Source organism: Bufo gargarizans, chromosome 6 (assembly GCF_014858855.1).
Source record: "Bufo gargarizans isolate SCDJY-AF-19 chromosome 6, ASM1485885v1, whole genome shotgun sequence".
Classification (NCBI taxonomy): domain Eukaryota; kingdom Metazoa; phylum Chordata; class Amphibia; order Anura; family Bufonidae; genus Bufo; species Bufo gargarizans.
The window spans coordinates 322455335-322599513 of record NC_058085.1 but is presented as its reverse complement, the minus strand read 5'-3'; the positions used below and the strand labels follow the sequence as shown (position 1 = coordinate 322599513).

The 144179-nt window shown below is 45.9% G+C and overlaps 3 protein-coding genes across 5 annotated transcripts; 1 reads left to right on the top strand and 2 right to left on the bottom strand.

Moving 5' to 3' along the window:
• Positions 1-25356: 25356 nt before the first annotated feature.
• On the top strand, positions 25357-35390 carry STK35 (serine/threonine kinase 35). Its single transcript, XM_044298183.1, has 3 exons — positions 25357-25954; positions 28808-29544; positions 31640-35390. The coding sequence occupies exons 1-2, from the start codon at positions 25504-25506 to the stop codon at positions 29530-29532; spliced, it is 1176 nt and encodes a 391-aa protein (XP_044154118.1). The 5' UTR covers positions 25357-25503; the 3' UTR covers positions 29533-29544; positions 31640-35390.
• A 14830-nt stretch (positions 35391-50220) lies between these two features.
• On the bottom strand, positions 50221-80845 carry HELZ2 (helicase with zinc finger 2). The gene is made up of 20 exons (XM_044300262.1): positions 80554-80845; positions 78294-79248; positions 74334-74517; positions 74063-74170; positions 72013-72542; positions 70232-70861; positions 68446-69223; positions 66253-66328; positions 62538-65928; positions 61029-61114; positions 60766-60897; positions 58781-58942; positions 57512-57653; positions 57011-57127; positions 56497-56689; positions 56137-56271; positions 55373-55591; positions 54441-54594; positions 54193-54360; positions 50221-51387 (listed from the first exon to the last, which is right to left on the bottom strand). The coding sequence occupies exons 2-20, from the start codon at positions 79238-79240 to the stop codon at positions 51269-51271; spliced, it is 8271 nt and encodes a 2756-aa protein (XP_044156197.1). The 5' UTR covers positions 79241-79248; positions 80554-80845; the 3' UTR covers positions 50221-51268.
• An 8176-nt stretch (positions 80846-89021) lies between these two features.
• On the bottom strand, positions 89022-131081 carry GMEB2 (glucocorticoid modulatory element binding protein 2). 3 transcript variants are annotated; one of them, XM_044297395.1, is made up of 11 exons: positions 130916-131081; positions 125196-125335; positions 122656-122712; positions 111631-111722; positions 110465-110595; positions 109630-109733; positions 106862-107019; positions 100740-100820; positions 99905-100042; positions 91546-91668; positions 89022-90812 (listed from the first exon to the last, which is right to left on the bottom strand). In XM_044297395.1, the coding sequence occupies exons 2-11, from the start codon at positions 125312-125314 to the stop codon at positions 90175-90177; spliced, it is 1641 nt and encodes a 546-aa protein (XP_044153330.1). In that variant the 5' UTR covers positions 125315-125335; positions 130916-131081; the 3' UTR covers positions 89022-90174. The 3 variants fall into 3 exon arrangements, with proteins under 3 accessions (XP_044153330.1, XP_044153331.1, XP_044153332.1); XM_044297396.1 differs by having other exon boundaries at positions 106868-107019; XM_044297397.1 differs by lacking the exon at positions 122656-122712.
• Between the last annotated feature and the right edge of the window lie 13098 nt (positions 131082-144179).

The following is a 144179-nucleotide window of genomic DNA, read 5'->3' as shown; positions in this document are numbered from 1 at the left end:
TCATCTGGATGCCATTTCTTCTCCAGCTACCAGATTTGTGTGCCGCTGGTGTGCAACTCCCTTTCTGCTATGGTGGTGATCCAAAAACCTGTTGTGGATTACTGAACCAGTGCCTGATCCACTTTGAATTGCATGGGCAGAAGTTTCCCACTGAGCTGTCCAAAGTTGCCTTCATTGTGTCCCTGCTGTCTGATGAAACCCTTGCTTGGGCAAATACTATTTGGGAACATGGAGGTCCAGAGACCACTAATCTGCAGACTTTTCTCGCTACCTTCCGGCTGGTCTTTGAAGAGCCAGGCCTCACGTCCTCCGCTGCATCAGCTCTGCTGCGTCTATAAAAGGGTTCCTCATCTGTGGGTCAGTATGCTATCCAGTTTCGTACCCTGGCTGCCAAATTTGCATGGAACAATGTGTGTGTTCTGAGAGGGCCTTTCTGACCGGATTAAGTATGAATTAGCTGGTCGTGACCGTCAGTCTAATCTGAATGACCTGATCACCTTGGCCACAAGGATAGATATGCGTTTCAGAGAACGTTCTAAGGAGGTCACATGCACCAGAAGACCACCTCGTTTGGCTTTATGCTTCCAGAGGCCGGTTCTTCCTCTAGTGTCCACCCCATCTGAAGAACCCATGCAAATAGAGCGCCATTGATTGTCTGACCAGGAACGTTTATGCTGCAAAGCAGAGAACCTATGTCTGTATTGTGGAGGCAAGGCCCACTTTGTGCAAAATTGTCCACAGAAGCCGGGAAACGCCAATGTCTAGGATCAGTTAGAGAGGTGGTTATAGACAAGGAGAAGTCCTCTCCGAAACTTTCAGTTCCGGCGACTCTCTCTCACAAGGGAGTCACACTGTCTGTGTCTGCATTCTTTGACTCTAGGTCAGCCGGTAACTTCATTCAGCAAGTTCTGGTCCATCAGTATCGGCTTCCTACCCTGGCTGCGTCAGCACGCTCCAGTTCTGGACTGGCACTCCAGTCAGATTATGCTTTGGGGGTCTTCCTGCCAGTCTAGCTGCTTATCAGAGGTCCAACCTGCTTCCTCGCCTACTGTACCTGAAGACCTGCCTGGACATCCGCAGCAGTTTGCCAGTTTTGCGGATGGCTTCAGTAAGAAAGGGGCAGAGACCCTGCCTCCTCATGTCACGGAAGGTGTACAGGAAACAAGACAATGCAAAATAAATATATGACTCACTGGATCCAAAACTAAGGAACAAAAGGGAGACCCCTGCATAAGACCTGGCACTCTCCCTGCTTGCTCAGCCTATGCGAAAATCCCAATGGTGGATGATCGCATATCCACGTACCTCGACTATATACCACCTGAACACCCTACAATAGTGAGGGGACACGACCACCGGCTCCCTACACTAGACACGGAGGGAGTCAGGGTCACCTGGGATCCAGCAAACAGAAAATCACAAATAAATGTACAGCACTTATCTTGTAGAAGGCTGGAAAATAGGATCAGCATGCACACACACTCCAGGAAGTTGTATAAGCCGCACACTAATGCATTATGGGGAGGAATTTAAAGGGATAAAATCAGTCCAACTACATGACAGCTGAGAGAGGCTAACGAGATGAGGAACTGAAATTCAAAACAAAGAAAACTCAAGGAGGAGGTTCTGAAAGGCTTCTGTCAGAGCTTCTCAGCTGTCTGGTTGTGACACCTCATCGTCCTTATGATTGTCCTTCTGCCTGGTGCCACTCCTCCCAGTCTACCCACTCTCACTTCCTGAGACCCAAGCGATGTCTGATTACATCAAGGAAAATCTCGAGAGGGGGTTTATCTGGAAATCTTCTTCACCAGCCTTCGCCAGGTTCTTCTTTGTGCAGAAAAAAGATCCTTACAGCCCTGTATCGACTATCGAGGTCTGAATAAGGTCACGGTCAAGAATTTATAACCTCTTCCGCTAATCTTCGAACTCTTTGACAGGATCCGGGGAGCTAAGGTCTTCACGAAATTCGACCTGCGCGGCTCATACAACCTTATCCGCATTCCAAAGGGCGATGAGTGGAAGACTGCTTTCAACACTCATGATGGACACTACGAGTATCTCGTCATGCCCATTCGGTTTGTGCAATGCTCCCGCAGTATTACAGGAGTTGGTAAATAATATCTTCCGGGACCAGCTCTATGTCTGCATGATAGTGTACCTGGACGATATACTGATCTATTCTCTAGATTTGACCACTCACTGGAAGCATGTACATTTGGTTTTACAGCGGTTGAGAGAGAATCGACTTTATGCTAACCTCGAGAAATGTATCTTTGAAAAATCTACCATACTGTTCCTCGGATACATAATCTTGGATACCGGGTTGCAAATGGATCCTGAAAAATTTAATGCAGTAATAGACTGGCTCCTCCCACAGGGTCTTCGTGTTATACAGCGCTTCCTTGGATTTGCTCATTCTACCGAATTTTTCATCTCTTACATCTCCGATCTCCGCTCTTACTAAGAAAGAGGTGAATGCCAGAGTCTGGACTCCTGAAGCGGAGGCCGCCTTCGTCCAATTAAAAAGGTCCTTTGCTTCTGCACCTGTTCTGCGTCATCCCGATGTCTCCTGCCAATTCTTTTTAGAAGTGGACGTTTCCTCCATTGGAGCCAGTGCTGTTTTACTACAGGAAGGTTCCAAGGGAAAGATGTTTACATGTGGATTTTTCTCCAAGCTCTTCTCCCCTGCTGAGAGGAATTACTGTATAAGAGACAGAGAGCTTCTGGCCATAAAACTTCCCTTGGAGGAGTGGCGTTATCTATTGGAGGGGGCCCAGCATCCAGTGAAAATCTTCACCGACCATAAGAATCTTACATATCTGCAGACAGCCCAGCGTCTGAACCCTCGCCAAGCCAGATGGGCACTCTTCTTCTTTCGTTTTGATTTTGAGCTTCACTGGCTGGTCACCCAGGGATCCACAAGGAACTTTTGTCTCGCCACTACTGGTGGACCACAATGTCTAAGGATGTGCGTGATTATGTGTCTGCCTGCACTGTCTGTGCTCAGAATAAAGTCTCTAGGACCAAACCACCCAGGCTGTTGTTACCCCTTTCAGTTCCTGATGCCCCATGGCAACACATTGCCATGGACTTTGTTACTGGTCTGCCCTCTTCTGCCGGATGTACAGCTATCTGGGTGGTTGTGGACCACTTCTCCAAGATGGCGCACTTGGTTCCTGGCCTGGTCTGCCCTCAGCTGCTGAACTTGCTAAACTGTTCGTGAGACACATATTCCGCTTGCATGGTCTACCTTGGCATATTGTTTCAGATTGGAGAGTCCAGTTTACCTCTAAGCTCTGGAGAGCTCTTTGTTGGCTGCTCAAAATGGAGCTGGACTTCTCTTCTGGTTACCATCCACAGACCAACGGGCAAGTAGAGCGGGTCAATCAAATATTAGAGAACTATCCCTGGCATTTTGTTTCAGCCCAACATGACAACTGGGTACAATTGCTACCTTGGGCTGAATTCTCCTATAACAACCACTCTAATGAGTCTACTGGATCCTCTCCATTCTTTGTCATTTATGGACAATACCCTCGTACTCCTCTTCCTGTTACTACATCTTCTGGGGTACCAGCTGCGGATTCCTCTTTTAGAGATTTTTTTGAAGATTTGGCGTGACACCAAGAACTGTATCAACAAAGCGGTGACCCGCATGAAATGAATGCGGATAAGAGAAGAAGACAACCACCTCAGTTCTCCTCTGGAGATAAGGTATGGCTCTCCTCTAAAAACATCCGCTTAAGGGTTCCCAGCTGCAAGTTTGCTCCTAGATTCCTTGGACCCTTTGAAATATTGAGGAGGATCAACAAAGTGACATACAAGTTATGTCTGCCTCTCTATCTGTGTGTTCCTAATGCTTTCCACGTGTCTTTGCTAAAATGAGTAGTCCTTAATCGCTTCTCAACAGCTCCTTCTACTCCAACTCCGGTATCTGAAGATTCTGACGAGACATTTGAGGTCAAATACATCCTGGAAATCAAGAAACGTGGCAAGAAGACCTACTATTTTGAGGACTGGAAGGGCTTTGGTCCTGAGGAGAGGTCTTGAGAACCAGAGGAGAACATTCATGCTCTGAGCCTGATTAAAAAGTTTCTGTCTAGTCGGGGGCTGAAGAAGAGGGGGGGGGGGGGGGGTACTGTAACAGCGGCTTGGATTCTGCTACCCGTCTGATCCCTGCCTGCTAGCCTTGACTCTCCTGTTGCCAAACCAGATTGCCTGACCTGTACCTGTGCCACCTGCCCTGACCTTTCGCCTGTCTGACTACGCCTCTGCCTCATCCTTCGGTCCTGCACTGTTGCTCCTAGTAACGACTACATCTGCCTGACTACGTTTGTACTTCTGGTACCTTTCCCTGGTACCTCCTGGTCTACCTGGACCATCTGCCTTCTGTGCCTATCTGTCACGGCGCGGTGTGGGTGGATAACTCCACACTAACCACAAGAGGGAAGGGAAAAGGTACTAGGCCTGGAAACTAGCGAAGGGGAGAAAGGTCACCACCTAGTGAATCCCTAAACTGAGCCCTGACTACTAGAAGTATGAACAGACCTTGATGGTAAGAATGTTCATACGCTGGAACCTAGGGCCCTATCTGAAGGAACAGGAGACTCCCTCAGGCCTAATACCAAAAGGTAGGGAATAACTATGAGCAAGAAATAAGGAAAAAGGCAATAAACTCCAAAGTATGCAGATGAACATAAACTCATAGGAGAACCAGACACCAGCTCTTCACAACCTGAAAGGAGCTATCAACCGCATAGCATGATGGGTGAGGCCAAACTAAATAGAGGAGTTAGAATGACCACTTAAGCTACACCTGAGACCAGAGGTGTGGTCATACCCAGCAACAACACAGAAAAGTGAAACCAGAGAGGCTGTCAGATCACATCAGATGCAGCCAGTCTCTAAGATCTTCTGACCCCTGTCACAGGAGAGACCGTGACACTATCCTCCTCAAGAGGTAGCAACCTGGTGTTCCCCTCTGGAAAGTCTATCCCCACTGTTAGGGGTGCTGTGAAGAATCGAGGGGTTCACTTAGACAATGCCCTTAGAGGAGGTAGGACACGTGGCACAGTGGGTTCACACCCGCTGGTTCGTGACACGCCTTACACATGGCATATAAGTATGATAAAATTCTAGCTGCCTGCAGTCACCACTAGGGGGAGCTCCCATTGACCTTGATATGTAGATCACCTTGAGCAATGGTTCCCAGAATTTCTAACTATGGAAGTGTGTAAGAAAGCAGGGATTTGGGCGATTTGTATCAGGAAAACTTAGCTCCAAACCCTATAAAGATATTTGAAAATAAATCAGCCCACAATTATAAGGTGTATTCTGTTTATGTTGGATACAGCAGTGGGTCCCAGAACAAGAATAACAGCTATAACAGTCAATGACATTGATAAGCATTGGTATCACTGTTAGAAAAATGGGCCCAAGTTTAATATTGTGTGTCACATGTCATTTGTTCCATGTTCAGTCATAATTAGTTATATTTTTTGCATCTGCAGATCTCTATACCACAGCGGGGGTCTCACTGTGTCCCTGCAATGAATATGGGATACAGCTGGAGGTGATGACTCTACTGCGTCAATGACATGGTGGCCACCATGTCGGATCAGAAGACCTGCGCTTCAGCAAGAGGCAGATTTCAGGCTCGGTTTCTGCACTCACCACTGGACTTTCTGCAGTCAGACGTATTCACTAAAGAAGTGAGTTTCCTGCTGCATCAAAGGGCAGATTCCAGGATTGGTCTCTGCAGAAGTCGACAAACTTGATATTCACTATTGATTTAAGGAAAAATCTACTGTCCTTGTCACGTGCCATCGTTTTCCTCCATCGCCTAGGGGGAAGGGCAGTCCTTCAGCCATGGTTCCCTAGAGCAGGCATGTCCAAACTGCGACCCTCCAGCTGTTGCAAAACTACAACTCCCAGCATGCCTGGATAGCTTACAGCTATTATGGCATGCTGGGAGTTGTAGTTTTGCAACAGCTGGAGGGCCGCAGTTTGGACATGCCTGCCCTAGAGGTTTCCTCCTCTGGGGTTTTTTCCTCTCCTGGGTGCTGAAGGCCCGACTCTTCATGAGTCAAAGGCCCAACATCAACAGGGCCACATTAAAGACTGGTTAAAGACTTCTAATGAGAAGATCTACTGTGCATTTGATACCTTGCAGTTAATAAAGAAGTGAGTGTATATTAAGCAGTAATGTGTCTGAGCCTCTTTGTTAATCTTCATAGTGCAGGGTGTCAGACCCCTGCTGATCAGATAGTGATGGTCTTTCTTGGGTTTACAGCTTAGCTTATTTTGTATCCCCTACCTACAGGATAGGAGATTAGTATCTGATCAGTGGGGGCTGCTGGGTCCCCCAAATTCATAAGGGGACACAGCATACAGTTCTCGTGATCAGTGGTGGGCACAGATATTATTTGGATAGGGGAAAGTTTTGTATTGACAGAAACTATCTTTAGATCACATACTCATTGAAGTCAACAGGTCCGCAAAAAATGTGGATGTAACAACCAAGCCATGGTACTCGATGACCCCCTTTAAGGTGGTGGCACGGTTACAGATTTTGAATTGTAAATGGTAAATGAAAAGGGGCACACTCAGACTCAGATGGGGGCACTAAATCAGCAGAATTTGTACAATTTATTAAAACATATACAGTATGTTCAAAGAGTTTTCTTTATTTTCATGACTATGGAAATTGTAGATTCACACTGAAGACATCAAAACTATGAATTAACACACGTGGAATTATATACATAATAAAAAAGTGTGAAACAACTGAAAATATGTCATATTCTAGGTTCTTCAAAGTAGCCACCTATTCAGTAGGACTATCAGCTGTGTATCCACCTGACTTCTCCACAACGCAACTGATGGTCCCAACCCCATTTATAAGGCAAGAAATCCCACTTATTAAACCTGACAGGGCACACCTGTGAAGTGAAAACCATTTCAGGTGACTACCTCTTGAAGCTCATCTAGAGAATGCCAAGAGTGTGCAAAGCAGTAATCAAAGCAAAAGGTGGCTACTTTGAAGAACCTAGAATATGACATATTTTCAGTTGTTTTACACTTTTTTGTTATGTATATAATTCCACATGTGTTAATTCATAGTTTTGATGCCTTCAGTGTGAATCTACAATTTTCATAGTCATGAAAATAAAGAAAACTCTTTGAATGAGAAGGTGTGTCCAAACTTTTGGTCTGTACTGTACATATAAAAGGATGACAAATCCACTAAAAATGGCGACCATACATAAATAAAATAGCCCTAACAAAGGCAGGCCCTATATACCCTATACTGGCTGTATACTACTTGAGGAGCAAGTATTCCATCTCATACAGCAGTGTACAGCTGCTCCTCTGGCTGCCCAGCATGAAATTTATATCAGCTCCGCACTAGAGGGTGAGTCCCATGTGCCAATACGCTATACTGTAAATAGCCGTTGCGCTGTAGAGAAACGTGGAACAATTCATCCACTGACATCAATGGCTAGCCAGTTGCATAGGCGCAAACTCCAAATGTAGTCCAGTTTATACACGTACTAAGTTCATGATCAGTCACTTATAGAAGCTCGAAATTAGTCTCAGCAACAGTGCTCAGTGTATGCACAGCTACCAAACAAATTCCTCACAGGAGCCGGGTCTTACCCTTCTTCACTGGTTCCAGGCGGCCGCACACCAGCGGCGTCCCACGTGGTGTGCTAAACCTCAGCGTGGCGTCCCACGTGACCTGGTTACTCTGGAGACCGGATGAAGCTGAAGTGACGTCACTAGTGAGGGACGGTTTTTACCGGATCCAAATGTTCCCAACTTTCTTTCTTTCTTTATATGTAGATATTATCTCTGCTGGACTAATGAGACACACGCTCACTCCTTACGCCAGACGCGTTTCGAGGTGCTGTACCTCTTCCTCAGTGGCCAACAGATTTGGAATTGTGCTACTCTGGAAATGAGAACTCACTTGTACTACTGGTTTATGTAATAAAGGAATCATGATAGGTGCCCTTTGACCAAATGAAGCTAAACATGATCCCCAAAATTACTCCTGGTTCATTTTTCCTGCCATGTCTAATGTTTAGCATTGATTAGACTGGATGCAATTCTAACACACTCTCAGCTGTGAGAAATATTAGGTATGTGCCAGATTTTTTTTAACTCAGAAAGTAAGCATGAATGGTTGTATTCACTGACAGCAAGCATATATCTTTAAAATGGTGAGTAATCTAAACACAAAGTATATTAGAAAGCTGCAGAATTGTCTCAGTATAAAGTGGTTCTCTTTTTTTTTTTATGACAATTAAATGGATGTTCTGTTTTATACTGGGGAATAATCTTTCCTCTCATTTAGAAAACAATGTATCTCTACCTGTGTACCATGGAAATGTGGCCAGCAGGGGTCAGTGTATTTTGCAGTGTCTGGATAGTGGACAATGACACAGTGGGAACTGTTAAGGCTCGTCAGTCTCTACTACTGGGCTATCTGGGCCACCTGGAGCCTGTTTGCTGTTTGTCCATGCCTTCACGTAACCAATGCTGCCAACACCTACTAACAGCTAGGTCAGAACGGCCTAGATGGTGGTCAGTTTGTCAAAACAGTCATTATAGAGTCATGTCTAGCAGTCAATGATCCCTCACCAAAAAGTACACTACCCAAAAGTAGCCTCTGACGTTGTGCAGACGTTATTAACTGAGACGGTCTGTATCAAACTAGAGTTACAATTGACCTGACGAAGGGACCTGTGCGGTCCTGAAATGTGTTGTTTTGCACAACTAAGTAAAGCTTTTATCATTTGCGAATCTGCGAAAATGGATATGGTTGTGTGCATGGGGCCTTGTACAGATTTTACTGGAAAAATAAATAAATAATAATAATTAAGAGGTACAGTCATTGGTGTACCACCAACGGAGGCAGACCGCGCAGCTGCTATGGGGCCCCTGGAGGAAGGGGGCCCAGTCTTGGACAAAAGGCCCCGCCTCCTAATTACACTTAATTCTCGCTCCTGTCTTGAGTTACTGTCCGGGGCTCAGGCTCTGCTTTCCAGCTCCCTGCTTCCTCTGTCCTGTCCTCGGGGTCCCCCTTTACTCAGCACATCATCAGTGGCTAGCGCTGCACACACTGGAGTCCCGGCTAGCTCTCAATGTTGTCTCCCTGAGGCGCTGGGCTGCCCAATCAGCATTAGCAGTGCTTGCAGAGTTTTGGGTGTGAAGCAAACCCCATATTTCCAGTGCTGAACCCCCAGTTCTGATGTGGAGTTCTACTCTCTCAGCTCTGCAGATGAAACTGAATCTTCACCCTCTCAGTCACCGACACAGTGTAACGCTGCCATGCCCTGCTGTGTACGCTCAGGTACAGTAAGTGTATCTGTGTCAGCTTCATGCACTGATGTAGAGACACATTGTTTGTCCTGCTTTACACTGCAGCTTAGCTCCGTAAGGGCATTACTAGCTGTGTCTGACTGGGGTGCCTAGGGCCCATCAGTAAAATTTATTTTGGGGGCCCACCGTACAGATACATTCAAATATTACCTGCTCACACAGCAGCAGATGCTACCAGATGACTGAATAAGGAAGTCCCTGCAGTAACTCTGAGAAGGTAGGTCCTGGGGCAGGAGGACACTGGCTAGGTTTCCTCTATACCTAAAATTCATCTCAGCTCTGATTGTGTCTGTAATAATAAACTGGGGAGGTTTTTTTTATAATCTACCAAGTTTTTTACATGAACATAGGCTGGTTGAGGTGCTGTACATTGAATATATGTATGTAGTGCAGTAAGTCTACTGTGTGTGCCACTTGTGCAGGGGGTGGGAGACTAGGGGCCCACCTTGCTCAGGGGCCCACCGGGGGATTCCACTGTATCCCTGTTGGCCAGTTTAAGCCTGAGTATGAGCAGCATTAGAACTTTGTGGTAGCAGTAAGGGGAAAGCAGTGCCCTAGATTACCCTGTTATAGATTGGGTTGGCTCGGTCTTACAGGGCAGCACAGCACCCCCTACTGGGGATTTCACAGAGACAGTCACTATTCCTTCCTTATGCGATTATCTTTTTTGCTCTATCACCACAGAGACCTTGTTCTGGATCCAGTGGACATCTCACTGACGCCAGCGACACCCTGGATGAAGACGGACCAGTTGGTTCTCTCATTTATTACAAGGTGTATTGGTACCGCCGTGTACCCTATGATAGATTTTATTAGGTCAGTGGGACTGGGTGAGTATAGTTATGCATTGGGTGGAGTTGGAGGAGTGGTGATGCTGAATCCTTGCCCCGGGCACTGGAAGGACTAGCTATACCTCTGCCTACTCTTCCCTGACAACAGAGAAGGATCGTGCATGTGGTCGTGCAGCTGTTTACGCCCTATGGAAGACATGTGCACAGTGATGGCCAGTTCGCAGTGTTCACCCGCGAACATATGCAGGCTGCCATCTTGACTCACAAGTCCGGCGATGCACAGGTAAGCCCTTACCTGTGCCGGGAGCCGGTCTGAAACAAATGCGGTCACCGGGAGCAGGCAGTTCCGAGAACAGCCGCCGGGGGCCTTCATCGGAACTGCCTGCTCCTGGTGACCGCATTTGTTTCAGACCGGCTCCCGACATAAGCACAGGTAAGGGCTTTCCTGTGCATCGCCGGACTTGTGAGTCAAGATGGCAGCCCGCATGTGTTCGCGGGTGAACACTGCGAAATGGCCATCACTGCATGTACAGTCTCAGCCGGCCATGTATGTGTACGGGGGAGATGAAAGGAAAAGCTGTTGGAGTAATAAGCATTTAGCTGTCAGGTATTTAAAGGGGTATGAGCACCTTTAGATTCATGCTGGACTTCTTTTGTTAGTGGTTATCTGCTAACCAAACTATCCCTTTAAACACAATCTTAGGCTCCATTCATACGTCCGTAGAATGTTTCAGCACCCGTTCTGCAATTATCCGGAACGGGTGCGGACCCATTCATTCTCTATGGGGCAGTAATGGATGCGGACAGCACACAGTGCAAAAGCGGACAAGTATAGGCACAGCCGGGTGTATTACGGGGGTGCACGGCCGGGTGTATTGCGGATCCACAATTTGCAGATCCGCAATACACTACGGACGTGTGAATGGATCCTAAATTTAATATACCAGACTGTCCCTTTAAACAGGATCTAAACTTTTTATAAATAAGTTTATAACATACAAAAACAAGATATTTTATACTACATTCATTGACAACAACAAAAATAAGACACTGGGTCTGGCCATAGGAGAGCATAAAAGTGCTCATAAAAAGGCTTCTCACAGGCTACTTATGGTAATGAAAAGAAAAGAAGCACACCATGAACAGGACCCTCCATAAATAAAATGTTATGGCAAGAACTGCTCACCTTAACCCTTAGAGGACTTTGCGATTTTCAGTTTTTGCATTTTTGTTTTTCACTCCCTGCACTCCCAGAGCCGTCACTTTTTGATTTTATCATTCACATTTATTTTTTGCAGGACAAGTTGTATTTTCTAATGGCGCTATTTAATACTGCTTATGATGCATTGGGGAGCTGGAAAAAAAAGTCCAAATGTGATGCAATTGGGAAAAAATTAGTTTTATGGGTATTTTTTTTATAGCATTCCCTATGCGGTAAATTGCATTTTAATACTGGGGAAAAAAAAAAAAACTTGAACAAATTCTTTTCATCGCCATATTGACCCCTATAACTTTTCTGTAGTTATGTGTACAGAGCTGCATGAGAGCTTATTTTTTGCGGAGCAATCTGTACTTTTCAGTGATACCATTTTGAAGAGTGTGTGTCTTTTTGATCACTTTTTGTAAAAAAAGATTTATGGACATGACAAAAACATGGCAAATTGGCCATTTTGAATTTTTTCTGTTACGGCATTTTCCGTATGGGATAAATATTGTTATATTTTAATAGTACTGGCATTTTCACATGCAGTCACGCTCACGATATGTATTTTTTTTTCTATTGGTTATGTATTTTTATTTTGAAGAAAGGAGGTGAGGGTGATTTGAACTTTTTATGTTTTTAGAAACTTTTTTGTTACTTCTTTTAAGTCACCTTGGGTGACTATAACTGGCAATCATTAGACTGCCTATTGTATTCTGTGATGGCTACCGTATTTTTCGCCCTATAAGACGCACCTGCCCATAAGACACACCTAGGTTTTTGAGGAGGAAAATAAGAAAAAATAAAATTTTAACCAAAAGGTGTGCTTTTGGTGGGTTTTCAACTAATGGTGGTCTGTGGATAACACTATTATGGGGGATCTGTGGATGAAACTGTTATGGGGGAGCTGTGGGTGACACTGTTATGTAGGGAATCTGTGGATGACACTGTTATAGGGGATCTGTGAATGACACACTGTTATGGGGGATCTGTGGATGGCACTGTTATGGGGAGGGGGATCTGTAGATGGCACTGTTATGGGGGGATCTGTGGATGACACATATATAGCATCCTATGCTATACAGGGAGTGCAGAATTATTCTTTATGCATGTTGTCTTACTCCAAGCTGTATAGGCTCGAAAGCCTACTACCAATTAAGCATATTAGGTGATGTGCATCTCTGTAATGAGAAGGGGTGTGGTCTAATGACATCAACACCCTATATCAGGTGTGCATAATTATTAGGTAACTTCCTTTCCTTTGGCAAAATGGGTCAAAAGAAGGACTTGACAGGCTCAGAAAAGTCAGAAATAGTGAGATATCTTGCAGAGGGATGCAGCACTCTTAAAATTGCAAAGATTCTGAAGCGTGATCATCGAACAATCAAGCGTTTCATTCAAAATAGTCAACATGGTCGCAAGAAGCGTGTGGAAAAACCAAGGCGCAAAATAACTGCCCATGAACTGAGAAAAGTCAAGCGTGCAGCTGCCAAGATGCCACTTGCCACCAGTTTGGCCATATTTCAGAGCTGCAACATCACTGGAGTGCCCAAAAGCACAAGGTGTGCAATACTCAGAGACATGGCTAAGGTAAGAAAGGCCGAAAGACGACCACCACTGAACAAGACACACAAGCTGAAACGTCAAGACTGGGCCAAGAAATATCTCAAGACTGATTTTTCAAAGGTTTTATGGACTGATGAAATGAGAGTGAGTCTTCATGGGCCAGATGGATGGGCCCGTGGCTGGATTGGTAAAGGGCAGAGAGCTCCAGTCCGACTCAGACGCCAGCAAGGTGGAGGTGGAGTACTGGTTTGGGCTGGTATCATCAAAGATGAGCTTGTGGGGCCTTTTCGGGTTGAGGATGGAGTCAAGCTCAACTCCCTGTCCTACTGCCAGTTTCTGGAAGACACCTTCTTCAAGCAGTGGTACAGGAAGAAGTCTGCATCCTTTAAGAAAAACATGATTTTCATGCAGGACAATGCTCCATCACACGCGTCCAAGTACTCCACAGCGTGGCTGGCAAGAAAGGGTATAAAAGAAGAAAATCTAATGACATGGCCTCCTTGTTCACCTGATCTGAACCCCATTGAGAACCTGTGGTCCATCATCAAATGTGAGATTTACAAGGAGGGAACTGAACAGTGTCTGGGAGGCTGTGGTTGCTGCTGCACGTAATGTTGATGGTGAACAGATCAAAACACTGACAGAATCCATGGATGGCAGGCTTTTGAGTGTCCTTGCAAAGAAAGGTGGCTATATTGGTCACTGATTTGTTTTTGTTTTGTTTTTGAATGTCAGAAATGTATATTTGTGAATGTTGAGATGTTATATTGGTTTCACTGGTAAAAATAAATAATTGAAATGGGTATATATTTGTTTTTTGTTAAGTTGCCTAATAATTATGCACAGTAATAGTCACCTGCACACACAGATATCCCCCTAAAATAGCTCAAACTAAAAACAAACTAAAAACTACTTCCAAAAATATTCAGCTTTGATATTAATGAGTTGTTTGGGTTCATTGAGAACATGGTTGTTGTTCAATAATAAAATTAATCCTCAAAAATACAACTTGCCTAATAATTCTGCACTCCCTGTATATGTGTCATCCACAGATCCCCCCATCCACAGTGTCCCCCAATACACCGGGCCACTCCACTCACAGCAGTATTCATATGTAAACTGTAATTCTTAACCTCTTCTTAACTTTTGTTAAAGTAGCGCTATCCCGTGTACTACTACTTACTATCAAGCTCCCGTACCGTAGCAGGCAGAGCGGCCGGCAGCGTAACGTCACTCACCCATGCCACGCGCCTGCTTCATTCATAAAGTGGGAGGAGCATGCGCGGGAGTGAGTGATTGACGTTACAGCTGCAAGCCGCTCTGCCTGCTATGGGAGCTTGATAGTAAGTAGTGGGGGGGGGGGGAGAAAGTGTGTCTTATGGGGCGAAAAATACGGTATATGACCAGCATAGAACACTCCATTTAGAGTATACCAATACAGTGCTGCCACCTTCTGGCCTATATTGGTATATTCTAGTAAAAGCTTTTAAAATCTGCTTGAGGCTTCGGGCTATTACTGTAACATAACAGGTTCCCCCATCTCAGCTACTATAGGACCACTCATATGCCGAGGTCACATTTGACCACGGCCTCTGAGGGTTTAAATGTATGGGATCAGCTGTTTAAATGTATGGGGTCTCTGCTGTTTAAAGTGAACATGTCGCCAATGGGTTATTCCTTGTGCACAGGGCATAACACTCTGTCGCGCTGTTAGAGATAATGCTCTCTGCCTCTCTGTGACCTTTTTGCTACAAAATCATGGCGACAACTCACTGTGATTTTGTAGTAAAAAGATCACAGAGAGGCACGGGGCATTATCTATCATGTTAATGCTCTGTGTCTCTGCTGGCCGGAACGGGGCTTGGCTCTCTTTCACGGAGCGGATTACGCGAAACGGGATCCGCTCGTGTGAAAGAGCCCTAGGAACGGAAGAATGGAGAGGAGGAGGATGTAACTCCAGCTTCTAATTCAATGTTTTGTGGAGGAAGGGGGAACAGTAATGGGATAGATCAGATTGGCATAAAGGAGCACACAGGACAGATCCCACATCACATCAAGAAAATTTCACCCATGGAGAGGAGTAACTCAGAGTAAGTGCACACAACCGTATGTTTTTTGCGGTCCACAAAAACCGTATCTGCAAAAAATACGGATGACGTCCGTGTGCATTCCATATTTTGCGGAACGGAACAGCTGGCCCCTAACAGAACAGTCCTATCCTTGTCCGTAATGCGGACAATAATAGGACATGTTTTATTTTTTGCTGAACGGAAATACGGAAACGGAATGCACACGGAGTACCTTCCGTTTTTTGGGGCGGACCCATTAAAATTAATGGTTCCGTAAACGGTCTGCAAAAAAACAGAACATACATGGAAAGAAAATACATTCATGTGCATGAGCCCTAACACAGGCAGATTGTGCTGCTCTGTGACTCTAGAGGGCTCTCTGCCCTGTGCCATAAATGTGCTGCGCATATGTCACTTGTTCCTCTGCTCACGATTCCAGGTTCAAGTTGCTGACGTCAAAGGTTCCCTCAGGGACCAGTTGTTCCTGCAGACCTTGCAGATGAAAAACATTATTAAAGCCTCATGCAGACGTCCGTGGAACACGGTGTGTGAGATACCGGACTGGCATTGCAGGAGCGCACAGCGTCATAGCAATCAATGACGCCGTGCGCTCCTTCAATGCCAGTCCGGTATCTCACACACCGTGTTCCACGGACGCCTGCATGAGGCTTAACTCTGCGCTATCGTGATTTACACAGAGCCCAGAAGGCCACATACCTGCTCAGATAAACTGCACCTCACACCTCCGTACCATACCTCAAGTTATTGAAGGGGTGCCGATGTAAAGTACTGATCCCTCCTGATCCACTAGTTTGACCCTTTCCCGACTGAGTGATTTTCTGTTTCTGCATTTTCATTTCACACTGCTTGCCTTCCCAGAGCCATAATTGTTTTTTATTTTTCCGTTCACATAGACGTATGAGGCCTTGTTTTTGTGAGACAAGTTGCATTTTCTAATTGTACTATTTAATATTGCATATGATGTAGTGGGAAAGCTGTAAAAAAAACAATCATCTTGATTTTTTTTTCAGTTAAAGTGTTTACCGCACAGGATAAATAATTTTAGATTTTAATAGTTTGGGACACAGCAATGCCTATAATGTTTTTTATTTACTTTTATTTTTATTATGGTGAAAGGGAGTGATTAGAATTTTTATTTTTTAACTTTTTTTTAAGTCCCTTTAGGGGACTCGAACATGAGATCTTTGCTGGCCAGGGCTCCATAGGAATGTATTCTGTGCTAGAGGCTACAACAGAGAATGAACAGCTTGCCCGATCTCTGCACAGGGGAGACGTTCTGGCCCCGGGCGTGCAGCACTCCCAGGGAAAGCAGGCTTAGTTGCAGTGGTTACAATTGACGGCAGCATCTGAGGGGTTAAATGTCTTCGATTGGCATTATTGTAGAAACCCAGCAACTGTAGTAGTGCCAGCTGCGCCATATTTAAAGACCTGACTCCCGCCATACATGTATGGCAACAGTTGAAAATAGATTAAAAGTCTTGTTACACAGCAAATATTTATCACCTAACCACAGGACATGTGATAAATGTATAATTATGGGGGTCCGACCACTAGGACCCCAGCTGATCATGAGTCCTGAGCTCCTTGTTCTGGAGGCATTGAATTGAGTGGTCACTAGGGATGAGCGAGATCGGGAAAAGGTTTTTAACAGTAGAAATTAATTTTTTAAGTTATTACCCAAAGTCTCTCGGGCCCTGGTGAAGTAATAACTAATTAATAATCTGAGCCAATACATTCTAATACTGTAGGGAGCGCTCGCTCCGTACAGTATTCAAACCAAGTTTTATGCGAATTGACTTCGGATGTAGATAGCTATACTTGACTATGTCTGTCATTCCCATTCCCAAATGTTATTTGGCCAATGACTGAGCTGAATGGTCTGGACTGCAGCGTTTTGCTGTCCGCCTGACGAAGCAGAGCCAAACGGATCCATCCTGGCACACAATGTTTGTCAATGGGGACGGATCAGTTTTCTCTGGCAAAGTAGAAAATGGATCCGTCCCCCATTGACTTTCAATGGAATTCAAGACGGATTAGTTGTGGCTATAGAAGACATAATACAACCGGATCTGTTCATGACGGATGCATGCGGATGTATTATTGTAACAGAAACGTTTTGCAGATCCATGACGGATCCGCAAAAAAACGCTAGTGTGAAAGTAGCCTAAAGCAATGCGCACAGCTGCTATAGGTGGTTTATGCAACTCAGATAGGAGAAAAAACCATATGCACAGAGGATAACTGAATGCACAGAGATGGAACAAGCAGGGATCTCTGCATAGTGATGTGGAGATTGGATTCAACCTTATATGAAAATACTCATTCCGTTAAACAAAATCCAATCTCATATTTGCGCTTGCCGGAAAATGTCAGTATTGCTCCACCATGCTCCTGAAATGTGCACCTCGGCAGCTGATTACCTCTCACATGCTATCTGGACAAGCAACCCCTAGCAACTTGGGGGTCTGGCCGCTGGAAGCAGGGGATTACCGACACTGCAATTTTAACTAGACCGTATAGGCGTCACAACGGTCGCAGTTGCGACCGGGCCCCCCTTGCCAGTGGTATTGTACTTTTTCCTTTATAAGATGAAGTGCATCTTATGAAGGGAATACTAGCGAGCGCTTCCATAGTCTGCAGGAGGATGGGGAGAGAAGCGCTGTGAGCGCTGTCCAGTACTTACCCGTCCTCCTGCTCGCTCTTCTCAGGGTCTGCGCTGCTGTGTCCTGGCTGCCTGCAGCGTCAGGACGTACAGAGCGCACTCTGACCTGACGCTGTAGGAGGTCAAGTGACTGCAGCGCGGGCCCTGTATTATTTTACAGTCTGATATGGAGGTCTAATAAGGAGTCTGGAGAAGTCTAATGGGGGCCTGGAGTGGTCTATGGGGGGTCTTAAGGTCTGACTGGGGGGTCTGGAGGTCTAATGGGGGTCTGATTGGGGGTCTAGAGGTCTAATGGGGTCTGAAGGTCTAATGGGGTTCAGAAATGGGGGTCTGCAGGTCTAATGGGGGTCAGATATGGGGTTCTGGAGGTCTAATGGGGGTCAGATATGGGGGTCTGGAGGTCTAATGGGGGTCTGGAGGTCTAGTTGGAGTCTCGAGGTCTAATGTGGGTCTAGAGGTTTTATATAGAGGTCTGGAGGTCTGATATGCGGGTCTGGAGGTCTATTATGGGGGTCTGGAGGTCTAATAGGGTCTTATCTGAGGTCTGATATTGGGTCGGGGTCTTAAATGGAGGTCTAATGGTGGTCTGATCTGAGGTCTAAAACTGGTGTCTTATATGGGGTCTGACATAGAGGTCTAAAGGGGGTTTGGTCTGAGATGGGGGGGGGGTCTCATTTAGGGTTTTATATGGGGGTCTGATCTTATAGGAAGGGGGGATTTTTTTGTTCTAGCGCATAATATAAAAGGGTGTTTGTGGTACCAGTATTTTTAGGGGCACTGTTTCTGCAGGAAGGTATTGGAGCACAGTAGACACAGTATTGGGGGTGGCAGGATGGGGTGTTGAGAAGGTGGGAGGAGGATGGAAAAGTAGGAGAGTAAGATGTCTGTTTGTTAGGCTCTGCCGAGACGAGGCGCAGAGACGATCTGGTCTGACAGGAGAAGAAGAGGAAAGAGAAGAGAAGTCACTGGATGTAAGAGGTACATATATGGCGCTGTATTACCCTGTATGATCTGTTGCGCTTTATGTTATGTTTTCCAAGTATGTCTTTAAAGAGGTTGTCCGCTTTTTTTTTTTTGTATGAGCGCTGCCTTCTCTGCTCTGTTTACCTGCTCATCACTGCAAATGCTACGGCGAGCATGTGAACAAAACAGAGAAAGCAGCTCTCATACGAGCGCTGCCCTCTCTTCAAATAGCTGATCGTCGGGGGTGCTGGAGGACCCCGGCTGATCTGATATTGATGACCTATCCTGAGGATAGGTCATCAGTAGTAAAAAGAGGACAACCCCTCCTTTAACAGTAGGACTGGAGGGAAGAGGGGGCTTTTCAATATTTGCCTTGGGCAGCAGAAAAGCTAGGAACACCAGCGCTGAGTGAAGGGGGAAGGGGGGGGGGCCAAGCTGAACTCTTGCACCAGGGCCCATGAGCCTTTAGCAACGCCCCTCACTAGACCCCATAGCCGGAGGACCCAAAGGTGATCCTGGCCTATGAAAGCAGTGGTGCCATAAGTGGGACGGCGTTATGATGAGGTGAAGGGACCTGATGTTGTTTTTGCACTATCGCGCAGGAGCTTTGTACTATGGATCTTGCTGCCACATGCCCATCATGGTTGAGAATGATAGGCCTCTTTCACACGGGCGTCACGGATGAGCGCCGGATAGGATGCTGGTCCGTTCAGGGAAAATCGTTGCGTTCTTCAGTTTTTTCCGCACGAGTGCAATTCGTTTTGCATGCGCGTGATAAAAAACTGAATGTTTGGTACCCAGACCCGAACCCGGACTTCTTCACTGAAGTTCGGGTTTGGGATCAGTGTTCTGTAGATTTTATTATTTTTCATTATAACATGGTTATAATGGAAAATAATAGCATCTTTTAATACAGAATGCAAAGTCAAATGTCAATTGAGGGTTAGAAAATAATAAAAACATTACTCACCCCATCCACTTAATCGCGCAGCCGGGATCCTCTTCTTTGTTCTTCTTTAAGGACCTGCAAAAGGACCTGCACTGACGTCACCGCGCTCATATTACCGGTATTATCCATTATAACCATGTTATAATGGAAAATAATAAAGTAAATGGGGTCCCGGGTCGCTCATCCCTCATCTCCTTAGCAACCATCCGTAAAAATCGCATCGCATCCGCACTTGCTTGCGGATGCTATGCGATTTTCAAGCAGCCCCAGTCACTTCTATGGGGCCTGCGTTGCGTGAAAAATGCAGAATATAGAACATGCTGCGATTTTTATGCAACGCACAAGTGATGCTTGAAAATCACCGCTCATCTGCACAGCCCCATTGAAGTGAATGGGTCCGGATTCAGCGCGGAATACTCGCCCGTGTGAAAGGGGTCATAAGGACCAAACAAAAAATTTTCACCAGAAACATGCAAGAAATAAATGGGAAACTGCAACCAAAAACATTCCCACAGGTGATGATGTAAAGTAGTAGATTCTATATTTTAAAGGATTGTCCACTTTTATGTAAATAAAATGTAACCCCTTACGCTGGGTTCACACCTGAGCGTACTGGATGGAGCGCTCTGTATGCGCGATTCTACGGGCATCTCACATACGCGGCTCCTGTGCAAGTGAACGCCCATTGTCGCGCGTTCCCGGAAGTCTATGTACGGGAACGCACGACACTACGCCCCAAAGAAGCTCCTGTACTTCTTGGGGCGTACGAACGCGCTGTAAAACACTCAGGTAAGAACCATTCCCATAGGGAATCATTGGTTCTTGCCTGTTGAGCGTTTTACAGCGCATAGGAACGCGCTGTAAAACGCTCAGGTGTGAACCCAGCCTTAGTGACATGCACAGGGCTTGATGGGTATTCCAGGACATTCAAAATGGCCGGCAAATGGTAAAAAAAAAAAAAAAAACAGCCTTTACTCACCGCACCAATCTCCCACTACTGCTGTTCTGAGTACAAAGATCCCCCCCCCCTCCCCCCGCCTCCAGTGACTGCATACTTATCAACTTTGCAGTTTTACATAAACCCTACACATTTTTGGCCCTGGACAGCCCAAATTTGCAGGGACAGCCTCTAAAAATAAAGGACGGTCCCTGCAATCTTGGGACTGTTGGCAACTACAGTCGTGGCCAAAAGTTTTGAGAATTACATAAATATTGGAAATTGGAAAAGTTGCTGCTTAAGTTTTTATAATAGCAATTTGCATATACTCCAGAATGTTATGAAGAGTGATCAGATGAATTGCATAGTCCTTCTTTGCCATGGAAATTAACTTAATCCCCCAAAAAACTTTCCACTGCATTTCATTGCTGTCATTAAAGGACCTGCTGAGATAATTCCAGTAATCGTCTTGTTAACTCACGTGAGAATGTTGACGAGCACAAGGCTGGAGATCATTATGTCAGGCTGATTGGGTTAAATGGCAGACTTGACCTGTTAAAAGGAGGGTGATGCTTGAAATCATTGTTCTTCCATTGTTAACCATGGTGACCTGCAAAGAAACGCGTGCAGCCATCATTGCGTTGCATAAAAATGGCTTCACAGGCAAGGATATTGTGGCTACTAAGATTGCACCTCAATCAACAATTTATAGGATCATCAAGAACTTCAAGGAAAGAGTTTTAATTCTTGTTAAGAAGGCTTCAGGGCGTCCAAGAAAGTCCAGCAAGCGCCAGGATCGTCTCCTAAAGAGGATTCAGCTGCAGGATTGGAGTGCCACCAGTGCAGAGCTTGCTCAGGAATGGCAGCAGGCAGGTGTGAGCGCATCTGCACGCACAGTGAGGCAAAGACTTTTGGAAGATGGCCTGGTGTCAAGAATGGCAGCAAAGAAGCCACTTCTCTCCAAAAAAAACATCAGGGACAGATTGATCTTCTGCAGAAAATATGGTGAATGGACTGCTGAGGACTGGGGCAAAGTCATATTCTCTGATGAAGCCTCTTTCCGATTGTTTGGGGCATCAGGAAAAAGGCTTGTCTGGAGAAGAAAAGGTGAGCGCTACCATAAGTCCTGTGTCATGCCAACAGTAAAGCATCCTGAGACCATTCATGTGTGGGGTTGCTTCTCATCCAAGGGAGTGGGCTCACTCACAATTTTGCCCAAAAACACAGCCATGAATAAAGAATGGTACCAAAACACCCTCCAACAGCAACTTCTTCCAACAATCCAACAACAGTTTGGTGAAGAACAATGCATTTTCCAGCACGATGGAGAACCGTGCCATAAGGCAAAAGTGATAACTAAGTGGCTCGGGGACCAAAACGTTGATATTTTGGGTCCATGGCCTGGAAACTCCCCAGATCTTAATCCCATTGAGAACTTGTGGTCAATCCTCAAGAGGAGGGTGGACAAACAAAAACCCACTAATTCTGACAAACTCCAAGAAGTGATTATGAAAGAATGGGTTGCTATCAGTCAGGAATTGGCCCAGAATTGGCCCAGTCGAATTGCAGAGGTCCTGAAAAAGAAGGGCCAACACTGCAAATACTGACTCTTTGCATAAATGTCATGTAATTGTCGATAAAAGCCTTTGAAACGTATGAAGTGCGTGTAATTATATTTCACTACATCACAGAAACAACTGCAGCAAAGATCTAAAAGCAGTTTAGCAGAAAACTTTGTGAAAACTAATATTTGTGTCCTAGGCTGCAAAAAAGTGTCACACATGTGGTATGGCCGTACTCAGGAGAAGTTGGGGAATGTGTTTTGGGGTGTCATTTTACATATACCCATGCTGGGTGAGATAAATATCTTGGTCAAATGCCAACTTTGTATAAAAAAAATGGGAAAAGTGATTGAGTGATTGACAGGGGGCGATCAAGGGGTTAATTGGGGTGATGGGGGTGATGGAGGGTGATCTGGGGGCTAAGTGAAGTGTTGGTGTGTACTCACAGTGATGCCTGCTCCTCTGCTGAGACCAACCGACGAAAAGGACCAGCAGAGGAGCAGGGAAGCCATTTAACACATCATATTTACTAATATGATGTGTTAGCTGGCTTCTGATTTGATTTTTAAAAAATCAGCAACCTGCCAGCGACGATGATTGGCTGGCAGGTTGCTGACGAAATACTCCTTTAACTTTTGCCGGCCCGCGATGCGCATGCGCGGGCCGTCTGTGACCGAAATCTCGCGTCTCGCGAGAGGACGCACAGATGCGTCCAGGAGGAATGAATCAACCACCTTCCGGACGCATCCGTGCGTTAGGCGGTCCGGAGGTGGTTAAAGTTAAATGCCCGCCAAAGGTCTTTTTTGACCTTATGGGGACACAAATTGTTCTCTTCCAGGATAGCCTTCCGGAGCTATGCCAGTAGTGTGAAATAACCCTAAGGCCTCTTTCACGCGGGTGAGATTTCCACGTGGGTGCAATGCGTGAGGTGAACGCATTGCACACGCACTGAATCCGGACCCATTTATTTTGATGGGGCTGTGTACATGAGCAGTGATTTTCACACATCACTTGTGCGTTGTGTGAAAATCGCAGCATGCTCTATTTTGTGCGTTTTTCACGCAACGCAGGCCTCATAGAAGTGAATGGGACTGCGTGAAAATCGCAAGCTAGTGCGGATGCGGTGCGATTTTCAAGCATGGTTGCTAGGAGACGATCGGGATGGGGACTCGATCATTATTATTTTCCCTTATAACATAGTTATAAGGGAAAATAATAGCATTCTTAATACAGAATGCTTAGTAAAATAGGGATGGAGGGGTTAAAAAAAAAATAATAATAATAATTTAACTCACCTCATCCACTTGTTCGCGCAGCCCAGCTTCTCTTCTGTCTTCATCTTTGATGCCTAGGAGGAAAAGGACCTGTGGTGACGTCACTGCGCTCATCACATGATCCATCACCATGTGATGAGCACAGTGTCATCAAAGGTCCTTTTGCCAGGTCTTGAAGAAAGAAGAGGAGATCCGCTACGCGACCAAGTGGATGAGGTGAGTTAAATTTGTTTATTATTTTTAACCCCTCAATGGACATTTTACTAAGCATTCTGTATTCGGAACGCTATTATTTCCATTATAACCATGTTATAAGGGAAAATAATAAAATCTACAGAACACCGATCCCAAACCCGAACTTCTGTGAATAAGTCCGGGTTCGGGTCTGGGTACCAAACATGCCGATTTTTCTCAAGCGCGTGCAAAACGCATTAAAACGCTTTGCACTCGCGGGGGAAAAAATTGTGCATTTTCTCGCAACGCACCCGCATCTTTTTCCGCACGTCACCCGCAACGCCCGTGTGAACCCAGCCTAATACAAAGCAACATTTGGGGTTAATGTGACTCATTAAACGCAACGTTTCCAGTATCTATTATTTGAGAAGATGGGGGTCACCTATTATTAATAATTATAATTAATGTGAGGTACATGGAGGTCCAAATTGATAAAACAATGCGCCTCACATTAACATAAATGTAGTTGTTATATAGTGTTCTATATTTTAATATGTATCTTGTGTTTTGTTATGCTCGTGATTCAGTCAGTTTTAACTTCCTACATGATAAGGCTACATGCACACGACCAAATGTGTTTTGCGGTCCGCAAATTGCGGATCCACCCAAAAAACGGATGACGTTCCGTATAGGCATCCATTTTTTTTTTTTGCGGATCTATTGTAATAATGTCTATCCTTGTCTGCAAACTAGAAAAAAATAGGACATGCACTATTTTTTTGGCGGAGGAACGGACATACTGATGCGGACAGCACACGGTGTGCTGTCTGCATTTTTTGCAGACCCATTGAAATAAATGGGTCTGCATCCTATCCGCAAAAAAAACGGATTAGACACGGAAACAAAATACGGTCGTGTGCATGAGGCCTAACTGTTCTCTGCTAAAATGAGACAACCCCTTTAACAACAAAAAATTATGAAAAATATGACTATTTTTCCCTTTCTACTTATTATAAGAATTGAAAACAATAAATACAGAAATAAAACATACATCTTTTTTTTTTTTTTAAAAGGACCAAAAAATTATTTACATAACCGGTCAGGAAGCAGTTAATTAAACTGCTGCTGCTGGAGAACCCAGTTCATTATTAAATCATGAAAAATTCTGCAAAAGGTTTTCATATATTTTATAATTTGAACTCCACTGCTTCCTGTCAATGAATGAAAACATTCTTGTTTACATCTGAAACCTGAAGAGCACGGCAGCACTTTGAAGCACTTGCTCGAATCTTATTAGCCGCGCATTCTGGCCACGTGACCCGGACCATCTTAAGACCTGAAAATGGGGGAACCTGAATGCCTCCCACAAGGATTTGTACCCGACCGACTAGGCTGGTCCAGTGCGTCGTCTGGAAGCCACAACGCTTTTTTTTTACCCATACACTACAGGTGTTACAAAAACATCGCTTACTGCCACATGTGACTTTCACCCCCCTTCTAGAGCTTTTGGATTGTTCCGGCAGTCGCTGTTTACCTTCTGCCAGTTTGGGCATTTACAATTTTTATAGGGGTGTGCGATTTTTTTTAAAAACGTGATATACCTATAGAATTCGTCCTTCCATAAGCTAGTGATAGAAATGCTTGATATTACAGTATTTTTTAATATTGCGAAAAACTGTTTCAAGGAATTATTTTTGGTACGATCCAGAGGCGTCACTATACCCCCCTGTGTTTCTGCTGCGTTGGTTCAGTCCTTCTCGACAGTAGGTCTACCTCTATCAGACCAGCCTTAGTGTGTGAAGGAGCCGGCTGGGAGCTGTGGCTCTGGGGAGGGAGATGAGGCCTTTCCCCGCTTGTTGCACCTCACAGTGCTCTCCAATCTCGTGCGCCCCACAATCCATAGCGGAGGAGGGATGAAGTCTTCGGGCCTGCGGAGGAGTCGTCGTCATGGAATCCGCTAAAAGAAAGCGCCGGAGAAGCCCTGGAGTGCGGCCCCTGAGAGAACGGCTGCCCGCCCCCCTCCTCAACGTGCAGCCAGTAAACGGCACACTCAAGCCCGAGGCCTCAGTGGAGGAGGTGGTGGTGAGCAGCAGGCCCCGGCGGCCTCGGTACAGCTTACTGTCCGAGATAGGCCGCGGTAGTTACGGAGTGGTGTACGAGGCCGTGGCCCGGAAGAGTGGGGCCCGGGTGGCCGTCAAGAAGATCCGCTGTGACGCCCCGGAGAACGTCGAGCTGGCCCTGTCCGAGTTCTGGGCCCTGACCAGCCTGCGCCGCCGGCACCCGAACGTCGTGCGCTTCGAGGAGTGCGTCCTGCAGAGGAACGGCCTGGCCCAGAAGATGAGCCACGGCAACAAGAGCAGCCAGCTGTACCTGCGCCTGGTGGAGACCTCCCTCAAAGGTACCGGGGAAGGGCGGCTAATCCAGGCCGGGGAGTGAGGCCTGCTGGCCGGGGGGTGTGTCACTGCAGCTGCCAGGCCATGACCATGCAGCGAGTGATGACCGATGGAAGGCCCTGAGCTCACCCCATGGGTACTAGGTGTGGGAGCACCTGCTTCTGAGGGGTTTGTGACCCCCTGCCCCCTGTCTCTCAAGAATGGGTCTTGGTCCCAGGTATAGGGCCCCTACTGCTGGATCATAACAATCCCATGCAGCCGGGCAGTCGCAGCATGCCATGTCTATGGTGACAGCATCATACATCCGTACGGTTTGCACTTTTTGGCAGCGCAGCCCTTGTTCTGTTTGGTGTTGGTGCCCGCGTACAGGAGGCATACCAGTCGTGGTGATCGCTGGAGGAACAGTTCACCCAGCTAGGTGATAGACGGGCATGGATGTTTTTTAGTGAACTTGACCTAATGGTTATGGAGCGGGCAGAGCCAAGTCTCTTCTGCCAGTGTCCCAGTAGGGAGGGCTGATGTTTGGGCATTCATGCCACGGAATGGCGCAACAGATGCGGACAGCACACTGAGTGCTGTCTGTATCTTTTGCTGCCCTATCGAAGTGAATAGGTTCGCATCTGAGCCGCAAATACTGCGGTTCGGATGCGGACCAAAAAACGGTCGTGTGCACGAGGCCTTAACCCTACGTTTGCCAGTGCCAAGTACCAAGACACTGAACTTCCTTGCTGTGCTCGGTATAATGGAGAGTTCTGCAACTTTTGAATCATTCCTTACTATTTTTCAACCTCTGCTTGCTTTCTGGGAATGGAAGCGTTCCTGTGTCCGTCCATAATCTGGAAGTCTTTGCCACCCCGATACTTTAAACAGCTGAGATGGTGTTAGTTGTATTCAGCCTAAGTGGCCAGGGCTCTTGACTGACTACAACACCCCAAAGTATCTGCCCTGTGAGGTTGGCAACTGAGGACATCCTGAAAGTCTGTCAGGGCATGCTGAGGGTTGTAGTTTAGCTGCAACTAGAGAGAGCATCAGTGTATAATGACTTGAAAAGACTCATTCACTTGGAAATGTGATGGCCATTGCCAGCCCTGGGCCTGGCGTTCATTGTGCCATCTGTTGGCATTGGGCTTGGTGCAAGTGGCAGGATGTATCTGGCACTGCAGGCGGGGCATTGCTTTGTCTTCAGAGCGGCTGCTGGTGCGGACTGGTTGCAGGCAGGTGTTCCCAGGAGACCGTCAGGTGAGAGTTTTGCCAGGAGATGTGGGGGGGGGTAGTAATGTTTGTATTGTAGGTGCAGGGATGAGGCGGTTTTCATGTGCATCTGCCCACGTGCCGCTTTTATATGTGGATAACCTGAGTCCTGTCCAGTGTTAGGGGAGAAGTATTTGTCACTTAAGGGGTTCTCTATGGCCTTCATCCCTCACAGGGCACCACTCTCACTTGGCAAATGTGACTATCTCTGGGGCCGGGTAAGGCAACGCAGGAAGGAATGGATTATCCTGCTTCTTCAGGAGACACGCTGCAGTCTGCTCACGGCTTGGACGTGATGTTCAGATTAAGAGCTATGTCTACACTTAATCCTCCTCAGTCTGATCTCTGACCAGTGCTCGGAGTGACCCTTTATATAAGACTGGGGGCAGGGGTCTCTCAGGGGCTGCTACCTGCTGGGGGGGGCTGTCTACTGGCCGACCCCTATGTGCATTGTGTAGCCTGGCACTTCTGCTCTAGGAAACAGCTGAGCCTCCTGTATAATTGGCATCTATTAGCGCTAGGTCACCGGGGAGCAGATAATCCCAGCGAGCGATACAAATGGCTACGCCGGCATCCTGAGTCTCCGCATGTGGAGGTGGGGCACAGGTAGACCCCAGGGGGGACGTAGTGTATGTTTATATATGGAATACGCAGAGAGGGGAAGTGCTGCAATGTAGAAGACTCTACCTGCGCTGCGGAGAGTTGAATTGGGGGAGGGGGTGACGGTGGCAGATCTACTACATAGTGTTGCTACTAGGACAAAGTAACCTATTGGCTTCATGGTGGTTGTTTGTCACCCAGCTTTCCTAGGAGCAGATGTCAGACGTGTGAATGTAGGTGATGACTCAAAGTAGTCTTCACTGGAATTCTTTTGTTAAAACTTGCCCCCACCAATTCACAAACCGTTGAATCATGGCGCTCACAACTCTGCAGCCTTCAGAGCTGAAATCTCCCACCATTCCCTGCTTGTTCAGCGTCTTTCCAGAATGAAAATTACCACCGCAACTGGTCTTTCTACACCAGGAGCTAAAATACTCACCTAAGGCTGCTTTCCCTTTCCGCTATTGAGATTCGTCATAGGACCTCAATAGCGGGGAGAACACTGCCGTTCTGTCCCCATTCATTGTTAATTGGGTCAAAATTTGAATGGAACGGAGTGCGCCAGAATGCGTTACGTCCCCATCACAGACAGAATAACGCCACGCTGCAAGCAGCGTTTTTCTGTCTGCGATGGGGTGCGAAGCAAGACGGATCCGTCCTGACACACAATGTAAGTCAATTGGGACAGATCTGTTTTCTCAGACACAATAGAAAACGGATCCATCTCCCATTGACTTACAATGGTTTTATAGCCGGATGCATCTTGGCTATTTTAAAGATAATACAACTGGATGCGTTCATAACGGATGCAGACGGTTGTATTATCATGATGGACACGTTTTTTCTGATCCATGATGGATCCAGCAAAAACGCTGGTGTGAAAGTAGCCTAAGCAGAATGAGTACAGCTCTGGGGTGTAATACCGGCTGTACCTCAGGCTCTATAAAACTGTTGCATACTTGGTGACTCTATGATCTGATCACTGATGTACTTCTCTTTCCGTGCAGGGGAGCGTATTTTGGGCTACACAGAAGAAGCTTGTTACTTGTGGTTTGTCATGGAGTTCTGCGAAGGTGGAGACCTCAACCAGTATGTCCTGTCCAGGCGTCCAGACCCAGCCATCAACAAAAGCTTCATGCTGCAACTGACAAGTGCCATTGCTTTCCTGCACAAAAACCAGATAGTTCACCGGGACCTGAAACCAGACAATATTCTGATCACAGAGCGATCCGGGACCCCGGTGCTCAAAGTGGCTGATTTTGGCCTCAGCAAAGTGTGCGCTGGACTTGCCGCCCGCGGGAAGGAGAGCAGTGAGGGAGGCTGCAACGAAAACAAGACGGTCAACGTCAACAAGTACTGGCTGTCGTCGGCCTGCGGCTCAGACTTTTACATGGCTCCGGAGGTGTGGGAAGGACACTACACGGCTAAAGCTGACATATTTGCCCTGGGCATCATCATCTGGGCCATGATTGAGCGGATCACCTTTGTGGATGCAGAGACCAAGAGGGAGCTGTTGGGAACCTACATTAGGCAGGGCAGTGAGATTGTCCCGGTAGGGGAAGCGCTGCTAGAGAACCCAAAGATGGAACTTCACATCCCACAGAAACGCAGGACTTCCATGTCTGAGGGCATTCGACAACTGCTTAAAGACATGCTGGCTGCTAATCCACAAGACCGGCCAGATGCATTTGAGCTGGAGACTCGGATGGACCAAGTCACGTGTGCTGCTTGAAGCACCCTTCTGGTAAGTGTCCCCCTGGTGTGGGGTAACATGGGTGACTTTTCACACATTGCGCTGCTGGTTTCCTACGGTTCTGGCATTACAGACTAGTCTCCTTTTAAGAAGCAAATGGGGTTCTAATGGGGGGTATGGTGGTAGCTGCTGCATTTGGGAATTGATACCTCCTGGTGGTGAAATGAGGCACTGCGCAGCTCATAAGCACTTTCATGGAGGCTGGCTGCTTATGAATTCTTCATTTGCAGTCATTCATGCTGTACTAATGCAGCTTATATAACTCTCCTAGAGCCTGGGGGATGAGGGCTGGATCATGGTTGGTGTACAGCTGTGTCCTGAGAGCTGCCATCTCTGCACATTCCTGCACATCGCCCCCCTCCCCCCACTTTGTCCCCAGCACTGCGTCCTAATCCTCACGTGCCAGGCTGTCTGTGCCGCGGTGCCCCCTCTACACGTGCTGAGAAACCTTTCCTATCAGGTCACATGGACAGTCTGAGAAATGGGTCAGTCATTAAGGTGGTGCGGCTGCTTGCTCTCATCATTGTGTGTGTGTGTGCTGCCCAGATGCCATTGTAATGCTTTTATGTAGGGGGCACTGCCAGCTTTCATTTTGCTACACTTATCTGTATAATGTGCTCCACTGAAATCAGGTGCCATACTGAGCTGTAATGTCTTTTGACACTCTGTGCCCAATAGTTTCCTAGAGAAGGGACTTTGCTCTGTGGTGGGTTTCTTATTTTTTTTAAACATATATTGGGAGGGGGGTCATTTTCTATCTCCACATGTTGCTTGTCCCTAGAAACAATCTCTGCCTGGGGCTTATCACATGGTCCTGCAGGAACGAGGCCGGATATTGTTCCCAGGCCTGTACTGCAGCCACGGTCCACATGGTGTTTGGACACAAGCAGGAACACTGTGTCCCTAGACATTGGAGATTATGATGTTGAATTAATTTCCTGAAGAATGATCTGAATCCATCACTAATGTCACAGGATATTTCTAGGATAAACTATTCGGGGAGGGATAGTTGTGCTGTGGGCTCTGGACATAAAGCATAACAGTGGGATCTGATGCAGAGCTCCAAATACACTTCTGGTATTTGGAGACCTGTATGCAGTTAGCTCCCTCTAGTGGCAACTGCAGGTACTCAGCATTTCAAGTGCTTTTCCAAGAGTTTTTAATATTGCTGGCCTATCCTCAGGATAGATCATCAGTATCAGAGTGAGGGTCCAGCACACCTGCCGACCAGCTGTTTGAAGAGGCTCGGGTGAAAGCTGTGGCCTCTTCCTTGGTCTGTGATGTGACCTATGTGCAGCTAAGTCCCGTTGAGGTGAATAGGCCTGTGCTGCAATATCTACAATATACAGCGCTGTGCTGTGAGGAGGCCGCAGCCCTCTACCAGAGTGCAATAGCTTTATAAAACAGCTGGTTGGGGGGGTGCTGTTTGCCGAACCCCCACCGATTAGATACTGATGGACCTATACTGAGGCTAGGCCTTCAATGCATCCTGCATCTGTCTCAAGGGGAGCGCTGGATCAGGAAAATGGAGATTCAACCACATCAAAGATAATGCATCTGAAAGGGAATTGGGGATGGTAGGTGCACTCACACAGGCTTCCTTAGATGCCTATGGCTCTAGTGATATTGCTGCAATGTCATGTTGACTTTAATGTCGGGTGAGAGCAGTTGCAACTGCCGTGTCCTCTTCTAGGCCTCATGTACGTGACCCGTAGTTTTGATCTGTATTTATAATTTTTTTTTTTCTCGGTTGGACCCATTTATTTCTATTGGTCCACAAAAAAATGCGAACAGCACACTGTCATTTGTGTGCTGTCCACATCCGTGTGGCCATTCTGCACATTTTAGAACATCCTATTGTCCTTTGCAGCTAAGAGTAGGCATTTCTACAGATCGGAGTGAGAAAATAGCAGAATGCACCCAGCCAATATCCTATTTTGCACATCCGCGGCTTGCAGGTTGACAATATGGACATGATCATGTGCATGAGGCCTTATGTCAGGAAGGTTGCTTGTCTACTTGTCACTGTCATAGATCTTTTCTGTCCACGCTTCTGATTTAACTGCCTCTTCTGTTTTTCCCTCAGGTTTAAAGTGGGATCAAAGCTTTTGTTCTGCTTCCCCATGACCCAGAGATGCTGATGTCCTCGCCTCCCCCTCATCTGCTTGCTTGCACCTGGATTTTTCCCGAGGCTGGACCACCTGTAATGTTCTAGAATAAAACCATGGCTCCTCAGTGATCACTGGTGCTGGTTAACAATGTGTTACCGACCACAGGACAGCTTCTACGTTATACACCTTCCCCTTCTCCATCGTCATCCCTTCCAGGTGGCTCCATTGAAACAAATGATGAACGCTTTGCTGGGAGAACGCACCAGTGGGGAATGTGGAGTCTTTGTTAGCTGTAGGGTAACCGTTTATGCAATGAATAGCGGCCTTCTTCATTTGCTGGTGGTTGTGGGTAAGAACAGCCTTCACATGTGACCTATAGCTGCATGATTTTGCAGCTATAACAGGTCTTTCCTTTAGAATCATGTGACTAATTGCCGCTTGTGGGTGGGGTATCAGCCATGTGTGCCATCCGTACAGCCGGTTCTTACCCTTGGGTGTTGTAGTAAGCTGTAATTGACCACCTAAAAGGGCAACACCTCATCTGCCCCCTCTTCCCTTATATGGGGTGAGCTCTTCTGTGACTGTTCATACACACCTTATTTAAGATGCTTGCTGTCTTCCAAGTCCCAATTTGTGGATCTTGAGACAGCGGTGGTCTTAAATGGTGTTAGCGGGGCCCATCAGTGTCTTTATTCCCAAGATTTTCCCACCTCACCTCCCTTTCTTTCCCTTGAAACATATCACCTGTGGGTGGATGATAGAAAGGGGCCACCATCTCTTATGCCCAGCACTGTTCTCAATCCTGCACTTACCGTCTCAGGGAATCTGACTAGTGGGTAGACCAAGCCCCATTTTCCCTGTGCCTCCTCCCCCCTCACATCCTGCACCTTCCTGACTTCCGCATGCAGATGTGGGTAGGCTTTTTTGTTTTTTTCCTTCTGAAGTGCCTATTACTAGACGGAGACCTGATCTGTAGTCTTGAGGGGTATCGGGAGGGGCTTGCACTTTTTGCCATCACTTGTGTTTGGAACGCTGTGCCTTATTTAATTCTTTTGCTTCTGGCACCTAACTGCCTGCTAGCACCAAGCTCCTCACACCTCCCCTACTCCTTCCCTAGTTTTTTTTTTCTTCTCCACACTGGATGGGCTGTACTGCAGACTGCTCACCTTTTTCAAAAAAAATGATATGGGGAATTAAGGGGGTTAAACCATCTGGAGCTCATGAATCTATGCACTGGTTACTATATGGGTTAATTAAGGGTCTCGTGGGATCTTTAAACAAGGTTGAGCTTCTATCACTACAGTAAGGGGAGGCAGAAGTTTTCTGAAGCATCTGGGACCTTGCCTACCTAGCTTTACTTACCCTGCACAAAGCTTTCCCTTTACTGCTTGATGCAAGAGGCTTCTCTGCTGACCTGCCCCATTCTTGGCACTTCCTGTTAAAGGGGCATTGTCTGTCCCAGGTCTGCATTTTGTGCCATACATTTTTACTAGAAAACAGATTCCCCCCCCATATTTCACTGCTCAGGTAAATTGCAGGGGGTGTTAAAAAATCTTCCCCAGTATATTTGCTGTTCAGCTATTTTTGGAACACCCCCTAGTGATGAATGGAGAGCACTCTAAGCATGCGCGTTGTGCTCGCCTTCACTTCGGGTCCTTGTTCTGGAGATAGATGAGACCCGCACCTGCCATTGATGGCATATCCTAGTTGTATGCCATCAATGTCCTAAATAGTTCAGCCCTTTTTAAAGGGTTTTCTGAGATTTTATATACTGATGACTTCTTCTCAAGAGAGGTCATCAGTATCTGATCGGTGGGTGTCAAACACCCGGGGGCCCCCCTGATCAGCTGTTTGAGAAGACACCAATGCTCTAGCTCGCTAAGCACAGCTGTGCTTGGTATTCACTTGAATGGGGCTGAGCTACTCCGTCACTCGGCCTAGGAAAAGCGGAGAGAATGCCTCAACGCTCACTGGAGTGCCTGTGCCTTTTCAAACAGCTGATTGGTAGGGGTACCAAGTGTCAGACCCCCACCGATCAGATACTTATGGACCTGCCCAGAGGATAGGTCATCTGTATAAAAAAAAATCTCAGAAAAACCCTTTAAGTATCAGGCTTTCCAGCTGGTGTGTGTACATTGGAGGGTTTTTGCACTTTACAATGCTGTGATTTAACACAGAATCTACTCCTGAATGACCTGATCAGAGGGTTAATGTAACTTGACATCTCTGATTCCATAAAGAAATACTTGGTAAAGTCTCCTTTTAAAGAGGACTTTTTTTTTTTTTGTTTAAGTACCTTTACTTGTGGGATGCTGCCATCCTTCACTTTTTTTTTTCCCTCCAAATACCGCTTGCGTGCCCCCTGCAGTTTTCATGCCCAGTATGTTTAATACTGAACATCGTTATACAGGGGGAGGACACTGCCGTGTTTTTGTCAGGGTTGTCTCCTTCTCCCTGACTGAGCTGTCTAATCAGTGGACGATGTCACAGCCATTAAGTGGGGGGGGGGGGGGGGGAGATGCCTACTGTGAAACATGGCAGTCTCCTCCTCCCTGTACTGATGGTATGGATTAACATACTGAGTGTGAAAACTGCAGGGGGGCACAGTAGGGCATTCAAAGGGTATGGGGGGGGGGGGGATGGAGTCATCATGGTGGTGTCCTACAAAAAGAACATCTAGGGGAAATCTATCAAAACTGTGGCGAAAGAAAACTGGCTTAGTTGTTAGGGGCATCTAAGCCAGTTTTTCTTTGCATCAATCTTGATAAGTCTCCTGCATGTTTTACGAGGAGTGTTTCTTTAACTTCTTGGTCAGCTCATAAGTCCGCTTGGTGGACAGCGCCAAGTTGTGAGTAAATTCTTTGTATCATGGGATAATTGGTGCCCAGTTCACACCAGTTTATTTGGTGGGAGACTGGTTTCAAAACTGGACACTAATAAGACATGTCCAAGTGTAAAATTGCCAAAATAGTTCACTTTGGACCCTAGGGTTAGACTTAATAGCCCCCACTCTTATTCTACGGCATGAGCTGCATGGAAGGATCTGCTACTTGAGCAACTATATCGGAAATGCTTTGCGGCAGACCAATTGGTCACAACTTTTGGTAAAGTGCCATGATGGCCCTCTCACTATGACTGTCTGAGACATCTGCTTAGTATCCCCAGCTGAACTGCTGGCAGTCCAGCAGGGGGGGCAATCCTGATCTATGTTTAGTGCGCACTAATAACCCAATTATTAGGCACTTGCACAGTATTCCTGCATTATTGACCCCACAACTTTGTAGACTGTTCACTTCAGATCTCTCCAGGACATCAAAATGCATTGGCTTCTGATTCCTCCCCCAATGCAAAGCAAACTTGGGTGGGGTATAAATCTTACTGGCCCATGGGCCTCCTGGGATGGATGTGGTTGTTCCTTGCTGCTGTCTTGTGCTGTAATACAAAGCAATCGCCCCCTCTTCTCCTCTTCTCCCACCAGTGCACCCCTGCTCTGCGGACCTTTTGTCCTCTCCCTTGTTTTGCACATATGCTGGTGACAGGACCTTTTTATTCTGTTATTTTTAAGTTGGTTGTGAGTTTACAATGTTGTATTTATGTTCCTTTTACACTGTAACTCTCCCTGATGTGTGAATGGCAGTTGTGATGATGTAAGAGGAGTGTGTGTGTGTGTATATATTTTTTTATTTTATTTTTTCCTTTTGTGAACATTAATAAAGGGAGTACAAACTGCAATGTGTCTGTGGTTCCTTTTCGCCAATGGTTTGGCTCACTTTAATTAGACATGTCACAGGATAAATAATGGTAGGTATATTCTGTGGACCTTGTGTTTTATGCTCATGGGGGTACTCTGGGTCCATACTCGGTCTCCACATGGATACATGAAACCTAAAAAGTGAATGTTCAGAATTAAAATTGACTAAATGCTAAAATTCTAATTGCCTGCAGCCACCCCTAGAGGGAGCCCTAAAGTGCACGTCGCATAGGTGTGAGTCTGGGACCTGCCATGAATGAAGAGGATGTGCTTTTTTTTTTTCCCATTCATTCTAAGATCAGATGGCACGATTCCCTAAGCATTCTGTTTGTAGTGTATATTACCATGAACAGTGGTATGCAGTAAGCTCCCCCTAGTGCTGTGGGAATTGTCATTTACCTCTATGTGGAGGCGGGGGCTATGTCAAAGGTGTGCTACTAAGATCTATTAACTCTTGCCTTTTTTGCATTTTAGTTTTTGACTCCCTGCCTTCCCAGAGCCATAACTTTTTATTATTTTTCTGTTCACATAGCTTTTATATGAGGGCTTCTTTTTTGCTTTGCAGGACAAGTTGCCATTTCTAATGGCACTATTTAATATTGCATGGAATGTAGCTGGGGCAAAAAATAATCCAAATGGGGTGGCAAAATTGACTTATGAGATTCGTTCTCCCGGGACAGTACAATTACAATACCACACTTGCGTTTTAATACTGAGGGGGGGGGGAAAGTCTCACACTTCAAAGTGAAAATAACAGAATGCCCCATAAAAAGACTGTATACAGCTCTGTAGACATACCGTAACTACAAAGGAGTTATAGGTTCTGAATATGGTGATGGGAGGAAACAGAACTTATTTCCCCCCCCCCCCCCCTCACATCTGCACTCCTTAGATGTAGCATCTGAGGGGGTTAAATGTATGCAATTAGCCTTATGGCTGATCGCATACATCTGCCCATGGTCTCTACTATTTGAAACAGCAAAAACCTGGTGGCTATGGTGCCTGCTGCACCTGCCAGTGGGTGCCATCTTTTAAGTTGCCAATGGGTTAAAGGGAACCTGTTAAATACAGTGTCTGAACTGCTTGCAGCATGTTATAGAGCAGGAGGAGCGGAGCAGATTGATGTATAGTTTTGTGGGAAAAAATTCAGTAACTTATTTATACATTTAAAGTCTTGTTTGTGGGCTTTGATGTCGGTCCTATCACTGCTTTGCAAGTGCTACCAAATCTATATAACAATCTGCTAAGCTCTTCCTGCTCTATAGTTCCTGCAGTAGCGTTCAGAGATCTGGCAGGGAACAGCTTCCTGGAGCTCTCTGGATCCAGCACTGCCTGAATGCCTGCTAGCCCCAAAACTATAATGGGCACTGGCGGAGAGCCGGCTGCACCCTGACAAGAATTGGCCGGAATAGAACCGCTGTCCCTTCCGTGTCTGCCGCCGCACTGCAAAATTGGGACATGTCCTATCTTTCACCATATATTATGAATCTGTTGAAGTTAATTAGTCCACGCCATGATGTGGAGTGCACATCGGCACCACAGTCGTGTGCAGGCGGCTTTAGGTGTAACCCTCTCCCCAGCATCATGTCACAACTTAGCCTGGTGCACATGTTGGGATATCCTAGCAATATGCCATGGATGTACAGAATGGGAGTAACCCTTGGGTAATGGTGCAGATTGCATGTGAATTGTTGGAATCATGAAGTGTCAGAAATGTGAGCTGTATTTCAGGGGAGGCCCCAGGGCTTCTGTATGCTGAAAAACCACTTTTCTATATTATATAATGCTGCTCGCATGAATTGTGACTGGGGTTTGGCTGATTGGTTCTGACACTATGGTAAGCCAAATTATTTAAGGACTACTGCTCCTAAATGAGACCTGTCCGCTTCAGTGGGCGCACGCAGTAATTTTCCCAGGCCTCGGGAAGACACCTGTGCTAGAGAAGACAGTCTGTACCCATGAACTCACACCTCAGCCATAACATGAAGCACATTATTGGACTCCCGTCCAGACACAGCCCTGATACCCTGCAATGTACTGTTACAGACCCTGAAAGATGCTGGGGCTGTCGCCCAGTTAGGGTTGTGCAGAGTCAGCAGACTCCAGTTGCTGACAGGGCAGAGGAGTTGTTTAGTGAAAAGCTTTTCATTGCATTAGTAATGGTCCATCAGCAACTGGGAGATTGTGTACATGGGTGAAAGGCCCCCTACTGTTATTTAGGCACACTGGAGACCACTGCCTGCAGAACCTCTTTATGAAGAAAATGGGGGGCTTCTTAGTTGCTGATTGACATGAAATGTACTCTTCTCAAAGATTTTTTTTGCATTCAGTAGTTTGAGTTTGTAGAAAGGGGGTGTCTTGTCAATCCCCAAGATCATCCTTATGTTTAACGAGGTTCTTCAGCAGCTGGGGTTTGCATTATAAGGTTCTGTAACTGATGATTTGAGAGTCTGCCAGGTATAATCAAGTGATGACAACTGTTAGGATTCATGATGGTGGAGGAGGAAACACCGCATTAAGCCTCATGCACTTCATAGCTGTTTTTCCGGTCCGCAAATTGTGGATTCACAAAACAAGGATGCCGGCCATGTGTGTTCCGCATTTTGCAGATCGGTACAGACAAGAATAGGACATGTTAATTTTTTTTTTGCAGGGCTGTGGAACAGACGTGTGGATGTCTCTCTCTCTGTATCTTTTGAGGCCCCATTGAAATGAATAGGTCCTCATCTGATCCACAAAAAATGCAGACCAAAACCACGGTCATGTGCATGAGGCCTTAACTACAGGCAGATGAGGATCCGTGGTCATTATTGGTGCTGTCTTCTGGCCAGGAGAAGCCAGTTGGGCTCTCCCTTAGGTCTCTGCCCCCTAGTGGGCATATGATAAGTACACATTTATCAGCTCCTGTACATCAGAAAACTGGTGTCAAAAAGTTGCAAAGTTTGGTGCATGACATGATTGCACAAAATTTGACTTAAAAGCCCCACTCACTACTTTTCCGAATGTGCGGGGGAGGTCATACCTTGCCCAGCACATCTATTATAATTACCTTTATGTAGCTGACTGACATTGGCGATGCGCTAATGTCAGCACTACATAACAGTGTGTTTTTTTACATTTCTCCCTGCAGCCATTCTGCTAAAATACACACTTTTACAATATGCTAATGAGCCCCTGGGTGCTATGTGGGCGTAGATTCAGCACCTAGAGGCTCGATCCACTCACCCTTTATCCCGCCCAGGTCCTCCGTTCTGCCCGCCCCACTCCTCTTGATTGATGTCCAAGCATCGTTAAGAAAATCCCGCGCCTGCGCCGTTCACTTCTGTATTTGGCGCAGGCACAGTGAGTGAAGGCCGCGCTCCTGGTGCCGGCTTCCTCACTGCCCCGACTACGTCTCAGTGAGCAAGCCGGCAGCAGGAGCGCTGCCTTCACTCACTGCGCCGAATTTCCTCAACGATGCATGGAACTTGGACATCAATCAAGAGGAGCGGGGCGGGCAGAACGGAGGACCTGGGCGGGATAAAGGGTGAGTGGACGGAGCCTCTAGGTGCTGATTTTACGCTCACATAGCACCTAGCGGCTCATTAGCATATTGTAAAAGTGTGGATTTTAGCAGAACGGCAGCAGGGAGAAATGTAAAAAACACACTGTTATGTAGTGCTGACATGGGCGCATCGCTAATGTCAGTCAGCTACATAACACAAATTCTGATGGTAGAAGCCCTTTAAAAATGTTTTAAAATAGGAATCCGAAGTGGGCTTTGCTACTGGCTGGCACCTCAGTATTTTAAATTTGTTTGTAAAGACGCAAATATGAGTTCAGTAGGTGTTCACCGAAGTCTTGTGTGACTTCGGGCAGGAAGAACTTTGGCTCCACAGCGCCAATACGTTTTAATGCTGAAAGGAAAGGGCATTAAAATCAAAGTATTTGAATGAATTGACTTCGGATCTATGATCTGAAGGTTAATTTGCCCAAGCCTAATTATAATCTATGCCAGGAAACTAGCATAGATTATACAGAAAATCTACACCCTTGCTGGCATAGATTCCCATTTTGGAGTATGAACCTGCACAGATGCATAATAATTATTAAGAGCAGTGTACCTCTTAATAATTGCGGAGCCTCAGACCCCAACAGGGGAAAAAGACCGGTATACAATATCCTGGTCTTAATAAATGTCTACGGATGCGTTCGGGGCCGCTTGTGAGAGCCTTCAAACGGAACTCGCAAGTGGAGCCCCGAACGCTAATGTGAAAGTAGCCTAAGATGGTGGGCAGATTGTCAAAACGACCCTCCTGCTTCTCTCAGCCCGGTTATGCACCACCTCTCAAATTGTTTCATTGAAAATGAATGGGTCCGCACCCTTTCTGCAAAATTGCAGAACGGATGCGGACGCGCGAATGGACCCTAAGAAAGCTGTATTATTAAATGAATCAGCAGGAATTAGGAACCTATTTAGGAGGGGAAAACGAACCAAATGGTGTTGAAGCAAAGTAGATCCAGCGAGCATAGTACTCCTATTTTCTTCACTCCCAGAACTTTTAGCTGTACTTTTTTGTAGCTTCCGTGTAACTTTAGTGCCTAATGCTGAGATTTTTCTTTTACCAATTACAGTTTTGCCATCAGGCGCTCAGAAAGGAGACGAGCGTCTTTCTTCTCGCACATAATACTAAGATTGCCTTCATTTGACTCTAAACCAGCAATTTCCCCCAGAGAATAATTGATCTAATCAGTTTCTGCCATTGAAAATCTCTAATTCACATAAAATTCAGTCCTCGCTTTGCCTTTTTGCCTATGTAATTATATAATTGAGTGTACTTGTTGTTCTTACACAAGGTCGCTTATAAAATGCACCTACCTATCCAGTAGGAGCTCACAGATGACAGACTGTACGGTGACTACTCACATGGCTATGTGCAGTCCTCTTCCTGCTGGTTCAGTGGATAATCCGATACAAAGTCGGGGTATAGGTGAGAGCTTTGGGGTTCAGGTTGGAGTCCACACCTTCTTGGATGCATGTACTAAGCTTAGAGGGAATACTAGGTGATCAGTACAAGATAAGTAATGTAATGTATGTACACAGTGACTCCACTAGAAGAATGGTGAGTCCAGCTCTGGAGTATAAAACAGGATGTAACTCAGGATCAGTATAGGATAAGTAATGTAATGTATGTACACAGTGACTCAACTAGAAGAATGGTGAGTCCAGCTCTGGAGTATAATACAGGATGTAACTCAGGATCAGTACAGGATAAGTAATGTAATGTATGTGCACAGTGACTCCACCAACAGAATAGTGAGTGCAGCTCTGGAGTACAATACAGGATATAACTCAGGATCAGTACAGGATAAGTAATGTATTTACACACTGACTCCACCAGCAGAATAGTGAGTGCAGCTCTGGAGTATGATACAGGATGTAACTCAGGATCAGTACAGGGTAAGTAATGTATGTACACACTGACTCCACCAGCAGAATAGTGAGTGCAGCTCTGGAGTATAATACAGGATATAAGTCAGCATCAATACAGGATAAGTAATGTATGTACACAGTGACTCAAGCAGAATAGTGAGTGCAGCTCTGGAGTACAATACAGGATAGGTAATGTAATACATATACACTGTCACTCCACCAGCAGAATAGTGAGTGCAGATCTAGAGCATATTACAGGATATAACTCAGGATCAGTACAGGATAAGCAATATATGCATAGTGACTCCACCACGAGTATTGTGATTGTAGCTCTGGAGTGTAACTCAGGATCAGTATAGGATAAGTAATGTATGTACACAGAGACTCCACCAGCAGAATAGTGAGTGCAGCTCTGGAGTACAATACAGGATATAACTCAGGATCAGTACAGGATAAGAAATGTATGCATAGTGACTCCACCACGAGTATTGTGATTGTAGCTCTGGAGTATAATACAGGATGTAACTCAGGATCAGTACAGGATAAGTAATGTATGTACACACTGACTCCACCAGCAGAATAGCAAGTGCAGCTCTGGAGTATAATACAGGATGTAACTCGGAATCAGTATAGGATAAGAAATGTAATGTATGTACACAGAGACTCCACCAACAGAATAGTGAGTGCAGCTCTGGAGTACAATACAGGATATAACTCAGGATCAGTATAGGATAAGTAATGTATGTACACAGAGACTCCACTAGAAGAATGGTGAGTCCAGCTCTGGAGTATAATACAGGATAAAACTCAGGATCAGTATAGGATAAGTAATGTATGTACACAGTGACCCCACCAGCAGAATAGCAAGTGCAGCTCTGGAGTATAATACAGGATGTAACTCGGAATCAGTATAGGATAAGAAATGTAATGTATGTACACAGAGACTCCACCAACAGAATAGTGAGTGCAGCTCTGGAGTACAATACAGGATATAACTCAGGATCAGTACAGGGTAAGTAATGTATGTACACACTGACTCCACCAGCAGAATAGTGAGTGCAGATCTAGAGCATAATACAGAATATAACTCGGGATCAGTACAGGATAAGCAATGTATGCATAGTGACTCCACCACGAGTATTGTGATTGTAGCTCTGGAGTATAATACAGGATGTAACTCAGGATCAGTACAGGATGATGTACTTGAAAGGAGATGCACATTGACTTAAAAGATAAAAAAAAGTTCAGAAAGCTTGAAAAAATAAAAGTACACTAATTGACAAAAAAAATAATGCACTAAGGAGTTGTTGGAATCAAATCTTTCTATTTGTGAATGTACCGTTGATATATGTACAGTGCTTTTAAAAAGTATTCATACCCCACATCTGTTCACGTTACACCTACAAACGTTAATGTATTTTATTGGGATTTTATGTGATAGAACAACACAAAGTAACAAGTATATGTAAAGTGAAAAGAAAATGATACATGGTTTTCAAAAATTTTGATAAATAAAAATCTTGAAAGTGTGGCGTTCATTTGTATTCAGCCCTCTGTACTCGGATACCCCTAAAAAAAATCCAGTGCAGCCAACTGCCTTCAGAAGTCACCTAATCAGTAAATAGAGTCCACCTGTGTATAGTTCATTATCAGTATAACTACAGCTGTTCTGTAAAGGCCTCAAAGGTTTGTTAGAGAACATTAGTGATCAAACAGCATCATTAAAACCAAGGAACAGGTCAGGGATTAAGTTGTGGAGAAGTGTAAAGCAGGGTTAGGTTATACGTAGGATATTAACATTTTTGAAAACCATGTATTCTTTTCTTTTCACTTCCCTACTTTGTGTTGGTCTGTCACATAAAATCATATACGTTTTTTGGGGAAAACTGTACAACTGAAAGGAGCCTCTAGTACCCAGTTGGGCTGCCTGTAGCCTGTATACAAGATGAAACATGGTTGGGCATGGAGGCATACAGGTTGAGTTTCCTGTGGCACATTTGCCCACAGATGTTGCATCTGGTCCTGTAGATCCTGTATACTCATAGGTTGCTGAAGCTAACATCCAAGCTAGTCCTATAAATGCTCGATTGTCAATAAATCTGGTGACCGAGCAGGACAAGGAAGTGTTGCAATCTGACAGACATTCCTGAGAAATCCTTACTGTGTGAGGACGGGCATTATCCTGCTGTAAAATGCCATTTGAAGCCCTGCCGTTGGAGGCAACACAAGTGGCTGCAGGATGTCCTGCACATATCACTGAGCTGTTAGGGTCCCTCTTATCACTTCTAGGGGGGACCGACTGTTGTATGCGATGGCTCCCCAGATCATTACACCAACAGCTGGGGCAGTGTGCCGCTCCGCAGTAAAGGCAGGATTGAAGTGCTTACCACAAGGCATCCATACTCTAACTCAGGGGTCAGCAACGTCCAGCACTCCAGATGTTGTGAAACTACAAAACCGAGCATGCTGCATTCTCTTCTTTGAGAGACCAAAGCGAGTATGAATGCTGGGAGTTGTAGTTTCACCACAGCATACCTAAGGTTGCTGATTGCTGCTCTAACTCATCCATTGTGGGATCCCAAACAAACCTGGATTCATTGCTAAAGACGATATGGTTCCAGTTTGTAGCAGCCCTGCCTGTTAATGGGACGACACGTAATGGGCACCACATTTTCTTCTGCTAAGCACCTGGAAATGATCCAGGCAGAGACCGGAGTGTGTAATAAAGGTGCCATCTATGTATGGATGGTGGACAACGAAATCGTGGGAGCTCCTTGTGGTTGTTGGTGAATCAAACAATCCTCTATACTGGTGGTCTGTCTGGGCCTACTGGAGCCTGTATGTGTTCATGCCCTCACGTAACCACTGCTCCCAACACCTCAGTCAGAACAGCTTAGATGGTGGGCAATTTGTCAAAACGACCATCCTGCTTCTCTCAGCCCAGTTATGCACCACCTCTCAAATTGTATCAACTAGGCATGTCTTACAGTCAACAATCTCAACAAGAGGTACACTACCCTAGAGTAGCCTCTGAGAACCTTTTTAAAGGGCAGTGGGGGAAGCACTTTTACACCCTTTTGCGGCAAGACCCAGCGTCTAGATAAAACTGCATGCCAAGTTTTGCAGCAATACATTTCTACCTGGTGCACTCTTGTTCCAATGCTTCTTAGGTTCCCACTGGTCTCTGCACTTCCTGGTCCATGTCAACACAGAACTGTGACCTCTCAGCAAATCACTGCCTGCGGAGGGTCACCGCTGTAGCTATAGGATGGGCCCACAACTAGCAGATATTTATGACATGTCAATGGAAGGACACGTAATGGACACATACAGTGGATATAAAAAGTCTACATACCCCTGTTAAAAAGATAAATCATTTCAGAACATTTTCCACCTTTAAAGAGGACCTTTCACTTGTATAAACTATGTGAACTGATGCTGCCATATAGAGCGGCGCCCGGGGATCTCACTGCACTTACTATTATCCCCGGGCGCCGCTCTGTTCTCCCGCTCCGGTACCTTTGCTCCTTAAGTTATAGTAGGCAGTGTCTTCCCTTGTCCTGTGGGCGTCTCCTTCTCCTAGGCTGCAGTGCTGGCCAATCGCAGCTCACAGCGCTGCAGCCTAGGAGAAGGAGACGCCCACAGGACATGGGAAGACCCGCCTACTATAACTTAAAGGGAACCTGTCACCGGGATTTTGGGTATAAAGCTGAGGACATGGTTTGCTAGATGCCCGCTAGCACATCCGCAATACCCAGTCCCCATAGCTCTGTGTGCTTTTATAGTGTAAAAAAACTGATTTGATACATATGCAAATTAATCTGAGATGAGTCCTGTCCCTGACTCATCTCACGTACAGGACTCATCTCAGGTTAATTTGCATATGTATCAAATAGTTTTTTTTACACAATAAAAGCACACAGAGCTATGGGGACTGGGTATTGAGGATGTGCTAGAGGCCATCTAGCAACCCATGTCCTCAGCTCTATACACAAAATCCCGGTGACAGGTTCCCTTTAAGGAGCAAAGGTACCGGAGCCTATTACGGGAGAACGGAGCGGCGCCCGGGGATAATAGTAAGTGCAGTGAGATCCCCGGGCGCCGCTCTATATGGCAGCATACTCAGTTCACATAGTTTATACAAGTGAAAGGTCCTCTTTAATGTGACCTATAAACTGTACCACTCAATTAAAAAACAAACTGAAATCTTTTAGGTAGAGGGAAGAAAAATCATAAAAATAAAATAAGTGTGCACACCCTTAAACTAATACTTTGTTGAAGCACCTTTTGATTTTATTACAGCACTCAGTCTTTTGGGTATGAGTCTATCAGCATGGCACATTTTGACTTGGCACTCTCACTCTACTGTGTTCCATGGTATATCTAATGCCTTGGAAATTCTTTTGTACCCTTCTCCTGACTGATACCTTTTGCAATGAGATCCCTCTGATGCTTTGGCAGCTCTCTGTGGACCATGGCTTTTGCTGTGGGATGCGACTAAGAAAATTTCAGGAAAGACCAACTAGAGCAGCTGAACTTTATTTGGGGGTAATCAGAGGCTCTGTAAATTATGGCAGGTGTATGCTGACTCCTATGTAACATGATTTTGAGTGTTATTGCTTAATTCTGAACACAGCTACAGCCCCAGTTATAAGAGGGTGTGCACACTTATGCAACCACATTATTATTATTTTTTTTTCTTTTCTTCTCTCCACCTAAAAGATTTCAGTTTGTTTTTTCATTGAGTTGTACAGTTTATAGGTCACATTAAAGGTGGAAAAAGTTCTGAAATTATTCATCTTTGTCTCATTTTTTTCAGCACAGAAACCTGACATTGTAACAGGGGTGTGCAGACTTTGTATATCCACTGTATATGCCATATATGTCCAAGATGAGAAATATCCCTTTTTATGCAAATGTAAGATGGTGTTCATAGGCAAAGACAAGGATTCATCTTGCCATAACTCAACTCTACCCTTGGGGACCTGGTTACTTTGTTGGTATATAACCATGAATTGCGTTAGATTTCTTGCTGTGCTTTGTGTCATTCAATTCTGGCATGAACCTTCAACGAGGACACATTAAACTGATTGGGATTTAGTGTTTAGCAGCGGGGAGGGCAGTCGGAGGGATGTTGTGATCTTTTCCTAATGGAAGCAGGATCATCCCTGGCGCCGAGTAAGGTACTGTCTGTTCTGTGCAGTCTGTGGAAGAGATAAAACCCAAATGTGCAACCACCATGAAAGAGCTATGTAAACAGCCAAACCTGGCCTCACATGGCACACTGACCCACATACATTCCTAAATTTTCAACTCACACTGCCCTGCTGTCAACACAGCAATTGCCTCCGAGCTGGTGCATTGACCCACTTTTAGCGCTAACTGCTAGAACTCTGCTGACCTCTGCTGGACAGACAACAGAATGCAACAAGGGCTGCTGTTTCCAGAGTTTTTTTTATTTTTTATTGCCAGTGTCTTATCACTTACTAATTGCTGAGGAATCCATCCCTGGAAACCCCAGTGATCAGTAGAATGGAGAATCTAGCAAGGCACACAGCAGTCCCTGTCTTTCTCGTCACAGTACCAATTCCAGTCTGCCATTGCGCAGGTATTGTAGAGCATTTCCATTTACTTGAATGGACTAGTAACAGAAATTTCTGTGCAGCAAAAAACAGGTTTGAGCAATTTATATGTCTCTCTCTCTATGGAAATCAGTCCTTGGTGGTCTCTGACTGCAGACTTCACCTTTGTGATCTGATCATTTTCAGTGGTATTCCATTTTAAATGAGGAATACAAAAACCTGATTTAGTGTATACAGGTTAGGGATGAGCAAATCCGAAGTCGATTCGCATAAAACTTTGTTCCAATACTGTACGGAGCAGGAGCTCTGTACAGTATTAGGGTCCATTCACACGTCCGTATGTGTTTTGCGGATCCGCAAAACACGGATACCGGCAATGTGCGTTCCGCATTATGCGGACCGCACATCGCCGGACAAGAATAGAACATGTTCTATTTTTTGGCGGAACGGAAGTGCGGATCCGCAAATGCGGATGCGGACAGCACATTCCGGCCCCATTGAAAATGAATGGGACCGCACCTGTTCCCTAAAATTGCGGAACGGATGCGGACGTGTGTATTGACCCTTAGAATGTATTGGCTCCGATGAGTGGTACCTTGGAACCAAACCCAAGTTCGGGAAATGGTTTTTTTACAGTACAAATTAATTTATTAAGTTATTACCTGAAGTCTCACGAGACTTTGCGAAGCAATCACTTCGGCTCATCAGAGCCAATACATTCTAATACTGTACGGAGCTCCTGCTCCGTACAGTGTTGGAACAAAGTTTTATGCGAATCGACTTCAGATGTTTCATCTGAAGTCGATTCGCTCATCCCTAATACAGGTCAGACCTAGGTGTCTCTATGGTTACAGACTACAGACAAACCTTGTGTAGTCTGATCCTACAGTGTTACTCCACTTTATATGCTCATCTTCTCAAAGGGGTCATCCCAAGATTAATGTAAAAATTGAAAATCAGACCTGATATAGTACGTGACAACGGCTTTCTAACAAAGCTAGAACCAGCCCTGTACCTCACATGGATCCAGTGATCTTCCCATTAATCACTCCAATTGATTGGTTAGAATTATATCAAGCTGCCAGCAGGGACGTGTCCTATCTGCTGCCAGCAGGGACGTGTCCTATCTGCTGCAGCTTAGGCGACGTGCCCTGACTACTGCAGCTCTCTCCACATCGCAGTGCTGGAGGCAACTGAAGGATGGAAATGAACATGTGAGTCCACCTCAGAGAGGTGGACAGAGAAACAAGAAATAGAACAACCTCCAGGTGGCGCTAAACTGATACATTTTATTGAATAACTCAGCGGCTATACTAACTTTTTATTGACATGCAATTATAAAAGTATTCAAAGCCAGGTGGTTTGAAAACTGCAGAATATTTTTGTGGGACAACCCTTTAATTACTCTACAGACAGTAGAAGAGGAGCATAAGGAGTGGGGTAACAGCAGGATCAGACTACCCTGGCTTTGTTTGCAGTTTGTAACTATGAAGACATATATAGACATGGACAAAATGTTATTGGTACCGTTCCGTTGAAGAATAAAAAACCCACGATTGTCACTGAAATAACTTGAAACTGACAAAAATAATATAAAAATTTACTAAAAATCAACTATTGAAAATCAGACATTGCTTTTAAATTGTGGTTCAAAAGAATAATTTATAAAACAAACTAATGAAACTGGCCTGGACAAAAATGATGGTACCCTTAACTTAATATTTTTGTGCACAACGTTTTGAGGGAATCCCTGCAATCAAGCGATTTCTGTAACTCTCAGTGAGACGTCTGCACCTGTCCACGGGTATTCTGGCCCACTGGTTGTAAGCAAACTGCTCCAGGTGTCTCAGGTTTGAAGGATGCCTTCTCCAGACTGCATGTTTCAGCTCCTTCCACAGAGGTTCAACAAGATTTAGAGCTCATAGAAGGCCACTTCAGAATAGTCCAATGCTTTGCTCAGCCATTCTTGGATGTTTTTAGCTTTGTGTTTTGGGCCATTATCCTGTTGGAGGATCCATAACCTGCGACTCAGACCAAGCTTTCCGACACGGGGCAACACTTGATAGTTGAGATTACATTGTGCCCTACACAGATTCAAGGCACCCTGTGCCAAATACAGCAAGTAATTCCCAAAACATAACCGAGCCTCTTCCATGTTTCACAGTAGGTACAATGTTCTTTTCTTTGTATGCTTCATTTTCGCATCTGTGAACATAGAGCTGATGTGACTTGCCAAAAGAGCTCCAGTTTTGTTTCATCTGTCCAAAGGACATTCTCACTGAAGCTTAGTGGGTTGTCAATATGCATTTTGGCAAATTCCAATCTCACTTTTTTACGATTTGCTTTCAAGTATGGGGACGCCATACTTGTAATTACACCTGCTCAACACTGCAATTGCTGCGGCGAGCAGGTAAAGAGAGCAGAGAAGGCTTCGCTCGTACAAGCAAAGCCTTCTCTTTAAACAGCTGATTAGCCCCCATCGATCTGATATTAATGACGTATCCTGAGGATAGGTCATCAATAGTAAAAAGCAGGCAACCCCTTTAGGTCCACTTTAGCTAAGAGAGAGACAGATGGTGCAATCTGACACTGATTTACCTTGACCTAGGAGTTCACCTCTAATATCTTTGAACGTTGTTCTGGGCTCTATGGTTACCATACGTATTATCAGTCTCTTCAATTTGTCATCAATTTTTCTCCTGCAGCCATGTCCAGAGAGGTTGGCTACAGTCCTGTAGACCTTAAACTTCTGAATAATATGTGCAGCTGTAGTAACAGTAACATCAAGCTGTTTGGAGATGGTCTTGTAGCCTTTACCATTAACATGTTTGTCTATAATTTTCTTTCTAATCTCCTGAGACAACTTTCTCTTTAGCTTTCTTTGGTCCATGTTCAGAGTGGTTCACACCATGATACCAAACAGCACAGTGACTATTTTTCACTCTCTAAATAGGCAGACTGACTGATTACAAGTTTAAAGAAACCCATGATGCTAATTACAGGACACACCTAAGTTGAACATGTCCCTATGGTCAAATTATTTTCAATCCTTTCTAGGGGTACCATTATTTTTGTTCAGGCCAGTTTAATTACCGTAGTTTTTTATTTTTTATTACTCTCTTGAACCACAATTTAAAAGCAATGTCTGATTTTCATTAGGTAATTTTCAGTAAATTTTTATTTATTATTACTTTTGTCAGTTTCAAGTTATTTCAGTGACCATTGTGGCTTTCAATTTTTTTTTTATGGAAGGGTACCCACAATGTTGTCCAGTGTACTTCTGCATAAGAGCTGTATACACAAAACTGTATTTGTAAGAGTAAAAGGGTCATTTATTAAACAGAAATATGCCTAAATTAGTCATATTTCTGGCTCAGATTGTGGCACAAAGGTCTTTTGCGCTGCAATCTGCGACTTCTCCCTCACACCAGGTCTAAAAAATTGGGCGGGGAAGAAGATGGGCTGGCAGGCCCATCTCATTCATCATTTTCTATGTCTGGTTTAGGAGTAGAAAATGGTCTAAATGTAAGACAGCGAGGAAGCAGGCTTACATTTGGAAGTGGCAGGTGGATGCGCCGAAGTTAGGCCGGCATCAGTCTCAATAAATGTGCCCCCAAATGTTTCCCTTTTCCATGTAGAGTATGTAATCTCTGAGACTGTGCAGCCGCACTTCAAAGTAGAAAGTAGAACTGCGCAGGATTTCAACGATTAGGCCTTTGACCCCTTTTTGCCCATGATCTACATAGTATCCTATTTGATGGCTAGTACAGATCAATACATACATAAGAAAAACAACTACAGATATTACTGAGAATAGACATTTAATGTACAACCTTTTCAAATCAAGGTGAAATACATTTTTGGGTAAAATTGATTAAAATTTATGTTAAAATTTATTGAAAAATATATTTTAAAATTTTTTAAAACGATATAAAAACACTGATCAATGTATTTATATCATCACAGCAGTTAAGTTGTTTGCATTGAACTGTCTGATATCTACATGGGGGGGGGATGCACCAAAAAGCAATGGCTCAGAGAGGCTTAAGAACGTCCCAAGCAGGTCTGGTACACTATTATGTGTAGTGCATGGCCTGAGATGGCGGAGCATGGCACAGGGATTCACAGAACACCAAAGACGGAATTCCTGTGTGACGTCCTGCCCCCTTGGGCCCTGCAGGAAAAATAATACAGTGTATGGGTTTTGCCTACACATATTGTTTAATTCCACTCCCCCTTCAAAATAAGCTAATAATACATTAACATCTCATTGTAGTTATAAAATTTATAAAAATGACAGTATCTGCATAAATTAATGTCCATATAATGAGGAAAGGACAATGTACCCAGGTCAGTGCTAGCAGGTTTTACCTGAGGAGCTAGCAATCTAATGCATATACACATACATATGAACAATATGCTGGTGTCCATTAAGTAATTAAATATTTTACACATGGACAAAACTGTTTTAAAATGTATAAATAAAAAGATGGAAATAAAATGAATGTAAAACCTCCAGTTCCATGTATGACCACTGGGTGGCAACATGAAGCTTTCCAATTCATATATTGTACTTGCCCCCACTGTGAGGTACATGTATATATTTGTCATTTGGGCAAGTAGTAACTCCCCCGGCTTGCCCCCATGGAAAGTTATATAGGAATGTTCCATGAATAGAATGTGAAAATGCAGAATTTATTATACCCGGCTGGTTGGCTTCTGTGGAATGCTTCTCTATTCCTGGTAAACATGTCTTCTTCTATTCTTTAATAGAATATTCAACCTGAGCTGTATTAAAATAATTCCTGAAGTCCCGCGTCTTGACTGGCGATGCCATTGTCAGCAATTCACTGGAATGTCAGCGACGTGATGGCGATAAGACAGTGATCTCGGTACAGTCTGCAAACGCCCCGTTCTGCATGTAGTGCTGCAGGAGTCGGCCCCAAAGGTGTGAACACTTTAACAGGCGGGGGTTTCCTGGGAATAAAGAAGTAATGCAGTAGTAATCAATAGACACAGAATAAGCAGATGGATTCTGCCTTGTATACTGGATGATCAAGACATTAGTTCTGTATTGTACACTGAGATCAGAGAAAGGTTCTGCGTTGTATACTGGCTAATCAGAGAAAGGGCTCTGGACTGTATACTGGGTGGTCAAAGAACATCTCTGCATTGTAAACAGGATGATCACCAGAGAAGGGTTCTGCATTGTATAGTGTGGGTCACAGATAGATTCTGTGCTGTGCACTATGTGATGAGAGGGGGGTTCTCCATTGTACAGTTGTGGCAAAAAGATTTGAGAATCACACAAATATTAGTTTTCACAAAGTTTGCTGCTAAACTGCTTTTAGATCTTTGTTTCAGTTGTTTCTGTGATGTAGTGAAATATAATTACACGCACTTCATACGTTTCAAAGGCTTTTATCGACAATTACATGACATTTATGCAAAGAGTCAGTATTTGCAGTGTTGGCCCTTCTTTTTCAGGACCTCTGCAATTCGACTGGGCATGCTCTCAATCAACTTCTGGGCCAATTCCTGACTGATAGCAACCCATTCTTTCATAATCACTTCTTGGAGTTTGTCAGAATTAGTGGGTTTTTGTTTGTCCACTTGCCTCTTGAAGATTGACCACAAGTTCTCAATGGGATTAAGATCTGGGGAGTTTCCAGGCCATGGACCCAACAATGTCAACGTTTTGGTCCCCGAGCCACTTAGTTATCACTTTTTCCTTATGGCACGGTGCTCCATCGTGCTGGAAAATGCATTGTTCTTCACCAAACTGTTGTTGGATTGTTGGAAGAAGTTGCTGTTGGAGGGTGTTTTGGTACCATTCTTTATTCATGGCTGTGTTTTGGGGCAAAATTGTGAGTGAGCCCACTCCCTTGGATGAGAAGCAACCCCACACATGAATGGTCTCAGGATGCTTTACTGTTGACACAGGACTGATGGTAGCGCTCACCTTTTCCTCTCCAGACAAGCCTTTTTCTTGATGCCCCAAACAATCGGAAAGAGGCTTCATCGGAGAACATGACTTTGCCCCAGTCCTCAGCAGTCCATTCACCATATTTTCTGCAGAAGATCAATCTGTCCCTGATGTTTTTTTTGGAGAGAAGTGGCTTCTTTGCTGCCCTTCTTGACACCAGGCCATCTTCCAAAAGTCTTCACCTCATTGTGCGTGCAGATGCGCTCACACCTGCCTGCTGCCATTCCTGAGCAAGCTCTGCACTGGTGGCACTCCGATCCCGCAGCTGAATCCTCTTTAGGAGACGATCCTGGCGCTTGCTGGACTTTCTTGGACACCCTGAAGCCTTCTTAACAAGAATTGAACCTCTTTCCTTGAAGTTCTTGATGATCCTATATATTGTTGATTGAGGTGCAATCTTAGTAGCCACAATATCCTTGCCTGTGAAGCCATTTTTATGCAACGCAATGATGGCTGCACGCGTTTCTTTGCAGGTCACCATGGTTAAAAATGGAAGAACAATGATTTCAAGCATCACCCTCCTTTTAACAGGTCAAGTCTGCCATTTTAACCCAATAAGCCTGACATAATGATCTCCAGCCTTGTGCTCGTCAACATTCTCACCTGAGTTAACAAGACGATTACTGGAATTATCTCAGCAGGTCCTTTAATGACAGCAATGAAATGCAGTGGAAAGTTTTTTGGGGGATTAAGTTAATTTTCATGGCAAAGAAGTACTATGCAATTCATCTGATCACTCTTCATAACATTCTGGAGTATGTGCAAATGGCTATTATAAAAACTTAAGCAGCAACTTTTCCAATTTCCAATATTTATGTAATTCTCAAAACTTTTGGCCACGACTGTATATTCGATCGTTAAAGAAGGGTTCCGCATCATATGGTGAGTGATAAGAGATTGAGTCTGCATTGTGAACCATGCGCCAAGAGGTGGGTTCTGCACTGCAGATTGGGTGGGCAGAGAAGAGTCCTGCATTGGATACTGTATTATCATAGAAGGGTTCTGCATTGTATACTGTGTGATCTTAGGAGAGCTCTGCATTATGTACTGGATGATCAAAGAAGGGTTTTGCATTGTATACTGGGTGATCATAGAAGGGTCCCACACTGTATCATGGGTAAACAGAGAAGGGTCCCACATTGTAACATGGGTAAACTGAGAAGGGTTCTGCATTGTATACTGAGTAATCAGAGAAGGGTTCTGCATTGTATCATGGGTAAACAGAGAAGGGTTCTGCATTGTATATTGAGTAATCAGAGAAGGGTTCTGCATTGTATCATGGGTGATCAGAGAAGAGTTCTGCATTATATAATGGGTGATCAGAGAGGGGTTCTGCATTGTATCATGGGTGATCAGAGAAGGGTTCTGCATTGTATCATGGGTGATCAGAGAAGGGTTCTGCATTGTATCATGGGTGATCAGAGAAGGGTTCTGCATTGTATCATGGGTGATCAGAGAAGGGTTCGGCATTATATACTGGGTGATCAGAGAAAGGTTTTGCATTGTATACTGGGTGATCAGAGAAGGGTTCGGCATTATATACTGGGTGATCAGAGAAAGGTTTTGCATTGTATACTGGGTGATCAGAGAAGGGTTCGGCATTATATACTGGGTGATCAGAGAAAGGTTTTGCATTGTATACTGGTTGATCAGCGAAGGGTTCTGCCCTGTATACTGGGTGATCAGAGAAAGGTTTTGCATTGTATACTGGGTGATCAGAGAAAGGTTTTGCATTGTATATCCCTCTCTTTATTGCTCATCTGCGGTAGCCTGCAAAAGCCAAATTTACTCCTTACCTAGAACACACAGTCCCTCCTTGGCCCTTGTAAGTGCAACATTAATCTGGTTTGGATCTGCAAGAAAACCAAGATTCTGCCGTAGCCAACTGTACGTAGGCCGGGAATCAAGCCCTTCATCAGAAATCGAACGTACAGTTGAGAAGATGACATATCGCCATTCACTTCCTGCAGATGGAAAACGATAATGTAAAACACTGCTATAAAAGACCGCTAGTAAAATACCCACACCATGAGCTAATAGCAACCTTGGCTTTTCATGATGGTGCAGGCGGTAACCTCATTCAGTCCCTGATCTCGCAGTCTCTTGGTGACCTCTACCACCTGGGCATTGTAGGGGGTCAGGATAGCGATATCTTTGGCTTCAATCGACCGACTAACAAGAAGTTTTGCCAAACGTACCTGGGAAGGTTTATGACAGCATTAGTGCAGGCAACAGAGTGGCTTAGAGGTTATCCACCTTTGAAGTAAATTTGGTACAGAAAACAAAATCCCCTGCATCCCCTGACACAGCCAGAGCTACATGATAACATTCTGCCTGCAGCAGCCAATAGGTGGAGGTCACTGTATAAAGATTTCAATGGACTCAACAAATGTGTATGTGGAAAGCTTCTTGGCTCCCCCCAGTGGTGGGTGCAGGCAGAAGGAATTCTATAATTTAACCTTGTGACTGTGTGAGTGAGTTATAATGATGCAGTAGGTAATTAGATTGATCAAATGGACCGAACATTCGATCTAAAAAAAAAAAAAGGAAGGACCCTAATCCTTGGACTGATGAAGCAACCAAAAATGTGTAATTTAAAGCACACAAGGTCGATCCGTCTAAAAAAATCACTTTATTATGTTATATTAAAAAATTCCAGAACACATTGAGCACATAAAACTGCTTATGCGTTTCGGATGTAAAAAGCCTTAATCTTTTTTACATGCGAGACGCATAAGCAATTCTGTTTGCTGATAGTTTTTAGTATAACATAGAAGGACTTTTTAGAGGGATCTACCTTGTGTGCTGGAGTTACACACTAAGGTGCGGGTAGCTGGACACTTATCTTATATGTCATACCGATGGAGAAACGGCTTGAGCAAAGTAGTAGACATACACGAAAATGCATAAGGCAGAGGTGGCTACAGTATGGTAAATTTGGTGGCAGGTGAAAGGGTGGGGGTGTTCTGTACATACCGCCTGCACTGCCTCCTTAATGTTTGCTTTTGAGTTAATATTCCCTTCTTCACTGGTGACAATCAGTCTCTGCTCCTGTCCTTCCACTTTTCCAAACAGCAGGGGGCAGCATCTGTGCTGTTTGTAGGAGAAGAGGCTGGGCTGCAGCCTGAGCGAAGCTGATGTGAGCAAGCGACCATCATAGAACTCATCGGATGGAAATTTACAGATAGCAGAATGCTGGAGGGGAAGCAAAAGAGATAGAATCTGTTAATTACACTACTACGCCATTCGCCACCCCATTATCATTTAAATGGCCATCTTACTATACCAGGTTCCCCTCTTGCTGCAGGGAAATTCTTGACCAGAAAATGCTTTCTGCAGTAAAGTCAACTACTTTAAGGCCTCATGCACAACTGTATCCGTTTTCTAGTCCGCAAACTGCAGATTCGCAAAATACAGATGCGGTCTGTGTGCCGTCCACATTTTATTTGCGGACCCTTTGTCTTCAATGGTTCACATTTTGTGAACATATTCTATCTTTCTGCGGAATGGTCATAAGGATACGGAAAGCAAACAGATGATCCGTGTTCTTTCCATAGCTGTATGTCTAGATAGAACATATCCTATACTTGTGCATACAGGACCCCGTTTCTCTGGATTGATAGGTGTCCCAGCAATCGGGCCCCTCACAATCACTTAGTTACGGTATGCCTTATCCAGTGAATAGAGGATCACTTTATTTACCGGAATAGCCCTTTAACTCACGTAAAAGTCCCACTCACCATGCGGTACTGTGTGTCCAGCAACAGTGCCCTCTCCTGGTATCGCTCAAACATTGACTGATCCACTTTCAGAGCGCGGCATAAATCATTCTTGACCACAGGGCGCAGCTGGCGATGGTCACCAATTAGAACAATCTGTGATAAAGAAAGTCTGTGTCTAATGGCCATAGTATAAGGCAGGGGTGGCTAACCTCCGGGCACTCCAGCTGTGGTAAAACTACGACTCCCAGCATGCTCTATGTGCATCTTGAGAGTTGTCGTTTTACCCCAGCTGGAGTGCTGGAGGTTAGCCATCACAGGTATTAGGCATATAAAAGTAATGGGCAGCAGCTGGCACAGATCTCTGTAAGATTCACTTACCCATTGCGCATTCTTGTGGCTGACAATGGGAACCAGTGTCTCCGGCTCAGTGCACATCCCACTCTCGTCTATAATAACCTGTGACACTGGCAGACTTGTCAGGACTTTGTTGGATGAGGTGATGCAGGTGCACAAAATAATGTCATGGCGGTCAAGCTCCACTTTTCGAGCATCAGCCAGTAGCTTTTTGTAACTGAGGTGGAAAACAAAGGTGAATGCAAAGGGGAGGAGTTATGGACAGGTAAGAACAGTGGGAGGAGTCATGGATAGGTGACTAGAGAGGGAGGAGACAAGGAGAAGCAAGATAATAGAAGAGAAAAGGAAGTACAGGAGGAAGGAGTTACAGAGGAGTATAGGTGAGTGCAGAGGAGGGCGCTATACAGACTGAGGAGAACGGAGGGCTAGAGGTATAGGTTTCTATAAACGGGAGGAGACAAGGGAAGGCGAGTACAGGAAGGAGGAACTACACTCAGGTGAGAACAGAGGCAAGAGGACCACCCTCTTCCCTACTTACCTAGCAACTTCTTCCAGAGTCATCTCCTCCCTTCTCTGAATCCGTGCATCCATTTCCAGAATTTTCCCAGAATATTGGTTTGTGGGCTGCCGGATCAGGTGATGTAAGGTGATAGGTCTGATGTAAGGAGAGACCACATGAGCTTAGTAATGTATCAGACTATTTCTGCTCACTAAAAAATATAAGGCTGATTTTAGGAGAGATCAGCCGCTGAAATCCTCATGTCCACTAGTGTATTTGGACACATTGTCCGCTGTTGGCTGTGCCCCTAACCCACCTTTGTCTCGCTCATTTTGGAAAAGTGGTGAGGGCGGCATAAAAAGAAGCACTTGCAACTTTTTTTTTTTATCATTTAAAAAGTCACGGCTTTAAACCACCAGTTGCACAAATGGAATCTGCCAGCTTTGTGATGTGGAATCCGTCGCAAAAAATCTGTCATGAACAGAACAGGGGCCTAAGAGTACAATGTGCATGTACAATAAGGGTCTGCAGGTGGGTTACCTGAGAACTTCCAGCGGTTTACCCTCCCTGAGGTATCCAGATACTCTGAGGTTGCTTCCAGGGTATTGAAATTCAGACAGTTCCATCTGTTCACTATACACACGCAACATGCGGAGCTTGCCACGAAGGGGGAGGAGTTTTTCTAAAAAATATAAATATATATATGGTAAGAAGGTACAAGGAATCATCGTGGAGTCACCAAGGTTCCTGGCCTCGGTGGAGTAAGAGCCGGTTTTTATGTGTCAGCAGCAGTTGCTGTTTGACACCTTAAAGGGGTTATCCCACTTTGCATTTTTATACTTACTTGCTGTCACCACACGTTCACTTCCTGGATTCTGGCTGGGGGCGGGCTTCATCTTGATTGAAGTCTTCTCCCGGCCGGGCCGCGCGCTGGACTGAACGCGCACGCCGCCGCGCATGCGCCATGGTGACTTATTTCTGGCCAGTATAGTACAGAGCCGGCGTGCGCGTTCGCAGCTCTGTACTATTCTGGCCGGGAAGAAGTCACCGTCGCGCATGCGCGACAGTGCGCGCGTTCAGGACAGCGAGTGGCCCATCGGGATTTTGGAGAAGAGCGGTGGTCGTAACCAGGGGAGACCGAGTCACAACAATAAGGTAAGTGGGGATAAATTGTATCCTAATCGGTGGGAATTTGTTAATAAAGTATATTTACAAAAATCATCACTGTCAAATCATTAACAGATTTAACAGTGATCATTATGATGGGATAACCCCTTTAATACTTAGTATTGCTGTATAGCTTATCCGGGAGGGCTCTTACTGTGAGTAGTCAAAGTGCTGGGTAGGCGACTACTCCTCATGTTCCAGGCCGGGTTCTGCCAGGCCTAAAAACCAGCCAGCACTGCCAGGTGAGGAGGATTACCTCAGTCTGACAGTGGAGCTCAGGAGGTGTGTGTGTGCTGGGATCTGAGGCTTGTGCCGTGCTGGAGGGCTGAGACCTGTCTGTAAGGGAAACAGGCCCCCTAAAAGCCTGCTATGGACTGCTAGACTTTCCATTGTGTGTGAACTAACACTAAGACTGCAAAGTGATGTTTTGTTTTGCTTTATGTGTGACTAAACAGGGAAGTTTCATTTAAGAACTGGTAATTTGTCTCTGTACTGTGTCAGCACACCCTGTCTACCAGAGCGAATCCCCACTATATATATATATATATATATATATATATAGTGAACAAATCAATCATTTTAGTCTGATAAAATATAAATCATGAAGCACTGGCCATAGGAACCAGATCAGATCAGTCTTACCGGCTATGACATCCACAGACTTATTTGAAGGGCCACAATACAGGAGGACCCGCCTGCCATTCAGTTCCTCTTCGGTTTCGTCCTCTGTCATGGACTCTAGATCTTGATTCACTTCATTGAACCAGTAAACCAGATGAGCACCGACTATAGTTTTCCCAGTACCTGAGGGAAGGTAAGAGTCCTCAGGATACCTGTATATTTCCTCAACTGGTTAGATACACAGCTCAGCAAACAGTATAACACATGATATGCTTAGATACAGTGTCGCCGCCTGTTTTTATGAGTAAAAAGACTGTTTACGACAATCTTATTTTTAAGTCTCATTTACCAACTGTTTTTGGACCTTTTCTGGAGGCATTTGAACCTGTTGCGCCTTTTTTAGGCTTTAAGACAAATTCAGAAGTATTCTAACTTTTGCACCTAATTTCTGTCCTATTTATGTAGGTGTGCCTTATTTTGCGCCACAATTTGCCTACTTTCATGGAGACGTGCACATTTTCATGCGCTTACTGTTTAGACCAGTTTAGTGAATTTGAATCTGTCTTACAAGAAAACGACCACTAGATGTCAGACTTAGATTTAAAAAAAGTAAGGATAATAAATGAGGCGCACATTAAAGACAGACTTTGCCAATAGGTCTGGGGTGATCAGATACTTCATATTCACACCCACTAGCAGACAGCATGATACATGGCAAGCTTAGATACACCAGCTCAGCAGTTAGTGTTAAGCCTTATTCACACGTCAGTGTTTGGTCAGTGTTTTCCATCAGTTATTGTGAGCCAAAACCAGGATTGGAGCCTCCACAGACATAAGGTGTAATGACTTTGTTTTGGCTCAAAATCACTGATGTGTGGATGAAGCCTTATGCCTCATGCAGACGTCCGTGTCAGTTTTGGATCAGTGGTAACACGGACCGTGTTCAATCCATGTTTTCTCCCATGACAGATCCGTGTTGGGTCCGAGGGTCAGTTTTTTGCTGACCGTGTTGCATCCGTGTTTCACTAACACTTAACAGCTGAAATGTTTTTTTTTTTCAAAGAATCTCTTGTTAATGATCTGTGGATTTCACGGACCCATAAACTATAATGGACGTGATGGATCTGTGAACACGGACAAAATAGAGCATGCATCCGTGGTAAAAACAACGGACCCACGGACCATGCTGAAACACTGATGAGTGAATACACACATAAAAAAAAAAAGGGACGTGTGCTGTCCGTGGAGAACACGTACAGCACACATCCATAAAACACTGACGTCTGCATGAGGCTTTACTCTTAACAGGCTAAGGCTACTTTCACACTCGCGTTTTGTGCGGATCCGTCTTGTATCAGCAAAGACGGATCCGCACGAATGATGCAAACGCTTGTATCCGTTAATAACGGATCCGTTTGCATTATCTCGCGTTTTGTGCGGATCCGTCTTGTATCAGCAAAGACGGATCCGCACGAATGATGCAAACGCTTGTATCCGTTAATAACGGATCCGTTTGCATTATTCATTAAAAAGAAAGTCTAAGTCAAACCAATATGGTGCAATTGAAAACGGATCCGTCCACCATTGACTTTCAATGTAAGTCAAGACGGATCAGTTTTCAATTGCATCATATTGTGTCAGTGAAAAACGGATCCGTCCCCATTGACTTACATTGTAAGTCTAGACGGAACCGTTTGGCTCCGCATAGTCAGACGGTCACCAAAACACTGCAAGCTGCGTTTTAGTGACCGTCTAAAAAAACGCAACGGAGACCAAACGCAGCCAAATCGATGCATTCTGAGCGGATCCTCATCCATTCAGAATGCATTGGGGCTGAACTGATCAGTTTTGGGCCGCTCGTGAGAGCCCTGAAACGGATCTCACAAGCGGACCCAGAAACGCCAATGTGAGAGTAGCCTTAGATGGCTCTGCAGACAGTATCATATGTGACAGGCTTAGATACAGGGACGTGGCTGACAGTATCACATAGGCTTAGATACACTTACCAGGGGGTCCTTGTATCAGAGTGAAGGGCTGCATCAGGGCTTTCCTTAAAGCTCCTGTCTGACTGTCATTCAAACCGAGAGAAAGTTCACGGACGGTGAAGGAGCTATGTGCCTTGAACTTACTGTTCATATCTGCAATGCAGAAAAAAAGCAGTTGCTGTTTGCATCCATGGTGTGAACACTGGCCCTGTGTGGCCATCCACATTCATCGCTGATCTCCTGTCCTCCTCCTCCATGTCTCCGCTTTGCTCATGACTACGCACCTTTATCAGGAATATGCTTCCCCAGGACAATACTTTTAGTCAGTTCTGAGGCACCTTTCAGTTCATTCATGGCGACCTCTTTCCGTCTGAAGGGACAAACAACACACACAACGCACAAGGTTAATCTCAGTGCAAGAATATTCTGCAGCGTACAAATAGATTTTGTGGCTCAGTAGTTTTTCAGGACCTTTGCTTGTTTTCAGTGAATGGGAACAGTCCAGCTTACATCCAGAGACTGAAAACTTGTCCTGCCCTAATACTTCGCACAGCTGAGGGTTTGTTACAGTTGCACCCAGTCTAGATAATCCTCTGTGAGGTAAACACATGGGTTCACACCAGCGTTAGGGATTCCGTTATGTCTTTCCGTTATAACATGGTTATAAAGAAAAATAACGGAACGCCCATACAGAATGCAAAACAGAAGCCTTTAAAAGGCATTCCGCTTGCTTTCCGTCCTAATAGAAGAAGTCTATGGGAAAGCATAACGGATCCGTCTAGGTCCCGTTATGCAAGACGGAAAACAAAGTCCTGTCAACAGGACTCTGTTTTCCGTCTTGCATAATGGGACCCAGACGGATCCGTTTTGATTCCCATAGACTTCTATTAGGACGGAAAGCAAACGGAATGCCTTTTAAAGGCTTCCGTTTTGTATTTCGTCATAATGCAAGTCTATGGGCAGAAAAACGGATCCGTCCTTCCGTCTTATGGATTCCGTTATAACCATGTTATAACGGAAAGCCATAACGGAATCCCTAATGCTAGTGTGAACCCACCCTTAGTCGCACAAATCTGTCTCCTGTCCTAAAAGCTTGTTACAATGTAACAGTGCAGATAAAATTGTCTAGTCTTGAGTCCAGGCTGTTGTGGCCCACGTTGGATTGTCTAGGCTGCATACAATTCTAGCGACCTCTCAGCTGTGAGATATACAGATGTGTACAGGAAGACACAAACTGCAAATTTGCGACTTTTTCAACGGCACTTGCGCAAACTTTTTTGCACAAGTGCCGTTTATTTTATCAGCCTCAGTACTTTCCTGAAAAAGGGGGGCGTGACGAGGACGGGGCCGGCAGATCCCACACATTCATCATCTTCTATGCCAGTTTTATAGCGTAGAAGAAAATTGAAATCTACATCAGCTAGGGCGACAAATCTGCTCCAACGGCTATATTCACACAACAGTTAAGAAAAAACGTCCATTAAAAATGGGTAAACTGTCAGTTTTTTTATGCCCATTTTCCATCAGTGTGTCACAGATTTCTTATCCTTTTCCCGGCGGGTTAACCATTTTTAACAGCCACTTGTCATCCACTCAACAAAAAAAAAAACTGTAAAAAAAAATGTGACAGCCTTTAAAAAAACAGGCATGACATGTTTTTCACTATTGTGTGGATATAGCCTAAGAAAGTAGAGTGACTGTTTCACGGGAACCCTGTATAGTTAATTATATCAACCAGCTTTACCTAAAATGCCTACAGTCGGATATTGCTAACAATATACATTTTTTCTTACATGTCTGGTAGCAGCTTTTGTATGATTTCCACAGTAAATGTGGCTTCAGGTTTGAGGACTGCTTCTGGAACTTCCTTCATGGTAGCCTGGTGTATATAGAAGGCCACTCTGCCACCTTCCTCTTTGGAAACATTTTTTTTAACCTTGGTCAGACCATGTGCTACCCAAGTGTAGCTGTCATATTCAAAGAGGTCTGTGGTTCTGCATCTCTTCAGATCTTCCATTCGAATGCAAATATAGCAGTTCTGAAAGTCCATGTCAAGGTCGCAATCTTTAATTATGTGAGAAGACAGTTTGAAGGATCCTTCCAACCCTACAGCTTGCTTGCTACCACTTTTTGCCTTCCATTTCACAGGGACATCTGTTAAGAGTATACTTCCACCTTCAGTCACAGCTGACTCCACTGCCTCCATGTTCAAAAGGGGCAACCACACTGACTGATATTCTTTAATGGTTTTGTATTGTTTAAGAGGCGCTCGTTTGGCTAGACAGGAGAAACAATCAATGGGTCGAGATGTATGTTCCAAGCAAAGCTCTACTCCTGGTGCTGGGGAGCAAAGCTGAGGACTAGGCATAGGGAACCCACGGTCCACAACGCTGCACAGCTGAACAGGAAGGCAATCCCCGGGGTGCAGATTGAGTTCAAATTCCATGTAGTGACCACAGGGACTTTGAGCTACAAAACTCATGGGGTCAAAAGCTTCAATACCTTCTCTTAAGGCATTTACTGCTTTATTTGAAGCACCCTGGCTTATTGCTGAGACTGCTTCATGCCAAGCTCTAGGATTAAAGGAGATTATGTCTTTCCGCAATTTGTTTTTGAGAGGTTTTTCCCGGTAAGTCTTGTAGGAATACACTCTGCGTTTCCAAGACAAACTGGAGCCATTTTCAATTGGTGTTGGTTGCTCCACTGGCTGTAAAACGCTATAATCTAGTGACAATGGATTTGATAAAGAGTCTCCATTGAGTGGGAAGGCTACTTTGACTCCTTTACTTTTAGCATCAGCACTAATGATCACTGCCAGCTTTTGCTGCACTTCATTATGGAGGGATAATGCCAGCCTCAGTGCATGCCCTATCTTCTCATAAGCTGACTCCCTTTTTACCCTTAGATCAAAGTTGAGACAGGCTAAGTCCATGTCCTCTGGGGAAATGAGTGATGTTGAAACCATTTTTAGATGTCTTTGAAGCAATCTCTGCACCACAATGTCTATGTAACGTCGAAGAGGTGATGAAGCCCAGGTATAGGCACAAAGCTGAAGAGAGTAATGCCCATTGGCATTTGGCGAGCCTGACCGGATGAAGAATGAACGACCCAGTTGCCTTCTAAATTCCCGAACAGCATAGCAGAGCTCAGGGTGCAGATCTTCTGTTGCTAGAAGGTCAGTGATCCTGGCATGGTCTTGCTTTACAGCTGCATCTAGCAGCTGTTTCCACACTGAGGTCAGCATGGTTACTTTATGGCCAGATGAAGGTCTCGGCAATTCAGGGACATCCAGCAAATGATGTGACAAGTAGGATGAAAAAGGTAAAAGATGCTGAAACTTTGTCCTTAGCTCCTCGATCTTAGGAAGGCTTGGCCCATTCTGGCATCGTACTGGCATAACATTCATCAGTTTGTCTTTGCTGGTTAGACAGTCTGCCACCCAGCTATTGTACATAATCATCAATTCCTCAATCATGCGTTGAGCATTACGATGTCCCGGGGGACAATCTTCATCAGGCTGTTTGTAATTGGAAACGTTTTCTAGACGGAACATTCGATGGACTTCTGAAAAGTGCTTGATGATGAATAAACACCCTTCCACTGTGCTGAATGTGGGAGGATCTGCACTCTTAGCTTCCAGAATTGAATTTGCCTCTTCATAGGATAACTGACGTTTAGAGCAGATAATAGTATGACAAAGATTGCCATCCACCATTTCATGAGTGTCTTTCTTCACTTTCACAAAAAGGGACACTGCCCGACGGTCACAATTTGGTTTCAGGCTGCATAGATCTGAACACAATTTAAGAGGCAGCATATGGATCACATCATGTGTGACGGAGTAGAAGGTAACTCCTCGTCTTTTCGCTTCTTTGTCTAAGGCACCTCCCTGGGGAATCACAGCAGCCAGGTCAGTAATATGGACACCAATCTCATAGTATTCCCCTTGGTCTTGTACAGATATGGCATCGTCCAAGTCTTTTGCATGTGCTGGATCCACAGTGAAGACAAGAATGCCTCTGCAGTCTTTTCTATCTTTGTCTGAGATGTCGTTTGGCATTTGTTGTATTTCTTCCATCACCTCTTTAGGGTAATTACTGTCATTTTCAATACCAAATTCCAGGTTTAAGATGTTAAGTCCCTGTTCTAAACTTAGCACACGAGGTATAATGCGGTTTACAATGCCCAGGGGGTAGTAGCAATGCTCCCGCCAGCAGACCACCTCCACCAGGAACAAACAGTTTCGTCTCATGTCTTCGGTCAGCTTCTCCAAACGTTCTGTAACAATCTGTCTACCTTTAAATTTACGTATTGGTATATAGTTTGGTTTGTCTTTAAAACACATACAAAAAATCTTAGTGACTGATCTGTCAATGGGAATCATGCTATTACGATCCCTAGGGTCCATGAAACATATGAAGCGTCGATTTTTTTCTCCTGCTTCTAAGATTCCAACCACTTTTCCACTTTCGTGATTTGTTTTTGATAACAACTGGACAACTACTTTGTCGCCAGTAAATCCCAGACCACAATTGCTGCGCCCATTCACAGGTATGCGACGGGGTGGACATTCTTCGAGAGTGACAGCATAACCTCGGTCAAAGTTTTCCTTGATCAGTTGACACTTTTTGTAGGTGCTAGGTTGCAAATAGAGGTACTGCTCCAGGATATGTGTAGGAAAGTGGGTATATTTGTCTTCTTTTAGAGAATTATTGGCTTTTGGCTTAACTTCCAGCATTCCTTCCTCCGTCACAGTCACAAAAGTCCCCTTTTCGCCGTCCAGCAATTCCTGAAGAATGGCATCTTCAGAGTTGATGTCTAAGTCAGATGCCCAGGAGTCTCTGTCTTCTTCAGCATCTTCTTCTGCTAGTTGTTGCCTCCAGGCTTGTAGGCCACATACAACCTGTTTTATCTCCTCCACATTAAGGTCTGCTGGCATGGAGCTCCCCGCTTCCACACACTCCCGTAGGTAGTTCCTCCAGATACGGCTGCACCCACCAAAAGAACACAAAGCCACCACATCTCCAACTACTATGACCTGGGCACGAGCACGTGTCAGAATCGTGTTCAGAACTCGAGGATCGCAGAAGAAGTCTAAGCTGAAGGTGGAAGTGGATGGAGGTTGAACAGGCAGACTGTCTACAGACCGAACAGTGCTGAGAATGATGACAAAGTACTCGCAACCTGCAAAGGAAAATTACAAACATAAATAGTAACTTGAAAGGCAAAAACTGAACATAGTTTATTCTAATATATTGTACATAATATATCATAAATACATCACAATAGCCACAGGTAGAGCAATAGGGTATTAGGGTGGTTCAGTGGCTACTGCAACTGTCAATTCAAATCTCACTAATGTGTGAGCTGCATGGAGCTTATATGGTCACCACATCGGGTTATATGGTTTACTTATTAAATTAGGTTTTAAGTGCCTAAGATAGAGGAACTGTAAGTTTCATGGAGCCTTAATAACTTAAACCTTTTGATTAAAAAAAAAAAACATACCAATGATGTTGTCATAGTTTGTGACTGTGACATCAGACAGTTTTATTTTGCGCAGTTCCTGACGTATCAGCTTTACCTAAAGAATAAATAAAAAAAATCACAGATTAAATATCTACTATAATACTCCCTCCTATGTCTAAGAATATGACTACTATAATACTGCTCCTTATGTACAAGAATAGAACTGCTATAAAACTACTACCGTATTTTTCGCCGTATAAGACGCACTTTCCCCCCCCAAAAGTGGGGGGAAAATAGCACTGCGTCTTATACGGTGAATGCTGCTGATTTTGCTGCGTTTTCAATGATACACCTGCCGCGATGCCGCGCGGCGGGTGTATCAGCTGTGAGGGAGGAGGGTCTGGGGGCCGGCATCTGCTTTTATGACAGCGGGGCCCGTGCAGTGACTGTATTCTACTACACGGGCCCCGCTCACTGTATACTCTTATCTCTAATAGTTAATTGTATGTAATCGCATAAGGAGCGCTGTGTATTACGGTACTTAAAACTACAAGCGCTCGCCGCTCGGTAGGCAGAGAGGAGGGAGGAGGCAGGAGGCAGGCCGGGAGGACGGGCGCTGGCAGTGTGAGTCATACGTCACGCGCCTACGCCGCCCACTTTATGAATTAAGCAGGCGGCGTGGGCGCATGATGTATGACTCACGTTGCCAGCGCCCGTCCTCCCGGCCTGCCTCCTCCCTCCTCTCTGCCTACCGAGCGGCGAGCGCTTGTAGTTGTAAGTACCGTAATACACAGCGCTCCTTATGCGATTACATACAATTAACTATTAGACATAGGATTATACAGTGAGCGGGGCCCGTGTAGTGGAATACAGTCACTGCACGGGCCCCGCTGTCATTATAAAAGCAGATGCCGGCCCCCAGCGTGTATTGAGGGTCATTCACTACAGGGACACTTATGGAGGGGATCTGTGGATGACACATAGCATAAGATGCTATATATGTGTCGGCCACAGATCCCCCCCATAACTGTCATACACAGTGCCATCCAGAGAGCCCAATAAGAGACACCCACAGATCCCCTATAAGTGTCACCCACAGATCCCCTATAAGTGTCACCCACAGATCCCCCATAAGTGTCACCCACAGATCCCCCATAAGTGTCACCCACAGATCCCCCATAAGTGTCACCCACAGATCCCCCATAACAGTGCGTCACCCACAGATCCCCCATAAGTGTCACCCACAGATCCCCCATAAGTGTCACCCACAGATCCCCCATAAGTGTCACCCACAGATCCCCCATAAGTGTCACCACAGATCCCCCATAAGTGTCACCCACAGATCCCCCATACAGTGCGTCACCCACAGATCCCCCATACAGTGGTCACCCACAGATCCCCCATATACAGTGCGTCACCCACAGATCCCCCATAAACAGTGCGTCACCCACAAGATCCCCCATAACAGTGCTGTCACCCCACAGATCCCCCATCCAACCAGTGGTCACCCCAGATCCACCATTAACAGGTCGTCACCCACAGATCCCCCATAACAGTGCGTCCATCCCACAGGATCCCCCATAACAGTCCGCCTCTACACAGATCCCCCATAACAGTGTCATCCACACGATCCCCATAACAGTGGTCCCCACAGCTCCCCCATAACAGTGGTCACCCACCGATCCCCCATAACGTGGTCACCCCCACAGATCCCCCCCAACAGATCCCCCATAACAGTGCGTCACCCACAGATCCCCCATAACAGTGCGCCATCCACAGATCCCCCATAACAGTGCCATCCACAGACCACAATTAGTTCAAAACCCACCAAAAGCACACCTTTTGGTTCAAAATATTTTTTTTCTTATTTTCCTCCTCAAAAACCTCCTCTTCCTCCTCTTATGGGCCGGTGCGTCTTAAAGGGCGAAAAATACGGTATATAAACAAGAATATAGCTACTATGTACAAGAATATAACTACTATATTACTGCCTTCTACATACATAAATATAACTACTATAATACTGCCTCTTATGTGCAAGAAAATAACTACTATAATACTACTCCCTATGTACAAGTAGATAAGAATATAACTACTATAATACTACTCCCTATGTACAAGAATATAACTACTAGAATACTGTTCCTATGTAAAAGAATATAACTACTAGAATACTGCCCTATAATAAGAGATGAGTTATGGAAAAAGTTGAGATAATGCTTTCCACGGCACCTGACTTCCATGGGACACCACGCAGATTTTACTTCTGTTCACTTTTCCCCACTGCTCAGGCCACTGGTGGAGAATTTCCTTGACAACCTCAACAACCTGCAACATTTCCGACTGATTTACCCATGAATTTCCTACAGAAGAAGATAGACCATGACAATGGAAAAGCCCCAGTGCATGGCTTCCTTGTGGAGGTTGCATTGGTTTTTCTGCACAAGCCTCAATAGCATTGTTGCGGCTGACGTAAAAGCATCGTGACACAAAAGAGATGATGCTGGGGACGGAACGGTAGTTTTGGTGGAAGATTATACGTCCTCTTTGGGCTACTGGACAGTCTTTACCTTGGTAATGGGAGAAGAGACGGGTGAGTAAGGTGTGCTCCTCTCCAGCTCTTCTGTTAAAGAACCGTGGGGTCTCCTGCATGTGGTCTCCAGCCACCACCAGACGTGTGTGATGGTTTGCCAATGCCAATGGGATCAATGCCTCACTCTCCATCATTTGTGCTGCCTCATCCAGTAGGATATGGGTGAAATAACCCCTTGGCACATCCAGATCCCGGGATGTGACTGCAGTTGTCACAACAATGCGATAATTGTCGAGGAGACTCAGAGGCGGGGAAATAAAGGTAGATTTATCAGGGCTGAGAGGGCAATACTGACGTGTTATGGGGCTGGTTCTATTTATTGGGCTATTTATATATTTCACTCTCAGGGGGGTTGCTTCTGGGTGGCCGATCTCAACATATGGATGGAAATGATCTTGGATATACAGGTCGGCAGCACTATAAAGAGAAATAAAAAAAAACAGTATATGAATGTGGAAGTTGGATGATCATCAGTGGAAAATGTTCTACCTAAAAGTGGACATGTCAAATAAAGTATTTAAAGTGTACCTAAACTTTAAAAAAAACTTTATTGGAGATTTGCAGAAAATAATATTTCCAATATTCTTTCATTATTTCAATTTTTACTTTTCCTACTGAAATAGGCACCTATAGTTCAGGTGCTTATCGCACTTAGCAATCTGTACTCCCATACACCTCTAGGTATGAGAGTACGGATTCCCCTGTGGCCGCATTGAGCGCTGTACAGGCAGGAGCGTCTCTGCTCTTCCTCAAGTCTGGCATGCTGTACATGTGTCTGGCCGACTCCCTTGTGAAATGGATGGCATTTAGCAGATGGGCGATGTGGTATGTGAGCGCCTGCCCTGCGCTCGCTCAGCTCTGTATGCCAGGCTTTAGCGGAGCAGCGCTGGTACAAGCAGAAGGAGCAATGCTCCGACCTGTACAGCACTCAGTGCGGTCACAGGGGAGTCCGTACTCCCATACACAGCGGTGTACCAGAGTATGGATTGCAAGGTGCAATAGGTGCAACCTATTTCACTAGGAAAAGTAAAGAAAAAATATTATTTTCTGCACATTTCCCATAGGTTTTTTATAAGTTGTTTTACGTTAAGAAACATTACAGTGGAGGAATGCAGATACTCTGGACTATTCCAACAAGTTGGTAAAATACATTCCAGAGAGGTTATCACCGGACTTCTGCTGTGCTGTTCCTTTGTCATTCCTCCTGGAAATGTAGGTAATTTACAGAGAGGTGCTACCATTACCTTGAGGTGTGTCCCGACGCACTGACTGGAAGAGTCAGAATGTGTAGGGACATATTTCATTGACATTACTTTTATATTTCCAGGAGGAATAACAGAGGGACAGCATAATGCAGAGATGCTCCAGAATTGTTTCATGGGGAATACAAGTATTCACTAAACGGACACTGATGGGTTTTGGTACCTGTTGTTATGGGTACAGATCAGCACTCTGGCGTGAGGTTGTTTGATCACCTGCAAAGCAGCTTGGGCCAAGGTAGATGTTTTTCCAGTACCAAATGGTCCATATATCAGAAGAGGGGCTACTGGCTCTTTCCCTGTCACCGCTCCAACAATGTAAGAGATTGCCAGCTGCTGTTTCTTGTTGCCCCATGATATAGGCCCCTGGTAGGTGGGCAGTTGGCATTTGGACAGATCTGGTAGTAATAACTTTTCGTCCAACAGGCGGTCAACTGCCTCATGGTAAATGCAGAATGGCAGACGATCGATCTGGAACTGGACCTCTAACTGAGTAGATGCATCTTGCTCAATAGACAGCTCTTTGCAGCATCTCTCCGGTATCTTCAGTACAACACTGCCCTCTAACTCTATGCTGGGTTCCAGGAGGACTTCATAGACTCTGTCATTCTGCAGAGGGCAAGGAGCAATGATGGCCGTCAACACAGACCTCTGCAGCAAATATCCTTCTTCAGCATCTTGCGTCATCCCAGAAGGTAGAGGAACCTCTGCATAGAGCTCACCAGGAGGAGCAAACTTCATTTCATTCTGATCACTCACCATCTTCTTAAAGGTTACCATGGCTTTTAAGTTTAACCTAAGAAGAGTGACATTATTTAGAGCTGATCCAGGAGACCCACATACAGAAATCATTGCCTTATAATGACATCTAGAAGGAACCTATGACACTGACCGTCCCCTGATTCCCCTGGTCCTTTAACCCCTTCAGGACTCCCTGCCGTCCCAGAGCCATAACTTCGCATAGCAGTACGATTTTGGCTTTATTTTTACAGGACAAGATGTACTTTTTAATGGCACGATTTTATATTGCATGCAATATAGTGGTAAGCTGGAAAAAAAAATTAGAAAAAAAAAGCAATTCTGACAGTTTTATGGGTTTCAATTTTACAGTGTTCCCTATGCAGTCAAACTGACCTGTTAGCTTCATTCTCTGGGTCAGTAAGATTACAGCAATACCACATTTATATAGTTTTTCTTGTGTTTTATAGTTAAAAAAAAAATAATAATTAGAAAAAAAAAAAACTTTAGAAAAAAAATAAAATTCTCTGCATCGCCATATTTTGACCCCCATACATTTTTTGTATTTACGGCTACGGGCTGTGTGGGGGCTCACGTTTTGTGGGGCAATACCATTTTGGGGTTTATATGACTCACTTGATCACTTTTTATTAAATTTGTTTGTGGAGGTGAAGCGATGAATCGGTCATCTCAATATTATTTTCCATTACAGCGGAAAAAAATGTATGGGCATTTTGGGACATTTTGTATGATATTTTTTTAAGTGACTAACATGCAATTGTTTCTCCCATAGACTGTAATGAATCACTTTTGCAGCCTATGGGAGATACATCTTGTCCTGTAAAAATAACACCAAACCTGCTGTGATACTTACATGGGGGGAGTAGAAATGGGTGGAAGTTTATATAACAATTCATACATATAGAACATTCCAGAAGACATCTATGATCCTGGAAATCTTTAACATTTGTGGTTTTACTTTTTTCCAACACATAGATCAAAATCCCCTGCATAGCCATAGAGTTGAGTAATAAAATTCTGGTTTTCCAAAAAAAACACTAGTGGGAGTTATATATCGGTCTTCACTATGCTCCCCCTAATGGTGACTGCAGAAAGTCAGTATTTTATTCTTTACAGCTATGACTCTGTAACAAAAGAGTTAATAAAAGGTCCCCGTCACTGGTGGAACCTCATTGTACTGTATCTCACCTGGATATCACCTGCTCTCTCGCTGCTTCCTCTTGGAGAAGACTAAGATGCATCATTTGTTTGTAGTTTGCCACCGTTAGTGGCTGTTTATCAGTGGTTATTGGAACATAACATGGATTCATGGAGGGAGGTTTGTACATTTCTAAGAGTTTCTTTTCCTCTAGTGTCCTCTCCTTGCATGGAATGAATAGGAGCTTGTCTGGATACCAGCGCTCTGAGGACGGCGGTGCTCTTTCACGTTGATCTGAGGCTTTATTCTGGAGGCTTAGGGTTTCTTCTTGACCACCAACTTGCATGAAGATCTTCTGAAGCAAAACTGGACGAATTCCGAAATCTAGAGTCAACCACTGCTCAAAAACTCCAAAGGCCGAGCACTGGACATGTACAGACAGTTTATATTGTGTCCGAGATCCCTTAACCAGGAAACGATGACCTCCGGCATAATGGCAGGGTTTTTTATGGTCACTAGCATCCAAAGAAAAGATGGCTCCAGGATCGGTCTTCAACAAGGCAACATGCAGGAGTGGCATCTACAGAATGAATTATTATACCTTAGGACTGTCACATATAACACAGATCAGTTCACTAGAGCTACTCTCCACTGTAGACCATAGGCACACAATGGAAACCATTTTGGGTTCTAAATTAAAGTAATTAGAATTTACCATCAAAACCTTTATGTTTTTTACTTTCATATTAGTTAATTATTTTTTTTCTGTCACAGAAAAAAAAATCTACCTGGAAAGTGGAAACCATCAGCAATTTACTGGTTGTGATCTGTGATGGTTATCACTGATGTTCATGTGTGAATAATATCTTAAAAGGGGTTCTCCAGGAATAATTTAAAATGGCTGCCAGCAAACTGTCCTAAAATGTGAGCAGGACTGGTGGCCTCCACTTGCCGAGCTGGAAGGGGTAACTTGGACTCAATACACACTACGCTAGAGCAGTGTAGGGTGTAGGGGGGCCCTAGCCCCTCATTCCCCTAGATAGCTCTGCAAATCGAGGCAACGTTAAGGGTCCATTCAGACGTCCTTAGAATGGGTCCAGATCCGTTCCACAATTATGTAGAACGGGTGTGGACCCATTCATTTTCAATGGGGCCAAAAAAGATGCGGACAGCACAGAGTGTAAAATACATTCCAGAGAGGTTATCACCAGGCTTCTGCTGTACTGTTCCTTTGTCATTCTTCCTGGAAATGTATGTAATTAACAGCGAGGTGCTACCATTACCTTGGGGTGTGTCCCGACACACTGACTGGATAAGTCAGAGTGTGTAGGGACACACCTCATTCACAAGGGAAAAATGTAATGGCCATTTGTTAATTTACTTATACATCTCCAGGAAGAATAACAGAGGAACGGCATAATGCAGAGATGCTCCAGAATTATTTCAGGGGGAATACAAGTATTCACTAAACGGACACTGATGGGTTTTGGTACCTGTTGTTATGGGTACAGATCAGCACTCTGGTGTGAGGTTGTCTGATCACCTGCAAAGCAGCTTGGGCCAAGGTAGATGTTTTTTCAGTACTAAATGGTCCATATAGCACATTAATGCTGTGACCCCTTTAAACAGGGAAGGGGTGTCGGGAGTCGGACCCCCTCTGAACTGATGATGTATCCTGAGGATAGGTCATCAACAGTATGCCGCTAGACAACCTCTTTAATTATCGTGGGTACAGCATTTCAGTTCATGAAGCAAACCTCAGGATGTGTTCACGCTACATCGGAAGTATACGTTGGGAGGTTACCTCCAAAGTACGTCACTATATGGTTTCATATGTCACACTATAGGCAGGATATGTTTTCCACAGAATGACATAGTTGACTACAATATTACATGCAGAAAAAAGGGTATCCAACAAATAACACCCAGACACAGGCCAAAGGACACTCTTTGGCCTCTGGGGTGAATGAGGTCCTATGGACATGCTTAACCCATAAGCTTTGTTCCATGCACCACCCTCATGTGTCAGCAGATAAAGTAATGCTCCTGGAGGCAGACATTTGTATTGCACAGTAATGGCTGCTCACAGATAACAGATACCTTGGAATGCAGGGTGAAATCCCATGTTCTTCGTGCAAGTTTTTCCTTGGAATGAATTTTCAGAGGATGGCTACATGTTATTTTAACACCTTCAACCTTTTCGGAAAGCTGTAATGAGTGGAGAAGGATATTTAGATCACCTTTTAGCAGATCAGATTATTAGGACAAAGTAAAAATAAGCCCTGAACTTCTAGGAATGTGTCTATAAAGTTGGCTGGACAAAATATGGCGACTGATAAGTACAGCACCGTACAGAGCATGGACAACTCACCACTTCTATTTCACTGCTGTAGAGCTGATACTCCTGAACAAGACGGTCCTGGTAAGACTGGAGCCCCTCTTCCTCCACCAACTGCTTATTTCGCCTGGTGACTTTGACCCGGAGAATCCACTCCTGCAACTCTTCCTGGCTGTGAGCTTTCGGACAGGCAATTCCATAGATGCACTGCAAAGGGCTTCACATAAAACCAAAGAGAAAGCCACAATCCCTTTACAGATCACTGGATACAATTCCAGGAGAAAAACACAATGGACTCCTTGTTTGCAAAAGCTTAAAGGGGTTTTCCAGGATTTCTATATTGATGACTTATCCTCAGGATATGGTGGAGTATGTAGTCAGCATTTGCGGTCTCAAAGAAGACGCAGTGCACGCTGGCAGTTACAAACCAAAGTAGTAGAACAGAAACCGTGGGACTGATATGATGCTAATTCAATCTTGTATTTCACAGCATGTATCAGGGACGCATTTCGGCTCTTCCAAAGCCAAGGCAGTTGTAAAAAGCTTTGGAGGGCCAAAATGCGTCCTGATACATGCTATGAAAAAAAGAAGACTGCATTAGCATCATATCAGCGAGTATCAGGGTTTCTGTTCTATTATCTTCAGTTTAGGTCTTCATCAATATCTGAATGGTGGGGGTCCAACACCAGGCACCCTGCTGATCATCTGTTTGAAGAGGCCGTGGCACTTTTGTGAGGAGGCCGCAGTGCTCACAGCTTACCAAACACAGTACTGCTTGGCCATTGCAGCCCATGCCCATTTACTTGAATGAGACTGAGCTGCACCTTGGCCAGTTAACCGATGAATGTGTTGTGACGTCAATGGCTTAGGGAGAGGCTGCAGCGCTCACCAGATCGCCAGAGCATCTCCAAACAGCTGATCAGCAGGGGTGCCAGGAGCTGAACACCCACCGATCAGATATTGATGACCTATCCTGAGTATAGGTCATCAGTATTCTACTCCTGGAAACCCCCTTTTAAGGCACAGTAATGGGGTCAGACAATATGCTCCAGGCTCATTTGTATTCAGTGTTTTCTCCTATAAAGCATGAAAGTTATACAGTTAAACAAAGAATTTCAGATGTGGACAGAATCTGAAGGACCTCCCCAAAACTTCATTGCTAATCCTCCACAGTGGCTGACATAAGTGGGGTAGCGTTTGCCCCATTATGGTTCTTCTGTGACTAACATGGTGGAATATGCATTGCAAGATCTCAACACATACTGTTATTGACTACCAAAGCATTCCATCACAATCTGAAAACCAAGTACACCATTAAAAGGCAACAGAGGAAGAAGTAGAAACCTTCTGGGCTAGTAATGGCAGCTGAGTCAAAAAGGATTAACAACCTAACTCTCTACCAACATGGAGTTTATATTAGTACAGTCTTCTTCCTTCTGCACCACAGCCCTTTATTCTGCTAAATGGTGGGAGCCCCAGGTCCTAAGGACAGGTCATCAAGTCTCAGACACAACTTCAAATGGATTGTACAAGATTTGAAAAGCACAACTCGGTTCGATACAAATTTATTTGTGGCGAATTTCGTTAAAAAACTTCTATTTCCTGGCTGCAGAGAGCCTGTATAGTGGTGTAGAACACTGTGCCTTGCAGTAACACGCATAGGGAGTCGCTGTGGTGGTGAAAGAATACTGTGAGTCCGTATGACATGCAGATGACAGGCGTCGCTCTTAGAATCACTGCACACCTCACTTATTTGGGCAGTCACGGGGCCAAAACTGACCAAATAACTCAAGCATGAACTCAACCTTACAGGTCGATGTTAGTGCCAAGAAGAAGCACACTCCTTTTACACCGCCATCAGCTGATTCCACATAGATGTAGAAGTAGAGCGCCCGACGAAGTGGAGAGGGTGTCAGAAGTAAGTTTGTGCCGATGTCACTGATTATTTTGCCCTTCCTCTGATCCGTCAGAACAATAACCCCCAAAAAACGGATCCTGTCTGTGAAGCATCCGCCTTTACTCAGTCACCATTTGGTCAGTAATCCATCAGTATTGCTGAAGCCCAAAAGAAAAACAGTAGATCCAAAATAGAGATGACACGTGAATTGAATATTTGCATGTCTTCTGTGTTTTGTACCCACTTCTGCTTTTGGCTACAAAATCATAAGCCAATTCTGATGCAAAATAGGGACTATGTCATGCAGGCCTTACGGCTGTTACATAGACAGGATCCGTTGTGCGTCTCATTATTCCTTCCTTCTGACAGATCAGAAGAAGGGTCAAATAAATGATGATGTCAGCCAGGCCGAAAGGCAAAATAGTGGCCCAGTCATAAAGTGGGGAGGGTGGGAACAGCATGAGAAGTCCAGAGAGTGGCCCTATGACATAGTGGTGAGGTGGAAGCAGCATGAGGAGGCCGCAGAGTGGCACAATGACAGTGTGGAAGTGGCAGTAGCAGCATCAGGAGGCCACAGAGTGGCACAATGAGAGAGTGTGGAGGTGGCGGCAGCATCAGGAGACCACAAAGTGGCAAGGTGACATAGTGTGGAGGTGGCAGCATCATGAGGAGACCACAAAGTGGCAAGGTGACATAGTGTGGAGGTGGCAGCAGCATAAGGAGACCACAGAGTGACCTGGTGAAAGAGTGTGGAGGTGGCAGCAGCATCAGGAGGCCACCGAGTGGCAAGGTGACATAGTGTGGAGGTGGCAGCAGCATCAGGAGGCCACAGAGTGGCAAGGTGACAGTGTTGAGGTGGCAGCAATGCACGAACACCGACCGTGGGGCAGCCGCAGCGGATCGCGGACCCATTCACTTAAATTGGTCCGCGATCTGTCCGTTCCACAAAAAGATCCGCAATAAGGCAACGGGACACCTACGGTCGTGTGCAATAGGCCTATTAGTATTGTTCCTATTACCCAGGCTGTAACCTCCCCTACTGAAATCTGTTCTACATAAATGTTGCGGAATGATTCCTCCCTATCCTTTCCCTACACCTTTAATAATCTTTCCCTGCACTTGTAAATCATTTTTTTTAGCACAATGAAGTTTTTCCTAGCACGCTCCCTAGCGCCTGCTGACGCCTCTCTCTGCACTAAGTACATTGGTAAATGGCAGAATCTAAGATGGTTGACGCTATTTATAGGGCTGGCTGCTGATTGGCCAGGGACATCCGCACATTTGTATATCATATCGTGCAGGATGTTTTTATCTTAGTTTTTTCTGTGGAATTTTTCTGGCTGCTGATTGGCTGCATGCATGGCATTATGGGTGATCCCGCCTTCCCAGAGTTCTTTGCTTCATGTCCTCACACGTGGAGCAGCCATTTTAGGAAAAAATGCAATTCGTTACTACGAAGCGCGAGGAAATTTGGCTTCGGTGAGAATCGAATTTTTCCTGAAATTCGGATCGAATTCCACTTCGTCAGCTTTGATTCGCTCATCTCTAGTTGATTGTCCTCATACAGTATGATGAACATCTTCATACAGTAGAACTGCTACATAAATGCACTATATGAGTGCTCATTGGACCGCTATATCACTGACTGGCCCTAGTTTAGGGGCTGATTATCTGCTGTAAAAGGAGATTCAGTCTATGTGAGAATGCATGTTGGGGAGCAAAACCATCACTGGATGTACAAAGAACCATACAATAAAAACAGCAGGGGGCACCAATCTAAGGAAATAATTGCTATATCTTGGAGATCACCAATTTCAATTGGTAAAAATTACGGTATATTTTTTATAAAGAATAATCACATTTGCACTTTGCTTCATGGGAAAACCCCTTCCATATTTACATGTCAAAGGACAACATTTTCTAGGAATCCAGGTCTACACCCCAGCATCATCGGAAACTATAAAGCTGTGAGTTTGGGTCAGTTAAACCCTTGGTCACACAAGTCACACCTTCGAAATACTGCATCTGTAATCCACTGGTAAAGACCTGGCCTGAGAGTGTGCTACTACCAGTATGTCTATTTAGATAAGACTCACCTTCCGCAAAGAGAAAATTGACTCATGCCAAGTGGAGGAGAGCGATGATTCCATACCAACAGCGAATCAGTCGATATCATGCGCCCATGTTCAAAAGAAGCACAGTGGACCTCAAAACTTTCTTGAGTGTTGGCAGTAACCAGGCACAGACGACAGTAAAAACCCATATTCAGTTGTTGGTTCTTCTTAATCTTACCACGAGTGAGTCCACGGCTCTGCTCTGCTCTCCAAACCACAAGTTCCACCTCACTGTGGGCATGTGGGCACTGCCCGTTATCTGTACGGCAAAGATATCCACGAGAACTTTGGCTACACAAGCGGATGTCGTGTGAAGAAGGCAGAGGACGAATAATGTTGCACTGCTTCTTAGTGTCGTCAATGACTATGTGAGCTAGGAGTGGCATTGGGCGAGGATGACACTGGCATAAATCAGTGAGGGTGACCTTTGGTGGGCTCTGGTAAAAGCATTGCTCACATATGTTCTGAAATTGGCCACCAAAATGACTCAAAATCTCTTCCCAGTTTTTGGGTTCCTTATCGGCAGTAGTTAGCGATGAAGTTGGGAGTAGCATGGACCTGAGTTGGTGTCTTTCCAGCCTGTTTGTCCTCTCAAAAGACCAAACAAGGACTTCTTCTTTGGACCAAGCAAACGTGCAATTTGCCTGATGCCTGACACAGCCCTTTCCTGGATAGTAGTGCCAGCACACTACATATCGGGAGGGCACTGGGTACGACGGTCGCTGCCTCACTTCATACCAATCTTTTGCATTACTAGGTTCTTTGCTTTTTGCAAGGAGCAGCTGAGCAGAACAGTTGTGCTTCGAGGGTTGGTAGATGTATGTGTTTCCTTGCTTCTTTTTGCTGCAGGTGACACAAGCCAAGCGCAAGTCCACCTGTTCTAGTAGTTTTGTCAGACTGGGGGAACCCAAACCCCTAAACCGGTCCATCGTTGCTCCTAGAACAACATAAGAGAATCAATACAGATATTTCAGCTGACAGATCGCTTATTTACTGATATATGGTGCACGCCATCAGTGAGAGGCCATCAGTGACAGTGTCATTATTTTTTACCCGTGTCAATGTACCATTGTCCCGTACCCAAAAATGTGTGTCATTGTGCCATTGTCCTGACATTGTTCTGTCCCCCAGTGTCAGTGTATCATTGTGCTGTCCCCCAAGTGTCAGTGTGTCATTGTCCTGTCCCCCAAGTGTCAGTGTGTCATTGTCGTGTCCTCCAAGTGTCAATGTATCATTATCCTGATCCTCAAGTGTCAGTGTATCATTGCCCTGCCCCCAGTGTCAGTGTATCATTGTCCTGTCCCCCAACTGTCAGTGTATCATTGTCCTGTCCCCTAAGTGTCAGTGTAGCTTTGTCATGTACCCCAAGTGTCAGTGTATCTTTGTCTTGTACACCAAGTGTCAGTGTGTTATTGCTCTGTCCCCCAAGTGTCAGTGTATCATTGTGCTGTCCCCCAAGTGTCAGTGTATCTTTGTCCTGTCCCCCAAGTGTCAGTGTATCATTGTCCTGCCCCCAAGTGTCAGTGTATCATTATCCAGTCCCCCAAGTATCAGTGTGTCATTTTCCTGTACCCTAAATGTCAGTGTCATTGTCCTGATCCTCAAGTGTCAATGTATCATTGTGCTGTCCCCTAAGTGTCAGTGTATCATTGTCCTGTACCCCAAGTGTCAGTGTGTTATTGCTCTGTCCCCCAAGTGTCAGTGTATCATTGTGCTGTCCCCCAAGTGTCAGTGTATCATTGTGCTGTCCCCCAAGTGTCAGTGTATCATTGTCCTGTACCCAAAGTGTCAGTGTATAATTGTGATGTCCCCTAAGTGTCAGTGTATCTTTGTCCTGTACCCCAAGTGTCAGTGTGTCATTGTCCTGTCCCCCAAGTGTCAGTGTATCATTCTGCTGTCCCCCAAGTGTCAGTCTGTCATTGTCCTGTACCTCAAGTGTCTGTGTGCCACTGTTCTATCCCCCAAGTGTCAGTTTATCATTGTCCTATATCCCAAAATGTCAATGTATCATTGTCCTGTTCACAAAGTGTCATTTTCACCCCAACAGTCAGTATGTCAATGTCCTATAGTCCCCGTCAGTGCCATTGTTCAGTACTGTGCCCCGGGTGCCAATATCCTGTGCCCCAGCTGTTAGCCTCTCACAGTCCTGCACCCCATATGTATCACTGCTCTGTTGTTGTTGTTGTTGTACCAGGCTTGTCACTTGGACACTATTGTTCCTCAACACTATATTGACTACTACCAGCAGGATGTTGGCAGTCTCTCCCTCTGATGTGCAGTCTCTGGCTGGTTGCAGTCTCTCCCTCTGATGTGCAGTCTCTCCCTCTGATGTGCAGTCTCTGGCAGGTTCGTCTCCTCAGTCCCCCGGTTCCGGCGCCTCTTCCTTTGTATTCTCAGCCTCCCGGCGGCTGTCTCTTCCTCCTCTCTGCTCAGGCTGTGTGGAGTTGTAGTTTCCCACCAGCATTAGTTTCGTTTCTTCAGCAGATACATGGCTGTCGTCACTGCAGCCCCGCCCGGGAGTCGTTGTTTGCAACGGCAGGGAGAACCTGATCACAGGCGGAGCGGGGGGAGGACCGGCCGTGTGCGGGGAGTGGCAGGTCAGAGGTCGGAGGGAGGAAAACAATGATACAATGTAATATGAGAATATCGGCTTTGTAAGGAGGGGTGAGAGCTCAGGTGTGGGGGGGGGGGAAGAGGGGTACAGATGTAAGGAGGGGTGAGAGCTCAGGTGTGGGGGGGGAAGAGGGGGTACAGATGTAAGGAGGGGTGAGAGCTCAGGTGTGAGGGGGGGAAGAGGGGTACAGATGTAAGGAGGGGTGAGAGCTCAGGTGTGAGGGGGGGGAAGAGGGGGTACAGATGTAAGGAGGGGTGAGAGCTCAGGTGGGGGGGGGGGGGGGGAAGAGGGGGGTACAGATGTAAGGAGGGGTGAGAGCTCAGCTGTGGGGGGGGGGAAGAGGGGGGTACAGATGTAAGGAGGGGTGAGAGCTCAGCTGTGGGGGGGGGGGAAGAGGGGGGTACAGATGTAAGGAGGGGTGAGAGCTCAGGGGGGGGGGGGGAAGAGGGGGGTACAGATGTAAGGAGGGGTGAGAGCTCAGCTGTGGGGGGGGAAGAGGGGGGTACAGATGTAAGGAGGGGTGAGAGCTCAGCTGGGGGGGGGGAAGAGGGGGGTACAGATGTAAGGAGGGGTGAGAGCTCAGGTCTGGGGGGGAAAGAGGGGGTACAGATGTAAGGAGGGGTGAGAGCTCAGGTTGGGGGGGAGGAGGGGCCTTACAGATGTAGGAGGAGTGAGCTCAGGTGTGGGGGGGAAGGGGGGTACAGATGTAAGGAGGGGAGAGCTCAGGTGTGGGGGGGAAGAGGGGACCAGATGTAATGGGGGGTGAGAGCTCAGGTGTGGGGGGAAGAGGGGTACAGATGTTAATGGGGGGTGAGAGCTCAGCTGTGGGGGGGGGAAGAGGGGGGTACCGATGTAGGAGGGGTGAGAGCTCAGCTGGGGGGGGGGGGAAGAGGGGGGTACAGATGTAAGGAGGGGTGAGAGCTCAGGTATGGGGGGGGGAAGAGGGGTACAGATGTAAGGAGGGGTGAGAGCTCAGGTGGGGGGGAGGGTATACAGATGTAAGGAGGAGTGGAGCTCAGGTGTGGGGGGGGGGAAGAGGGGGTACAGATGTAAGGAGGGGTGAGAGCTCAGGTGTGGGGGGGAAGAGGGACACAGATGTAATGGGGGGTGAGAGCTCAGGTGTGGGGGGGAAGAGGGGGTACAGATGTAAGGAGGGGTGAGAGCTCAGGTGTGGGGGGGGGGAAGAGGTACAGATGTAAGGAGGGGCGAGAGCTCAGGTGTGGGGGGGGGAAGAGGTACAGATGTAAGGAGGGGCGAGAGCTCAGGTGTGGGGGGGGGAGGGGGTACAGATGTAAGGAGGGGCGAGAGCTCAGGTGTGGGGGGGGGGGAGAGGGGGTACAGATGTAAGGAGGGGCGAGAGCTCAGGTGTGGGGGGAAGAGGGGGATACAGATGTAAGGAGGGGTGAGAGCTCAGGTGTAAGGGGAAGAAGGGGTACAGATGTAAGGAGGGGTGAGAGCTCAGGTGTGAGGGGAAGAAGGGGTACAGATGTAATGGGGGGTGAGAGCTCAGGTGTGGGGGGGAAGAGGGGGTACAGATGTAAGGAGGGGCGAGAGCTCAGGTGTGGGGGGGAAGAGGGGGTACAGATGTAAGGAGGGGCGAGAGCTCAGGTGTGGGGGGGGGAGAGGGGGTACAGATGTAAGGAGGGGTGAGAGCTCAGGTGTAAGGGGAAGAAGGGGTACAGATGTAAGGAGGGGTGAGAGCTCAGGTGTGAGGGGAAGAAGGGGTACAGATGTAATGGGGGGTGAGAGCTCAGGTGTGGGGGGGAAGAGGGGGTACAGATGTAAGGAGGAGTGAGAGCTCAGGTGTGGGGGGAAGAAGGGGTACAGATGTAAGGAGGGGTGAGAGCTCAGGTGTGAGGGGAAGAAGGGGTACAGGTGTAATGAGGGGTGAGAGCTCAGGTGTGGGGGAGAGGGGGGGTACAGATGTAATGAGGGGTGAGAGCTCAGGTGTAAGGGGAAGAAGAGGTACAGATGTAATGGGGGGTGAGAGCTCAGGTGTGGGGGGGGGGAAGAAGGGGTACAGATGTAAGAAGGGGGGAGAGCTCAGGTGTGGGGGGAAGAGGGGGATACAGATGTAAGGTGGGGGGAAGAGGGGGATACAGATGTAAGGTGGGGTGAGAGCTCAGGTGGGGGGGGAAGAGGGGTACAGATGTAATGAGGGGTGAGAGCTCAGGTGTGGGGGGGGGGGAGAGGGGGTACAGATGTAAGGAGGGGTGAGAGCTCAGGTGAGGGGTGGGGGATAGAGGGGGGTACAGATGTAATGAGGGGTGAGAACTCAGGTTTGGGAGGTTGAGGGGGATACAGATGTAATGAGGGGTGAGCTCAGGTGCAATGAGAATAGCAAATAAACTCAAACGTGAAGTCAAAGGGTTTTAGTGTTTTATTCTTCATGTTTTCGGGACATATTACATCCTCCTGTGAGAAGTTGGGTGATGCCAGTTAAATTACACTGGCACATATGAGGCTGCTTAGATCTAGGCACTAAAAGAATATGGAAAATTAGTTTCCCTTAAGCTGTGGAACATATCTATCAGTACCTCCTCATGTCCGCCTCTGAACACAGTTTACACTTACAAGTAATCTGCATACTTAAAGTTACAGGCTATATCGCAGTCTAGAGCTGCATTCACAATTTTGAAGGCTTCAGCGCTAAAATCTCCAAGCATTTCCTGCCTGTTCAGTGTCTGCCCAGGGGTCACCTCAGGAACTGTACACTAAGTGAAGTAGTGAAAAGTAACTGCTCCCCTGCAATACAGAAGCTCAGCAGTGCGCTGGAGGTGTATCTGTCAAGGAGCTTGTAGACTATTTCTATGAGCAGAAGAGTGAGTGCAGCTCTGGAGTACAACACAGGATGTATGATCAGCACAGGATAAGTAATGTATGCGCAGCAGCATAACAGCGAGTGCAGCTCAGGAGTATAATACAGGATGTAACTCAGGATCAGTACAGGATAAGTAATGTATTAAAAAAGTTATTGAAGTATATATACACTGCTAAATAGCATGTTCAAAAGGTGGACATTAGCATTTAAAGGGGTTGTCCCATTATAAACACGTATCCCTTATGCACAGGGTAAGGAATATTGGGGTCATTTATCAAACTGGTGAAAAAAGAACTGGCTTAGTTGCTCATAGAAACCAATCAGATTCCACCTTTCATTTTCCAAAGGAGCTGTAAAAATTGAAAGGTGGAATCTGACTAATTTACATCAGTTTAATAAATGACCCCATAAGTGTCTGAGCAGCGGGGGCCCCAGCGGTTGGACTCCCACCAATCAGACACTTATGGCAGATAGGCGCATAAGTCTGTGTAATGGGACAAGCCCTTTAAATGGGTTGTCCACTCCTTTACAAGTGATGGCCTGTCCTCAGGATGGGCCATAACTAGTTGATCGGGAGTGGTCCGACACCCCCGACGATCAGCAGTGGATGGTTTGTTACTGCAGAGCTCCTCTCACTGAAGTTAATGCCATAACCAGCTCCATACACTGCAGAACAGCTGATTGGCTAAGTGTCGGACTCCCACCAATCAGATAGTGGTGAGGATGAGGGCTCATTCACACGACCGTATGATCACTGTGCCCATGTTGCTAACTGCAAATAGCGGTCCTTAAAACACGTGCACCAGCCGTGTGAACTCCATGCTCCGGAGCTGACCCACTAACTTGAATGGGTCCGCAATCTGCAAGATACGTCAAAAAACAGGACATGTCCTATCTTTACGGTGCGGAGGCACAGACCCAAATGCCCGCGGAAGCGCTTCCCAGTGTTTGTGGGCTTCCGCTCTGCAAAAGATAGGACATGTCCTATCTGTTGCAGCATCTTGCGAATCGCGGACTTACTCAAGTCAATGGGTCCGCATCCGCAGCACGGAGTTCACACGGCTGGTGTCCGTGTATTGCAGATCTGCTGTTTGCAGTCCGCAACACAGGCATGGCGACCATACGTTCGTGTGAATGAGCCCTAAGCCATCACTCAGCAGCGCTGCAACACAGTGGTGCCAAGTGATTCTCATTTCCTTCTTCTAGATCAGACAGACACTCTATACCAGTGATGGCGAACCTATGGCACGGGTGCCAGAGGCGGCACTCAGAGCCCTCTCTGTGGGCACCTGCACTGTGAAAAAAGTCTATGGTGTACCAATGTGCCTTAGACTTTTCCTGCCATTCATCAGCGCAGGGCGCACTATGAACAGCACAGACAGGGCACTGAATGTAGGCAGGCTTTAATAGCTAAATGATAAAGTACATGGAAGATATACTATATTGAACTATAGTATTCAGGTTAAATTGCCGTGTTGGCACTTAACGATAAATAAGTGGGTTTTGGGTTGCAGTTTGGGCACTCGGCCTCTAAAAGGTTCGATATCACTGCTCTATACAGTGAGTGAGACGGATGAAGACCGTGCTGGTGCTGGTAGTGACCCATCAGATTCCCAATGTCATTTCCCTGGAGCAGGTGAGAAACTGGTAGACGAGATCAACTCACCTGTACATGTAAAGCAGCCTTCGGCAATCCAGCTGCTCTGAAACTACAACTCCCAGCATGCACACTTTCTTAGCTTTTCTAGTAACAGCTGGAGTGCCCGCGGTTGCTGATCCCTGATTTGTTGCGGTGCATAGAGGTCAATTAAAAGTTGCGTCCTGATTGACTGATACTGTACGTCTGTGCTAGGAGATTAAAAGGGTTTTCAAAGATTTTAATACTGATGCTTTATTCTCAAGATAGGTCATCAGTAGCTGATTGAGGGGGGGGGGGGGGTCCTGGCTGTTTGAGGGGGCATCGGCGTTGTGAGCGCCACAGCCTTCGCGCAGCTTACTAAGCACAGCTCCGTATATAGTATAGCATCTGCAATTGGTATCGCTCTAAGCCCTATTGACTTCTGGGGCGCTGAGCTGTGCCTTGGCCACGTGACCGATGAACGGGTTATCACTGGCATAGGATAAGCTGTGAGAAGGCCGTGACGCTACTGCGAGCGCAGCAGCCTTCTCAGCTGAGTGGCGGGTGTCCCGGCTGTCCTCTGGATAGGTCATCAGTATTAAAATCTCAGAAAACCCCTTTAAAGGGTTTCTGTCACCTGAAAAATGAGTATTAAGCTGGCTGACATTAGCGATGTGTTAATGTCAGCTGAACATAACTATATTAGTGCCATCTCACTGCCTGCCGCCACTATTGAGAAAAACAAACTTGTATAATATGCTAATTAGCCTCTAGGAGCAGGGGGCGTTGCACCTACTCCTAGAGGCTGCATTTGCCCACCTCTTCACGCCCTTCTTCTCTTGATTGACAGGGCCAGGCAACGCTGCACTCCTCCCACCAGCCGTGTCTGCCGTGTGCAGGCGCAGTGAGGGAAGGACGCTCGGCGGCTGCTGGCTTCCTCACTGCGCCTGCGCCGAATACTGAACGGCATGAGATTTACACTGCAGACACGGCCGGCGGGAGGAGAGCAGCGCTGCCTGGCCCTGTCAATCAAGAGAAGAAGGGTGTGAAAAGAGGTGGGCAAATGGAGCCTCTAGGAGCAGATGGCACTAATATAGTTATGTTCGGCTGACATTAGCACATCGCTAATGTCAGCCAGCTTAATACCCATTTCTCAGGTGACAGAAACCCTTAAAGTTTGCGTCTAGAATGTCGCCATGACACGGAATTAAGCTGCAACAACTGTGTAAAAGGGGGTGTCCGACAGCAGAAAAAGCAGTTTACGGTTTTCCAAATGTAAGATACAGTAAATGAGCTTACCAATATACTTTACTTTTCAGACTTGCACAGATTAAACTATTTCAGTGTCCATCAGACAGTCCCAGAAGTTCTGAGCTTCTGCTGAGGTGTCACGTTCTGACACAGGCTTCCTCCTGGTGACTCTAAGGCCATTAGCTAAGCCATCCCCTTCCTCTGTCTCAGGCGTGATGGAGAAAAATCCACGCGGTTTTAAAAAATAAAGTATCATTCAGATTTCTGCTGTTTCTGCTGTCGGAGAACCTCTTAATTAAAGATGAGCGAATTTCATATTTTGAAATTCGTTCCCGCTTCGTTTACTGGTAAAAGGTGAATTGCGTAATGGATTCTGTTACCACGGACCATAACGCAATTCTATGACGGAAGGCATTAAGAAATGTCTTTAGAGGCATTCCGTTATTCATTCCGTCATAATAGAAGTCTATGGCCTGCATAACGGATCTGTCCCGTTTCCGTTATGCAGGAGAGGACTCCCCTGCATAATGGAAACGGGACAGATCCGTTATGCAGGCCATAGACTTCTATTATGACGGAATGAATAACGGAATGCCTCTAAAGACATTTCTTAATGCCTTCCGTCATAGAATTGCATTATGGTCCATGGTAACGGAATCCATAACGCAATTCACCTTTTATTAGTAAAACGAAGCGTGAACGAATCTCATAACCTGAAATTTGCTCACCTCTACTCCTATTATAGAAGGCATTTGAGCACATTCTTTGACATTGCTTACAGAGTGTCATGGGTATTCCACCTTTAGCTGTCCTAGCATAGCCTGACAACCACATGATAGCAGCTATAGTGTCACAAGATCCAGACTTCCGGCGTAAACGTTTTTACCACCTGTATACTGCTCCTGTACTATAAAGGCTATATCAAATTGTGACTGGAATGCTGCAGAATTCCCATCGCTGATTTTCGTGCAGAAAATCTGCAGTGTTGTACAGTACCAGTAAAGTGGATGAAAATTTAAGAAATGTCTTCTAAGTGCTGCGTACAACTGACGCAGTGTAAATTGCCCTGTGGAGCAGATTTGCAGCATGTGAATTCCTGCCGTGGATTTCAACCTTTCCAATGGAGAGGGTGCAATGGTTTTGCCACAGACCCACAGCAAAAACCGCAGCGGATGTTTCTACTGAATTTTCAGGCAGATGTGGACATACTCTGATGGTTCTGGAGGAGCGCAGATTTGGAGATTTTGATTTATGCATATTTCAGTCCAAAGCTTAAAGGGGTTCTGCAGTTTCTTTAAACTGATGATCTATCCTCTGGATAGATAATCAGCATCTGTTCGGCAGGGGTCTGACACCCAGGACCCCTGCCAATCAGCTGTTTGAGAAGGCAGCGGTGCTGGCAGTAGTGCCGCGGCCTTCTTGCTGTTTACCGCAAGCTAAGCTTTACTGGCCTGGGCGCAGCTAAGCTCCATTCAAGTGAACAGAGCTTACTTAGCACAGGCCATTGATACTAGTCATGACGTCACTGGGCCTGCGGTAAACAGCGAGAAGGCCGCAGAGCTACTGCCTTCTCAAACAACTGATCGGCAGGGGTCCCGGGTGTCGGACCTCCGCCGATCAGTTGCTGATGATCTAATCATCCGGATAAATTGCGGATAAATCATCCGTTTAAAAAAACTGCAGAAACCCTTTAAATGGGCTGTGCAGAAGCATAATATCGATGACCTACTCCTTTAAAATGCCTAAAACGCTTGTTAACAATAATCTGCCAGTGTAAAGGTGCCGCCAATTACTGATGAACGAGCTAAGTGTTTTTTCATGTGGACACCTAAATAATCAATTACCAGCAGCAGATTGTGCCGTCTAAACAGCACTCTGCTACTGGCAAACAATGAGTCTGTATCAGAAAGAGCGATGGCATTAGGGATTTCTCCTCCCCATACTGTGGAGATCACTGCATGTAATAGTAGCGGTCTCATCCACTGATGAGCAGGCATATGCCCGGAAGGAAAGTTTCCGCTCGTGCCTCTGCTCAATTGAGCACTGTAAAGGGGCCTTTAGGATAGGTCACTAATATAAGATCAGTGGGGGTCCGACTCCCAGCACCCCCACAATCAGCTTTTTGAAGGTTTTGTGGCGAGCGCAGTGTCCTCTTCCCGACCCCCTGCCGCTGAAATCCAGGAACTCATTCAGATTTTAGCAAAACAACTGGGCTGATTAGGCCTCATGCATACAAACGTATTTTATTTCCGTGTCCGTTCCGTGTTTTTTTTGGCGGACCGTATGTGGAACCATTCTTTTCAATGGGTCTGTCCAAAAAACTGAAGGTTCCGCAAAAAAATAGAATATGTCCTATTATTGTCCTTATTACGGAGACGGATAGTACTGTTCTATTAGGGGCCAGCTGTTCCGTTCCGCAAAATATGGAATGCACACGGATGTCATCCGTATTTTTTGCGGATCCATTTTTGCGGACTGCAAAATACATACGGTCGTGTGCATGAGGCCTTAAAGAGAGTAACCCAGAATTTGGACAACATAAAACTGGAGACAGATTCCCTATTAGAGGTTTAGTCACTATGCCCACTGGCTCATAGAAAGTCCACACATTGCTTGTGCTTGGCTTGTTGAGGAGAGCTGATCACATGTAAAGGGGGCAGTGCTCTGCAGAGCGCTAAGACACCGATCCAAAATTCTGACATCACTATCAGATCAGTTTTGTTTTTTTAAATGACAGTAACACTATAATCGAGCACCATGGCCCTTGACACCAATGTTTAATATTGCCCGTCTCATATCAGAAGACAGCGCAAGGTGGAATACCCTTTTAAGCAGTGCTTGTTTACATGGCCCCTGCATTGCAGTAAACTCTAAGTAAGGAAAACTGACGTGGGACAAAACCTTCACATATCTGCTGAATAATGAAGGCGTTTCAGGGTCAATCCTGCCGAAAGATCTACATCAAGGAGGCATCAGCATATTGAGGAACTACAAGCACCAGCAGGTAAAGAAACTTGTTCCTGATTTTCAGAGCCATCAACTTTTTTGCATTTATCAAGGTCCAAAATGTCATCACAGCTAAGTGCAGTGACGACGGCCATAGTGTATGTTAAAGCATACTCTGACCATCGATCAGCCGGCATGTCCTGCCTTTGTTACATAAAGGGGATATAGGTCCCCCTATAATAACTGCCTCCATTATGTACACATTACTTCATACTCAAAAGCAACTTTAGTTTTAGGTACCACCGTGTCACAGATGTTCCCACATCTGCTGCCTAAGCAATTCTTGGAGTACAGAGGAGATGCTCGATACCAATCTACATTGTTGGTGTCTGACTTTAATAACACTGAGGTTTCGGGCGTATACAAGTACTTTCCGATTGCCCATAGGAAGAGCTCAACACCAAAACATTGTCACTTCTCCAGTGTCAGAATGATCTGCAGTGCAGTTCTGTGCAACACAAAGCCGCCCCTAAATCCTCTTTGGTTCATCCAGCTCTCATCCGTTCTCAGAAACATGGCACCTCTGAGCTGAACACAAACAGGGCTCCCAAGTCTATTTCTGGTCTTCAGAAAGCGATGTCAATTCTATGGTGGCATGCTCTTCTTCTCCGTCCCCTGACTCACAGGGCAAGGCTACTATAGTGCTCCCAGCCGGTGCTATTTGGGCCAGGTTCTGTATTGTCGCTCCCAGGCCCTGCAGCGTCAGCAACTGGATGGGACTTACTACTTTGAGAATGGTGCTACTGTCTTGCATAGCTGCCGTACTCAGGACAGTGAGGTTGGAGGAGTTGGGGTGAATCTCCAGTGTGCTGGGAAAATTGCTCCCTGACGGGCTAAGTATAGTATAACCCCCCAAAATGGAGGAGGGAGAACTGGCCTGAGAGCTAGAGTTCCTGTTTATGATAGTGGAGCTGGAGGAGGAGGGGATGGAGGCGGAAAGTAGTTTACTAAAGGGCACACCGGTCAGTTGAGAGAAGGACATCCCTTGCGGCAGGGTGATCTGTGTTTGCTGAGAAGAGATCTGGGAGCTGATGGCGGCAGGACCTGAAGTGGCTCTGGTCAATCGTGGTCGTTTGGCAGGAGGGGGTGCATTGACTGGCGTCAGGGTCATCAGGACGTTGTTTAGGTGCTGGGATTTGTGTTTCAGTTCCTTGGCTCTTCGTCGATGCTCATCACACTGCTGCTCCAGCGCTGTGAAAGAATATTTAACATAAACTGAAATTTGCCACTTCTGTATGATATAACATATGGAGACTGAAAATTACACCCACCAAAAGAATATATTGTCCAGAAGAACATTGTTACTCCAAAACACATGAGGAATGGACTACTGCCTCACTAGTACTGTCCAAGCGCTTCGGTTTTCGTAAGCTCCATCAAAACTGTACTTGAGGGAGCAAGTGTCCACTATTAAGGCTACCAAGGATTGTGAGCCCAAACCAGTAGTGAAGGTATAATTAAAAAGACCTGTACCTGTTCTTTGCTTTTGACTCGCACCTGGTTTTAGCACACAATAACTGACCAAATAACTGAAGTGTGAACGTGGCCCAACTCCCAAGGAAAAAGTGTTTTGCACATGGCCACCCAAGTCTCTGAATCCCTTAGGTCAGGGTTCAATGACCTCCAGCATTTCAGCTGCTGTTAAACTACAGCTCCTAGCATGCACCATTCACTTCTATGGGCATGTTGAGAACAGATGAGCAAATATGCATGCTGGGAGTTGTTGTTTCACAACAGGTAACTTGCTGACTTCTGCTCTAGGCCATCCCACATCAAAGAGCAGTGACCGTCCAAGAATCCAACATCATGGCTGATAAGTATAAAACGGTTTACTAGAGCTCCAACATCACCCTTTTAATTCATTAAAAGTCTTGATCTAAATTTTAAAAAAAATCACAATAATACCCCCGGGATCGGTCCGTACCTGCCAAGTCCCTTGTGTATTGCTCCCTGGAGCGGTCCACTTGGCTCTTGTGACCGGCTAACACTTTCTTAATGAGGTCCAACATCCCAAAGTTTTGGACAATGTTGTTGAGCAACATGGCATCTATTGGAGAGAAGAGACACCATTGAGAGTTATCCTATGCTCACGACTGGCGTGTGCGACATTCCTGTTGTCCAGTGTGTTCTTTCCCCTAAAGAACAGATTTAGTCATTTCTGACCCGACAAAGCATGATTTAAATTAGAAAACAATTCTGAACTGGACCATCTGGTGACAGACTACAAGAAATGTCATGCCTTAATACAGTGACCACTTGAGATCTTTGTACTGAGACACCAACCCCCAGCATCCAACATGCCAACAGTTTATCACTGCAGCTCACAATTTTAAATGCATAAAAGGCATCAGCAGATATTGCGTAGTCCGAAAATGTGTCAGCCAGTAGTTGCATGGTTTTGAAAATAATACCTCAGTTTTTCTTGCAAAATTGTTCGGCCATTGACCACTCTATGTTTGTGGGGCTTCGGTCACACACACGTACACGTAACATCTGCCCATACCATAATGATGTGTATGTGAACATACACTACATCTACTCTATAAGCATGGACACTAGGATCTGCAGAATGTGCATGTTCTTACTGCCACAGGGAGAGACTAAAATGTTGCTTCCATACATCTCTTACTGTGGAACAAAGGAACCAGACAGACCTATATGCCATATTTTGGTGGCGTGTTCCTGCAAATGAATGTACAGTTACATCCATGAGCTCGCATGGGCACCGAAGCTATAAACCCAAAATCCGCAACGAGAGCCAGATTTAATACACAACCAGACTCCCACTTCAATGGCTGTTTTTGGAGCTATCTTGAATCCTGGCAACCACAGCATCTAAAAGGTTTGACAAAGTAAGTGACTACCCCGCCACCCCTCATCCCCGAGAAGTGAATGCTATGGTTGCTGTGGCAGCCTGGAGCCCACAAATGGCTCCCATCTTTTTGGTCTTATTAGGCTTGTCAGTGTTTCTGGCATAATACACTGCAACATGTGTATTGCAGTGTATTATACTAGTGGTCAAGCCCCCAGTGGGGGAATGGGTTTAAAGATACAAAGAAAACTAAAACCCAAAAGAATACTCATTAAAAAAAAAAATGGGATAAAAAAAATAATATACACTTAATTGGTAATGACAAATCTGTAACAATCTAAACGAATAAATTATCCATATAGTAGCCAGAACTGCAGTTTTTGCCTATCCTGTCCCCCCCCCCCCCCCCAAAAAAAAAACTGGAATAAAAAGTGGTCAATAACAAGTACCACCAAAAACGAGTGCTTTTCCTGCAAAATAAAAATCATTCAATGGAAAAACAGAAAGTTATAGTTTTCAGAAAATGGTGACACCCAAAAATTTTTGGGGGCACAAAAATGTTAAAATTTAAGAACCTGTATAAATTTGGTATTGCTGTCGTTTTACCGGCCAACAGAATAAACGCAAAATGTTATTTATGCCCCACAGTGAACTGTGCAAAATGTAAAACAAACCCAGAAAAGATGAAAAAAAGTTAATAAGTTAGCACAAATGGGGTCATTGAAAAATACCCATCATCCTGCAAAAATAATCACTCACAGACCCATGTCAATGGAATAATAAAAAATAAAAAAGTTATGGCTTGGTAAGCGATGGAGAAAAAATAAATAAAAAGTCTGGTTCTTAAGGGGTTAAAGGGAATCTATCACCAGCGACCTCCCTATCAAACGGTTTGCATAGGCACATAGATGCTGTTCAGGTTAATAAAAAATAATCATCATTCGGGAATGGAGCTTCAGATCAACAAAAGAAAAAAGGAGATTTTTGTATAACTTACCAGTTAAATCTCTTTCTCGCTCTTCCTTGGGGGACACAGACCTTGGGTATAGCTCAGCTCCCTAGGAGGCGTGACACTAAGTAAAACTGTTAAGCCCCTCCTCCATCAGCTATACCCTCAGCCTGGAGATAGAGGCTACCAGTTGCGTGTCCAAGTAGTGAAAGGATAACAACCAATAACGGAAACAACCAGCCAGCAACCCAACGGGGCGCCAGACCATAACCCTGTAACCAAACACAGAAGGGTGGGTGCTGTGTCCCCCAAGGAAGAGCGAGAAAGAGATTTAACTGGTAAGTTATACAAAAATCTCCTTTTCTCGCCCATTTTCCTTGGGGGACACAGACCTTGGGACGTTCAAGAGCAGTCCAAGAAGGGAGGGACCACAAACCCAAGGCGGAACACCACCAGAGCATCAGGAAACCGCTGCCTGCAAAACCAGGCGGCCCAAAGCAGCATCCGCTGATGCATGCGTATGCACCCTATAGAACTTTGTGAAAGTGTGCAGAGAGGACCAAGTGGCTGCTTTGCACAACTGTTCAGCCGAGGCCCGATGCCTCTGCGCCCAGGAAGCTCCGACTGCTCTGGTGGAATGAGCAGTGACGCCGAAAGGCGGAGGTCTGCCCTTGGCTCGATAAGCCTCAGACACCGCCAGTTTAATGAAACGGGCAATAGCCACCTTGGAGACCGCCAACCCTTTGCGCGAACCCTCCGGAACCACAAACAGGGAGTCCGTGCGCCGAAAGGACCCGGTGACCTCCAAGTAAATCCTCAACGCCCTGACCACATCCAGACGGTGCAGTTCCCGTTCTCTGGGGTGGGAAGGAGAGGGACAGAGCGACGGAAGGACGATGTCCTCATTGATGTGAAAGGCGGAGACCACCTTTGGCAGGAAAGTCGGGACAGGCCGAAGCACAACCTTATCCTGGTGGAAGATCAGGAAAGGTTCGGAGCAAGAAAGAGCCGCTAACTCCGACACCCGTCGGAGAGACGTGACGGCCACAAGAAAGATGACCTTGCAGGACAGAAGGCGAAGGGAGACCTCCCGTAAAGGCTCGAAGGGGGCTGATTGGAGCGACGAGAGCACCACATTCAGGTCCCAGGAAGGAACTGGAGGGCGGTACGGCGGAACAGAGTGAGCCACCCCTTGTAAAAAGGTCTTAATTGGCCCTAGAGGGGCCAGGGGACGCTGGAGAAGATTAGACAGCGCCGAAATCTGACCCTTCAGAGAACTGAGGCACAGCCCCAGGTCCAGACCCGACTGGAGGAAGGACAGGATTGTGGGAAGAGAAAACCGGAGAGGTGGGATGCTCCGGAACTCACAGAACCCCAGATAGGACCTCCAAACCCGATAGTAGATCCTAGAGGATACGGGCTTACGAGCCCGGATCATGGTGCGGACTACGTCCGCGGAGAAACCCCGTCGCGTTAAGACGGCGGTCTCAATAGCCACGCCGTCAAACGTAGCGAGCCTAAATGCTCGTGGAAGATCGGTCCCTGAGAGAGAAGGTCTTCCCTGGAGGGCAGTGGCCACGGTGCGTCTGCCAACAGCAACATTAGGTCGGCGTACCAAGACCGGCGGGGCCAATCCGGGGCGATTAGAATCGCGGGGACGCCCTCTGCCGCGATCCTCCGATGAACCCGTGGCAGGAGGGGTAAAGGAGGAAAGACGTACAGAAGGGAGAATTCGCGCCACGGAAGGACGAGCGCGTCGGCGCCGTATGCCTTCGGGTCCCGTGCCCTGGCCAGGTATAGGGGGACCTTGTGGTTGAATTTGGAGGCCATGAGGTCCACGTCGGGGCGACCCCAGCGAAGACAAAGGGCTTCGAACACCTCTGGGTGCAGGGACCATTCTCCCGGGTCGATGGTGGACCGGCTGAGGAAATCCGCCGCCCAGTTGTCCACCCCCGGGATGTAAATCGCAGATAAGGCCGGCACGTGCGTCTCCGCCCAGAGGAGAATGAGGGTCACCTCTTGCATCGCTGCAAGTGCCTCCCTGATGGTTTATGTATGCCACAGCCGTGGCATTGTCCGATTGGATCCGAACAGGGTGGCCCCTCAGCAGATGGGTCTAGTGTCTGAGGGACAGAAGAATCGCCCTCAGTTCCAGAATATTGATTGGAAGTCTGGACTCCGATAGAGACCAAACGCCCTGGACGGACCGGGGAGGGAAAACCCCCCCCCACCCCCGTAAGCTGGCATCTGTGGTAATCACCAGCCAGTTCAGTGGAAGGAAGGACTTCCCCCTTAGAGGGATATGCAACCACCAGCCGAGGGAAGCCCGAGCCAGGGGAGGCAGAAGAAAGGTCCTGTCCAGACTCCTCGGTGATTTGTCCCAGGCCGACAGAATTGCCCTCTGAAAGGTGCGGGATCGGAATTGTGCGAACGGCACCGCTTCGAAACAGGCAACCATCTTTCCCAACAACCGCATGCTGGATCTGAGGGAAGGGCGGTGATGACGGAGGAGACTGCGAACCGACCCGCGAAGGGCCAGACGCTTGTCCGACGGAAGGCGGACCTCCGCCAACTCTGTATCCAGGAGCATCCCCAGGAAGATCAGCCGTCTGGAGGGGGTAAGGGAAGATTTGGGGTGGTTGATAATCCAACCGAACCGCGTCAGGGTCTCCAGAGTGAGTTCCACACTGCGGGATGTCTGAGAGAAGGAGGGTGCCTTGACCAGGATGTCGTCCAAGTATGGGAGAAGAAAAACACTTCTTGAACGTAGAAGGGCCAAGACAGGGGGCCAGGACCTTGGTGAACACTCGAGGAGCCGTCGCCAGACCAAAGGGAAGGGCGACGAATTGGAAGTGATCGTCCCCCACCGCAAAGCGCAGGAAGCGGTGATGACATGGAGCAACCGGAACGTGGAGGTATGCATCCTGAATGTCGATTGAGGCCATGAAATCCCCTCTTTCCAGGGAGGCCACTGCGGACCTGAGAGACTCCATCTGGAATCTCTGCAGTCAGAGAAAACGGTTCAGGCGTTTTAGGTCCAAGATCGGACGCACTGAGCCTTCCTTCTTGGGAACCACAAAGAGGTTCGAGTAGAACCCCCTGAACCTTTCCGTCGGAGGCACGGGGGCGACGACACCCTTGTCCATTAGAGAGTGAATGGCCGCGAAGAAGGCGGCCACTCGTACGGGATCTCGCGGAGGACGGGATCGGAAGAAACGGTCTGGCGGAATGGACGCAAATTCGATTTTGTATCCGCAAGATACAATCTCGAGCGCCCATGCGTCTGAGATGTGGGCCCGCCATACGTTCCTGAATAGGAGAAGGCGGCCCCCCACCCGGGTGGGTGGGGGCGCACCTTCAGGCAGAGGGCTGCTGGCCTGTGGGAGCCCGTGCAGGCTGGGACTTGCGCCAGGTAGTTTGCGTCCGAAAAAACGGCTTCTTGCGTCTATCCTGGGCTGGGCCAGAGGAAGAAGAACTGGCCGCGGGTCTAGACCCGGTGGGCTTGCGAAAGGACCGAAAAACGGGACGAACCAGCGCGATCACGGGGGGCGCCCATTGGCCTGGACTGGGGGAGGTGAGTACTCTTCCCACCCGTGGCCTCTGATATAAGTTCGTCCAGACGGGTTCCGAACAGGCGGGAACCCGTGAATGGTAGGCCGGCCAAAGAGCGTTTGGAAGCGGCGTCCGCCGCCCAAACCTTCAGCCAGAGTTCCCTCCTGACAGAAACTGCCAGGGCAGAGGAACGGGCAATGAGGGCACCCGCATCAAGGGAGGCCTCACAGACGAATTTTCCGACCTGAACAATTAGTTGGGCTAAGGAACGGAGGTCCTGAACAGGGACGTCCGACCCTAACTCCCGTTCCAGTTGCAAACCCCATTCAGAGACCGCTTTGCCAACCCAGGCGGAGGCAAAGACCGGTCTAAGGGCCGAACCAGAGGCAGTAAATATGGCCTTGGAGAGGGATTCCGTACGACGGTCCTCAACAGACTGGAGGGAAGATCCGTCCTGTACAGGAATAGTAGTGCTTTTGGACAGGCGAGCCACGGGAGGATCAACCTTAGGCGGGGATGTCCACGTGGTCACAGAATCCGCTGGAAAGGGATAACAAATGTCCAGCTTTTTGGGTGTAATAAAGCGGACGTTAGGCCGAGTCCAAGCCTTGGATACCACAGAAGAAAAATCAGCGTGTATGGGAAAAACCTTGGAGGCCTGTTTGGGGCGGAGAAAGGACACGCCGGCCTGTTCAGAGCTGGGGGGGTCATCGTGTAGCTGAAAGGTATCACGGATGCTAGTGACAAGATGCCCCACCGCGGACGCCAATTTGGACGGAAGCTCTGAGTCCATGTCCACGTCCGAATCCGCCAGTTCTCCCTCAGAAAGCGTATCCCTTTGAGAGGATAGACTTGACTGAGCTCGCACGCATGGCGGAGAGAGCGAAGCATCTGGAGAAGATGTGCGCTCAACCCTTGAACGTTTCTGAGTATGCCGGGCCCTGGAAGATTCGCTGGGAGGCAGGGAACCAGTGGGGGCGGCAGAAACGGTAGTCCCAGCGGGTGCGACAGGGATTGTGGCAGCCTGCGGGAGAGGCGGTCTATCCACGAGACGGCCCACTACGTGTGTAAGGCTTTCCACCGCCTGAGACAGAGACCTAGCCCAGTCAGGGGGTTCAGAGGCACCGGGGGGCGTAGCGGGAAGCGGGCCCTGCACCGGGGCCTGACATGCAAGGCAATGCGGCTCAGATTGCCCACGCGGAAAAAGTTCCTTACAGGCGGTACAGGCATGGTACCAGGGTTTGGGGGCACCTGTGGGATCTGACATGCTGAAGTGTGGTTGTACTCTAATATAGAGACCACAAAGGGTTATAGCAGCTATGACCAGGAGGGTTAACTGTCCTACCAGTGCCTCAGAAGAACGTCAGGAGATGGCCCAGATCAGCAGCAGCAGAGAAGCAGTGAACAGCAGTGAGCAGCAGAGAGCAGCAGAGAGCGCCCACAGAAGCCGAGCGATGTACACAGGAGGTTAGAGTCCCCCACCGTGTCCCAGCTTCCTGTCAGGAGTGAGGAAGCGCGGGAAACCTCAGCAGAAAGCACGGGGAACAAGCTCCGCCCCCTCCAGCGCTTGAAATGTCTCCTGTGAAGGAGAACGTAGCTCCGCCCCCAAAATGACGCGCGCGTAAGCCCCGCCCCCTGCCGGGACCGCTAAGCCCCGCCCCCCGCCGGGACCGCTAAGCCCCGCCCCCCGTTCTCGGCGGGAAGGGGGAGAGAGAGAGAAGAGAAAAATGGAGTCAGCCCCGAATGAGGGGGAGGGGGGGGGGGGAGAAAGATAGCAGCGTGGGGGGGAACGGCGTGGGGGTGCTGAGGATGCTGCTGTGCTGCATTGTCCTGCAGATGAGCGCTCAGAATGAGCGACCACGGGTGCCCCCCTTACCCAGAGGGGTAGATGCTGCAGATAGGGACGGGGTATGGGCTGGAATAGCCATCTCACCGTCCGACGTCTTCACCCTCAGTCCTTTCCAGCAGGGTCGCCCCTTCAGCCACTGGCACCGCAGTGGCAGGAAGCTGGAAGAGGGGCTTGGCGTGCGGGCGACCCCCTAGCTGGCGGGATGTAGGGGAGCCATTGCTGCCCAGATCCTCCTATTGCTTCTGTGGGGGAGGCAGCAGTGCAGATAAGTTGGCACTGGCGCAGCTCAACCCCGGGAGAGCAGAGAGGTCTAATGCGTCTCTGGTATCCCTAAGAAAAAATAAAATAACAAAATTAGAAGAAAAAGTAAAAATAACAAGGAGAAAACAGCCCTGCAGTAGCAGGGAGTGTCTTGCCTCCTTGGACACTAAGCTAAAACTGGTAGCCTCTATCTCCAGGCTGAGGGTATAGCTGATGGAGGAGGGGCTTAACAGTTTTACTTAGTGTCACGCCTCCTAGGGAGCTGAGCTATACCCAAGGTCTGTGTCCCCCAAGGAAAATGGGCGAGAAACAGCGTTTTAATCGGGTGAACTACACCAGGTAACAGATTCCCTTTATTTTAATTTAATCACAGTATTTTTATTTTTTATTGTCGAGCAAATTGCAGCAAAATGACATTCAGCAAGTAACATTTGTTAATAAAGTGCATCAATATTACAATATCTATTTGTTTTTGTCCTCATTACGCCGCTTGCTTGACATTATTTTTCCCCTATTTTCAATACCCCCCCCCCACAACAAAAAGTGCATTGTATTGTCTAGTGTTGTACAGCACTGCATTATATTGCATTGTGCGGCAACACGGCCAACTCGACATCCTATCTTACCCAACAGATCATATCCTATATTGCGCTACAAGTATGGGGCAATCCACGGATTCAAGTTCCATCTCTCAGCGATCCAACACAGCATAATGTAATCTTTAGCGTTGACAGATTCCCTTTATAAAAGTAGTCAATTCTTGTGCTGCACCGATAAAGCTAACCACTTCCTTGTCACTGGGGTATGTTTTTCCTATAATATATGGTATAATCAGAGAAAAGTAATGCTGGATAATAGACCTTGTAGCTGGATGGGTGGCATCTGCAGTCGCTGCTTTAGCCCCTTCATAGTCTCCAGCAGCTCCTGATGAAATTCTTGAATGACTTCCCCCAGGAGCCCTGCATCCCGCAAACCTTGCCAGAAACAAAGGGTATCATCTGCAAAAAATGTAAGAAAAAATATCGATGCAAAATTAGTCAGATCTGCTGCACTGGAACACGGCGAAAACTAACAGAAGCCATACTGGTGGGTTTCACCCAACTTAAAGAGGACCTTTCATGAGATTGTGTTACAAACTGGTATGCTTAACAGATCGGGCGGCCCTACAAATGCAAGCACTTTTTTTTTTCTAAAATACCCCTCCGTTCTGCCGCTGTGTCCCCCGCACTTTTTGGTGGCTAATAATTTAATTTACACCATCGGTACAGGGAGGAGGAGACATTTGGTTTTCTCAAATCAGTGTCTCCTTCTCCATGGAGAAGATGAGCTGTTTTTCTCCCTGGCTGACGCGCTCCGCTGCTATTGGACCGCGCTAGAGCCAGGGAGGAGACACGTCCATTGAGAAAACCAAACGTAGTCTCCTCCTCTCTGTAACTATGGTCTAAATTAACATATCAGGCACCGAAAATAGCGGGGGACACAGCGGTGGAATGGAGGGGTATTTTAGAGTAAAAAAAATAAAAATAAAGTGCTTGCATCTGTAGGGGCCGCCCTATATGGTAAGCATATCAGTTTGTAACACATAATCCCATGAAAGGGACAGATATAATGAAAACGCATCTGAACAGACATCTGTGATCCTCCAACCGGTGGATCCTACCTTAGACCTTCCAACTCATGAATGGTTGCTCTTACCAGCGACGGTGCTACACCACTCTCCGGAATTTTCACAGGTTTCAATTGTGATTGTTGTTGGGTTTCCATTCACTGTAAAATCTAAATATGGAAAGACAAAATGACTGTTAATTCGACAAGTGGCATACGAGAGGACCACAGCAATATATATGGATCATCAGTCTACCTGCAGTACTCACATACAGTAAATTTCCTGGTCCAAGCTCAGACATCCACCTTAAAGGGACATTTTCTTGCATCATGTGAGCTGCACCCTGACCACTGGAATTCTACAGCATCTGCCATGTAAACTTCTCTATGCAAGTCTACAACTGGCTCATTGCGAGTCTCATAGACTTGCATTGAGAAGCCGACAGAGCAGACCCTGTCAGACTCCAGTTGGTTATATTGCAGGTCACATGATGCAATAGCGGCCAGGAACAGAGTTCATTATCCTGCAATAGATAGCGGCCTGTAATGTGATTTGCTGCAGTAAACTACTCATGTAATTTACAAACGGAGGTCATCATAAAAATAAATAAAAAAGTGCTTCTTTAAATGGCATGTCCACATCTAAACATTAGATTACATGGTCGTATAAATCTAGAAAAACAAAGCTTTTTTCTTAAAGAAACAGCAGTCTTTGTCACAGGCTGCCCTGGTATAGCATTCACTTGAATGGAACTGACCTGCATGACAGACACTGCTTAGAGTGGCGGTATTTTTTTGGGCTGAAAGCAGCTGTTTTACTAAATTCAATAACCCCTTTAACATGACACTACTTACTAGTTTCCCTAAGGGCTCATGCACACAACGTATTTTTCTTCCGTTTCCATTCCGTTTTTTTTACAGGTCTGTATGCGGAACCATTCATTTCAATAGGGCTTGAAAATAAAACAGAAATGACTTGTGTATTCCGTGCCCGTATTCCCGCATGTCCGTTCCGGAAAAAAATAAAATAAATAGAACATGTCCTATTCTTGTCTGCATTGCGGACAAGGACAGGCATTGTTACAATGGATCCGCAAAAAAGCTGATGCAACAGGGACATCACACGGATTTTTTTTTTTTTGTGTGCGCATCTGTTATTTGTGGAACCTAAAATACATATGGTCGTGTGCATGAACAGTAAGTCTAACTCTCCTTTCTGCTGGCACTGTGCTCTCAGCGGCTCCTACAGCTGATTGTGAAGGGGTGCCAGCAATCAAACCCCTGAAGACCGACCCCAAGGGTTATCAATTTTAAACTCTGGTGAGGGCCCTTTAACCAGATGGCGTGGGGGTTCAGTAATGAGGTGACACTGCTTGAAATACTTATTCTCTTTGCAGAAACTGAAACTGTGTGGTGCCATTAAACCAGGCGGAAGTTAAATGCCCCTGGGGCCTCTTTTGTGTGTGCTAACAGCAAAAACCTGCTTCTCCATGTTTGATGGCACAGAGATATTTTTCCTTGTGAGTAAGGGCAAACAGTATGATTAAACAATCTGCATCAAATATGCTAATCACAGGGGCCCACTTGGAGCCGGGCACCAGCTGGAATACACAGCCGCAGCCCCACTCTAAGGCATGAGTGTGGGTGAACGCACATAAGATCCGCACAAATTTCCGTGCATTTCTAATAGCCGTTTTTGGAGCAGATTTGATGCTGTTTTGCCACAGATCTCACCCATCACTGGAAAAGGGTGAAATCTGCAGCTAAAAACGCTGAACAGACACAATCCGCGTAGTGTACATGAGATTTGTCTAATCTCATACTCTTTGCTGGTACTGTACCACGCTGTGGTTTCTCTGCACGTATTCCTCAACGTGTGCAGGTGGCTGTACATTACAGATCACAGGAACCTCGGATTCACTCTGTTTAATGCTGCAGTAAACGCTGATCCATGCTTAGGTACCTGCAGTGTAGTTTTATTAAACCCCTATCACTGTTCAGTTGCTCCGAGTTTTATAACAGGCTTTTTTTCCCCTATCTTCAAACATCTGCAGCATACCTGAAAAATCTTCATAGGAACTTCCCCGTCTGAAATGCAAAATATCAGGAGTACGTCCAGGGTGTCTCTCTTCACACTGTAACTCTCGATCTGCCTAATCTCATCTGAAATCCTGTGCCAGTGCACTAAATGCATTACCATGTGCAGGCACAATCAGCTATTGTTTCCAATTAGGCCCCACAGTTGTTCTGTGCAGGCGCCAGTGATGTCATGTGCACACAGCATCACACGAGGGGAACAGCCATGAAGCCAGACTGGAGTAAAGGGTTGCACTCTGTACTTACACAGGATAATTTCATCCATACATAGATGGGGTTGCCGTCAATCAATCCCTAGGAAGAGTGTAGTACTATAAGGCCTCATGCACACGACCGTTGTTTTGGTCCACATCCGATCCGCAGTTTTTGCGGCTTGGATGCGGACCCATTCACTTCAATGGGGCCGCAAAAGATGCGGACAGCACTCCGTGTGCTGTCCGCATCCGTTGGTCCGTTCCGAGGCCCTGCAAAAAAAATATAACCTGTCCTATTCTTGTCCGTTTTGCAGACAAGAATAGGCAGTTATATTAATGGCTGTCCGTGCTGTTCCGCAAATTGCGAAACGCACACGGACGCCATCCGTGTTTTGCAGATCCGCAATTTGCGGACTGCAAATTACACAACACTCATGTGCATGTAGCCTAAAGCTCATGAATACACTGGACTCTTCAACTGTAGAACCCAGTGGATTCTTTTCATCTGATTAACATACAGTGCAAGAAAAAGTTGAACAAACACTGTTCAGGTACAGGGGGTTACTTGGAAACTAATAGGGATCAAAAAAAGAGGACTTTAATCCACTACTATTGTCCAGTCATCCCCTGAGGAAGCAACTTGCAAAACGTGCATGAACATTATTGTTTTGTAATCCGTTTCAAGGGAGGGTACCATAATATAAGGCTCATTATTGGGATTTCCACTTTTTACTGATATATGACATATATTGTGGCTTTTCTTTCTTTGTATATGCCGCTGCTGCTGACTTTTTTTTAAATTGTACATTAATAAAGAATTTATTTATATGCTGTGCATTTATAATTTTGGTGCATAGATTCGAATACTACTGCAGTCTAAGGTATTTTGACAGGCTTTATTTTAAGTCAATCTGCAAACATGACCTAACAGGCAAATTACTATGGCAAGCCTGAGACCTTTCACGAGGCACCAGGCTGCCACAGAAACTGATCGGAACCCTGCAATTTAGTTACAAGGGCTCCGATCGAAGGACAGAGGTGCCCCCTCCCCATTTAATTGACCAGATGCCGCAGTCGCTTCGCTATTGACTGCGAAATCTGAGGGATCAAATGAGCAGGATCAGAGGTGTCCGCTGTATTACACAGCCAGCAAGAACCCCCCCGTGTATAGAGCAGGCACAGCTTGTGAGCCTGCTCTATACATACCCTGTGTACTTATGACAGATATATCTGCCTTTAAGTGGTTAAAAACAAAAGGGTAACCCCTCCCAAAAAAAAAGGCAATTTTTTTTTTTTTTATAACTAAAGCTTATTCGATTATTTATCATAATTGGTAATATTCCATAAAAACAAATTAATAACTGCAGAACAGCATTTTTGCAAAAAAATAAATACATTTTTTGATCTAAAATTAAAGGCTTACATATACCATATTTTCACAGTATAAGACGCACTTTTCCCCCCCCAAAAATGGGGGGGGGAATAGCAGTGCGTCTTATGGGGCGAATGCTGCTGATCTTGCCGAGTTTTCAATGATACACCCGCCGCGAGGTGGGTGTATCAGCTGTGAGGGAGGAGGGGCTGGGGGCCGGCATCTGCTTTTATAATGACAGCGGGGCCCGTGCAGTGACTGTATTCTACTACACGGGCCCCGCTCACTGTATAATCGTATCTCTAATAGTTAATTGTTATGTATATAATCGCATAATGAGCGCTGTGTATTACTTACAACTACAAGCGCTCGCCGCTCGGTAGGTAGCAGAGAGGAGGGAGGAGGCAGGCTGGGAGGACGGGCGCTGGCAGTGTGAGTCATACGTCACGTGCCTTATCCGCCCACTTTATAAATGAAGCAGGCGGCGTGGGCGCATGACGTATGACTCACGCTGCCAGCGCCTGTCCTCTCGGCCTGCCTCCTCCCTCCTCTCTGCTACCTACCGAGCGGCGAGCGCTTGTAGTTGTAAGTACCGTAATACACAGCGCTCATTATGCGATTATATACATAACAATTAACTATTAGAGATACGATTATACAGTAAGCGGGGCCCGTGTAGTAGAATACAGTCACTGCACGGGCCCCGCTGTCATTATAAAAGCAGATGCGACCCCCACCCCGTGTATTGAGGGTCATTCACTACAGGGACACTTATGGAGGGGATCTGTGGATGACACATAGCATAAGATGCTATACATGTGTCATACACAGATCCTCATAACAGTGCCATCCAGAGAGCCCAAGTGCCACCCACAGATCCCCCATAACAGTGCGTCACCCACAGATCCCCCATAACAGTGCGTCACCCACAGATCCCCCATAACAGTGCGTCACCCACAGATCCCCCATAACAGTGCGTCACCCACAGATCCCCCATAACAGTGCGTCACCCACAGATCCCCCATAACAGTGCGTCACCCACAGATCCCCCATAACAGTGCGTCACCCACAGATCCCCCATAACAGTGCGTCACCCACAGATCCCCCATAACAGTGCGTCACCCACAGATCCCCCATAACAGTGCGTCACCCACAGATCCCCCATAACAGTGCGTCACCCACAGATCCCCCATAACAGTGCGTCACCCACAGATCCCCCATAACAGTGCGTCACCCACAGATCCCCCATAACAGTGCGCCATCCACAGATCCCCCATAACAGTGCGCCATCCACAGACCACAATTAGTTCAAAACCCACCAAAAGCACACCTTTTGGTTCAAAATATATTTTTTCTTATTTTCCTCCTCAAAAAACTAGGTGCGTCTTATGGGCCAGTGCGTCTTATACGGCGAAAAATACGGTAGCTACAAAAAAATGGCAGCTCCATAAAGCAACTTGTCCTGCAAGAAACAAGGTCTCATACAATGACACAATTATGACCACGGTAAAGCAAAGAGGTGGATCAGACAGTTGATCTGGTCAAGGACAAAATTGGCCCTGTGCTCTAGGTTAAAGCACATGAAATACATTTCTTATATTTGGGGGAACTATTTTATTATTATTTTTTAATCCAGGAGTCTTCTCACCTGTGGCCGTAAGATAGTTTCCTCAGTACTTACCCATCCATCGAGCTCCCAAAGCCACGGTCTCCACTGCTCTTAATCTTGCTGCAGGCTCTTCTTCTCAGACCCCGACCGGATGGGTTACCAAGTCTTCCTGTTCAGTGGCATACACTGTACATACAGTAGACTCGGGAGGACTCAAGAACACACCCAGATAGGACCTAAGTGGAAGAGCCCGCAGCCAGTCTCAAGAAACCAAAAAAAACGGATCTGCAAAAAATACGGATGGAATGCACATAGAGTACCTTCTTTTTTTTTGTGTTGACCCATTGAAATGAATGGTTCTGCATACGGTCTGCAAAAAAAAAACGGAACGGACACGGAAAGAAAATACATTTGTGTGCATGAGCCCTAAACAACCTAAAGAATTCTTGTAATGTCTATGGAAGTCTATGTAATGTCTATGGGGCAGCTAAGAAAATTGTAACTACCACAGACATGAACAACAACCGTGAAAACATCTCCATTCAGTCGCCAGTTGAATGGCGGCAGCAGAACGCAGCCAGGGGTCCTCCACCTATTACACCCTGATGGCACATCATCAGCTAAGCCATAAATGACCAAGATGAAAACGTTCAATGAAAATTGTAGCTGAAACTTCCTCTTAATGGATTTGATGCATAATGATACGGACACAACCTGCGGCTCTGCATTAGTGATGGAGCCAGAGGCTTTAACAAACACATCATGAAAGGCTGAACTTGAAAATTACACAAGAATTAATAAAAATCTTCTGCGCTCACAAGGCTACACATCAGCTTTGACCCACTGCAAACCGAGCACTTGCTTAGGGAAAAATGCAAGAATTTTTTTTTTTTAACAAAGAACCCACAAATATCTAGAAGTTGGCAAGCACATTACTTACTCTCACCGGAGGCAGTTGTGATGGGAATGTACTCTGTAGACACCTGGCTGCAGAGCGACACGCGGCTCCCCGTCACATCGATCTTGGTGCTTCGGCAGGTATTCGAGCAGACCTTTGAGTGCTGATAAAAATCCAGCTCTCCAGAGTCCATTATCTTTCTGGTATAGAATGAAGAGGTAACATCATTTTAACATTAAACATTTCAAGAACGGAACTCTACCCATACACAGAGGCCCTGGGGTCTAGGTTCAGGCAAGCCATTTGTGTGTTGTAACATTCACCATGCTACATACACAATAATGCGCTAGATGTTACATGGAAAACAATAAGGAGTGCAGCACACGCTTTATCTCTGGTATATCTGAAGTTATGTCCCTGGACAAAAATGCAAAACAGGTTCTGTAGGTCTTAGGTTTCTCAATGGTTCTAGTGACAACAAAATACATGAAAAAGAAACTGCACTATTAGACTCACACACAAAACAAACATAAAACACAACTACATGTGCAGTACATTATAATGCAGTAATTTTGCCAAATAGTAATTGTACGCCTGTAGGCATTATTTATTTTTTACAGAGCCACTAGGTGGCACTGTCCTATTTAGACTATAAAACACTTTTTAGCAAGAAAAACTCTTGCTAAAAAGTGTCTGTCTCTTACAGTCTGCAGTTGAGGTGGTCCAGCAGGACCCTTCATACTGATCATAGTTGGAGCTGCTGTCCTGCCATTATGTGTATTATAAACCTGCTATGATACTTGCTGCAGAATCACATACTCTCTGAGGAGCTGGTTGAAATATCAGCTAATGAATAGGAAGGACACGTTTGAGGTTAGCTCAGCGTCTAGGTCCCTGTGCCGATTTGGGGTCGCTCTTTGCAGGGCTCCAACTACGGTCAGTGTTGTGGGCTAGTGTTCTCTGTTATCAGGCATTAGCTTGATAGAGTGACTGCCCAGCAGTGCAGTAGTATACAACATCCACTATAGACCAACCTCACACGTTTCACTGACATTAGTCCTAGGTGCTTGTTTTATAAAACGATAAAGGTTACGTTTTAACTTAAGTAGCCACTTTCTGTTAGCTTTGTGGCATAATGTGCATATGTATAATGTGCGTTCTGCAGAGCTGTGCGTGTGTATAATGTGCGTGCTGCAGAGCTGTGTGTATATTCTTAGAGCTGTGCATGTGTACATTGTGGATGCTGCAGAGCTGTGCATGTGTACATTGTGGATGCTGCAGAGCAGTGCATGTGTACATTGTGGATGCTGCAGAGCTGTGCATGTGTACATTGTGGATGCTGCAGAGCTGTGCATGTGTACATTGTGGATGCTGCAGAGCTGTGCATGAGTACATTGTGGATGCTGCAGAGCAGTGCATGTGTACATTGTGGATGCTGCAGAGCTGTGCATGTGTACATTGTGGATGCTGCAGAGCAGTGCATGTGTACATTGTGGATGCTGCAGAGCTGTGCATGTGTACATTGTGGATGCTGCAGAGCTGTGCATGTGTACATTGTGGATGCTGCAGAGCAGTGCATGTGTACATTGTGGATGCTGCAGAGCAGTGCATGTGTACATTGTGGATGCTGCAGAGCAGTGCATGTGTACATTGTGGATGCTGCAGAGCTGTGCATGTGTACATTGTGGATGCTGCAGAGCTGTGCATGTGTACATTGTGGATGCTGCAGAGCTGTGCATGTGTACATTGTGGATGCTGCAGAGCTGTGCATGTGTACATTGTGGATGCTGCGGAGCTGTGCATGTGTACATTGTGGATGCTGCGGAGCTGTGCATGTGTACATTGTGGATGCTGCAGAGCTGTGCATGTGTACATTGTGGATGCTGCAGAGCTGTGCATGTGTACATTGTGGATGCTGCAGAGCTGTGCATGTGTACATTGTGGATGCTGCAGAGCTGTGCATGTGTACATTGTGGATGCTGCAGAGCTGTGCATGTGTACATTGTGGATGCTGCAGAGCAGTGCATGTGTACATTGTGGATGCTGCAGAGCTGTGCATGTGTACATTGTGGATGCTGCAGAGCTGTGCATGTGTACATTGTGGATGCTGCAGAGCAGTGCATGTGTACATTGTGGATGCTGCAGAGCTGTGCATGTGTACATTGTGGATGCTGCGGAGCTGTGCATGTGTACATTGTGGATGCTGCAGAGTTATGCATGAGTACTTGTACAATGTCAGTCATAGAAACAGTTTAAATAAATTCATGAATAATAATAATAATTAATGAAAAGCATAATACACACTTTACACTTCAACTGTTCTGAAACTATCACACCCAGAATCCTCATTTCACTTCTATGGGAGTTACTAGAACAGCCAAGTAAGTTTGAATGCTGGGAGTTGTAGTTTCCCAGCAGCTGAAGTGTCGAAGGTAGACTAATGGCTAATGACAGGAGACACATATACTTGGATGAATCAATCTAAGGGGCCAATGATGTTTCTTTCAATGGGAGAGAAGATGACACATTAGGGTTAACAGGAGCTGACTGTAAACGGTTAGCCCCCCACCTTTTAGTGACCTTGACCCCTCCAATCCACTAGACCACCAGTTTTAAAGCAGAAAATGTTTTCTAATTTTCTGTTGTGAAAACCTGGGTTCAGTCTTTTAGTCTCAAAAAAATGTACATCAATCCTGAATATCTGTGCAGTTAGCACCATAAACTGCATACACAAAAAAAATAAAAGATTTATGAATTTACTGGTACTTTTCCCTATGACTTTGTGGGTTTCCGCTCTACCCCATACGAACCTGAGCATAACACCATTCATACGAATTGCCCTCTTCCAGTCCTTCAGCGTGGATTTTCCAGCCAGATGAACAAATTCCTTCGGACTTATTAAGTGCTCATTATACTGATAAACAGAGAGAGAGAGAATACAGCAGAGAGTCATAAAAAGGGGGAATATTAAAGGAACACTCCAGGCAACACTGATACAGTCTTATGTGTACTGAGGGGTGGAAATGACACAGGGATTCAAAGAGAGAAGGGGTTGTCTCATCATAGACAATGGGGGCATAACATTGTCTTATAGGTGCGGGTCCCACCACTAGGACCCACAGCTATATAGAGAACAAAGCCCCGCAAGGTGGTGGCTGGAGGACTTCGGTCTGGGCACCACCAAGCCGCCTCCCCATAGAAGTGAATAGGAGCGTACCACTCAGCTATTTTCGCCGGCCCCTTCACTTGCGGGGCTCTGTTCTCGATATAGGTGCAGGTCCTAGCGATGGGACCCGCACCTATAAGACAATGGGAGCATACATTCTCCATGATGAGATAACCCCTTTAAAGAGAGAATGCCCCTGTGATGTACCATTCTCTTAGACCCAGCAGAGGAGGATGCGTCAGTTTGCCTGGAGAGGCTCTTTGCAAAGGGGAAGAACCATTTGGGGCCACAAGACAATGTCAAAGAGAACTATGTGAAGTCAGATGCAGTATCAGTGATTTCTCTCAGCTGGTACGTACAGTGTGACAATATGCTCCGTCACATGAGGGTCCAAGGGAAAACACTAATAAGGACAGTAGGATAATATTATACAATACACTTTCCATTATTAGTCTGCCTAACAGGACAGGCCATCTCACCTGTACACATTTGACGTTAATCCCCGGACACACAAACTTCCTCCATAGGAGATCGGCCTTGCTGTCTCCGCAGGTAATAGGATACGCGATTTCTGCCTCCATAGCCTCCTCTTCCTCATCCCCCATCTTCACTTCTCAGCAGAAAAAGGTGAAAAGAAACATTTTCTTATGAATTTCTGAATGTTAAAACATGAAACTATGTGGTCATATAGTTTTATCCATGTATCTATTCTATCTATTTTGTTAATGAAATCCTATAGGGAAATTATAATTTTTTTAGTTTAAAGGGGTTTTACGAGATTTTGATACTGATGAGCCATCCTCTGGATAGGTCATCAGTATCTGATTGGTGGGGGTCTGACACCTGAAACCCCTGCTGATCAGCTATTTGAGAAGACACCAGAGCTCCAGTGAGCACCATGGCCTTCTCTCAGCTAGCCATGCACAGTGCTGTACATTGTATAGCGGCAGTTCTTGGTATCACACTCAGCCCCATTCACTTCTATGTGCTGCTCCAAGGCCAAGTGACCGATGAATGTGTTGTCACTGACCTAGGAAAAGCTGTGAAGGCCGCGGAGGTCACAGGAGCGCCACAGCCTTCTTAAACAGCCAATCAGTGGGGGTCCCGGGTGTCGGACCCCCACTGATCAGATAGCGATGATCTATGAGGATAGGTCATCAGTATAAAAATCTCAGAAAACCCCTTTAAACCTAACGGTTTCGTCTAGAAAAGCTAATCCAGTCTTCCTACTCCTCCCTCCTATTGAAATGAGATTGCGACTTTTTAAAAATGTCTCAGTGATAAATCGGGAGTGAAATTCATTAACATAGCTAGCCACACCCACTTCCTCACCCACATTTTACAACTGGAGTGAGGTTTGCGGTCTGCACCACGGGCACAGCTGTTTGAATGCAGCCTAAAAATGCAAAAAGTCACAAAGCTTTTTGGGAAATTAGGTCCAAAAAGTTGCAAAAGCCCCATTTTGCTACTTTTTGAAGCCAGAAGTCTGGAGCGAGAACATGATACATTAAGGCCAAAAAGTGAGAAAGAAACAAAACAAACAAAAAAAATACAAAAAGTACTAAGAGAGAGACACGCAGATACAGAGCCACAGAGAGAGAGAGAGACCCACACAAAGAGCTTGTTGATAAGACTCTTCACATACCTAATACAGCTTCATTTAGGTCAGAAGCACCAAACGCTGCTGCAGCTGCGGCAGCTACGTTCTCAGACTCCAAGGCTTCTTCTGACAGGGTCCTGCACAAAGATAAAGAGATGAATAATTACACTAAACATACATAAAGGCCCCCCAGTGTATATACACATCATTGTGAGGATAACACTCATATAGAGGATTGTGGATCCCAAAGGTTCTGAGAAAAGTTGATGCTTCTTCATAAGCAGGTCATCAATGTGGCCAACTGTCTGGAGATCACACAGAAGTCCAATGGGCTGTCTTTTATGGAGGTCCTTGGGGCCTTTTATGCCACAAGATGCCCCGGTGGTGGATCCCTACCTGAATCTCCAGGTAGAGATATCACTACTCCCAACCCAGGACAGTCTCCAGACGGGACTGCAATACAAACACGCGTGTGGATTTGTCTTTCTTGAACACTTTCATATAGACATGTCAGAAGGCAATGATGGGACTCTGTGGGCTTAGATACCACCCTCCCAAATACCTAAAAAGTAAATGCCCTCACCATCAGCCAACAGAAATCAATGGCTGAAGCTCAGAGATGGCCATCAAAGTCATTCTGTGCTAGCCCGATATGTCAGAAGAGGTGCACTGCCACAAAGCGACCACTACACTAGCACCACTGAGCTCCAAGTATGAAATATACAGCACATTACACAAAAATACTATAACCCATACTTTAAAAGTGTTCTGCAGTTATTAGATCATCATCAGCATCTGATCGGCGGGGGTCCGACACCCGGGACCCCTGCCGATCAGCTGTTTGAGAAGGCAGAGGCGCTGGCAGTAGTGCCGCGGCCTTCTTGCTGTTTACCGCAGGCCCAGTGACGTCACGACTAGTATCACTGGCCTGGGCGGGGCTAAGCTCCTTTCAAGTGAACAGAGCATAGCCCCGCCCAGACCAGTGATACTAGTCGTGACATCACTGGGCTTGCAGTAAACAGCGAGAAGGCCGCAGCACTACTGCCTGCGCCGCTGCCTTCTCAAACAGCTGATCGGAGGGGGCCCCGGGTGTCGGACTCCCGCCGATTAGATGCTGATGATCTATCTAGAGGATAGATCATCAGTTTAAAATAACTGTAGAACCCCTTTAAGTAAAACGTTTTAATTTTTTTTGTTAGTCCCTTTACATACTGTCTATAATCCCAAGCTATAACCTATATAGAGAGGCAAATAGCACAGATTGAATGAGCGATCGGCTGGCAGCCCCCCGTTGGAGGTGTTTGAAGACGCTCCCATGAGTTCCTCGGAGAAGCAGGGCAGCCTGTTGCCATGACGAAGCTGGGGGAGGCAGATGGACGCCACTGGTTACAGCTTCATAGCCGCTTCCCTCTCCGGAGAGATGCCATTTCGGCACAATGTCTGACCCCACGGATTACAATATATATATATATATATATAAGGCTCAGGAAGAAATGCAAAAGTGTTGTATGAACCTAAAAAGAGGAATCTCTGTGCTAGGGTGCCTTCACAAGCGGCGTAAAACCTACAAGAAAATATGCAGCATAAAGACTTCTCCCATGTTACCCTAGGGCAGTGATGGCGAACCTTTTAGAGGCCAAGTGCCCAAACAGTAACCCAAAACCCACTTATTTATCGCAAAGTGCCAACACAGCAATTTAACCTGAATACCAATACAGTATATCTTCCATGTACTTTATCATTTAGCTATAATATCCTGCCTACATTCAATGTGCTGCCTGTGCTGTTCATAGTGCGTCCTGCATGATGAATGGCAGGAAAAGTCTAAGGCATATTGGTACACCGTAGACTTTCTCCAGGGTGCGGGTGCCCACAGAGAGGACTCTGAGTGCCGTCTCTGGCACCCGTGCCATAGGTTCGCCACCACTGCCCTAGGGGGTTGACAAGTGTCAGTCCCTGCCCTGCGTTTGTAATAACAGCAGCAGCATAAATAATGATGTGCTACAGCTTTTCTGAAGCAGAAGGTCTCTATTTATTTCAATGGGGTCCACAAAAAAAATCCGGACCAGAGTATTTTCTGGCAGATTTTACCGCCATGTGCTAAGGCAGTGTAACTCTTCTAAAAAACACTCGTTCTCCTTGTGAATACACACAGGGAGGTGACAATCACCAAATAGGCTGCCATCCAAGAAAGGAGCGAGGCTGAGGCCCCAACAGAAACCAGGGAAGAGGACAAGAAGGTGCACGTCTGTCTGTCAGGCTTAGCAGCCAAAGGACACCGAGAAAAGATGGAGAGGGCCAAGACTTAAAGGGTTTGTGTCACAAAGCATATTCTACATTTTTCAAACCAGCACCTGGATCTAAATACTTTTGTAATTGCATGGAATACAAATTTTTGTATAGCCTGTGAGCTATTCAATACTATGTATCTGTATAGTGCCACCTGCTGGTTCTTTTTATTATTTTTGTCCATCTCACTGAGCTGATCTAACATACTTAGTTTAAATCTGCAGCTGCCATCTGCCATATGTTCTGTTAGAAGCTGTGGCAGTTGACAGATTACTGGGAGGGGCTGGAGAAGATCCAGCGGTCATGGTCCATATCGGAACCAATGACAAACTTAGAGGTAGGTGGAGCGTCCTTAAAAATGATTTTAGGGATTTAGGTCAAAAGCTTAGGGCAAGGACCTCAAAGGTAGTGTTTTCCAAAATACTACCTGTACCACAAGCCTCACAAGAAAGGCAGCATGAGTTTAGGGAGGTTAACAAGTGGCTCAAGAACTGGTGTGGGAAGGAGGGGTTTGGGTTCCTTGAGAACTGGGCCGACCTCTCTCTCGGCTACAGGCTCTATCGTAGAAATGGGCTGCACCTCAATGGGGAAGGGGCAGCTGTGTTGGGGAAGAAGATGGCTAGGAGGTTTGAGGAGTGTTTAAACTGGGGACTGGGGGAGGGTAATTACGTTATAGGAGGGGAAGATAGGGCAGATAGAGACCGAGGGGAAGGTAGTGGGACTGGGGAGGAATGGAAGGAGGGACTAGAACAGCTCAGAAGGAAAGGTGTAGGGTAAAAAAAATATACATAAACCTCTCAAATGTATGTATACTAATGCCAGAAGCCTGACTAATAAAACTGGGGAGCTGGAATTAGTGATGTGTGAGGAGGACTATGACAGAGGGAATAACTGAGACATGGCTGGATGATAGCTATGACTGGGCGGTTAATGTACAAGGTTACAGTCTGTTTAGAAAGGATCGCCAAAACCAGAGAGGGGAGGGGTCTGCCTTTATGTAAAGTCCTGTCTAAAGCCCACACTGCGGGAATATATAAGTAAGGGGCATGAACATGTGGAGTCACTGTGGGTAGAGATACATGGAGCTAAAAACAATAATAAATTACTAATAGGAGTTTACTATAAACAGGGGTGTGGAAATTTTTTTAAAAACTACTTGTCGAAGGACTAAAGCAGGGTCTCAATCTACTTGTCCCTCATGACAATCTACTTGTCCTGATACAAAAAGTAATTTTAAATCAAAACCATATTTAAGTGAATCCCATTAATGTACATGCCATACTGGGCCAGTGAATCCCTTTAATGTACATGCCATACTGGGCCAGTGAATCCCTTTAATGTACATGCCATACTGGGCCAGTGAATCCCTTTAATGGACATGCCAGTATAGGGAAGTCCCCGTCCCCCCCCTATTCATGGAGGGTGAGTGGCTGGAAGTTGGAACCTGGCAGCACTCCTATTGACACTTCAATGCCAGGGAGAAGAAGCAGAGCGGCAGCCTGACAGCAGAGCATAGCTGACCCAGAGCAGTCACCACACACACTACCTGCTGGGCTATCTATCACGGCACGGGCTGCCACCATGTCAGGAGCTCCTACTACAGCCGCTGACTAACGTGTGCCTCCGCTGGGAGCTGACTTCCGGCCCGTGGCGCCCGACTTCCAGCCTGCACAGGAGCGCTGATAACTAGTGATGGGAAGTTCGGATCTTTTAGGTGAATCGGTTCATTTGAATCAGCTCATTCAAATGAACCGATTCATGAATCGGATCTTCGGTTCACTTGCTGAGTCACTGACTGCTGAGCTGACTCGCAAGTGAACCGAAGACTCTAGGTGCCGGTGCGCATGCGCAGATGCTATACAGTCGATTCACAATCACTTGCTGCTGCTGACTCAGTGCAGTCGGCTCTTCAGCTCTCTAATTAGTAATGAGTCAGGATCAGGAAGAGTGATTTATTATAGGGATAGTGAAGGGAAGCTGAGGCTGACGCTGGACAGGAGTCAGAAGCTGTCACTGTGGTGTGCAATGTGCATTGTTACCCACAGTGACAGCAGTCTGACACTGACAGCAGTACAATGAACCAAGTGAAGTGATGTGAACCCACCCGTAGCTATATAGCTACTTAACTGAATGAGATGCCTTTAACATATATATCTCCTGACAAGCCAATTTGATCCTAAAGGGTTAATTTAATTCAACCTGTAATCTAAACTCTTGTGTCATCTGTCACTTCTCCTATCCCTTAATCTTATCACTGCTGCAACAAAAGCAGCCAGACAACCTCAGCCTCAGTGTAACCTGTTCTACAGTCTGACTCACGGCTCTTTTAACTCAAAGAATCGAATGAGTCACAAACTAAGTCGGATCTTTAGATTCTTTTAACTTGTGACTCATTCGATTAATTTCTATTCTTAGACTCCCTGCACTTGTGTGACTCAGACTACTCAGAGCTGCTAGTGTGCTTGCCTTGCCCCCTCAGCTCTGGTCGGTGATTGGTTGGTGGGCGGGGAGGGGAGGGGCTGGTAGAAGCCAGCTTCCACTCTAAGATCATATTACGCTCCTCCCCGTCCCTCCCTCAGGCTCCCTGCTGCCAGCGTCTCTGCATTGTCTGTGTGACTGAGCTGAGCCGTTTCAAACGGATCGGATCAGTCAGCCCTGCTACTTGCCCGCAGGGCTAAGCTGCCTGCACAAACTACCTGCCCGGCGCCCGGAACTGCATGTCCCGGGCGTCGGGCGATAGGAATTCCACACCCCTGAATTAAACCACCTAATATACCAGAGTCCACAGAAAATCTGCTACTAAACGAGATAGATAGACGAGGCAGCAAATCATAATGAGGTGGTTATTATGGGGGACTTCAACTACCCAGATATAGACTGGGAAACTGAAACTTGTATATCTCATAAAGGGAACAGGTTCTTGGCAATAACCAAAGACAATTACCTCTCCCAACTGGTTCAGGACCCGACTAGAGGGACGGCCATACTGGACTTAGTATTAACCAATAGGCCTGACAGAACAACAGACGTGCAGGTTGGGGGACACCTGGGAAATTGTGACCATAAAGTAATAACCTTCCAATTATCATTAAAAAGAGTGTTTCTACCAAACTTCAAAAAAGCTAAATTTAGCCAACTGAGAGAGGCTATAGGCCTAACTAACTGGGACAAAGTCCTCAAAAATAAAAAATACAGCCACAAAATTGGATATTTTTAAAAGCATCCTAAAATCTAATTGTGAGAGGTACATACCTTATGGGAATAAAATGTTAAGAAACAAGAAAACAACTATGTGGATAAACAGAACTGTAAAGAAAGCAATAAAAAAAACTAATAAAAGCAGCCAAACTAGAGACCGTGAGATTAATTGCCGAAGAGAGCAAAACTAACCCTAAAATGTTCTTTAATTATATAAATGGTAAAAAGTATAAATAAATCTGAAGGTGTCTGTCCTTTACAGAGTGATGAGGGGGGAGTTGCAGAGAGCGACGAGGAGAAAGCAAAGCTATTAAATATTTTTTTCTCCACTGTATTCACTGAAGAAAATAAACTGTCAGATAAAATGCAGAATGTAAAAGTTAATTCCCCATTAAAAGTGCCCTGACTGACCCAGGAAGAAGTATTAAAATAGATGAATCGCCAGGACCAGATGGCATGTACCCCCGTATCCTAAGAGAATTAAGTAATGACATAGCCAGACCCTTATTTCTGATATTAAAGGACTCTATACTGACAGGGAGTGTTCCACAGGATTGGCGCATAGCAAATGTGGTGCCAATATTCAAAAAGGGTCCAAAAACAGAGCCAGGAAACTATAGGCCAGTAAGTTTAACATCTGTCATGGGTAAACTGTTTGAAGGTTTTCTAAGAGATGCTATCTTGGAGTACGTCAATGAAAATAAGCAAATAACGCCATATCAGCATGGCTTCAAGAGGGATCGGTCATGTCAAACTAATTTAATCAGTTTTTATGAGGAGGTAAGTTCTGGACTTGACAACGGTGAATCAATGGATGTCGTATAGCTGGACTTCTCCAAAGCATTTGACACTGTACCACATAAAAGGTTATTATATAAAATGAGAATGCTTGGACTGGGAGAAAATGTCTGTATGTGAGTAAGTAACTGGCTCAGTATTAGAAAACAGAGGGTGGTTATTAGCGGTACACACTGTCACTAGTGGGGTACCTCAGGGGTCAGTACTGGGCTCTATCCTCTTCAATATATTTATTAATGATCTTGTAGAAGGCTTGCACAGTAAAATATCAATTTTTGCAGATGACACTAAAGTATGTAAAGTAATTAACACTGAAGAGGACAGTATACTACTACAGAGGGATCTGAATAGATTGGAGGCTTGGATAGATAAGTGGCAGATGAGGTTTAACACTGACAAATGTAACGTTATGCACATGGAAAGGAATAATGCAAGTCCCCCGTACATACTAAATGGTAAAACACTCGGTAACACTGACATGGAAAAGGACCTAGGAATTTTAGTGAACAGAAAACTAAGCTGTAGAAACCAGTGTCAGGCAGCTGCTGCCAAGGCCAATAAGATTATGGGTTGCATCAAAAGGGGCATAGATGCCGTGATGAGAACATAGTCCTACCACTCTACAAATCACTAGTCAGACCACACATGGAGTACTGTGTACAGTTCTGGGCTCCTGTAAACAAGGCAGACATAGCAGAGCTGGAGAGGGTCCAGAGGAGGGCAACTAAAGTAATAACTGGAATGGGGGGGGGGGGGACTACAATACCCTGAAAGACTATCAACATTAGGGTTATTCACTTTAGAAAAGAGACGACTGAGGGGAGATCTAATTAATATGTATAAATATATCAGGGGTCAGTACAGAGATCTCTCCCATCATCTATTTATCCCCAGGACTGTGACTGTGACGAGGGGACATCCTCTGCGTCTGGAGGAAAGAAGGTTTGTACACAAACATAGAAGAGGATTCTTCACTGTAAGAGCAGTGAGACTATGGAACTCTCTGCCTGAGGAGGTGGTGATGGTGAGTAATTGGTAAAGGAATTCATGAGGGGCCTGGATGTATTTCTGGAGTGTAATAATATTACAAGCTATAGCTAACTAGAGACGGGTCGTTAATCCAGGGAGTTATTCCGATTGCCTGATTAGAGTCGGGAAGGAATTTTTTCCCCTCAAGTTGGAAAAATTGGCTTCTACCGCACAGGTTTTTTTTTGTTTTTTTTCTTCCTCTGGACCAACTTGCAGGATAAACTGGATGGACAAACTGAACTGGATGGACAAACTGAACTGGATGGACAAACTGAACTGGATGGACAAATGTCTTTTTTCGGCCTTATATACAGAAAGAGAACTGCAGCAGAAAGGACACGTCCCACTGAACTGTCAACTTGTAGACAATCTAGCACAGCAATTGGAACAGTGAATGAGGAGATCTCTGGATCCATATGAGGTACAGGGCTGGTTCTAGCTTTGTTAGAAAGGTATTATCACGTACTATATGATGTCTTATTTTAATTTTAATTTTTACACCAAACATGGCATAACCCTTTTAAGGTGCATTTAGACGGGACTATTATTGGACCGATTACTGGGAACAAAAGTTTGTGTGAACATGTTTCCAATAATCAGCATGTCTAACGGTCCATTCACACGTCCGCAATTTCGTTCCGGACCTATTCATTTCTATGGGCAGCACGATGTGCTGCCCAGATCTGGAATTGCGGATCCGGACTTCCGGGTCCGCAATTCCGATCCCGAAAAAAATAAAACATGTCCTATTCTTGTCCGCAATTGCGGACAAGAACAGGCATATTCTGTTAATTGGCGGCGATTTGCGGTCCGCAAAATGTCGCTCGTTCATCAGGTGTATTCATTTTTATGAAGCACATTAAGGCCTCATGCAGACGAACGTATTTTGTTTCTGTATCCGTTCCGTTTTTTTTTGTACAGATAGGATGTGGACCTATTCAATTCAACGAGTTCACAAAAAATGCGTGTGCTATCTGCACCGGATGTCCGTTCCGTAGCCCAGCAAAAAATATAGAGTATGTCCTATTCTTGTCTGTTTTGTGGACAACCATAGGCATTGTTACAATGGAAAAAAATAAAAAATAAACTGATGAAACACGGATGTCACACAAAGGTTATTCATATTTTTTGTGGACCACAAAATACATACAGTCGTGTGCATGTAGCCTAAATCACTGTTTACGGGCAGCAGATCATGCTGTGTAAGATTGGTCTGCTAGAAGGGCTAAGATGCTCATCATGCACTAGGACACCCACAGACAGAGACACAGAGCAGGCACCTATCCAGGCACGTAGGGACCTGCTCGCAAGACGGCAGAAGCCAGGCACGCAGGAAAGAAGAGTTAGGCTGAGTTCACACGGGCGAGATTTCCGCGCGGGTGCAATGCGGTAGGTGAACGTATTGCACCCGCACTGAATCCAGCACCATTCATTTCTATGGGGCTGTGCACATGAGCGATTTTTTTCACGCATCACTTCTGCAATGCTTTAAAATCGCAGCATGCTCTATATTCTGCGTTTGTAACGCAGGACAGGCCCCATAGAAATGAATGGGGCTGAGTGAAAATCGCAAGCATCCGCAAGCAAGTGCGGATGCGGTGCGATTTTCACTCATGGTTGCTAGGTGACAGTCTATTCACTGTATTTTTTTCTCTTATAACATGGTTATAAGGGAAAATAATAGCATTCTGAATACAGAATGCTTAGTACAAGGGCAATTGAGGGTTAAAAAAATAAAAAATAAATTAACTCACCTTGTCCTCTTCATCGCGCAGTTCCCGGTCTCTTCTGATGAGCTGTCGGCTAAAGGACCTTTGGTGACGTCAGATCACATGCTCCAATCACATGGTACATCACCACGGTGATGTACCATGTGATTGGAGCATGTGATCTGACGTCACCAAAGGTCCTTTAGCCGACAGCTCATCTACCAGACCGGGAACTGCGCGATGAAGAGGACAAGGTGAGTTAATTTATTTTTTATTTTTTTAACCCTCAATTGCCCTTGTACTAAGCATTCTGTATTCAGAATGCTATTATTTTCCCTTATAACCATGTTATAAGGGAAAATAATACAATCTACACTACAACTAACCCAAACCTGAACTTCTGTGAAGAAGTTCGGGTCTGGGTACCACAGTCGGTTTTTTATCACGCGAGTGCAAAACACATTGCACCCGCGTGATAAACACTGAACATCGGAACGCAATCGCAGTCAAAACTGACTGCAATTGCGTACCCAATCGCGCGGGTTTGCCGCAATACACCGGGACGCATCCGGACCTAATCCGGACACGCCCGTGTGAACCCAGCCTTAGGGCTCTTTCACACTTGCGTTCTTTTCTTCCGGCATAGAGTTCCGTCGTCGGGGCTCTATGCCGGAAGAATCCTGATCAGTTTTATCCTAATGCATTCTGAATGGAGAGAAATCCGTTCAGGATGCATCAGGATGTCTTCAGTTCAGGACCGGAAAGTTTTTTGGCCTGAGAAAATACCGCAGCATGTTGCGCTTTTTGCTCCGGCCAAAAATCCTGAACACTTGCCGCAAGGCCGGATCCAGAATTACTGCCCAGCGAAAGGCATTAATCCGGATCCGGCCTTAAGCTAAACGTCGTTTCGGCGCATTGCCGGATCCGACGTTTAGCTTTTTCTGAATGGTTACCATGGCTGCCGGGACGCTAAAGTCCTGGCAGCCACGGTAAAGTGTAACGGGGAGCGGGGGAGCAGTATACTTACTGTCCGTGCGGCTCCCGGGGCACTCCAGAGTGACGCCAGGGCGCCCCACGCGCATGGATGACGTGCTCGCATGGCACGTCATCCATGCGCATGGGGCGCTCTGACGTCATTCTGGGGCGCCCCGGGAGCCGCACGGACTGTAAGTATACCGCTCCCCGCTACTACTATGGCAACCAGGACTTTAATAGCGTCCTGGCTGCCATAGTAACACTAATCGCATTTTGAAGACGGATCCGTCTTCAAATGCTTTCAGTTCACTTGCGTTTTTTCCGGATCCGGCGTGTAATTCCGGCAAATGGAGTACACGCCGGATCCGGAAAACGCAAGTGTGAAAGAGCCCTTAGTGGCAGCAGCATATACCCACAGCCGTCTGTGGTCCCCAATGACTCAGGCAATAAAAGTGAGAATTCTAATAGTCAGGGACAGTTAGGACAATGACAATCAGAACTATGCATACACTCACCTAAAGAATTATTAGGAACACCTGTTCTATTTCTCATTAATGCGATTATCTAGTCAGCCAATCACATGGCAGTTGCTTCAATGCATGTAGGGTTGTGGTCCTGGTCAAGACAATCTCCTGAACTCCAAACTGAATGTCAGAATGGGAAAGAAAGATGATTTAAGCAATTTTGAGCGTGGCATGGTTGTTGGTGCCAGACGGGCCGGTCTGAGTATTTCACAAACTGCTCAGTTACTGGGATTTTCACGCACAACCATTTCTAGGGTTTACAAAGAATGGTGTGAAAAGGGAAAAACATCCAGTATGCGGCAGTCCTGTGGGCGAAAATGCCTTGTTGATGTTGGTCAGAGGACAATGGGCCGACTGATTCAAGCTGATAGAAGAGCAACGTTGACTGAAATAACCACTCGTTACAACCGAGGTATGCAGCAAAGCATTTGTGAAGCCACAACACGCACAACCTTGAGGCGGATGGGCTACAACAGCAGAAGACCCCACCGGTACCACTCATCTCTACTACAAATAGGAAAAAGAAGCTACAATTTGCACAAGCTCACCAAAATTGGACTGTTGAAGACTGGAAAAATGTTGCCTGGTCTGATGAGTCTCGGTTTCTGTTGAGACATTCAAATGGTAGAGTCCGAATTTGGTGTAAACAGAATGAGAACGTGTATCCATCATGCCTTGTTACCACTGTGCAGGCTGGTGATGGTGGTGTAATGGTGTGGGGGATGTTTTCTGGGCACACTTTAGGCCTCTTAGTGCCAATTGGCCATTGTTTAAATGCCACGGGCTACCTGAGCATTGTTTTTGACCATGTCCATCCCTTCATGACCACCATGTACCCATCCTCTGATGGCTACTTCCAGCAGGATAATGCACCATGTTACAAAGCTCGAATCATTTCAAATTGGTTTCTTGAACATGACAATGAGTTCACTGTACTAAAATGGCCCCCACAGTCACCAGATCTCAACAGCAGTGGTTCTCAACCTAGGGGTTGCGACCCCTTTGGGGGTCGATCGGCCCTTTCCGGGGGGTCGCCTGAGGCTTCCTATTGTGGGTCACCCGCACAACAGCAGCGGCCCCTTATCCTCGCGCACAGGAAGTGATGTCCTATCACTGCCTGTGCTTGAAGGAGCCTGACGTCTGGACGGGTAAGTCTGGCCGCCTATCTGCTGAGGTCTGAGTTTTTTCGTTAATGACACCGCCGCTGAGCACCACTGCCACCAATGATTTAATTGAGCCTGGCTAATTTTATTTTAATTATTTGGCTGAGCAAGGCTTAATTTATTTGGGGGGACATGAAGCACCGCTGATTTATTTTTTGGGGGGACCCTGAGCACTTCTGATTTATTTTTTATTTTTAATCAATAAATTTTTTATTGAAGATAATTTTTCAATAGTCACAGTGACCAATTACAGAAAAGAAAAATGTACAGAAATAATATCCAATTATTTAAGGCTTAAATAAATAAATCAGAAGTGCTAAGGGTTCCCCAAATAAATAAATCAGCGGTGCTTCAGGTCTGCTTAAAAATTAAGCAGACCTGAAGCACCGCTGATTTATTTATTTGGGGGACCCTGAGCACCATTGATTTATTTATTTGGGGGGGACCTGAAGCACCGCTGATTTATTTATTTGGGGGACCCTGAGCACCATTGATTTATTTATTTGGGGGGGACCTGAAGCACCGCTAATTTATTTATTTGGGGGAAACCTGATGCACCCCTGATTTATTTATTTGGGGGACCCTGAGCACCGCTGATTTATTTATTTGGGGGAGACCTGAAGCCCCGCTGATTTATTTATTTGGGGGACCCTGAGCACTTCTGATTTATTTATTTGGGGGGGGACTTGAAGCACCACTGATTTATTTATTTGAGGGGTACCCAACATTTTGTCTTTGTGATTAATTACTTTGCTTTAATTATGTTCAATTTGTAGCAATAAAAATACATCCTGCATATCAGATATTTACATTACAATTCATAACAGTAGCAAAATTAGTTATGACGTAGCAAGGAAAAAAATTTAATGGTTGGGGGTCACCACAACATGAGGAACTGTATTAAGGGGCCACGGCTTTAGAAAGGTTGAGAACCACTGCAATAGAGCATCTTTGGGATGTGGTGGAACGGGACCTTCGTGCCCTGGATGTGCATCCCTCAAATCTCCATCAACTGCAAGATGCTATCCTATCAATATGGGCCAACATTTCTAAAGAATGCTATCAGCACCTTGTTGAATCAATGCCACGTAGAATTATGGCAGTTCTGAAGGCAAAAGGGGGTCCAACACCATATTAGTATGGTGTTCCTAATAATTCTTTAGGTGAGTGTATATTACAATATTCAGCATGGAGATATATCCATTTATACACACACTGAATATAAAAATTGTATCAGACTAACTTACAGACTAATTCTGGAGTTCAGGCTAAGGCCAAGGGTCCATTCACACAACCGCAGCGTTTTGCGGGTCCGCAAAACACCGGGCCGGCAACCCAATAGAAATGCCTGTTTTTGTCCGCAGCTGTTATATTTTATTGCGGAGCTGCACTACGGAAGTTCAGAGCCACGGACCGGAAATGCAGATGCGGACAGCACACTGTGTGCTGTCCGCATCTTTTCCATCCCCAATGAAAAGTAATGGGTCCGGATCCGTTCTGCAACGGATCCGGATCCATTTTGCGGACGTCTGAATAGACCCTAACAAAGGGAGAGCGCAAAGTAACACATAACTGTAGGATCAGACTACACAAAGGGTTTGTTTGTAGTCTGAAACCATAGAGACACAAAAACTGTTGATCCGTCAACAAGTCCCTTTACTATCTCTCAGTATAGACATAGAGGGCAGCACGGTGGCTCAGTGGTTATTCAGTGGTGACCAAGGACAACATCTCCCCGTGTTTGCGTGGGTTTCATCCAGATCCCTCCCATGCTCCAAAGAAATACTGAGAGAGCTTAGATTGTGAGCCCCATTGAGGACAGCGTGATGTTAATGTCTGTAAAGCGCTGCGGAATATGTCAGCGCTATATAAGTGAGTATAATAACAAAAAAATGCAGCTGTAGATATGGAATTGAGATTCCTACCTGTTGGTGGTAACAAGAACAGCTTTCACCTTCTCCATGCCACTCCCGTCCATAATGTGATCAGGTGTGGTTACCACCACCACTTCTTCCACATGCACACTGACGTCTGGGGTGGCCATGTCTGAAAGACCCTCACGGAGCTGAGGATAAAAGAGAAAAACATAATCAGAATACAGATATTGCTGGGTCACTCTCCACCAAATCTCTTAAAGAGAACCTGCCACCAGCAGCATGTTATGGGACAGGGGGAGCGGAGCAGATTGATATAAAGCATCATGGAAAAAGATTCAGCAAAACTTGTTAATTTATACATTTATACCTCATTTTTTTCATCACTGGCCTAGGAAAAGCAGAGAGAAGACCGCAGAACTCACAGGACTGCAGCTGCCTTCTCAAACAGCTGATCTGCAGGGGACCTGGGCGTCGGACCCCCACCGATCACATACTGATGACCTATGTATTTTTTTTTAGCACCCTTTAAAGGGGTTTTCCAAGAGGTTTTTTACTGCTGACCTATCCCAGGATAGGTCATCAGTATGTGATTGGTGGGGTTTCGACACCCAGGACCCCCTGCCAATCAGCTGTTCAAGAAGGAAGCGGCATTCATGTGAGTGCCACGACCGTCTTTCTGCTTTTCCAAGGCCAAGTGATGACACGTTCATGACACCTGCCCTAGGAGCAGCTCAGCCCCATTCAAGTGAATGGGGCTGAGCTGCGATACCAAGCACAGCCGTTATACAATGTAAGGTGCTGTGCTTGGTGTGCTGCGAGAATGCCGCGGCACTCACAGGAGTGCCAGTGTCTTCTCAAAACCCCCACCAATCACATACTGATGACCTCTTCTGAGGATAGGCCATCACTAAAAAAAAAAATATATATATCTCAGAAAACATTCTTATTTACCATAAAGGTATGGTAAAAAAATTCCGCCAAGGTTTTTTGGGTTTTGATATTACGGCATTCATTGTGCGCTAAAAATTACATGATGTCTTTATTAAGCGGGTCAATCTGATTACGGCGATAACAAATTTGTATAGTATGTATTTTGTTTTAATACTTAAAAAAAAAAAAAAAAAACTAACAAAATTTTCTTTGCATTGTCATTTTCTGACAGTCATAACTATTTTATATTTCTGTATGAGGGCTTGTATAGTGTGGAACAAACTATAGTTTTTATTGGTACCATTCTTGGGGTACATATAATTTTTGATCAGTTATTAAATTTTTGGGGGGAACAAGGTGACGAATCACGTGTTTTAATTGGTTTTTCTTCACGTTATGGCATTCACCGCGCAGGAAAAATATTTAAATAGTTCAGAGATTTTCAGATGCAGCGATACCCGCTTTTTAAATTATTATTTAGATTTCTTAAAAATGGGAAAAGGGGGCGATTTGAACTTTAAATTTTTTATTTTTTTTTTAAAACATTAACTTTTACTCCCCCTAGGTTGTGGCCCCTTTTGATCCCCTGGCCCATACAACATAATAGTGAACTATTATGGTGAATGGGATTCTAATACTCTGCCTGTTGAGCCATGCCTCGTGCAGAGCTTTGCAGGCAGATTACCATGACAGGCCTAGGAAACTTCAGCAGGCCCCTTGCTGTCATGGTAACCAATAAGAGTCCTGTGATTTCATTGCAGGGCTCCGACTGAAAGCTAGAGGGAGCTGCCGCCTTCTTCCTAATGCCACAGATGCTGCTATTGAGAGTGGCATCTGAGGGGCTAAAGGGGTTGTCTGGGTTCAGAGCTCAACCCAGGCAGTCCTTTGCCCTGTGCTGAATCACGCAGGGCAAAAGCTTTTTTTAAGACATCCGGTGACGTAACAGGCTCTCCATAGGGACTGCTTGTCGGAGGCTTCCACCCAGCAGTGAGCCCAGTGACATCACCGGCACTAATGGGAGGGTATTAGCACTGCCCTAGCCTGTATACAATGCTGTCATACCAGGGGGGCCCTAGGGGTGAAAATTGGGGGATGTCCGGGTTCAGCTCTGAACTTGTACAACCCCTTTAAATCTCAGGCCCACAACTATTCTAATTTTCCGAACACATAGCCATATGCAGGGCTTATTTTCTGAGGGACAGGTTGTATTTTTTAATGGCACCATTTAATATATTGTAGATTGTATTAAAAAACAGGAAAACAATTCTTTGACAGGTGAAATGGAAAAACAAAAAATTCTGCTAAGGTTTTTTCTGGGTTTTCTTATTATGGCCTTCACAATGCACTAAAAATGACAAAGGTCCTTTTCTGTGGATCAATACGATTATGGCGTTACCAAATTTATATAATTATTATTTTTTGCTACTTTAAAAAAAATATAAAAAAAATTTGTGCATCACTATATTCTTACACCCAAAATCTTTTTTTTATATTTCCATCCACGGAGCTGTGTGAGGGCTTAATTTTTGGGACACACCAAAAAAAAAAAAAAAAAGTGAATCCCATCTCCCCCCCTTTCCCCCATTATAGGCTACTTTCACACTAGCGTTTTTACGGGATCCGGCAGGGTTCAGCAAAAACGCTTCAGTTACTGATAATACAACCATCTGCATCCGTTCCAAATAGATCCGGTTGTATTATCTTTAACATACCCAAGACGGATCCATCATGAACTCCACTGAAAGTCAATGGGGGACGGATCAGTTTTCTATTTTGTCAGAGAAAACTGATTCGTCCTCATTGACTTGCATTGGGGTCATGCCGCATCCGTCTTGCTCTGCATCCCAGGACGGAAAGCAAACTGTAACATGCTGTGGTTTGCTCTCCGGTATGGGAACGCAACTAAACGGAACGGAATGCATTTTGGAGCATTCCGCTCTGATCAGCTCAGTTTTGTCCCCATTGACAATGCATAGGGACAAAACAAGCGTTTTTTTTCCGGTATTGAGCCTCTACGACAGATCTTAATACCGGAAAACTAAAACGCTAGTGTGAAAGTAGGCTTAGGGATTCACTGCGCAGGTTTTTAGATTTATATAGTGTAAACATTTTTAGATGCTGCAATACCAATTATGTTTTTTATTGTTATATGTCAAATTGGGAAAGAAGGTGAAGAATTTTTATTTTCGTGTTTTTTTTTTTAAATCTTTATTTTTTTTTTTACTGCAATTTGTAGTCCTCTTAGAGGACTTGAACATGTGATCTTCTGATCGGTTGTACCGTAGACTGCAATAGAACACTATGGGTTTTCTACAGGTTGTCCTTCAGGCATGGCTGAGGGTGCCGTTAAACATGACGCAAAAATCTGCTGGAAACCAACACAGCACAAAGACTTGTGATACCATGTTATCCTATGGGGATGAAACGTGTCAGTCGCTGCCCTGTAGAATGTTATTCTGCAGCAGAAATGACATTCGTGGCTTTTCTGAACCAGAAATTTGTTGGGAGCCCCTAAACCAGCTTTTGGCGTAAAAAAGTTGTGCAGCCCTATTTTGCGACTCTTTAAATGCCGTCCTCACCACTGGGGAATAGCTGAGGCGTGGCTGTTGGCCCCAGCAAATTCACTCATATTTATGCCTTTTTTCTGACGTAAATGACTACTGAAATCTATCCCACCTAGTGGCTGGAGTAGATGTCAATCTAGCCGCACGGACTGCCAGAGGACACGCCTAAATTATGAATAGGCCTGCATATTTTCTAGTGGATTTTTCAGCCACATGTGAAGCAGGCAGCTTACTATGATGGGACCGAAAGGCTTCATAGGACTAGGGCAGGCATGCCCAACATGCAGCCCTCCACCTGTGGCAAAACTACAACTCCCAGCATGCCTGGACAGCCTACAGCTATCAGCCTGCAGCAGGGCATGGTGGGAGTTGTAGTTTTACAACAGCTGGAGGGCCACAGCGATGTATTGCAGAAAAATCATTATGGGCACTCCAATCGTAAAAGAGGGAGCCCCACTCAGAATCTGCTGTCACTATTGTAGATGGCATCTAAGGGGTTAAACGATCAGAACCCGGGGATTGCATCAGGGTGTTCAGTGAACGATACAGCCAGGACCTGCCGCAGATGGAGCAGACGCAGCACTGAACCCAACTGCCGTACTGGGTTAATCTTTCCTTCCGTCGGGATCGCTCAGGCGCCCGCTGGACGTGGATTCCATGCATGTTACTGTAGTTTTATTCACTTGTGGATTGCGGCCATAATACAGTCACCTCCACTCACTATCAGGAACGCACAGTCTGTCCCCCGCCATTCGTTTGGAAAGAAGTCTGCACCCCAACATGTCCCAGAAAACCCCATGATGAATGCATGACATAAAATATGGGGACACATCTGAGGCCTCATGCACACGACCGTAGGCAAGTTGCAGTCCGCTAAATAAAATCCACAAAAAATACGGATGACGTCCATGGGCATTCCGTATTTTGCGTAACGGAACAGGTGGCCCCCGATAGAACAGTCCTATTGTTGTCCGTAATGCGGACAATAAGGCTCCATTCATACATCCATATAATGGGTCCACATCCGTTCCGCAAGGTGCAGACCCATCCATGAAATTATGGTACCTGTTAAAATCTGGGACCCTCGTCACTTCCGGTAGTAACGTAGGCGCACCGGAAGCTTCAAAAGGTGGTGTGATTTAGAGCCCGGCACCTGATTGGCTGAAAAGAAGGCGTGTTGGCGCCTGCGCACAACCAACCTGGGTACCGTCATTTTACATGATGCACCTGTGAACGCGCACAGGGAGGGAACCTATCATTTACGGGCTGAAAAGGAGTGCTGGCGCCTGCGCACAACTAACTTGGGTACCGTAATTTTACATGCAGTGCCTGTGAACGCGCACAGGGAGGGAGGGTACCTATGATTTACGGGCTGAAAAGAAGGTGTGTTGACCCATAAATGTACCCTTCCTCCCTCCCTGTGCGCGTTCACAGGCGCTGCATGTAAAATGACGGTACCCAGGTTGGTTGTGCGCAGGCGCCAACACGCCTTCTTTTCAGCCAATCAGGTGCCGGGCTCTAAGATCACACCTCCTTTTGAAGCTTCCGGTGCGCCTACGTCACTACCGGAAGTGACAAGGGTACCAGATTTTGACAGGTACCATAATTTCACGGAACACCGGCCGGGTGTATTGGGGATCCGCAATGCCCTACGGACGTCTGAATGGAGCCTTATGGGACATGTTCTATTTTTTTGCAAAACGGAACGCACACCGAGTACCTTCCTTTTTTTTTTTTTGCTGACCCATTTAAATGAATGGTTCCATATACGGAGCGGACACAGAATGAAAATACGTTTGTGCGCAAGAGGCCTGATAAAGATACCACCAATAGTCAGAAACCATCACAGCCTATAACTAAACAGGATGAATGAGCAGAGTCTACATGGGAGAACCACAAGTCCCAGCAACCAGCAGTGAGGAACTACAATTCCCAGGGAGCACGGAATGGCTGCCATTATAACACAGGCACGGGGCGTTCCCTCAGTCAGGGGGCCGGCTTGCGGGGGTACACCGCCCAGTCACCCTACAATTTTTTTAGGGCGCCCCTTAAAAAGCGCAGCCAGGGTGCTGGTTGCTATAGCCACGGCCTTGGCCCAGCTCCCCGGGCTGCTGCGCGGAAGCTGACGCTTATAACGCGGCCTCGCACGCAGCCTCCTCCTCCCCCCGGCGCCGCCGTGAGCACGGCCCGCCGTCACGTCCTGACGCTCCGCAGAGACCCGGTGCGTGATGAGGGGGAGGGGTGAAGACTCCCTAGGCCGTGGGCGGCACTCACCTGCTCTCCAACGCTGCAGGGCCTCGGTGCCGCCCGCTGCCCCGGGGTTTCCGCCGGTTTTTGGGCGGTTTCGGAGACACTGGCGGGGGTGAAGCGAGAAGGCCGCGCTCGTTCACGTCTCCGGGGAGAAAAGGAGGGGGATATGCGCGCTCATGTGATGGCTTCAAATATGGCCGGCCGTAGAAGCTATTGCGCATGCGTGGTTTATTAGACTGTGGACGTTAGGTGGCGCTGATTTGCACCTGGCTCTGCTTCTCTACAATCTAATCTGCGGTATACGTACCTAGACACTAGATGGCGCTGTGAATGTGTTTGCGTCATAGCAGAGTTGTGTGCTGTGCGCACTGCGCAGTCCGTCGTTCGGTCAGTCATGAAGTGACCGTTGTATGCCTGTCACTGCCAGTATGTCCGTCCCTCATGCTCTTCACTCTTCTTGCCTTACAGAGTGGACCATGAAACCAGACACGTTTCCCTTGTGTGGTTATCGCCACTAATAAAATATGTGCCCGTCCTTTTTTCTTTTCTTTTTTTCAAATAACTTTATTGTATAAAAGTTTCCTTTTTTTTAATGCTGCTTTTAACTGATTTGCCTTTAGGATGCTCAGTTATTATTGGCAATAAGGTCTCAAAATGAAGTAAAAAAAAACAAAAAATACTAATGACGCGATTAAAAAACGGACAGCCTTGTGTGGGATTTCAAGCCATCCCTGCCCGTATTGCGGATGGCAGGTCTGCAATATATAAACACCGGACGTGTGAGTTCCTTTTTACGAATGCGGACCCATTGATTTGAATGGGTCCGCAATCTGCAAGATACAGGGTGGTGTGCAGCAGAGGCACGGATCACAAGTGCTTCTGTGGGCTTTCGGACCGCAAAATATAGGACATGCCCTATCTTTTGCTGTATTTTGCGGACTCATTCAAGTCAATGGGTCTGCGCCGCAATATGGGATACACACGGCCAGTGCCTGTGCATTGCCGACTGCTACTTGCAGTCAGGGTTGCCAATCAGAATTTTTCTTCTTTCTGGACAACCCCATAATCACGGACAGCCAACGTTTTTACGGACAAATTGGAAAACCATAATGGATGATAAATATTATAAATAATACGTATATAGCTCAATATACCGATAAGAACTAATTTACAGCATTTACTGTGAGCTGTAAAATGATGATAATTACCACCAAAATAATCTAGTCAACTGACACGTCTATTTTTTTTTCACGGACACAGGGAAAAAAGTCACTTATTTTTACAGACTGTCCAGAAATTTCTAGACGGTTGGCAACCCTGCCAACATTTGTATGGAAGATGAAAAAGTTTCAGTTGCAGCCCATCCTATTGTCCCATGAATCACCTAGTATATCAGAGAATGGCAGTGCAATGTATGGTTGGGGGAAACTGGCACAAGTTTTGCATTGGGACTACACATCTGAATATAACTTGATTCAAAGCAGATTGCACAACTTATGGCACAGTTATCCGCAAATAGGAAAATCAGCCATTACTTACTAATATCAGGTCCCTAGCGAACAGATTAACTAAAAGTATGACCATGCCTCCAAAATGTCCCTGTTTTGGACCCAGGTCCCTCTGTCCCTCTTTGCTCCTTATTTCACATGAGTGAGTTTTCCGCACGGGTGCGATCTGTTTTTACAATGGATAGCATCCAGGCTGAATCAAGACTCATTCATTGAATGGGTAGATGAACATAAGCATTGTTTTTCACTGACCATATGTCCATTCAGGAAAAACATCACAGCATGTTCTATCTTCATCTGTTTTTCATGCAGGAGCGGTCTATTAAAGTCAGTAAAAAAAAACTGACAGCACACGGATGGTATCTGGATGCAGTCCGTTGTTCACTGATGGTTGTGTAACATCCCAGAGTTATGTTACGAAACTCTTTTACCCCGCTACAACCTGTTAAGTGTATTTATACTGCCATCTAATGTAATTGTATATGGTATTCTCACAAATGTGCATTGAAACCCTTGTTAAATGTATTTTCTGTAATTTTCATGTTCACCAGCAGGTAGCAGCAATGTGTTTACCAGGGACTTAGTTCAGTTTAGTGTTTCTAGACTTGAATAGTTTATTCCAGTTTAGCTCCCCCTCTTTGAGCAGAGTGGGCTCGCCCATGTCCTGCCTCATGGGGAGAGAAGGAAGTTGAGTTAGTGTGCCAGCCACCCCGGTTAGGGGAAGGCTGTGCGTGTAGAAGCTCCCAGTTCTAGGGATCCAAGCCAGTATCTTGTCTCGGCTGAGACAAAAGATCATCATTCCCAGTCTGAGCCTTGTAGCCTCAGCCGTGGAAAGCAAGCAGCCATCTCCAGTACTCCAGGAAGAAGCATACCCTGTGAGCACAACTGTGACTACCGTCCAGAGACCAGGAGAAGCTAAATTCCTCCTCAGCTAGTCAGTTCCCAATACAGCAGAAGACAGATAGCGCAGAAGATATTAATTCCTGCCACATTACAGAGCCACAAGCAGACAACTTATCCCGCAAAAAGCTCCAGGCACATGATAGAAGCAGAGGATAGATTCCTGCCACACATTGCCAATACCTGCTGGGACTTCAGACTAATGCTGTATCTCATGTGGATTAATGCTGCAACAAGTAAAGACCAGTTTGAACTATATCCCAATTGGATCTCAATTATTGCTGCAAAACCCTCAATTACTCCTACTAGAAACACACTCATTTTATTGCAAGTGAGCCAGGATCCAGGAGTCCAGCCGGACCAACGTAGGAGACACCCTTGACACTATACCCACTACCATACAGAGACATTATACCACTCTGGCATTCCTAACCTGGTACGTGAGTTGCAACACCTTAAAGGGCCCTGTGTTAGTACCCTGCAATTGGCGTCACAAACAAAAACTATAAACTATCATTCACACCTGAACCAGCCATTGCATACTATTGGCGTCAGTGCATACCCCAATCGGGCTTACTGCAGTTGCTGGGAGATGATGCTGTGTGTTAGGGCTCTTTCACGCATGTGCAACGCCCCAGAGTGGCATCACCACTTCTTCACCCCGCTACTGTCTTTAATGGGCTAATATAATGTCATCTTGTGTATTTATTTCAGGTCCTATACACTGTGCATTTCTAATCTTTGTAACTGTTATGTTCATATGTAATGTGCCTGGTTCACCAGCAGATGGCAGCAAATATGGCAGAGTTATCTTAGATAAAGTGGAACCTTCCATTCTAACACCCCCTCTGTGGAGGAGTGGGCGAGTCCCACTTCCTGCAGGAAGGGAGGGGACCAGTTTCTAGAGCAGTCTAGCTTACCCCCTGCTAGGGGAAGGAGGCAAGTGATTGGCACGTCTCTGCTGGACATGCCCAAGCCAAGCCAGCTAGGGCACCTTAGACTCTGCTGCCCACGGAGGGCAAAGCTTAAAGGGAACCTGTCACCAGGATTTTTTGCATAGAGCTGGGGACATAGGCTGCTAGATGGCCACTAGCACATCTGCAATACCCAGTCCCCATAGCTCTCTGTGCTTTTATTGTGCTAAAAAAACGTTTTGATCGATATGCAAATTAACCTCATATGTGTCCTGTATCCGGAGATGAGTCCAGCGGAAAGGAGCCCAGCACTGCCCCGCGTCCTCCGAATCTCCTCCTCGCTGGCTGACGTCACAAAGCTGGAGCGCCGAAATCTCGCGATGCGCAAGCTAGCGCATGCGCAGTGTCGGCATCATGTTCATTCCCTGTGCTGGCATCAGCACAGGGAACGAACTACGCATGCGCTAGCTCGCTCATCGCGAGATTTCGGCGCTCCAGCTCCAGCTCTGTGACGTCAGCCAGCAAGGAGGAGATTCGGAGGACGCGGGGCGGTGCTGGGCTCCTTTCCGCTGGACTCATCTCCGGATACAGGACACATATGAGGTTAATTTGCATATCGATCAAAACGTTTTTTTAGCACAATAAAAGCACAGAGAGCTATGGGGACTGGGTATTGCAGATGTGCTAGTGGCCATCTAGCAGCCCATGTCCCCAGCTCTATGCAAAAAATCCTGGTGACAGGTTTCCTTTAAAGCTTTAGGAGCCAGGAGGAAAGTTCCCTGGCCTAATTAAGAGACAGACTACAAAGAGAAAAGTTGCAGCATACAGCAAAACCAAAGTTATACAGTCAGCCTGTCAGTACAGCAGAGCCAGAGAGTAACAGTTGTAGTAGAGACGAGTTTGCCTGCCAGATTTTTATGCTAAAGCCTGCTGGGACCAAGACAAAGCCTGTAAACCGTTTTAGAGAACGTTTATACAAAATAAAGTTGCTTTTCAACTGCATCTCAAGGTCTGGGCTCAGGTTATTATTTTATCCCTCAACTATTACCCCTATTTGTTTGCTTCAGAGCCAACACCTGGGGTCCAGCCGTATCCAGGTAGGAGAACCGTGACACTCACAACTCGTATGAAGGACATTTTAGGCCACCCTATACCACTCGGCTATTCCTACACCTGGGTACCACCACCAATCACAAAAGGGGCTCTGGGAATTGGTGTTCGTTGCACATGTAGTAAACGGACAGCATCCAGTGTGTGCAGTGAGTTGTTTTTTCACGCATCATCTTTGTGTTCAGGAAAAATCGCAGCGTTCTATATTGTGCATTTTTCACGCATCTCTGGCCCCATAGAAGTGAATGAGGCTTGTGTGAAAAACGGAAGTCTAGATGCAATGCGTTTAGCACTGATGGTTGGTAGGAGTAGGAGATGTAGATTGTTATTCTTTAGTTTTTCTTCATGTTCTTGAAAATCGCCTGCAATCTACATATCTAGATGGAAAAAACACAAACTCTAAAAGTAATCGCAGAAAAAACTTGCTGAACTTGTGTATAAAACCATCAGTTTTTCCCTGAAGAGACACAATCTGTACTGCTCCTATAAAAGAGGTCTTACTCTTCAGTTTTTCTTCACATGCGTGAAAAACAGATGTTCACTGTGTGAAAAAGGCTTTAAAGGGGTTATACAAATTATAAAACATACCCCTCATATAGATGATACCTACCCTGGCACCCGCGTCTCTCCTGATCCCTGCATGGCTGCCACTGCCAGCTGTGCAAGCTTATTTGAAAGTTTAGGTATACTTTAAGTAGGGTGACCACTTTCAGGTGCGGATTAAGTGCATGATATGCTGTCTACCCAACTCGGGACCCTCCCTCCATTAAATTTTAAAAAAAATTCTGTATGAAGAGGCTGCGGTGCTTCGTGAGCGGCACAGTCTCCTCCTAGGCCATATGACATCACATTCCTCGTTCACATGGCCTAGGTGCAGCTCTGTCCCATCTGAGTGATTGGGTCTGAGCTGCAATCCCAAGCACAGTGCTATCAAATGGACAGCGCTGTGCTTGGTAAGGAGCAAAGAGGCTGCGGCGCTCACTGGAACATTGCGGTCTCCTCAAACAGCTGATTGGTGGGGGTGCCAGGAGTCAGACCCCCACCATCTCCTAACTCTCTGAGTACAGATGTCATAGATTTTACCTGCAGTCCTATGTAACACCCCACATAACACAGTGAACTATTGTGTTATGTGGGGTGCTACATAAGACTGCAGGGAACATCTACTACGTTATCTGTACACAGAAAGTTATCACTGTTATCTGGGCTGTTACATAGGACTGCAGGGAACATCTACTACGTTATCTGTACACAGAAAGTTATCACTGTTATCTGGGCTGTTACATAGGACTGCAGGGAACATCTACTACGTTATCTGTACACAGAAAGTTATCACTGTTATCTGGGCTGTTGCAAATTTGCCAAATAAAAAATACATATGATTATAATAAAAAAAAGACTTGGAGGAGGGGGGGGGGGGGGGCGGAGCCGGGATGCTGAGGAAGATGGCTGCCTAGTCCTCAGCTCTTCCAGCCACAGATAGAACACAGCGGCTCACAGAACAAAAAAACGGTGTAAAGCACCTCAAAGTGGGAGGTTACCTCATCCTGAGTCGGGGGACATCTTTGGAGATCCTTCCTGTATCGGGCGTGCATCGGAAGCATCGCGTCCACATCGCCACCCGCACACAGCCAGCTCAGCGTGCAAGGGGGATCCGGTGCTGCACAGCTCAAGGTGAGGAAGACAGCGCAGCATTAAGCAGCTGACACTCCCGCTCCCTACCAACTACAGGATCGGGCCTCCAGAACGGCACTGCTGCGGGCGGGCCGGGAGCGACAGCCGCTGTCGCAGCGGACATTTTGACCAAGTGGAGCGCTTCGGCTCACTGGAGGCAGCGCTCCCACATCAGTGCGCGCATCCATTGTGCAGAGGAAACACGGAGCAACGCGGGTTAAGGTGAGGGGGTCAGAGCAGCATTAAGAAGCGGGATTTGCCTCTGTTAATCCCACTCCCTAATAACTGCAAGAGCAGTTTTCAAGCACAGAGGCATCGCAGGCAAACATAGAATATCATTCCCCCGTCTTAGCGGCCATCTTGGACACGTGCAGCACCTCTGATATAGCTGAGGTCTGTAATATCTGGCCAGTGGAGCTGCATTCCAAAGCCCTCTGCCATTTTCAGGGCTTTTAACGCAAACAAGGTGGCTGGAAAAATGAATAGAGGGTCTAAATCGACCAAAAAAAGGTGAAAGCCTCTGCTCCAAGGAAGCTAACGGACTTCTTTGATTCTACAGATGCTTCCGGAGTAGAACAAAATGAATCAGCACCACCCTCACTGCGTCCCACGAGCCCTACTTTATCAATCACAGCCCGATTTCTAAGAAGAGCTATGTGCAAAGTGATGAGGGAATAATCTGTACAGTATTGCCTCAATATGATATCTCTCAATTTCCAGCGTCCTCAGCTCCAGTTACAGTGGACACTTTAAAATATATGCTCATTCTATTGCAAAATGGAATTAATACATCTGTTTCGTCCCTCATCCGGAAACTTCACGTAAACGTCTCCGCCATAGGTGAACGCACTGACCACCTGGAACGTACACAACGAGCTGATGGATCCACACAACGCCTTAGGCTACATGCACACAAACGTTGATTGTTTCCGTGTCCATTCTGTTTTTTTTGCGTATAGGATGCGGACCCATTCATTTCAATGGGTCCGCAAACAACGCAGACAGCACACCATGTGCTGTCCGCATCAGTATGTCCGTTCCGTTGCCCCGCAAAAAAAATTGTGCATGTCCTATTTTTTTCTAGTTTGCAGACAAGGATAGACATTATTACAATGGATCCGCCCAAAAAAATAACGGATCCGCAAAAAAAACCTGATGCCTATACAGAATGTCATCCGTTTTTTTTTGCGGAGCCGCAATTTGCAGACTGCAAAACAAATACGTTCATGTGCATGTAGCCTTAGAAGAAGATGTCAAATGGCTCAAAACCAGGGGCATTCCAGAGGAAAGCTCTACACCTGAACATATGACTATCTTAAAGGCCTTTTCCAAACCTTAGTGCCCAATCTGACGCCTATGGCTGTCACTCTGGACAGAGCACATAGGATTCCCAAATCTAAAGCAGCTCCAGAAAAAGCTCAGTGAGACACATTGGTGAGAGTACATTTTTACCATGTTAAGGGGCTCATTTTATTTTAGGCATGCAAATACTGCTCATTTCCACCGCCTTCCACTACCCTTTCCTTGTTTCCGGATTTATCAGCGGCCACATTGCAAGCTCGCAGAGAGTTCCTCCTGGTTACTAAGTTGCTCAGTGAACATAATATCAAGTATCGTTGAGGATTCCCAGTTAAGCTTCTGGTTTCGCAGAGCGGAACAACCACCATTATCTCTTCAGCGGCAGAGGGCATGAAAGTTGTGGAGAAGTGGAACCTGCAAGATGGAAGAACATCACCCCAACGCTATCGTCATTATCCGTCGTCCACAATCGAGGCCGAATAGTCCACAGTTCCTGTCAGACAAAAGTCGGGATGAAAAAATGAAGCCGAGAGAACCCAAGGCCCGGATCTGTGATGATACCAACACAAACTTGTGTTCTTTCTTTCTTTTTTCTCTTTAGGTTTCTAATTACCGTTTCAAATATTCTGTGGGACTGATAATCTCCCCCCCTAGATGCTTAGATTTGGTCTCAGTTTATTCCAGAGACTGGCGAGCTATGCAAGATGGTTCTAAGTAATAGTTGTAGGGTATTGATCTGGTAGACAGGCTAGCGGACGCAGTATAGAGGCAATCACAAAATGACCGTTCAGAGTCTTGGTGTTTGTTCACACCATGCAATGTCCATAGAACACAATCTTCACCTGGTTAGCAGTTTTCCACCCACAGTCCACAGCAGGCTTTAGGGGCCTGTTTCCTGGCATGCGGCTTTCAGCCCTTTAGCACGGCACAAATTCACAGGGCCCAAAACACAGAGACTCCCCAGCTTCTCTGTCAGATGGAGGATGAACCACACCCTGCTGAGACTGCTGGCTGGGTTTTATATAAGCCAAAAAAGACCCAGCCTGGAGCATGGGGAGAAGCCACCCACCCAGCACTTTGGCTACTCCCAGTAAGAGCCGGCCCGGATCGGCTTTACAGCCAAACTAACAATAAACGGTGTCTGTCAGCACTAGCTTCCACTGACACTTAAAACTACCATCTCTTACATCAATGAGGCCAGGAATCTCGGTGACACATACCTTCCATCAATGACGGCCCATTGCGCCTTCCTACATAGTTTATATTACTAGTTATTATTTTTCTTTCTTTTTTACCCCCCCCCATTACTACGTACATCTAGCTATGCATTTCTCTTTTTAGAAGTGATATCGGCTGGCGAGGCTGCTCGTGGGAGGGAAACAAAGGCGGCATACTATATGCTTCTAATATGGTAATAACTATTGCCTCTTTGAATGTAAAGGGTCTTAATAGTTCCTTCAAACGGAGTATGGTCTGGAAGGAAGCCAGAAATCTCAGATGTGAGATATTATTCCTACAAGAAACTCACTTCCATAAAAGGAAGACACCCAATTTCACGAACAGGAGGTTCCCTCATATCTTCATGGCTTCCTGCCTTGCCAGCCATAAGGGGGTAGCGATAATGATTAAAAATACTGGAGCCTTTTCGCTACAAGACACAATAGTGGATCCGCATAGTCGTTATATAGGGGTAATCTGTGATATAAATAATGTTACATATACCCCTTATGTGTATTTTCCCAACAGACACCAACCAAGATTCTGGGGGTCTCTCCGTTCCAGGATAGAGTCGGTGAGCAAAGGGATTTTAGTGGTGGGAGGGGATTTTAACTCCATTTTGGATAATCAATTGGATACTACTGCTCCTGGGAGGCATCTCTGCTCACTTGCAAAGTCTCTAACAGAAGAGGGTTTTTATGACGTGTAGCGTTGTCAGCATGGTAGTGAAAGGGACTATACCTTTTTTTCTTCTCCCCATCATTCATATTCCCGGATCGACTTTTTTCTAGTGAATAAAATACCCCTACTTCAAGTAGTCTCCTCTAATATTATGTCTATCACGTGGTCTGATCATGCCCCTATTACTCTCACATTATTGGAAAAATTCTCATCCCCTCTCCCATCCCCATGTCACCTAAACGATGTAATACTTACCCAGTCAGACTATAGGTCAGCTCTTGTTTCATACTTTGAAACTAATATAATCCCTGATATCGATCCCCAGATTTTGTGGAATGCACACAAGGCGATGATGAGAAGTACTCTCATCCAGTACTGTGCACAGATGAATAAGAAACGTTACCAAGAGATTAATGATATTCTCTCCAGTATTCATCAAATTGAAACCCTAAATAAAGCCTTGATACATAACCTTGAGGGATCTTAGAAAGCGCCTACAAGTAATCCTTGCATCCCAGCATGAATACTTTCTTAAAAAATTTTAAATGCAATGTTATGTACATAAATAAAGCAGGTGCCTTTTTAGCTAAGCGTCTTAGACAGGCTACAGCTTCATCTCGCATTGGCTATGTGTTGGATAAAAAAGGAAACAAAATTACTGACCCTAGACTAATAGCAGATCAATTTAAGCAATTCTAACTTACAAAAAGTTGAACATACCCCTCAACCCACCGGGAAGCCATTAATTCCTTTCTGGATTCTGTCCAGTTACCTAATTTATCCTTAGAACAGGTCGGGGCCCTTTCACTTCCTATCACAAGTGAAGAAATACAATCAATTCCTTACCATTAAATAAAGCTCCAGGACCGGATAGGTTTACCAATGCCTATTATAAACATTTCTCCCTCATGATAGCACCACACTTAGCGAAGGCTTTAACAAAGCTGCCGCAGATAGTAAATTTCCAGAGGAGATGCTTATGGCCCATGTAGTTAGAACCGACTACTCCCGCAAATTTGCGCCCCGTTTCCCTATTAAATTCATACGTTAAAATCTATGCAAAAATACTCGCAACTTGCCTCCTGAAATACATTCCACTCCTGAGTCATCCAGATCAAGTGGGATTTGTAGCAGGAAGACAGGCCTCTGATGGAACGAGAAGGTTAATCAATTTGGTTCAGTTGGCTGAGTGCACTCGGACGCCTTCTCTGTTTCTGGCGCTGCATGCAGAGAAGGCGTTTGACTGGGTATACTAGGGATATCTCTCGGCCACACTGGATAAGTTTGGCTTTCAGGGATTCCTTAAATCTGCAAAACTAGCTTTGTACTCCTCCCCTTCGGCTAAATTATTCACTTTAGGATTCTTGTCAGATCATTTCACTATCTCTAATGGAACGAGACAAGTATGTCCACTGTCCCCCATAATTTTCTCCCTAGTCATGGAACCCTTGGCAGAAAGGATCATAACCCCGATATTTCAGGCATTTTAGATAAGGGCACCTCACATACTCTAGGATTATATGCGGACGACATTATTTTGTCATTGTCCCATCCGGAGAGATCACACCCAGATTCTCTATGGGGTTCAGGTCAGGAGAGTTGGCAGGCCAATTGAGCACAGTAATACCATGGTCAGTAAACCATTTACCAGTGGTTTTGGCACTGTGAGCAGGTGCCAGGTCGTGCTGAAAAATGAAATCTTCATCTCCATAAAGCTTTTCAGCAGATGGAAGCATGAAGTGCTCCAAAATCTCCTGATAGCTAGCTGCATTGACCCTGCCCTTGATAAAACACAGTGGACCAACACCAGCAGCTGACATGGCACCCCAGACCATCACTGACTGTGGGGACTTGACACTGGACTTCAGGCATTTTGGCATTTCCCTCTCCCCAGTCTTCCTCCAGACTTTGGCACCTTGATTTCCAAATGACATGCAACAGTCCAGTGCTGCTTCTCTGTAGCCCAGGTCAGGCGCTTCTGCCGCTGTTTCTGGGGAATGCGGCACCTGTAGCCCATTTCCTGCACACGCCTGTACACGGTGGCTCTGGATGTTTCTACTCCAGACTCAGTCCACTGCTTCCGCAGGTCCCCCAAGGTCTGGAATCGGTCCTTCTCCACAATCTTCCTCAGGGTCCGGTCACCTCTTCTCGTTGTGCAGCGTTTTCTGCCACACTTTTTCCTTCCCACAGACTTCCCACTGAGGTGCCTTGATACAGCACTCTGGGAACAGCCTATTCGTTCATAAATTTCTTTCTGTGTCTTACCCTCTTGCTTGAGGGTGTCAATGATGGCCTTCTGGACAGCAGTCAGGTCGGCAGTCTTACCCATGATTGCGGTTTTGAGTAATGAACCAGGCTGGGAGTTTTTAAAAGCCTCAGGAATCTTTTGCAGGTGTTTAGAGTTAATTAGTTGATTCAGATGATTAGTTTAATAGCTCGTTTAGAGAACCTTTTCATGATATGCTAATTTTTTTAGATAGGAATTTGGGGTTTTCATGAGCTGTTTGCCAAAATCATCAATATTAAAACAATAAAAGGCTTGAACTACTTTAGTTGGTGTGTAATGAATCTAAAATATATGAAAGTCTAATGTTTATCAGTACATTACAGAAAATAATGAACTTTATCACAATATGCTAATTTTTTGAGAAGGACCTGTAATCCCAAATGATCACAGCACTCAGCAGTAGTCTGGCTTATTTGAGGGTGCTCGTCAAGGTTCTGTTTCTAACTCCACCTCAGCATCCACACTTGTAGTATTTATACAATTAGACAATTAGACAGCACTCCTACTGGTAGATATGCTAATTAGTGTATTTATTCAGCTGGACATGATGGTGCACAACAAGACAACATTTCGGGCTAAAGGAAAGCCCTTCATCAGGCTGGGTTGTGACCAGGAGCAGGGATAGCTGTAGCACCAGTATCTACCAGTTGGAGTGCTGTTTAATTGTATAAATACTAGAAGATATCTAATATTATTAGTAGATTCTGCTTGCCACTGTTGTCCTGGGCAAGTAGAGTGGCAGTTGTCAAGATGATGATGTTTCCGGTCATATTGTATGTTTTCCGCATGGTAGTGGTCCCCGTACCGGAATCTTTTTTCAAGTCCCTTCAGAAATTGCTCACTGATTTTGTCTGGGCTAGTAGAAAACCCAGGATAAAATTTTCTACAATGACTAGACCATGGGATAAGGGGGGAGTGAGTATTCCAGACCTTAGGAAATACTACTGGACGTGTATACTCGCTCAATCAAAGGATTGGTGGCTGAGAGATAGTGATAAGAGATGGGTGGAATTGGAAAGGTCTGCTTTCTCTACACCTCTTATCTCGCTATTCAATTTGCACCCCCGAAAACTTCTGAGAGACCAACAACCCCTCCTTAGTATCAAATTATCAGGTATAGCTTCGAAAAACCTACTGCCACTTATGGGTCCACTGGCCAAATCGTCAGGAAGGAACCTTCCGTTGCATTATTTGAATGTATGGATCCCTGATATTCAATTAGATAACTGGGTGACGGTTGGCATCTCAATCCAACATCTTTTCGAAGGCACAGTCATGTGTTCTTTTGAAAATTTAACTAATCGATATGACATCTCAAAAAGAGATTTCTATAAATACTTGAGGGTTAGACATGCTATAACTGATTCTCACAATTCTTTATTAGAAATTCCCTAGCAAATACAAGAGTTCCTTTCTTCCATTAGGCCTTCCATAAAAGGAATCACCCTATTTTACAACACGTTTATCATGTCTACGACAACAATAAAACCTCCCTTTGTACTTAAATCGGAAGAAGAGCTAGGGGTCACACATGCTACGCAGGAATGGTTATCAGCTTTTCCTATAGTGAAACAAGGATCCAAGAGCGCTTCTCTTTGGGAGACTGCATTTAAAATATTATTAAGATGGTAGGTACCTTACACCTGCTCACATCCATAAAATTAAGCACTCATACCCTCCAGACTGCTGGAGAAATT

Coding starts and splice junctions, on each gene's coding strand:
- STK35 (XM_044298183.1), top strand. CDS start 25,504: ATGGAATCCGCTAAAAGAAAGCGCCGGAGAAGCCCTGGAGTGCGGCCC. Junction 25,955..28,807: donor GGTGGAGACCTCCCTCAAAG/GTACCGGGGAAG, acceptor CTTTCCGTGCAG/GGGAGCGTATTTTGGGCTAC.
- HELZ2 (XM_044300262.1), bottom strand. CDS start 79,240: ATGGACCGGTTTAGGGGTTTGGGTTCCCCCAGTCTGACAAAACTACTA. Junction 70,862..72,012: donor AGAGAGCAGGTGATATCCAG/GTGAGATACAGT, acceptor CACTCTTCTTAG/GTTAAACTTAAAAGCCATGG. Junction 54,361..54,440: donor CACCATCATGAAAAGCCAAG/GTTGCTATTAGC, acceptor TTCCATCTGCAG/GAAGTGAATGGCGATATGTC.
- GMEB2 (XM_044297395.1), bottom strand. CDS start 125,314: ATGGCCACCCCAGACGTCAGTGTGCATGTGGAAGAAGTGGTGGTGGTA. Junction 100,821..106,861: donor CACAACTGCCTCCGGTGAGA/GTAAGTAATGTG, acceptor TTCCATATTTAG/ATTTTACAGTGAATGGAAAC. Junction 100,043..100,739: donor GTGGTGTAGCACCGTCGCTG/GTAAGAGCAACC, acceptor CATTTTTTGCAG/ATGATACCCTTTGTTTCTGG.